We start from the raw sequence: 144,179 nt of genomic DNA, 5'->3' as shown, positions 1-144,179 counted from the left end.
GGTGGAGTGTTGGCGGAGTGGTTGGCGCATTGTTCTAGAAACCTGACAAGGTGAGATCACTTCCAGGCCACGGGCGAACGTGAAGAGCGCTATCTAACCCGGTTATTGGGCCCCCATGGTAAGGCCTTCATACAGCAGTGGATTGACAAAAGGCTGTATATTATTCTTATTATAATCTAAAAATTTCGGAGGAATTTTAGAGGAGGCTCAAAAACAAACTAGAAGTGTCCTCAAGTGTGGAGAAATGCTATGAAGTGACATGCAAGTGTAATAAATGGAAGACGTCTTTCTCTGCAAAGTCCTTTGCATTCATTTAATGAAAAAAAGTTCAAGGTTAGGTCAATGGAAATGTTGTCTATTTTAGCAGTATTTGTTTATGAACCAAGACAAAACAGCTAGCGTTGGTGCTGGCCATCAAAAAGATAAATGTCAGCAAATATCTGATTCATATAAAGTCCTTTTGTGCAGTGTATAGTGACCAGGCTAAACCCATAAACTAGCTTGACATGCAAATCTGCTATATATCTCTTGGGCGGCTGACCGGATTTTGAACTCAAAATCTTGGCAGTGAAGACAAAACCCTGGCCCTGGCATTATCACCATCCTCTGCATTCTGCATTTGGATGTTTGGACAATTCCCTTTTTAAAGGGTGTTTTGTGCGTGGGAGGAAACCAGACAACACAGAGAAACTCAACAAATGCAAGTGGATAATGCTGAAAGGTCTGAATAGATGGGCTCATAAGCCCAATTTCTGTGCCAGCATTACCTGTCCACATCACAGCCCAACTGTGAAAGGTTTGTTATCCACAAGCCTTTCCTTCCAAAACAGTGGATTACAGACATAATCTCGTGAGGATTTGGGAATCCAACGTATTTGGGAGTCCCACAATTTTTGTGATCCGCCAACCCCTTTCCTGCGAGCACTGGATCACCACAGGTTGTGCGCATTCACACCTGCCAACCAGGTAAACACCGCGTTTCCGTATCGCAACGGGCGTTGCGTTCCTCTGCCGGTGATCGCCAGTATCGCCAACCGGTGGCAAGTGGTGCGGCAGCGGCATCGCAGACGCTTCCGCTGGGCACTGATTTATGCAGCCGGATACCTCCACGCAGAGCACTGGGGAGAGCGGCGATTGTGGTGGTGGTGGTGGTGGTGGAGGGGGCGAGGGGCACTCACCGGGTGAGCATGGCAGACGCGCGCCACGTCCTCGCACGACGCGCCGTACTCCATCGCCAGCGCCGCCTCGTTGATCATCTCGCCGGCACCCTGCACGCACGCACAATGGCAGGAATCAGGTACTAAACGATGTATGTATGTTGAACTTCACGTCTGTTGCTACCTACGTGCAGTGCTATGTTCAACTGTGCTTCTAAATTCCATTGCCGCTTCGGTGACTCGTTTTATGCTTGTACGAGGTGCGATATAAAGTTTAAAATGGTGACGATGCTGATGATCCTGATCCATTACGTACCCGTTCAAAATAAAATTAGAAAATATCTATGTGGTTGTCATTTGCAAAAAAAGTTGTTTTAAGTAGATTTATTTGTACTCTACAAAACACAACCCTTAGAGGTAATCAGTCAGAGCAGCCAGAACATTTATTTTAAATTCAAAGCCAAATGTGTGAAGTTGCAGTTGCTCTTGACCTGCTGTTAAAAATGTCAACCTTGAATGTGTTTTTATTACTTGAATGTTATTCAACAGATTTGTGAAAACATTTTTTTTTCCTGATGACAACCGCTTGTGTTGCGATCGAAACGTCGTGGTTTCTGTTTTTATTTATATATTTTTTTATTACTGAAAGAACCAGAATAAGTCTACATTATAGACTGCCAGTACACTCACCGAGGTTAAGAACCAGGCTAGAGTCTACATTATAGACTGGCAGTACACTCGCTTCGAATAAGAACCAGGCTACAGTCTACATTAGTGGTTTTTTATTCACTTTATTATTTTTCTTCTATCTACGTGACTTTACCAAAAGAGTCAACAATTACAACATAGAAAAGCACGAAGGGTCTCGAGCAGTTAAATTTTGCATTAAATTAACACTGTTCATATATTTCGATTTAAAGCTTTCGTGACTGCAGGGATTCATATTCTTGATTCTTTCGGTAAAGTCACGTATTATTTTATTATTTCCCTTCTATGTGACTTTAACGAAAGAACCAAGAATATAATGTTCATATGCTTAAAAAATATCCCCCATGACCAACACAGTATGGGAAGGCCTTCATCCAGCAGTGGATTGAATGTTCAAAGCGATTAAAACGAATGATGCACAGACCCATACAAATTGGACTCTAAGAATCACAGAATTAGCCCTCTCCACTTAACAGGGCAGTACGGGGCTATTGTCTTCCACACAAACTCTACAGAAACATTTGTTTTGACTCAAAAGGGTTTTGTTTCAAGATGCACACAATGTTAAGTCTAGACCAAAGCACGGGAGTGGTGGCGCATGCCTTTAATCCACGCTGTGATTGACTGCGAGTGACTGTGTGTGTGACTGCACGGGTGACAGTGTGGGTGACGGTGACAGTGACAGATTGTGAGTTGACAGCGCGGACGGCCGAGTGACAGCGAGCGATCGTGTGGGTGACCGTGCGAGTGACTGGGCGGGTTATTTGTGCCAGTGGAGGTACTAGAACGACTTGTGTGGGTCACTGCACGGGTGACTGCATGCGGTCTGAGTGACTAAGCGAGTGACTGTGTGGTGCCTACAGATCCCAGGATGTGCGCTCCCAGCATGCGGTCCGTCTCCTTGTGTGCCAGGATCTTGACCAGGCCGTCCGTGTCGGCGTTGGTCTTGGCTCGGCTGTTTGCGGCGAAAGGGAATTTGCCGATCTTGTACGGCACTCCCTGCCCACGGACAGACAGGTAGAAACACACAGGAGCAATGACATCGGACGTTGAACACATACCCATCGTGCATACTATGCCAAACGGGTGACAAACCTTGACCTGCAAGTCCAACTCACTCAGCCCATTGTACAGGAGATTTTTTTTAAAATCAAAATTGTAGACCCGCACACACTGCTCAACTTGCATGGCAATCGACGTCCAGGTAGTATGAACATTAAAGAGTGTTGGTCTTTGTGAATACAGTTGCAAAGTGGATATACACTTTGCCGTAACATACAAACTCAATTTAATTTAAAGTCTACGTGTATAACCTCAAAAACCATGTCGGTAAAGACGTGCAAGTGTGTTTGTCACTTTGTGGTGCCCGTGGCTGTTGTTTCACAAAAGGTTCACAGCAGAGGATGGTGGGCGAGTTAGTTCAAGGCAGCCTGAATGAGAATAGGGACAGTCTGTGCAGGAAGAGATGTATTATTCTTCTTCTTTCATCGAAGCAGAGCAACAACTACAGTTTCACATTGAGGTGGTCAAGCCAGGCAACCGTACATCATACAGCTCCAGAATGTCTTCAAAAAAAGCACGACCACAGAACGTTTGTACAGAATGCGACCGTTCAAGGATGCTACCACTGACCGATGAAAATAATGTTTTTACGCTGACAACATATGCAATGAATTGTGTACCAAAAAATAAGTTGCGATTTATAAAAAGAAACGTCATGCAAATAATAAGCTGTTACATTTATGCCAGTGGAGCGAACAAAACTGTACGGACAAAACATAACAAATCGTGAGAATTCAGCATTGGGGTTGGGAGGGGAGGTCAATTGTTACATAACTATAGCATAAACACAGTTATCCTTCACAAAGGAATGATAACGCTTTAGAGAGAGAAGACTGCAACACATTTTACAAATTTACGGAATTAGCTTGTGCCAACACGGTCCCATAACGATGCTACGGAGAGAGCATGCAGATAGCAGCGGAACAGAACAAAACTATTTTTTTTTTACTTTACCACGTAAGGCCCACTGAGCTATATAGCTCTTGTCAAAAGCGACCTGGTCACAAGTGATAGCTCGACGAAATGTACAGCAACCACACTCGAAACGCGTGATGTTGATTCACAATGTGGGGGGAGCAACCGGAGGACCCGGAGAAAAATCCACGCAACTATGGGGGGGGGGAGAGAGAGAGAGAACATGCAAACTCCAAATATACACCAGGCGTCAGGGTCAGGATCAAGCCCACGACCTCCATGTATACCGGGCAAGGTAGTTAACATCTCCCAGCCACCGCTCCCTACCTCCTCCTTGAGCTGCTCCTCATTCTTGCCGATCCACGCCACCTCGGGGTGTGTGTAGATGACGGAGGGCACGCAGTTGTAGTCGATGTGCACCGCGCCACCAGCCATGCCCTCCACGCAGATGATGCCCTCGTCCTCCGCCTTGTGCGCCAACATTGGCCCGGCCACCGCGTCGCCGATCGCGTAGATGCTGCGGTAGCGAGTCCACAAAAAGGACACGAGGTTTGTAAAATTAGTCGGCTCTCAGTTAATCCGGGGCTATAGTATGTATGTTGAACTTCTTTCCCAATGTACATCGCCAGCCATGCTAATCCGAAGGGGGTGGGCACGGATGAAAAAACGAAATCGTGCAAAATGCAAAACAAATGTACATTAGGCTATAAAACGTATCTAACGTTTCTGCGATGTGCTTATCGAGTTGCACCACGTTTTGTGTGAACAACACGTGGCAACACACAAGACGCGAGGGGGGAGCTTCAGTTTCATCAGGGCCAAAAACTTCGGACATCGTGCCAAACAACGCTCAGCGCAACCCGAAAACACACAGCGGACAACTATACGGCACAAACGCAATACCACTTGGGTCGTATTTATTGTTCACCAATGCCAAATGGGGTGAAGATGTACAATGTCTCTTATCTGATTTTAAGTAATCGGTTTACTAGCTGACATGTTTGTGGTCACGTGGGCATCGAGGAGCAGACAAGATTCAAACCGACGTGCATGTTAAGATGTTTAATTTTTTATTATCCATAATGGTTCATCTTTGTCATTTTTATTGACCCCTGTGCCTTCTGGCCCATTGGGGAATGACCGTTTCCCTCGCCCGTAACGCCTCGCGGTGCTTTTTCCACTTCTCACCGCCCACCGCTGCGTCCTTCGACTGAGACGGTTAATCTGCAACGTGGAACATCCGCCCACGCATAGCCGAGGTTTAACCGTACTTGGTGTTGAAGAAAAATGACAAAGAGAGAGAGAGAGAAGGATGGCGGCTGCTCACTTGGGGATGCTCGTCTGGAAGCGGTTGTTGATGGGCACACGGCCTCGGTTGTCCAGAGCGATGCCAAGCTCCTCGAGGCCCAGGCCAGCCGTGAACGGCCGGCGCCCAACGCACACCAGCAGGACGTCACACGTCAGCGTGTCGGCCGCACCGCCCTTCGCCGGCTCTGTCCTGCGTGCCACCACGAGACGGTGGCGGTGAGGGAGAGGAAGAGGTACGTACGTACGTTCGACTTCTTTCACACTGTGCGTAGACAACCGCGCAAAATGGGGTGTGCGCGGGAAGGACAACAAACTAAAACACAAAAAGCAGACGCAGGTCATGTGCAGCTGACGCAAGCACCTGAGCACACAATGAAGCATTCCTGATTTTAAGAAAAAAACAGTCTTCATAGGGGATGCCCCGAAGAAAAGAATGCCGTAGTTGAACAGTAATATTTTCAATTACATTTTAAAGTGGGTGGAGCAGTGGCAGCAGTGGTTCGTGTACTACAGTATGATGGGAACAGAATTTGATTCTCGACCACGGCTAATATCAGTGGTGAGTGATGTCTGAACCAGTCCTGGACCACCTTTAACCAAGCCACTCTAACGAGTGTGGTGATGTATGGCCAAACAAAACCCCCATGAGCAATACAGCATGGGAGGGCCTTCATCTAGCAGTGTATTTACAAAGGGCTGTACACATTACTATGGTTTATTTTTACATGTGCCTCGACTATTGCCTCAGTAATTCCTTCGAGCATCATCTGTCTCTTTGGTTGCCATCCAATTTAATGGGAGCAACAGGTGACTTGGGTCGCAATGTCCACAAACAAAATGTGCAAGTTAAAGATAACAGCTGGTGTCAAAATCCAAGGGAAGTGTAATCATGCAAGACAAGGACGTGTAGAGACATTTTCTCAATCTACTGCTGGATAGAAGACCACCCCGTGCCAACTCAGTCACGTCGGTTGTTTTTACCATACTTCACCATGCCGGTCAATGTGGGTTCATGAAGGGGGAAGACCGGTTCAGACATCACGCGCTCGTTTCCGGCACGACCGCTCCCCAAATGCAGAAGCACGCGCGGCCCTGCGCTGGAGGGACTCACTGAACGTCGATCTTGCCGTCAGCGCGCCGTGACGCCGCCATCACCTTGGTCGACAGCTTGAACTTCATGCCCTGCTTCTGCAGGATGCGCTGGAAGTTCTTGGAGATCTCCATGTCAATGCCGGCGCCACCCACATGACCCAAGAACTCCACGGCTGTCACCTCCGCGCCCAGGCGCTGCCACACTGAACCCTGAATAAGGAAAGTGAGAAAATCACCAGTGGACGGTGTTCTTAAAATATGGGTTTTTCCTATATATATATTTTTTCTTATTTACAAAAAATCCTTTCAGATTTCCCAGAGCGGTACAAGTTCTTCATTAGATAATAACCCATGGAATGGGATATCAAATAACCACTTCTGAAATACCTTAAAGACTTGTATCCATACACCCCAGAAAATGGACAGTCAAATTCTTATTTTTATCAACTCTGTAGAGAATGGGCTAAGACTGTCAACTCGCTACACTCGGGAGTCCAGTTTACTCCCAGGTGGCTGAAACCCAAATATGAACCCAGCATTCTGGCCTCCCCAGTTCAGTGTCCTGACTACTGAGTCACCCGCACCTCCGATTAGCACGGTTGGATAGGTACAGTGCGAAAGATGTTCAACGTACATACAAACACCCGGTCACCTCCGAAAAAAACCCATCATGTTATCTCAAACGTGTCATCGAACAAAAAAAGCACAACATCAAATTTTGAGGCGCTTTCTTGTGGTGACAATCCATGCAGCGCAAGTGCCTTTAAAGAAAAATCAGCGTCCGTGCCAGAAGTGAGGTAGCGCGTGGTGAAAGAGCGGCGGTGAAGGAAGAGAGAGAAGAGAAGACTAAATTACCAGTTCCACGCCGATGACGCCAGCTCCGATCACCACCAACTTCTCCGGTACCTGCTTGAGCGAGAGGGCGCCCGTGGACGACACCACCGTCTCCTCGTCGACCTGGGAGGAACACAGCTCAGCGACTCAGAGGATCTCGCGCGCATCGCACCAACCCAGCACACGCAATGTCTCTTTCACTTTACACCAGCGTTAGTGTTGAGGCGGTGGCTAATGGAAGTAAAATCCAGTGCTTTGGAGGCAAGGGTTGGTGGATCACACAGGTTGCGAATCTCCAAAAACACCCACTCAACTGCCAAGTGGCTAGGTTGAAAACTCGTTTCTTTACAACTGCTTTTTGTGTTTGGTTTGTTGTCCTTCCCCGACACCTCCGATTCACACTTCTGGGGTACGTACGATGGGAAATAAGTTCAACATAATACAGTAATTGATGCTTGAATCTGTATACACAGAGCTCCTGAAAAACAATGTTTAGACTGATTGAGGCTTTCTAGGGTAAAGGGCATCACCGTAACCACAGCAAACTGCCATTCAAACACTGATTCTCAGCAGTGTTTTGGTGCCAGAGTCCTGATCCAAAACACTGCTTTCAATTGAAATTGTTTGACTGTGTGTATGCATGTGAATGGAAGTGTGCATGCATGTGTGTGTGTGTTTAACAGCAGAGGTCTCACTCCGAATCAGTCGAGCGGCAATATCTTTTCATCGGTTGCGTAACGCTGTGTGGAAGCTACCTGATCTGTCGCCCCGCACTAAGCTTCAGGTCTTCTCGGCCACGGTCATTCCCTCCCTTCTCTACGCTTGCGAAACGTGGACCCCCCTAATGGAGCATCTTCGCCAGTTACAAACATTTAGGCTGGCCTGCCTACGAACCATCCTGGGTTTAACCAGGCTGGATTGTGTGACGAGCTCACAAATCCTTGAAAGATCTGGGCAAGGTCCCATCGGTGAGCTCCTCCGGCAGGCAAGGCTGCGTTGGCTGGGTCATGTAGCCCGCATGCCCAGCCACCGCATGCCGAAACAGCTTTTGTTCGGCCAGATCGAGGGGGCTAAATGGGCGTGGCACGGGCTAGAGAAGAGATGGAGTGATGTGGTACGGGAGGACGTGGAGCTGAGTGGACTTGCCAATGACTGGTACCAGCGGTGTCAAGATCGGCCTCTGTGGAGGAGGCTCGTGAAGGATGCTACTGGGCAGTGGGAGGCAGTCGCCCTCCAACAACAACGGAGGGCGGAGGAGTGACGCTCACAACAACGAGCGGAGCGCCGGGTGGCGAAAGCACAGCAGGTTGGCACAGTAGGGGGCACAGGCGGTGCATCAGCCAGTCACCTCAGTCATCTTAGTCAGTCAACCCGTGGCACTTGGGTCTGCCCCGTGACCTCCTGCCAGCGGGCGTTCGACACTTCACGTGGCCTCAAGGTGCACATGGCCTGGTACAAGCGTCGTGGTGACGTCACCGCCACTTAGTGGCGAATGGCGGTTGTTGTTTTCAACTCCGCCAAAGAATAGTCTGGAAGAAGTGGCTATACAATTCCTCCAGTGACCAATGGTACAAACAGTGTACAATTGAGTGACGTCACAGCACAACGAAAATAAATAAAGCGTTTGGAATTGACACGGCAAACGAGGGCAGAGTGGACTGGAGTGAACGGACGTGGTGTGGCGAGTGTAAACGCTACTCATGGCTCCTGCCTTCGGTGGCTATTGCTCCTTTGCTTTTTAAATCAAACTCAAGACACCAACTGGTTTACGAACAGAAACAAGCGCTGACTGGTACACGTACAAATCGTATTTGTCAGCCACAGCTGGATCATTTCCCACGTCATGTATGCCACGGGGGTTATTTGACCATACTTCAGCGCATTGGTAAAGTCCAGGTTATTGGAAGCTAAGCAAGCCTAAGTCTGGAGAGCGCTTGTATGGGCGATCACCAAGCACAAACGGGTTGTCACAGGCATTGTGGGCTGCTTGGCGGGCAGCAGAGGGCAAAATACACAATTGTACTGTAGTCCTCGATGCTCCCCGCCTTCACCAAACCATGAGGAGCACGTACCTCGATGCCTTGGAAGGGCGTGACCTCGGAGCCCGTGGCGATGAGGATGTTCTTGGTGTTGATGACCTGCTGGCTGCCGTCAGCGCAAGCGGCCGTCACCTGGTTCTTCCCCGTTATCATGCCGTGCCCTTTAACGTGCGTCACCTTTGCGTCCCCGTAGGGAGAGAGAGATGGGGGTGAACCGCAGTGCGCGGTAGAGGGTCAGCAACAGGCAGCCACATGCTCATAGTGAGCCACTTGGGACACACATGGTCTTTCAAGAGAGGCAGATAGGCATGTAAAGATGGATAAATTCATCCGTTACATTTTTTTTTTTCAGCCAATGTTACACGCATCGAGTTAGGTGCAAGAGTCAATTTGCGAAAATGTGTCCAAATTATGCGCAGAGGTTACCGTTTGGCTAACTGGACAAATTAAACGGACAATATACCAGATTAAAATGTTTGCATTTGGTAAACATACTTTGGGAGAAATGTAATTATTATTTCGCGACATTTTTATGTTTAGCCATATTGAACAGTCACCATCTCCCTAATAAAGGACATTGCAGCAACTTCTCGAAAAAAAACGACTGACATTTTGAGTTCGGCTGAACTATGCAACATCTGCCAATAATTAGATTTCAGTCGCCATAGTGCAATATCTGCTACAGAGACAAGACAAATGAGCCGACCACTGAATCAAGATCATGAATGACGGCAATTCATCGAATCGTACAGGAAAGGTGAATCATGTTCTGCCTACGAAAGTTGTAGTGCACAATAGCAAGCACACCTCGATTAAACGCTTTGAATCTCAAACTTGTGATTCTTATATTACGTGGAGCAAGCGGGCAGAATCTGCATGAGCCATTTTGGCTGCTACTTTTTTTTTCGTCCACCAATTTTACAGATCATTGATGTTGACCCCTTTATAGCTATTGCCTCATACTGATTTAGTGTCCATACAATTTCATTCCATCACAGGGACATTCGGTACAGCTCAGGATTCAGGGCCAACTGTAACCACGATGCAATGACATAGATTTGCAAGAAATTCGATGGGCTTACAACCATAAAAATGACAAGGGCTGCTCACATGCCACGTGTCATCAGGGGATGGAGGCTGCATTCTAACCATGGCGTAAACCTTAGTCCACAGACATGCGCTGACTACTGAGCTACCACTAGTCGTTAAGATACAGAAACCATTAATAAAAATGTACGGTCAAAATCAGTGCCATTAACAGGCACACACATTAATTACCAACAATTACTTAAGATGAAACGCGACAACTCTTTCTGGCTGGACGGTCAAAGAAAGTGTGGTGGCATCCTCATATTTACCAGAATCAATATTCCATGCTCCATAATACACTTGCTGTCTGTACAAGATACCTTGGAAGCCCTCTTCCTAAAAGTCAACATTCCCAGTGACAAATCACTCGTGCTTATGTGCTGTTACGATCCTCCAAAGTGATGGATACAACTGCATTAGCTTTCGTCCTTACCCATATATCACGAGTTCAACTTTAATGTCCAATTTTGAGGGACTGTGTAATGTCTTGGTGTGGTCTGAGACAGTTTTTTTTGTTGTTTGGCTGCCTTGCCCAAGTTGATAATTGGTGTACTTAAGCAATATAGAACTACTTTATCTATTTTACGTATGTATTCGAGTGATTTGCTTACCTTTTCTACACTTTGCACTCCTCTATCGTTTATGGTATTTTTTGTATTATTGTAACACTCTGACCCGCCCCTACGGGACGTCTGTGAAAAAGAGCTTCATAGCTCATCGGATTTCTCCAGGATAAATAAAGATTGTGACTCTGCTTCAGAGGGCAAGAATGATAATGATTCACTATTTGTGCCGGTTGCACCGTGTTGATGCACCACATTGCCATTCGGAAACTTGTGCTGCACTGTTGCTGCTGGCTTTGCTTTGTTCACGTTTTGTGAAGTAACCAGGCTTATAATGTGTAACCGGGTCCCCATCGAAAATGTGCATTCATTGCACAAAGTGTTTTACCTGTGCACAAATAAACCAAACTGACATGGCCATTGCAGTTGAGAGAATTTCACACGTTAATTTAAAACGTGCTTTATCAGGTTTTCTCCTTCATGTGGCGCGCCTTGTCAAACATTACCAAGTACTCGGTTTTGACAAATGGAAGTTGATCAACTTATGTAACAGCATTATATAAAATTTGGATTTATGTCAGTCTTAGCAGCTCCCACAGCAATTACTATCACTTTTTTTTTCTCTGGAGACCACAAGGCTGCTCCACCCTCCACCAGCACCGAACCTTGTGAGAAAAAATGTTTGGGATTCAGTGTATATAAATTTATTTATTTTAAACGTTAAAAAAAATTATGTCTAAGTAATTATAGTTATATGCTTCTACTTTGCAAAAATTTCATGAATATGAACTGGTTCCCACCTAGCTTAAGGCAATTATAATTATTATTAGCCATTCGCTTCGATACGGAAAATATATTTTGAACCTGGTGGCAAGCTGATCTTCATATTCTTGGTTCTTTCGGTAAAGTCACGTAGAAGGGAAACAATAAAATACCGAAAGAACCAAGAATATGAATCCCTGCAGTCACGAAAGCTTTAAATCAAAATTGAAGCTGATCTTCAGTTTAAAGTGTTAAGCAATGCCAATGAGGACAGACTTATTTGGCCTATAGCAGAGGACTCTATCTCAGGATTTCCATAAACGATTCTCGCCTCCAACTACAGCAATTGGCCAGCCATAAAGACCTTGTTTTGCTTGAAGAGGTGGGCGATGCCTCCTGTGAGAGCTTTGACTGCACCGCTCTTCTGTTCCATCATCTTCTCCAGGTTCAGCTTCAGTCCCTGAACTGCAGACACAAATCAGTGACGCTCACCGCCAACGCCCCAAGGAAGAGTGTATCTTTACACACACAACGCATTTCAAACAATTACCTGTGCGTTTACAATACAATGAAGAGACACGTTGACATCTGGCGAGCAAAAGACGGAAATTCAACTAACAGTAAGTGCAGGTAAAGGTGTGTTGTACGAATGGCAGTTGTTGTTTTATTCTTGGTGAGACTCACTTTCAATGCCTCTGCTGGCAAAGTCCTTGCCATGAGCCAAGTGGTAGAAATACGAGTTATTCAGCAGTGCCTGGAATTACACAAATAGAGTAAAACCTTTGGAATGAACACATAGCTTTTTTGTCAAATAGATTTTAGCTTTGTTACATTTAATGTATTAAGATATTCTGATCTAATCCAAATGACTTGATGTAACCCAGGTTGGGCCTTACAAAAGAGGTAATGTAATGTACATCTGAACATACCTAGATTTAATCTGCTGGTTATATAACGGATACTATTATATGGACCTGCTGCATAACCAATCATATGCTAATACAGCATTAGTTCCTCTCTGACCAACAATGCACAACAATGAATAGATGTCCCGATTGTGCATTACTGAATACAGCTAAATATCAATAATCATGGACAAAGTATACTCAAGTTATCAATATTTTAAGCTAAATTGTCCTTTGAGTTGGAATTAATGAGCTCGTACGAACAAGATGGCAGAGACAGAACAAATTAGACATTAGGAACAAGATCATCAGAGTTGGTGAGATAGAGACGTAACATCAGACAGTACACACAAGCTACAGAGTACAGATGATACGGAACAAACCAAACAGTACACATGAGACAAAGGAAAAACAAGACAATGGTACAAATGAAACAGCCCAAATGAGATATGATATTAGACAGAGACTACATATAAGATTGACAGTACAGAATAAACCAACAAGACGGTACAACAAGACACAATATTCTTGAATTAAACCGTGGAATTTTAGCGACTTGGTTGCAGTGAATTTTCACATGCCAAGTGTCCAGTGTGAGCACTGTGTAGCAACGCCCTCTAGAGGACACACACCTCGCTTACAAGGACCACCAATTTGCACATCCCTGCAAAGCACACAAACAAAACACGACCACCTTCTAAATCAGCGCCACTCACTCCAGTCCTCATGAGCCACACTGGGAGAGCTTCATGTGATTACCAGCCGTCCGGGTGCTGCATGCACTGTGCTGTGGCTTAATTTGCATATGAACATCAAAGATTTTGTAATCACGAAAAGGCGGATTGTAGGTGATGGGGGGGGGGGTCAGTGAATTAATAAAAACGCAAAATGTTTCAAACCTTGGAAGGTATGCATCCCACATTGAGGCAGGTTCCACCCAACGTTTCATTCTTTTCAACGCAGATGACCTGGAAACGCCACACACACACACAGACACGTGAGTACTCGCACAATGCAAACTATTTTCATCTTGACAATGCCAGGCAACAAAAAAATTGAATGTATTTCTCATCGTTGGAAATTTTAGTACATTCAACATGACATTGAACACGTTTATATGACACGATGATTGATGTGTGTTAATGGCATAATATAAACGTTACTGAATTACATGATGACAAAGTTAACACTTAAAGGGATAAAACAAATCGTATCAACTTTACCAACATCAAATTTTATCACTACCTTGAAGCCAAGCTGTGCAGCCTTGATAGCAGCCACATACCCTCCAGGCCCAGATCCAATGACAGTCACATCTGCATCCACTGAACATAAAGTACGAGTGTTTAAAGTTGATGTTGCATTTGCAATGTTCCTGTAATATGCCACTGCAAAAAATAATAATGCTGACAAAAATCCTGAAAGGACCCAAGAGGTCGTATCACACCAGTCAGCCCTGAGCTCCGGCTCCCCAATCCAATCACAAATCAAATAGAGGATGGCCTTCCCCGTCTTCCGCATCCTCCACGGACACGCCCCTTGCTGCTACCTCTCTCCCCCCTTTCATCTCACTCTGTTAACCTTCGAGTGCCCACTGCTCCAAGGCCGACTGTCAAACACCCAGTCGGCGTCCGCTCACTGTCAGGTCGTGCCTTCTCCATTGCTGGCCCTGTTGTCTGGAAATCCCTTCCTCTGGCTGTCTGCATGTCTGAACTTCATCCCCCTGGCCAAGTCCAGGTGGCTTAAGACATTTTATCTCTCTGCCCACGACTGACCATTTCCATGTATCCAAAACGCTTAATACAGGTCTATTACCTCTACACTATCATACCTCTCAACTCCCCCTTTTCATCTCTCCTGTTCTCCATGATGCTGCACTGCCCTCTGCTGCTCACCACAAGGCCTCTAGGTTAATTTTGAGGACATGCAAGTGACACCGGGTTACATGGCAAATGCATGTACTGACAGATAACTTTTAATCTTTCCCTGTCTGAAAAATACTTTTTTTTTCCGCACGAGTATTAGCAAATATCCACATATAATGGAAATGTGCGTTCACAAGAACCAGTTGCTTCAACCCGTTACCGCATGTACCTATAGTTTACTTAAAGTGACATTCTATGCAACAGGTTCTGATAACAGCACTGTAATTTACCTTGAGCTCTAAATCCAAGTAAATTTTAAGTATGCTTATTCAGCGATACACTGTAAACACATATATAATTATTTATGAAGCATCACATAAAGGTTTTAAAACAGCAAGGCAGCCTGCACTATGCATGCACAATGGAATGCATTCCAACCAAAACTGGTTCCAGGAGGGCTTCATATTTAAGTTAAAACTGGTTTGAAGTGCTAACCTGCAAAACGGGTTTAGTTGACAGCACAGTCAGCTACAGTATATTTGTATAACATGCAGCTTTTGTGTAGATATATCTGCATGATCAGAAAACTAATGCTTAACGTTCCATTTGAATGCTTTTGAAATAAAACATTTAGGAAACGAGTTTCAAAGTACGAATTGCCCTATGACTTAACGATTTGACTTGTTGACCTGAGTGCAGCTTAACAGCTCGACCAATTTCAATAGCCCAATTTGGTATGCAGCCTCATTTCAAAATCACAACTAAAAAAGCGTGAGCCATTGGGGAGGAGTGTGTGCAACAGCAGAGGGAGCTATTGAATGTTAACGGGCTTCCCAATATATTGCATACATTGGTGAGCGGTGCGGGTCAAGTGACTTTATAACTGGTGAGTAATAGCAGGTGAATGTCTAGCGAGGGTTAGGTGTGATGTGTCACGTGATCACATGTATCATGTGTGATGTGTCATGTGATCACATGTATCATGTGTGATGTGTCATGTGACCACATGTATCATGTGTGATGTGTCATGTCACTCCATCCACAGGACGGGCTAGCCTCTAGTATGACAATATACATAGGTAAAAAACAAGCTTTTTAATGCATGCACTGCACTCAAAAGTAGAACATTTATTCTTGCTTGTTTATTACCGAATAGTTGTTGTGTACTTGTTGTGTGTACGTGTGTGCACTACTAGTGCGCACACTAGTCGTGAGTGCACTAGTTGTGAGCGCACTAGTTGTGGGCACTAGTTGTGTATTTGTTGCTCTCGCGCTAAGGATGAAGAGGACAGCACAGCGGCCGCTCCGGCACCATGACGAGCGGCGATAGAAGCGCGCCTCTCATTGGTCATAGGCTAGCCAGCAACAGCCGCTGTGATTGGAACAGACGGTTTGCCGCCGTAGGTGGGCGAGACATTTCGCGATTTCAAAAAGAGGGGGGTGGAATGTACGATTATTAATTAGCAACATTTAAAAACACGATTATTAATTAGTATAATTTAGTTAAAAACACGAATAGGACTAAGATGGGCGCGACCCTGACCGTTTCAAAAAAAAAATATTGAATTGTCACACGGGGCTAGTCTGTGTTGAAACTTTCAGCTAGTTAGCCTTCGTAGATCCGAAGATATTAAGCGTCAAAGATTCCAAAGAATATAAACAGACAACACGGCAAGTTCAATGAAAGTGTGTAAAAAAAGTGTGTAATAATAAGCACTTACATGGAGCTTTATCCGAGTAGGTCCGTAGCACAACGGCATTAACTGCATGAGCATTGCCGGGTACCCTAAACAGATGGCTACCCTGTAAAACACACGAACAATAATAATAATACTATTTGGATCATACACATAGCATCCCATACAGAATAAAGCGTCTGAATAAAAAGGAAATTTATTGAACATTTTGTTGGCATTGTCTGTTGATGTATTTAAGTTTAACACGTAGGCTCTCGCAACCAATATCATCCATAATGCAGGGTTTTTTAAATTAGATTGTGTAAATTAAAATGTGTCGTTAAACCCGCCACCACCCCACACAGACAATTAGTAAGGTTTGTCACGGAAACAGAACATGCCAATTCGTTACTAGTACAGCACACCGGTGTTTTGTAGAGCAAATCCACAACATTTACAATCTGAGTATGACGTTTCGCCAGTAATTACAACTAGCATCAAAGGCGTCATAATTACAACTAGCATAATCTATTCAAGTGTTAAATACACACTGCAATGTGTTCGCAGTTAAATGCACACAAATCTACAGCGTCCGCATGCGTTTCATTCTGTATGTCATTAATGACGTTTACAGAATGCAAACGGTGTCATGGTATTCTAATCAACCACAAGGTCCAACGGGCTGGTGAAGTGGCTGAACAGGCAGTCTGCAAGCTACACGTTTGAGTGTTAACAAAGACAGAAAGCGAGCTACATTAAGTCAACTGGCTGGTCGCTTGTGGTGGGGGTAGAGAGTGAATATAAAAATTATAAGAGCCTCTCACAAATAGCGTGCAAGAGTAGAGATTCAATGCATTTGAGACTTTCACAACACATCACCATTCTCGAAGCACGTGTCCACTTTTTTTTCATGTAAACGTTATCAAGGAGACTCACTGAGCCTCAAGACAGATTTCAACAGAGAACCCCTGCTTAAAATGCGTTGCAAATTCCTGTTTTGTATTGTACACTATTTAGTTTATTCGTGCTTATTTTTGTTCCCCGCATTGCATGTATCTGTGGTGCGTAGAGACACATTTTATTTCTGTTTGACACTATTCAAAGTGTAGTCCAGGTAATGCGCGTAATCTACTGGTCACGGCGCTCAACTCAAAATTTAAAGGCTGTGAACTTGATTCACTTTGACCCATCATCCGTCCGGGGTCGATAACGTGAGTACCACTTTTCCGACTCTTCCCAAAGAACAGTCTTGCCACCCAACATTGCAATGTGCAATTTACACCGCTGCCTCAAGGCTGTAAAACGACTTTAGCGCCGCCTCACGGTCGTTGCAGCTCAAAACAACGTGCGACTTTGAAGCTATTATAATTTAGCCAGGGAGGGGTGACGGCGGACGCCTGCAATGCAGCACTTTGGAGGCAAAGGTGGATGATGTATCAGAAATGGATCGGAGAATTTTGCAAAACTCCCAAAACCACTAGACTACGAGGTGGCCTGATGGCAATACTGTATAGCAAGTGAGCTGGGGAACAACTCCTGATCCACCACTGGTGAACGATCAGAGAGACCCAACAACTCGCTTGACTCAAAAACACACACGTCTAACCCAAAGCTCTCGAGCATTAACATGGACAGAGCTAAATGGAAGGCCACAATCGTCGGCGTCTTTGAGAAAGGGCGTGGTACATCGCACATTGGAATCTAAGGATGAAATTCGCCTTAGAAATATTAATGAATATTCGAGATGCGCACAACCTAATGACCAAGATCGTGTCCGACCTTGTCAGTGCTTGGTATTTGGATGGGCAGGGACTGCCCGGGGCTGCGCGGTGGACAGATTACATCACTGGATTCGGGAATCTGTTCTGAGCTCAAACGCAATCCCAGCCTGTGTAGGGGGGTTTTATTTCGATTCTCCAATTTCCTTCCGCACGATGCCGAACACTCATCAAATGTAAATGACCAAGCACATTAACGTAGCAGGGACCCTCCTGCAAAATATATTTTGCACTCGATGGCGCTTTACATGGTAAATAAAGTGCTATTCTAAGTGAATTGACAAATGCCAACAGTCCCATTAGTGACACACTGGTGGACACACCACATTAACATCAACATAATTATCCATACAGGTTTTTTTGGGTTAGATCACGTAAAAATATAAATGTTTCGCTAAACCCGCCACCACCCGACACAGCCAATTAGTAAGGTTTGTCACGTAAACAGAACATGCCAATTCGTTACGAATACAGCACACAGGCGTGCTGGAGAGCCAAGCCACAACATTTACAATCCGAGTATGACGTTTCGCCAGTAATCAAAACTGGCTTCATCAGGCTCTCTCGTCACTGGTCACCAACTGGGCGATGGCATTTACCAACTCTCGTCACTGGTCATCAACTTAGCGATGGCACTTACCAACTCTCATCACTGGTCATCAACTGGGCGATGGCATTCATCAACTCTCATCACTGGTCATCAACTTAGCGATGCATTCACCAACTCTCGTCACTGGTCAACTTAGCGATGGCATTTACCAACTCTCATCACTGGTCATCAACTTAGCGATGGCATTAACCAACTCTCATCACTGGTCAACTTAGCGATGGCATTTACCAACTCTCATCACTGGTCAACTTAGCGATGCATTCACCAACTCTCATCACTGGTCAACTTAGCGATGCATTAACCAATCTCATCACTGGTCATCTTAGCGATGCATTCACCAACTCTCATCACTGGTCATCAACTTAGCGATGCATTAACCAACTCTCATCACTGGTCAACTTAGCGATGCATTCACCAACTCTCGTCACTGGTCATCAACTTAGCGATGGTATTCACCAACTCTCGTCACTGGTCAACTTAGCGATGACATTTACCAACTCTCATCACTGGTCATCAACTGGGCGATGACATTTACCAACTCTCATCACTGGTCATCAACTGGGCGATGACATTTACCAACTCTCATCACTGGTCATCAACGTAGCGATGGCATTCACCAACTCTCATCACTGGTCAACTTAGCGATGCATTCACCAACTCTCATCACTGGTCAACTTAGCGATGCATTCACCAACTCTCATCACTGGTCAACTTAGCGATGGCATTCACCAACTCTCATCACTGGTCAACTTAGCGATGCATTCACCAACTCTCATCACTGGTCAACGTAGCGATGGCATTCACCAACTCTCGTCATTGGTCATCAATGGCGCCCTACAGAGCCAAAGGAGGCCTCGCCTAGGCGCTCTAGGGCACAGCCTTGAGCGGCTTCAGGCGGCGGTCGCTCAGGCACACGGGGCCCGGGGTAGTGCAGGGCCCGAGCGGGTGGCGAGGTATCGCAGCTCCCACCCCCCCACACCCTCCAACACTCACGCGTGACACGCACCTGTGCGAGGCGAGGGGCGAGCTGGCGACACAAACCCTGCATGATGTCCGACCTTCCCGCTCGCTCAACCCCGGCGTGACCCAGGAAGTAGAAACCCTAGGCAGTTCCGGGGGTCACGCTGCACGACACGGGGGTGTGGTTGTGGTGGCTCTTCCGGTATCGGTGGGTCTTCTACCGGTATGACGTGAACACGCGGTAGACGTCTTCTGGAAGGAGGGGTATGACGTGAACACGCGGTAGACGTCTTCTGGAAGGAGTGGTATGACGTGAACACGCGGTAGACGTCTTCTGGAAGGAATGGTATGACGTGAACACGCGGTAGACGTCTTCTGGAAGGAGGGGTATGACGTGAACACGCGGTAGACGTCTTCTGGAAGGAGGTGTATGACGTGAACACACGGTAGACGTCTTCTGGAAGGAGGGGTATGACGTCAACACGCGGTAGACGTCTTTTGGAAGTAGGGGTATGACGTCAACATGCGGGTAGACGTCTTCTGGAAGGAGAGGTATGACGTGAACACAAGGTAGACGTCTTCTGGAAGGAGGGGTATGACGTGAACACGCGGTAGACGTCTTCTGGAAGGAGAGGTATGACGTGAACACGCGGTAGACGTCTTCTGGAAGGAGTGGTATGACGTGAACACGTGGTAGACGTCTTCTGGAAGGAGTGGTATGACGTAAACACGCAGTAGACGTCTTCTGGAAGGAGTGGAATAACGTAAACACGTGGTAGACGTCTTCTGGAAGGAGTGGTATGACGTTAACACCTGATGACGACCGTTTGTGTTATGGTCGGAACGTCGTGAGAATTTTTATTGTTTTATATATTTTATTATTTTACTGTTTCCCTTCAACGTGACTTTACCGAAAGAGCTAAGAATATGAATTACTGCAGTCACGAAAGCTTCAAATCAAAATTTAAATCAATTTGAGAGGGGGGGGGGGTGTTCAGTATTGGGGAGATAAGATGGGCGAGACGGCTTCTGGAAGATTTCTCTTTGGTTAAATTTCGTTTTAAAGCTTTCGTGACTGCAGGGATTCATATTCTTGCTTCTTTCGGTAAAGTCACCACGTAATAAAATGAAGAAAAAATGCAATTCTCACGACGTTTCGATTGCAAAACATAAAGCAATCATCATCAGGTGTGAAAACTGCAATCGAAACGTCGTGAGAATTTTATTGTTTTATTTTTAGTATCGTATTATTTCCCTTCTACGTGACTTTACCGAAAGAACCAAACGGTCATTCCTGCAGTCACGAAAGCTCCAAATCAAAGTTTCTGGAAGATTGTCGTCTGCAAGATTTGTACCAGTAGCGGCGGGTCAGAACGTTACAACAATACAACAACAACAACAACAAAAACCACAACCACGATCGGAGTGCAAAGTATGGGGACAAGTTAAAATAAATTACTCAAAAACTATTATTTATTCCATTGGGGTGTTATTGTGTAGTCATTGGGTGACCGGGCTGAGACCATCAACTCACTACACTATAAACCAGGGGGTGGGCACATTTTTTGACTCGCGGGCCACAATGGGTTTCTAAAATTTGACAAGAGGAGCCGGTGCCAGGAACAGATGGATGGAGTGTTTGTGTCAACTAATATAAATGACGTGTTAAAAATCATTACATGAAAGGATTTGGCCTTTAACAGGTAGCAAAGCATTTATTTGCAAGGCAATTTAATAAATTGCACGAACATGAACAATACAAGAACATGTCGTAACGTGACTGATCAAACATCATGAAAACATCTGAGGCCTGCGCCCAAACCATTGACCTCACTTGAACTTCTTTATGATCTACATTAACAGGTTGGAGCGGCCACGCAGGCTGTGTGTCGGAGATTTGTCTCCAACCTCGCTGCAGCAACACATCATCACTGTCGGTTTCAGTGGGAACAGTGTTGTTGGTCTCCCATTGTTGCCAGTGCATCCGAGTCTGGAGTTATTTTGGTTGTGGCAATTCTCAGGATAGATCCGAGGTGCTGATCCGTTAACTTTGATCTGTGACGGGCTTTGTTGGCGTTCATGACGTTGAATGTCTGCTCACACACATAAGTCGAGCCAAACAAAGTCAGCATCTTCTGTGCAGTCCTCCGGAGGTTTGGAAACGTGGCTCTGTTAAGTGAAGCATAAAAGACATTCAGTTTAACGGAGTTGAACTTCTCCTTTAGGACGGAGTCCAGACTGAAGATCTATCAGTTCCAACTGCAGCTCCTGTGGTGCTGTTTCAGAGTCTTGTGACAGGGGACAGGACACCAGCTGAAGTGACTGTTCAATGTTTTCGAAATCAGAGAACCTACGGCAGAATTCTCCGTGCAGGTCCTCAAGTGATTTGCTTTATTATTTTTTTTGCGTTTCGCGGTGCCTCTTGCTGCATGGCAAGTGTGGGGGAAATGAGCGAAAGGTTTGTTCGCAATTTGTCTGGTGAACAAAGTGAGCTTGGATTTGAAGGCTTTCACATGTTTGTACATGTCGTGAACAAACTGATCTTTCCCCTGCAGTTTCACATTCAGCTCTTTCATGTGTGAAAATATGTCCACAGAAAAACACAAAGTTACTAAGCCAGTTCTTGTCGCTTAGCTCAAGGAATTCGTCAGATTTCCCCATCAACTCCAAAAATGCGATGATGTCCTCCTTCAGCTCCCAAACTCGTTGTAACACTTTCCCCAAACTTAACCAGCAGACACGAGAGTGGTACAGCAAGTCCTGATGATCCGCATCAGTTTCCTCCAGGAACGTAATAAACTGACGGTGATGAAGTCCCCTTGCTCGTATAAAGTTAACAAGTTTTACGGCTGGATTCACGACATGATTAAGCTGCAATACAGACTTACACAGGGATTCCTGATGGATGATGCAGTGAAGGAAAATAAGATCCTGGTCAGGGTTTTCCTCTTTCACTTTATTCTGGATTCTTTTCAGCAGCCCAACATTTTTTCCAGTTAAATTTGGCGATCCATCCGTTCGTTTTGACATTGACAAGTTTACTCCAAGGTAGCTTCATTCTTTCGATGACAGCAGACACCTGGTTATACAAGCCCTCTCCCCGCGTTGTTCCTTTCAGGGACTCCATGGTCAAAAACTCCTCTGTTATCGCAAAACTGTCGTCAATGCCTCGGATAGATATGAGGCGCTGAGCAGTGTCTTTTACGCCCGTACTTTCATCCAGTGCTAGTGAATGTAACTCAAAGGAATCAGACTTTTTGTTTAATTGGCTGGCTATATTTTCATCAATCAGTTCCACACGGCGAGTCACAGTCCTGCGTGATAAACTGACTTTTTCAAATTTGCTTTTGATCTCCGGACACAGGATGTCTGCTGTCTGTACCATGCATTATTTTACAAACTCGCCTTCGGAGAAAGGCTTGCTCGCCTTTGCTATTTCGAATGCCACCAAAAAACTTGCCTTGGTAGTTGACTCTTGAATCGCAGTTTGTCGGTGAAAAAAATGTTGCTGAGTCTGTAAATTAGCCGCCAACCTCTGAGCCGTAGCCGTCTGTTCTTGCGTTGACTGCTTGCTAGCGTAGTTAGCATGCTTCGTAGCAAAGTGACGGCTGATGTTGTACTCCTTGAAAACTGCAACAGTTTCTCGGCATATCAGGCATACAGTCTTCGATTGGACTTCAGTGAAAAAGTATTTTGTCCACTCCGTGTTAAACACTCGGCACTCATTGTCCACTTTTCGTTTCCTTGATCCGCTCATTTTACAGAAGGGCTCACAGGGCAAAGCGAAAACGTGAAGGGAGCGCCGTATCTAACTCAGCAATGTAAACAAACCCTGAAAATGGTGCTGACGGCCCACAATGCATTGGGAGATCATGTGCCCTTTCGAGCCCTATACACCACACTCCCGGTCAAAGTGCGCCATCTAATGGGGAAATGGGGGCATTACAGGATAAAGGTAAAATTTAATTTAATAATAATATTTGGACAAGTTTGGCGGACCGGATTAAAAAGCCCAACGGGCCGTATACGGTCCGGGGGGGCGTACTTTGCCCATGTCTGCTATAAACAATTCAAACTTAATTATAAACTACTTTTTTATCTTACCAGTTCAGGCCCACTGAGCTATAAGCTAATTTTTTAGAAGCTATCCTGGCCATAAATAATCTCAGTAGATGCCTTCTGGAAGTTGCGCAGGTTCAGTAGCTCACCCATCTTCCAGAGGACAGCTACCGAAATCAGCTACTCAACCCGCACCCTTCCAGGTTCAGTAGATGACATCGGTAGATGTCTTCAGGAAGATGAGTGTGCGTTCAGCATTAGACTCCGGTAGACATTGCGTCAATCAAAATCTTTATTTCGACTGCAAGAGGAATCCGATGAGCTGTGAAGCTCTTTACTCACATGTCCAGTATGAGCGGGTGAGCAAGTCACAACAAAAAACAATAGAGTACAAAAAAAAACGATAGTGCTGACATCCATAAAATCTCTTGCACGACAAATCTATTTCACCCGAACACGCGTGCACAAATGCATACACAAAAAAAAATTATAATAGGAGTCATTATTTCGCTTGTTTAAGCTGGCAAGGCTCACCAAGTCTCACAGCTCTTTTTCACGACGGTCCCTGTCACATTTTGTCAGTAGGGGGCGATGATTGCTATATACGGTACACAGTACGTACTGGTAACCAATGGAGTCATTTGCAGGTTGAAATGTTTTTCTTTTTGGCAAATTTGGGCCATGACACCAGCAGACGGCGCGTATATTTATGATTGATATACCCGCAGTATTAATTATGGCGGCCGTTGGATTTGAGCCGTGTGCCTCTGCAATGGTTGGTAATGTCATAAGCCATGGGCTATCCACTGCTGATTGAAGATCTAACCACAACATCACCATCGTTCACGGCCAAGTGATGCCACTATCCCTCTCACTGCTGATTGAAGATCTTCTCACACTATCACAATCCCTCACGGCCAAGTGATGCCACTATCCCTCTCACTGCTGATTAAAGATCTTCTCACACTATCACAATCCCTCACAGCCCTGTGATCCCAATATCGCTCTCACTGCTGCACGTGAGCTCATCTCATCTCCACGGTGGTCATCCTCTCAAGCAACATTATCTCGTTCTGATGTACCGACAAATACAAGTTTCAATGAAAAATTTAAATATTACTGAGGGAGTAAGAGATTGCGCTGATTGAAGCCAGCGAACTGAGTTGGTTTCTTGGCTGAAGTTCACATCAGTGGCAAATGATATCTGAACCGATGCTTAGCACCGACCTTCCTCAACCTGCAATGGGCAGAATAGTGAAGTATTGTCAAACAACCCCCATGATTGGCAGTGTGGGAAAGCCTTTATCAGGAGTAAATTCACAGATCTATTTTTAATTACGTAAAGACATAATTTTACGCGTAAAAATAAGTTGGTAACAGAAGGGGGTTAAACCTCTGCTGAGATGTACCATATACAGTTTTATGAATTGGAAAAAAATGTAATGACTTCATATCAAACGAACACTATAGCCACGAGAACGCACAAAAAGCAAATGTATTCACTGACACTGAATAGAATTAATAACCTTCATATAAATTTTGATTTAAAGCTTTCGTGACTGCAGGGATTCATATTCTTGGTTATTTCGGTATAGTCACGTAGAAGGGAAACAATAAAATAATAAAAATAAAAAACAATAAAATTCTCATGACGTTTTGACTGCAACACAAGCAATCATCATCAGGTGTGAAAACCACAGCAAGAAAATTTGAAAAAGTGGCGTTTTTTTAACGTTAGCAACACGGATAGCGATTTGGCAGTTATTCAGATGGAAGAATCCATCTATGTTCGGAAAAGAGGAGGGGGGAGACGAAAATAATGGATGCGGTCTGAAAGCCACCGTAAGCGTGAACAATCAATTAAGACCCGAAATGGTTTATCAAATCCTTCCAATGATTGCTAAGCCAGAATCCATCTTCTCGGTTGAAATTGTCTCTGTGTTTGTATATGTAGATAGCCTCATGAACGAATCTCTCATGGTAGCCAGATGGCTTGTCTTGGAGAAGTCAATGTCATGTGAGCCTACTGAATTATAACAGTGATCTGCCACGGCCGAGGTGTTGGTCCTACCGTGTTTTAGGCCTGCTTTGTGTTCACGAATGCGGTCCGAGACATGTCGTTTGGTTTCTCCAATGTAACTACTACCACAGAGGCCAATTTAGTTATGCATGGCAGTCTTCCACCCAAGCACGATCCAGGCACTAACCTGCTTGGCATTCAAGATCTAACGAGATTACGGGCATCCTAGGCGATTTGGTCATAGACTTTAATAAGATCTATCACCATTATCATCAGCAGCCATGGTTAGTCCACTGCTGAATGAATGCATCCCCAAGCCAGCACCACCTCTCATTATCCTGTTATATAATCATCCACAAAGCAACTGCGCACGAAATGGTTTCATCACTCCATCCCCTCGGTAAATATCCTCTCAGAGGGTTTCCATCCTTTGCATCAGATTTATAGGATATACATTTCTTTGGAATTTAACATCACTAAGTTTGTTTGAGAATCTGTTTGAAGGACCCACACTCCGAAGCACCCATTTATCCTTCATATATATGAACAAAAACACGCAGGTTTATTTTCTGAAATAGACAAAAATATTAAAGAAACATAGCAAATTGCAGAGGCTGATAAAGAGGAAATGATGTGTGGTTTAATTTCCCAAAATTATATATTCCGTCCATGGAAACTGCAAAACAGTGGGGCATAATGGAAATATCATAAAATAAAAGAGATTTGGAAGCCCTCATGTCAGAGCCAATCCACTGTATTGCTGATCAACATTGCACAGCTGTATTATAAATATCACGATATAACCTGATTTATGGCCAATATCAAAAACACAATAAACGTATGCAGTTTGGTGCAATTGACAAACATTTAGTTTTCTCTCGTTTTTTTCATTAACTTAAATTTTGAAAATGTTCCACCTCATCCCAAATATTATCCTGATTGTGCTATCAGCATCATAGCATGAGAACAGTCCACAGAAGCAGATATCACAGACCTTCCTCTGGGGTCCCTACAAGTGACCTCTGACCTACACAGTATTGGGCAGCACTTTCTCACCCACCCAAGACAGTCAAACCTATATCTTAATTATCTTAGGATTGTGCCAAATTAGGTGTCAAACCAAATAGAATGTGACGTCCGTTTTTGTGTGCAGTCATTTGTGCCCAGGCTGAGATCATCAACACACTACAATATGCAACCAGGTTTAATCGCCTGGTATACAGGAGGTCGTGGGTTCGATCACGACTCTGACGCCTGTATTTTTGAAGTTTGTATATTCTCCCTGTGGTTGCGTGGATTTTTCTCCGGGTCCCCCGGTTTTTCCCTCCACATTTTTGGGATACGCGTTTAAGATCATTTGGCTGCTTGACGTCCACATGATAAGCAACTTCACTGAGCTATCATTTGTGGCCGTCTTGCTTTTGAAAAAGAGCTATATAGCTCAGTGGGCCTTTGTTGGTAAAATAAAAAATAATTTAGTTTAGTTTAATCACAGGTGGCAGCCTATGTTTGAACCCAGGATCTCTGCAGTGCCAGCTCAGCGTGCTGAGCTCCGAGCAGCTAAGCCATCTGAAGTTATCAATATTTTCCATTCGGGAGAAGCATAAAAACAAACATTTTATACGTCAAAAAAAGATTAGTAAAATATTTGGAATATGTTTAAATCCCATAGTTAGTAAAAAAAAAATAGCATATAGTCCTTTTGGATCCTTGTTGGTCATGAGGTTGTGTGACCGTAGTTGACATACTGGTCAGTGTGGGTTAGCAAAGTGGTGGCCACGATCGGTGCGAATATCATTCGCCACTGATGTAAGCCGTGGTGGGGAAACATACACGGGTAGGATAACCACTGCACAACCATTTATGTAATTAACTAATAATGTATATATATTCAAAATATATAATATAATCCAGAACATAAAGTCATAATTTTACTTAATAATAAAGTTTTTTTTGGGTTACATCGCGTAAGTATAAATGTGTCGTTAATTAGTAAGGTCTGTCACCAACCAGTAAGGTCTGTCACGTAAACAAAACGTGCCAATTAGTTGCCAGTTAAGCCCATCGGTTTGTTGGAAAGCAAATCCACAACATTTACAATTTGAGTACGGTGAAGTTTCGCTGGTAATTACATCCAGCATCATCGGGCGATTTTGCCAGAATTGTGAAGACATCTACCTCCTGGTCGCGAAAGCCTGTATATGACAAACTTTTTATTTAACTACTTTCTGTAACATATATTACATAATATATAATAGGGGCGGACTGATGCATCGATTTAATCGATTAATATAGTTATTCTGCCATGGTAAATACATTAAATTACACTGGTAAGAATGCATTTCTAAAAATGTAATATGCATGTGTAGTGACACAGCGCCGACTGCTGGCCAGCAGCGGCAACTGCGGTGGACAGCGCACACGCAGTCGAGCGTACACACGGCGTGTGTGTGCCGGCAGGGCGGAGGAACTGGGACAAAGGTCACGGAAGAGCTCATTGGGAAGCCCCTGGAACCCGCTAGTGCAGCGGTCCCCAACCTTTTTGGCACCAGGGACCGGTTTCGTGGAAGACAATTTTTTCACGGACCGGGTGGGGTGGGGGGGGTGTTCATCATTGGGTTTTTCCCCCTTTTCAAAGAAGCTCTCCAGCGACGTTTATGTTTTACTAATTTTGGCTACTAGGGCTTACCAACACCACGTGACTGAGACAAGTGCGCAGTGCGGGAAAGAGGCGCGGACGGAAGTGGTAAATAATAAAACAATGGGGGCGGGCCACGCGCGGACTCACCGCTCTCACCTCCTGCGGCCCGGTTGGGGACCCCTGCGCTGGTGGATTCGAGAAGGGAGGCGTGGCCAGGGTGGATCCAGGCCGCGCCGAGATCAACCTAAAAAGTGTTAGGAAGGTGCCACCTGTAACTACCTCGTCTCCGACTTGTGCTACACTACACATGTAAAAGGTTCACGTGACCTATGCAGCCACTGGGCATGTGACCATTCATTCCTTTATGGCATAGTAAAGAATATAGACGCTTAAATCAAATAGCGACAATTTATTTACTTGCCGTTGGGAGGGATTTGTTAAATCCCAGAAATATACGACACATATATAATGAACACTGATTGCAATGCAGGTGAGTTTGCATGTTTATATCACCAGTGCTTTGTTTTCAAGACACGGCAACGTACGTTGTTCTATCCTTACGCTCAGCATACAGTAGGTGAACAATGACAGCGAAAGCAACTATAAATAGGCCATATCGTAATCATCATCAATCAGCGCGTTTCACCTTGACACCCCATCCACACAGCGCCCCACAAACTCCCCGAGCTCGCTCTTGAAGAACTGGAAAATGCAGTTCATGCGTGCGCGCTCCGCGATTATTGCGGAGCGGTGCCAAACGTAACGGCGCTGCATGCATGCGCCTCTGTGATCCTGCTAACCCGACAGACACCACCAGCGGAAGCGGCATCGGGCCCTGGCCTGGGTTACGTCCCAAGGTCAAGTCAGCCTAAATATGAGCACCTGGGCCTGCCGTGATAATTGACATAGATAGTGCGGTAAAAATGAGCTGTTCTCGCCTCCTGATCACCCTCCCATGTGTTATGCTGGCCTTAACCGGTGCTCGCTAACAATATTTGTCTTATCTACCATTGGTCTATACACCATAGATGACTAACCATGGCTGGGTTTTTAAAAAATGTATTACTACTTTATATATGCCTATTAATGTCACGTGACTCCTCTTTGTATTATAAAGATTAATTGGCCAGAAGTGAAACGGCTTCTGCCACTGTGCGCGGACAGAGGTCACGTTAACGAGTAACATTTGCCACCCGGCGTCTTGGACGCGAAGACAAAGTGCCCTGGAAAGGGCATCAATGAATTATGGAGGTTTGCTGGTCGCTGCAACCGATGGGAGTGACATCACACATTCGGTGCCGGAAACAGAATTTGCTATTTTTAAATCACGGTTGCTGAATAAAGGCCACACATTCCCCTCCCCCAATAAAATCGCACGCCAAGTGGCCAGCAAAACGAAGAAGCACTGTTTAATGTGTAATAGCTACGAGTTAACACAATCATTGATGTACCTAAATTGTCTCACCTGGTTATTAAAATAAATAACTGTGTCTACCTAAAAAGCAAGAACACCACCGACCCACTTACATACTCACCCACTTACGTATTTACGTGCCTATCTACCATCTCATGCACCCACCTATTTACTCACCTACCCAATTACCCACCTACCTACTTACCCACCCATGCATCGGCCCTCCTACCTCTTTATACACCCACCCAAATACATACCCACCGACCAACCTACCCACCGACCAACCTACCCACCGACCAACCTACCCACCACCGACCTATCCACATTCCCATCCAGTCACTCACCCACCCACCCAACCACCCAGGGTTGTTGTTCCTGCGTTAGGTGGTGCAAGGTGGGTTACTACTCTCAGCATCGTGAGAGGTGGCAGCGGCTTGGGGAGGCTTCCATCTTCATTGCAAGGCCACTGGCGGCCTCTGGTGGCCTTTAGTGCGGCCCCCGACAATCCACAACATGTGAAAACAACCCGGACCTCCTATTAGCACGGTTGACTACGTACGGTGAGAAAGAAGTTCAAAATACATACACATCCCTTGCCGTCACACTGATGTCTTATCGGCGAAAGTGGCCCCCCTCTGAAAATTAGTGAAGAACACAGCTCTAGACCATCCAGCGGAGGACGGTGACATACGTACCTGGGAAAAAAATAAGGATGCGAATCTCCGTCAACATCCGCTGCAACCACCTCCTCTCTCCCTGGCTTCTGATCGCTCACGCATTCCCATGGGAGGTCACTCCCTGGGCTGTGTTCTTCCCCAAATTGAAGAGGCCTTTCTGAGCCACTCGCTTATAATCAGCCCGCGGAGAGAGAGAGAGAATATTCTAATGCCTATGCCAATTAACGCCCTCTCTCCCGCCAAGCTTGTTATCACCCTTTACTCATTATTTGCCCAGTGGGTTTTAGATACACCCTGCAAACTCTTGTAAAATAAATTAAGATATATTCGCAGTACGTGTGTCAGGTTTTTTTTTCTCCCCCAACATGGTCATTTAATAAATAAATGCAAAACCATCTCCATTCATTAAGGTTTTTTTGGTGTCGTTAATCCACCACCGCCCGACACAGCGTCGGGTGGTGGCGGGTTCACGACACATTTACACGAACGGGATCTAATCCTAAATATATATTTTTCATGAATCAGAATGTTCGCGAAAGCCTACATCTCCATGAGCCCAAGCACTGTGCCATGTCAGAATCGGAAAGCGATGCATTTCATTACGCTTTATTATACATTTTTTAAATTATATATTTGCAAAGCCTTAAGCGATGAATGCGCAGCAGTGGCTGCGCTGGTCAGCGCTCACCAAGCAACTCGGCAAAATCGAGTTTGATTCCGGGCCGCGGCTCAAACCAGTGGCGATTGATGCTTCATCCGAGAAAGTCCAGACCCCCACCCACACCTCTCCGCCCCCTCTACTCCATCCCCGCAATCTCCAACCCACACTGACCAATGTCCGACACCATTGGGGTTTTAAGGAGGCCTTCAACCAGCTGTACAGGATGGTCCAAGTGTCTCGTGACCCCCCCCCCCCCAATTAAATCACCCTTAACATATCTATTTCATTTGCGTATTCATTTCTATTTTAAATAAATCTTACTTGAACAAAAATATTAAGTCTTAAAGGATGAAATAGGTGGGGGGGTGTCTGAAGACATCCGGACCACACTGTAGATTGCCAAAAGGGATGTAACCTGTTCGATATTATACCTAAGTGCGGGTATACTAATTGAAGTGTATGTATCGCTCTGCACGGCCCCGTGTTAAAATTGACACGACATTTACAACAAAGGGGGCTTCCTCTGAAGAGGTGTATAACCCATCATGCCACCGCACAGATCATCATCCTTGTTAACCCGCGCAAGGCCGGCTACACGTGGCGGACGCTGCAATTGCAAATATGTACACGGCAGCGCGCGCACGTGCTTTATAGAGGCACGCCACAATGAGCGGTCTCGTGTTCATTAAAGGAAACATGTGAGAGCTTCAGGAAATTGCACATCAAGAGGGCATGATCAGAGGTGGAGGAAGCCCCCTTTCATTTGATGCCGATGATGAGCTCCTCTGCTTGTTTGTTAGTGGGGAGGTAATTTATAGCGGGAAGCGTTATACGCGGCATTGCACACCGTACGTGGGGCTGAAATTGTTTGTGGTTGGGTGGATGCGTGAGTGGGTGGGTTTCTAAGTAGGTCAGGTGACTGGTTTGGTGGGTATGTGGGTATATATGCCAGTCATTTCAGTCAGTCAAACCATGACACCTGGGTCTGTCCCATGACCTCCTGCAAGAGGGCGTTCGACACGTCACGTGGCGGGCGTTCGACACTTCAAAGTGCACGTAGCCTGGCACAGACGCCGTGGTGACGTCACCGTCACTTAGTGGCGAATGGCGGTTGTTGTTGCAAATGCGTGTGGTTTGCAATTTTTTTGTCGCATGACAGTCAAACCTACATTATAATTATCAGGGCTAGAGTTTCGCCAAATTAAATGCAGAACCAACTTTAACGTGGTGTTTTTTTTGGTGACTAGGCTGAGACCATCGAACAAACTCCACTTGAGTACGCGCTTTAATAAGAGGCCGCTGGGTGGATTCCAGCGCATAGCTCAGCAGTTTGTTCTGACCTCTGAGCCACGCGACCGTTATATTAAACACAAAGCATGGATGTTGAACTTTAACACGTAGGCTTTCGCGGCCAATATCATCAATAATACAGGTTTTCGGGGTTAGATCGCGTAAATATATAGATGTGTCGTTAAACCCGCCCAATCTGGCTGTCCGAATGATGATGTTCGTTGTAATTTATGGCGAAACGTCGGACTCGGATTGTAAATCTGGTGGATTTACCCTCCAACACAGCAGTGTGCTGTGTTAGTAACGAAATAGCATGTTCTGTTTACGTAACATACCTTTCTAATTGGCTGTGTCGGGTGGTGGCAGGTTTAACGACGCATTTGTATTTACGCAATATAACCTCCAAAAAAAAATCTGTATTATGTATGTTGAACTTCTTTCGCACCGTACGTAGCCAACCGTGCTAATCGGGGGTGCGGGGGAAGGACAGCGAACAATTAGCCAAGTGCCCTCCGATCAAAACCAAGCAAGAATCACTGACATAATATTTACATACAGATGTATCAGTTACATTATTTATTTTTCTTGTGTATCAGGTGCTCCAACTGTGTAAGAGCCACGTGTAAAAGCAAGCGCTAAATAAATGATCACTCACCATAATCACTCACCACTAAACGAGAGAAAATTATACAATCACCACACGTGGAAAACCACCGGCTGACCTATGCATTTCATTGTAAAATAAATATGTGAGAACGCTTTGAGATATTATATACAGAATATGCTTCGCAAGAGCAAGTGTAACTACTATCAGAACAGGAAAATACGACAACAGTAGAGAGCACCATGTAGAACCGTTTGAGTTCAACTTACCCATGAATGGTATAGTGCATGATGGCCGTTTGGCCACGTGTACTCTTTATTTTGACGGTGCCCTGGAACCAGACGACCACGTGCAGTTCTTCAGGAACTGATCATGGATGTGTTGCATATTGCACAAAAGCTGAGTGCTTTTTCACCTTTTTGCGTGCTCTTTGAAAGTCCTTAAAGACGGAGAAAATATCCCTTTACAGCTACTTACACTGGTGTCACAGCTGATTTCGCCGTGATAGTGTTAAGCGTTTCACAGATGCACAACTTACGTAATTCGGTACGCATTATTAATGGGACAAACAAAAAATATACCACGTTGAAGGTTTAAGATCGTGTAAGGTCAATTTTGTTTTTAATTTGCATAAGAAAGAGACAATCTGGAAATAGATTCGTGTCGGTCCCAGAAGTGGTGCAGCTGGCACCTGCGGAAAAAAAAAACAGGGCGACGTCACAAATGGCACCATCTGCTTATGGGCTGAATGAATAATGATGGATGTGGGACTGGGAATACGATAATGCATTGATGATGACCTTCGAATGGAACCAATAACCCACTGAGGCTCACATCTAAGGACCCAATTAATCTGCAGACTTTGTAAAGCGTGTAACGCCATCGCAATGGGTTTCTGCTGATGACGACGAGGCATGCAATTGATTGACCCCCCCCACCACACACACAGCAATTCGATTAATTTCCACGATTCTGCAACGTGATTTGATTCTATAATCTGTATTTTTTGTCTCGCTTTTACCACGTCGTTTGCAACGGGGTTTTTTCCTATTTGCCTCGTTCTTACGTACGTATGTTCAAATTATATCGCACCATACGTAGCCAATAGTGCTAATCAGAGGTGCGGGATATTACAATTCTGTTGACCCCACAAACCTTTTGCATTCATCGTAAATGGAGGGTTGTGGCGGCAGCATGTTGAATAGGGCGGTCCAGACCATTCTTTCCCTAGCGACAGACTCCAGCACAAGATTAATATACACTATACACTACTATTACACTACACTATACACTACACGACTACACTATACACTACTACACTATACACTACTACACTATACACTACTGCACTACACTACACTATACACTACTACACTATATACTACACTATACACTACTACACTATACACTACTACACTATATACTACTATACACTACTACACTATACACTACTACACTATACACTACTACACTATACACTACACTACTACACTATATACTACACTATACACTACACTACTACACCACACACTACTATACTGTACACTACTACACTATACACTACTACACTACACTGTACACTACTACACTACATACCCAACTACACTATACACTACTACACTATACACTGCTACACTATACACAACTACACTGTACACTACTACACTACTATACCCAATTACACTATACACTATACACTGCTACACTATACACAACTACACTGTACACTACTATACCCAACTACACTATACACTACTACACTATACACTACTATACACTACACACTACTACACTGTACACTACTACACTATACACTACTATACACTACTACACTATACACTACACTACTACACTATATACTACACTATACACTACACTACTACACTACTATACACTACTACACTATACACTACTACACTATACACTACTATACACTACACTATTACACTATACACTACTATTACACTACACTATACATTACACTACTACACTATACACTACTACACTATACACTACACTACTACACTATACACTACTACACTATACACTACTACACTATACACTAAACTACTACACTATATACTACTACACTACTATACACTACACTATACACTACACTACTACACTACTTTACACTACTACACTATACACTACTACACTATACACTACTACACTATACACAACTACACCACACTGTACACTACTACACAACTTTACCAAACTACACTATACACTACTATACACTACACTATACACTACACTATACACTACTACACTATACACTACTACACTATACACTGCTACACTATACACAACTACACTACACTGTACACTACTACACTACTATACCCAACTACACTATACACTACTACACTGTACACTACTACACTATACACTACTACACTACACTGTACACTACTAAACTACTATACCCAACTACACTACACATTACTACACTATACACTGCTACACTATACACAACTACACTGTACACTACTACACTACTATACCCAACTACACTATACACTACTACACTATACACTACTATACACTACACACTACTACACTGTACACTACTACACTATACACTACTATACACTACTACACTATACACTACACTACTACACTATATACTACACTATACACCACACTACTACACTACTATACACTACTACACTATACACTACTACACTATACACTACTATACACTACACTATTACACTATACACTACTATTACACTACACTATACATTATACTATTACACTATACACTACTACACTATACACTACACTATACACTACTACACTATACACTACTACACTATACACTAAACTACTACACTATATACTACTACACTACTATACACTACACTATACACTACACTACTATACACTACTACACTATACACTACTACACTATACACTACTACACTATACACTGCTACACTATACACAACTACACTACACTGTACACTACTACACAACTTTACCCAACTACACTATACACTACTACACTACTATACACTACACTATACACAACTACACTGTACACTACTACACTACTATACCCAACTACACTATACACTACTACACTATACACTACTATACACTACACACTACTACACTGTACACTACTACACTATACACTACTATACACTACTACACTATACACTACACTACTACACTATATACTACACTATACACCACACTACTACACTACTATACACTACTACACTATACACTACTACACTATACACTACTATACACTACACTATTACACTATACACTACTATTACACTACACTATACATTACACTATTACACTATACACTACTACACTATACACTACACTACTACACTATACACTACTACACTATACACTACTACACTATACACTAAACTACTACACTATATACTACTACACTACTATACACTACACTACTACACTACTATACACTACTACACTATACACTACTACACTATACACTGCTACACTATACACAACTACACTACACTGTACACTACTACACAACTTTACCCAACTACACTATACACTACTACACTACTATACACTACACTATACACTACTACACTATACACTACTACACTATACACTGCTACACTATACACAACTACACTACACTGTACACTACTACACTACTATACCCAACTACACTATACACTACTATACACTACACTATACACTACACGACTTTACACAGACTCTATCTCTTCCTGGGGGATTCCCAGGCGTTCCCAGGCCCGCGTGTCCTGGGCCGGCCCCGGGGTCACTCCCCAGCGGGACGTGCCCGTTCCAGTTCCAGGGGGAGTCTCCCGAGGTGGTGCGGGGAGGCATCCCTTATCAGATGCTCGAATCACCTCCCACTGGCTTCTCTCGATCGGGAGGAGCAGCGGTTCGACTCTGAGGCTCCTCACCCGAGCTCCGTGCATTGAATCTATTAATTGACGCATCGACACATGTCCAGTGATTGATAACTGATCACCACAAACCTAAACCGCATCCGCACAAACCATGGCACAACGCAGATACTTGATGATGATGCTGCACAAATGGAAAATTAATAAATCCTCCGGCTGTGTGCGACTGTGGCCATTCAGAACAAGACTCTCTGTGAAACGATGAACGACTCAACGCACGATTCAGTAATATGAAGGAGATGGTGGCACGTCGATACACTCTGCTACTCACCGATGCAATTATCTGGCCCAAACACGTCAATGTAAAATAATAGTTGTTGCTCTTCGGACTCATTACACACAAACGATAAACTAAACGATGCACTATTTAGTATTTTACCAGGTAAGGCCCACTGAGTTATGTAGATCTTTTTCAGAAGCGACCTGGCCACAAATGATAGCTCACAGTAGTGGCTTATCGTGTGGACATTTACAGCATCCAAAATACGCTAAAAGCGCTTTTCTAAATGTGGAGGGGGGGAAAAAAACGAAGGATCCGGAGAAAAATCAACGCAACCACGTGACGAACATACAAACTCCAAATATACAGCAGGCGTCAGGGTCGTGACCGAATCCGCGACCTCCTATTGTGAACAACATCTCGCCAACTCGCTGATCTTGTCAATAAGGATAAAGCAGCACTCGAAACTCCCGTCATCCTCGCAGCAGCGGCTTGTGGTTCACCATCGAACACAGACGGTGGTCACCGCATCACGCGCTTTCAAATGCGCTTCAGCGGCCGTCTGGAACGCTCTTCCTTCCGATATTAAAGAATCCACTGGTGTTGATTTGAAGCTTTCGTGACTGCAGGAATCCACACTCTTGCCTTAGCAGCAGATCATGCTTTCGCACCTGATGACAGACGCTTGTGTTGCCCTGGAAACGACGTGATTTATTTTATTTTATACCTACAGTGAGGGAAAAAAAATATTTGATTCCCTGCTGATTTTGTACGTTTGCCCACTGACAAAGAAATTATCAGTCTTTAATTTTAATGGTAGGTTTATTTGAACAGTGAGAGACAGAATAACAACAACAAAAATCCAGAAAAACGCATGTCAAAAATGTTATAAATTGATTTTCATTTTTATGAGGGAAATACGTATTTGACCCCCTCTCAATCAGAAAGATTTCTGGCTCCCAGGTGTCATTTATGCAGGTAACGAGCTGAGATTAGGAGCACACTCTTAAAGGGAGTGCTCCTAATCTCAGCTTGTTACCTGTATAAAAGACACCTGTCCACAAAAGCAATCAATCAGATTCCAAACTCTCCATCATGGCCAAGACCAAAGAGCTCTCCAAGGATGTCAGGGACAAGATTGTAGACCTACACAAGGCTGGAATGGGCTACAAGACCATTGCCAAGCAGCTTGGTGAGAAGGTAACAACAGTTGGTGCGATTATTCGCAAATGGAAGAAACACAAAAGAACTGTCAATCTCCCTCGGCCTGGGGCTCCATGCAAGATCTCACCTCGTGGAGTTGCAATGATCATGAGAACAGTGAGTAATCAGCCCAGAACTACACGGGATGATCTTGGCAATGATCTCCATGCAGCTGGGACCATAGTCACCAAGAAAACAATTGGAAACACACTACGCCGTGAAGGACTGAAATCCTGCAGCGCCCGCAAGGTCCCCCTGCTCAAGAAAGCACATATACATGCCCGTCTGAAGTTTGCCAATGAACATCTGAATGATTCAGAGGACAACTGGGTGACAGTGATGTGGTCAGATGAGACCAAAATGGAGCTCTTTGGCATCAACTCAACTCGCCGTGTTTGGAGGAAGAGGAATGCTGCCTATGACCCCAGGAACACCATCCCCACCGTCACACATGCAGGTGGAAACATTATGCTTTGGGGGTGTTTTTCTGCTAAGGGGACAGAACAACTTCACCGCATCAAAGGGACGATGGACGGGGCCATGAACCGTCAAATCTTGGGTGAGAACCTCCTTCCCTCAGCCACGGCATTGAAAATGGGTCGTGGATGGGTATTCCAGCATGACAATGACCCAAAACACACGGCCAAGGCAACAAAGGAGTGGCTCAAGAAGAAGCACATTAAGGTCCTGGAGTGGCCTAGCCAGTCTCCAGACCTTAATCCCATAGAAAATCTGTGGAGGGAGCTGAAGGTTCGAGTTGCCAAACGTCAGCCTCCAAACTTTAATGACTTGGAGAAGATCTGCAAAGAGGAGTGGGACAAAATCCCTCCTGAGATGTGTGCAAACCTGGTGGCCAACTACAAGTAACGTCTGACCTCTGTGATTGCCAACAAGGATTTTGTCACCAAGTACTAAGTCATGTTTTGCAGAGGGGTCAAATACTTATTTCTCTAATTAAAATGCAAATCAATTTATAACATTTTTGAAATGCGTTTTCTGGATTTTGTTGTTGTTATTCTGTCTCTCACTGTTCAAATAAACCTACCATTAAAATTATAGACTGATCATTTCTTTGTCAGTGGGCAAACGTACAAAATCAGCAGGGGATCAAATACTTTTTTCCCTCACTGTCCGTGACTTTACCGAACGAACCAAAGAGTATGGAATCCACTGGTACTATACACTTTAAAATAATCTGCATTGATAAACGATATTCTTCAGAGCTGCTTGCGGTGCTTCGTTTTTTGTCCTTCCCCCCCCACACCTCCGATTATCACGTTTGGCTACGTATGGTGCGAAATAAGTTCAACACACATGCATGCATGCGTACAACCACTTCAGTGTGAAGTAATAGTTGTTGCACGACATATACATCAGCAACATGAAGAAGACCAATAACCAATCCCGGTAACACGGTGGAGCGGTGGGGGAAGAGGCAACATTGTATACAGAAGACCCAGGTGCGCAGTTACATAACTGCAGAACGTGTCCCTGTGCACGCATTCGTCTCCAAAGCAGTGGATTTCAAATCAGGGGATCTAATAAATGTGTAAGAAATCACAACTCTTTATTTAAGGCCCACGACTGGGTGTCTTTTTTTTCCGACGATGCTGGCTGTGACCATCAGCAAAAACGCCCGCAAACCCAGTTGCCGAAATGTTGTGACGAAGTTGGCTCTCGCCACGTTTGTTCATCACGTGGCAACTTCACTCTTCGGCCGTGTAGGGTGGGGGAGAGAATTCCACGACGCAGAGATTTCGCTCACGCGATCTGAGCCCCCCCAAATGTGTTTTTTTTACTATTACTAGAAACCGTATTAACACCGTCTCAGATCAACAACAACAACAACAAAAAAGCGGAGAAATGCGCGCCCTGCCAGGATTTTGCGCGGTGCCCCTTTCCGTGTTGACAGGGCCGATGAAGAACACAACAAATGCTTGGGGACGTCGCCACGGGCGGCCAATTAAACGGCTGCCCAAACTCAATGCAACATTTTTTTAAGTAAAAGTGTTATTCTTCCTCTTAATATTATTATTATTATTTACTCGCCACAGCCACTCCGCTTGCCATGCGGGGGCCACTGGAGATGCAGCTGCTCCCCACAGAACGGGCTAATTGACGAGGCGCCTCTGCGCTCGCAGAATCTCATCCTGGGAGTGACCAACAGGAAGATTGCTGTCTCTTTGTCGTGGAAGGGACCGACGCTATTCGTAGAAGCCTCGCGAGCGAGCGAGCTCTCTCTCTGAATATTATTTCCATTACATCAAACGCTGTCGACCATCCTAATCACGTGGTCTGGATATCTCTGAGCGCATGGGAGACGAGGTGGCAGGGGGCGAGAGAGAAATGGATTTCGCTGTTGTTGTTTTTCTCAGTGACGCTATGACGACTCTAATAAGAGTTGTCATACGAGTCGTTCCCATGCTAAGGATGTCCAGAGGTACCGTGCCCCCCCCCCCCCACACACACACCCTAATAAGAGATAAGGCGTTAAAAAAGAGAACGCCTTGGGAATGTAATGGTATAGTGCGGACGCCCACTGTAATGTTTCAAGCCGGTAGCTACTGCAATCAGTCTAATTAAATAGCCAGAAAGGTCGGTGATCCTGGAGAATGAAAGAAAAGAGATGTCTTCTTCTTCTAGAAAATTCTAAAAAGCATTGATTAGCGTTATGCACAGCAGCGTCAAAAATATGCCGGTCTCAACTGATCAATGGGGGGTTGTGCGAGGTGGTGGTGGTGGGTGGGTGGAGGGAGACTTCAAACGCAACTCGCATTGTGAAAATAAATGACGTAGGCGTTTTATTTATAAGCTCCGTGTATGTATATTCCCGAACGGATGTGTGCGTTTACGCACTTTGCATCATCTGCATAACAGATGTCGGATGGCAATGATTTGCCTCCCATGGGTAAATGTGTTTTCAGCCTGGCGCGCGCATTTTAAAATCCCAGTGAAGTGGGTTGATGTATGACGTACCCAACTACATACGCGTACACACGTTTACGTCACAGCTGCCAAGGGACTATACAATCACGCAAATGACGCAGTTAATGTTAAATAACAAATTATGGGGGTTTTCTCTCTCTCTCTCTGTCGTGTCAAAATTTCAATTGATCAACTGGCCGCCTTAAGGGAACATCTTATTTTTAAAGTGCTGTGATTTTTGTGTTTGTTTTACAATGTCCAAGGTCACTCGTGCACTCAGGCCTCGCTGGCATAAAGCAGACCGAAGGTGTTAATGAGGCTCTCATCTATTTTGCTTTAATCAGCAGAAGGGTTGATCATCAGCCATGATCAATCCACTGCTTTCATACCGCACATTTCAACATACGCCGCTGTGTTAGACTAACATACACTGGTTAAATACTTCAAGCGTATTGGTTTGGTGCGTTTCACGGTTAAGCTTAGTTTCTCAAATGCACCCCGACTCGCTCTCGTCCATCTCTCGGATTAATTCCATCATGACAGTTACCTTATTATTTTCCCGTTGAGAAAGACTTAAATCACGTGCACAACGAGTTTGCGAAGCGATGAGAGATCTCTGTGGGAGGGTCACAACTGGGAAACACATCTGAACGTGTGTACCCAGAGCAATTATTCAAGGTAGATCGGGATAAACAAAAGCGTTTTTAGACCTTGCCCCCCTCGCTTTACGTCGTAGATGCGTTCTAAACAAACAAAAATACACACAAAGCAAAACAGCACGAGGAGACAGCTGCCTGCCGTGTAGCAAATACAATGCACACACAGTACACACATACAGTGCACACACAAGGTTGACCCACGTCCGATCGCATGGCCGCATATGAGTGAATTCAAACCGCACATGGCGAATTTTGGGTCGAGACATAGGTTAGCCTGCCACATTTACGCGAAAACGCACACATAAAGCCCGCATAGAGCGAGGGAAACTTGTATCGACGACCTTGACGTACTACCGTAACGCTTAGTGACAGCCGAAAATGGTCAGTGTGAAGCAGACTTTTGGCCGGTACTAAATCTACAGATGGTCAGTAATCAAATAAGAATGGTCACTCCAGCAGCGCCGCATTTGTCAATAACGCTGCTTCTCTGTATCCTGTAACCCACTGGTCCCAACGCCCTCAAAGCAATAACAAGGTTATTAAGGCCACAGCACAGATATATGTATTGCCAGAAGGGGTAACGCCTATTCCCATTTCCCCCCCTCGTAATTAATATGAAGGCAAAAAAAGCCCCGTAGATAATTATAATCCAGAGAGATACAGTGCACCGCATGTCGACTCCTCTAATCGACATGCGGTGTTAGAAAGCTACTTGTTGCTGTAACGTTGCAACAATAACGTTGTCTATTTCTTTTTTATTCTGCACGGTATCCATGCCGTGACTCCCCTGCCCTCCCTCCCCCCCCTTACAAGGCTGTTGTGGTGCCCCCCTATAGGGGGACGCCCCCCCACACGATTTGACCACCGCCGCTGTAACACGACGCCTTACACTTGCACGAGTAGACGAGTCCCGTATGGTGGGCAGTGTTTAAATGTCGTTATTCGAAAGATCTCGGGACTATCGTTGTTTTTTTTTTAAAGAGCGTAATGCTGCTGCTAACTGCCACGCGACGTTTTCTGTGCTGTTCATTGTCGAGTTGCGTGACAAGACAAAGACAACAGCAGGTTGGGGACAAGTGCTGTGAGCGAGTAGCAACATACAAAGGCCGGCACGACACACGAGGGTGGCCAGCACCACGCCTGGCCGCCTTTGTCTCCCTCGTGGCGATGTTTTTACACACCGCACCAGGTTACTCAATTGAGGCCGAGTCGACCCTAGGGGAGGCCCTGGACCGATGCAGAGTTGTGTGAGCTGCCCGAACGATGTCCACTCCCCTGGCTGTATGCATCTGTTCTTGTTCACCACTGCCGACTGCAATGAGTGTAGTGAGTGACAACCCGTGCGCTGGATGAGGTGCGCTCCGGAATGGCATAGACGCCTCGATAGATCACGACCACGACGATGATGATGATGAGAAGACCATCCGCTCTGTTCGCTGCCCCGTATGGCGAGGATTTACGTTGTTAACACACGGCGCACGTGCGCTTCGTGTAGTCCACAGGAAACTGGTCCCATCAGCAGTCGATCATTATAGACGATCGTGACCGATGTCAAGTCCGATGATGTCACGAATGAAGAGTCTGGACACGATGCGTGTTGCACCAACGCTCGAGGTAAGTCTCAGGAGGTCTGCGCAAGTACATACCGAGTGTACGCGCGCGCGTGTGTGTGTGTGGCAGTCGTTGTGACTTAAACATGGATAATACCATTTGGGGCAGCCTGTGCATTCGTATATGCATCGGTACACTCCCGCAACACACACACACAAATATAGCAACAAAGATCCCTTCCGTGGGGAGACGATAGATGCTCGCTATCTAACAGCACTTGTACGCGAAGATCAATCGTGTAAGAAGATCCCTTTAACAGACTGTTGTGGAAAGTGCTGTTAGCGAGCACCTTATAAAGGATGGCACGGCGCGCAGATAGCGTAGCGTGGCCAGCAGAAAGCCCGGCCGCTATAGATGAAGTTTAAACACCGCACCAAATACTCCAGATAAGAGGCTTAACCCGGCCTAATCGAGGTGCCAGGAGCAGTTCACATAATCCCCGGCTTAATTTCTGCCGGAGCTGTCCTGGGAAAATATTTCCCCGGAGCGTACGTGGGGGCATTGGAGATTGAGAGGGTAGTGGGAGGTGTTGAACCCAGAGAGTACAGGGCGCTTCAAAAAAATGTTAACACTTCATTTTGCAATTTGCAACAATAACCACGAGAAATGTGCCTTCAGGCTCTGGGGACCACCTGGAGAAGATTCCAGCCATGTGTTGGCAACGATGGCGAACAAGTGGGAGACTCTTTGACTTTTTGAAGCTATTAATGTACATTTGTTATCATGTTACAGTGCATATTATCCGTTCTTTTTCCATGAAAAAAAGCGATGGTCCCATAATAAGTGCTAACACTTTTGTTTGAATTGCGCCCCTGTATCACACGTTGGAACCGTGAGCGGGAATCGAACTCGGGTGGCCAGCGGCCTTAGTCAAGCGCCGCGGTGCGCTCCACCGCTTACGAGGCCATCGCGACCACGGCACGCGCACGCACATGGGGCCCACAACAAGACGCGGCTCTGAGCGAGGCATTTGATGAATTCGCGTGAACTGCTCTTGGCGCAGCGATCAAAGTTCGCGCGCGCGCATCTGATGATGCCTTTCAACTTCAAATGCGCGCAGTTGCAGTCGCTTTAAAGTCGCCCCGCGCGTCAGATTCTGGCGCAGGACGAACCCGCCCCTCCGTCACGATGGTGGTGGTGGTAGACGCAGGAGGATGAGGAGGCGGAAGGGAGGGAGGTGATGATGACGATAGTGAAGTCACGGATTGATGATCACGATTTCAGTGGGGTCACGACTACTGATGTTGAACAAAACCGTCCCGCCGTGATGATGATAATCACGATTCAACCTGGTACCTCTGATGTTGATTTGACTGGTGCTCCTGATGATTATGATTATTAGCATTCCTATTTCACTGGCGATACTGTATTGATGATGATGATGACGATTTAACTCGTACCTCTGATGTTCATCACGTTGACTCGGCTGGTGCGACTGAAGATTATTATTGCATTGGTCATATTGATATTGATGACGATTCTACGGGTGCTGCTGCTGTTGATTATTGAACTCGTGTTACTACCCCTGCTGCTACTGATAATATCATCATCATTGCTCAGCTAAGCTTTGACGGAGCTTTGTTGTTACAAGAACGACGGACGAGATACAAAAAAGTATTGAACGGTCATTTGGACCAGCTCGAGTTTCAAGTTTATCACCTCGAATAGACGTTTGCTGCTTTTTGTGTTTGCCCTCACCCCGCAGCTCCGATTAGCACGGTTGGCTACGTACGGGGCGAAAGAAGTGTAACATTCATACTTTCTTTTAAGCGTCCAAAGTTCATCCATTTGAGACAAAAATCGCGCATTCCTATCGGATAGCAGAAGGGGAATGCAAAGAGAACTACAGTCAGATGAGTGTCAAGCAAAATGTCATATTTTGGATTGTGTTCTCTCGTCATGTTTGTATCCATATCGTCTATACTGTATCGATGTGGACATTGCATTTGGGCTGTGATCATCACGTCCTCTGAGTATCTCAAATACCTCCTCTACCTCCTTTGCTATGGCGCTCTAACGTGTACTGCATGGGATACGCAGTATAAATAATCGATTAATCAGAATCAGGATATTTATTTAATCCGACGGGCTATAAAGCTCTTTTTCCACATACGTCCGCTGGAGAATGGCCGCAGTCAATATACACAAGAGAGCACAGATACACTATCAGAGTCTTTATTTCCTTGTAGAAATCCGACGAGCTACGAAGCTCCTTTTTTCACAGACGTCCAGCAGCGCGCACACATCGTGTGGAGAACGGGAAATCGTGCACACCGATTTCCCTGATGTTGCTTTACTGACTGTCTGGGTAGCGAGTTCGCAGAGCGGCTACTGCATCGGCAGTGATGCACAAGGACAAATGCCAAACAAACAAAAACCACCGTGGCCTTAAAAAGAAAAATAAATGTAATAGGCGACGTTCCGGGCAGTGGCCGTTCTTCCATAGAACATAGATAGGCCTGTGTATGTGTTGTGAAGACGGGCGGGCCATCACCCAACAACATTGCCTGTTGAATAGTGCACCGAATAAGGCTGATGGTTTCTTCAGGAACTGCTAATGGTTTTGTCGTTGTTGTTGTTGCATCAGGCACAAAGGCGGAGTGGTTTTATCACGTTCTTTTGCGTGTTCTCTGAAAACTATTAAGGCCACCACGATGACACATAGCGTGTCGTGAGAATTACACCCGTGCACGCATACAGACCACCAAGCCCCTCAGTTAATTGAATCAATGAACTTATTTTAGAACAGGGTTAAAGCCCCCATTGAGACATTAATTTTCTTTCCACTGAGACCTTGGCACATTTTCAAGCGACATATTCACGAAACATAAAAAAAATCTATTTCTTACGAACAAATACTCACTTGAAACATTTAATGCGGTGTTTTTTGACACGGGGCTGGCTGTAAATGATTACTGATGGACCATTTTTTGGTCGTTTGTTATACATGCAGTTTTCACGTCGAGATTTGTGTGGATTTAATCTGTCGTTTCGAGAACGCAAAGCGCTGCACAGTCGGTGGGTGCATGGGTTGGTGAAGGTGGGGAGCCATGGTCGTGGAAGCACAGAAAGTACAGTACAACACAACAGATTCCGCTGCACTGCCCACCATGTAACTCCGCGGCCTACAGGAACTTGTATGAAAAACAAGAATAGGTTTTACCCTTTCTGGCAATACAACAGGAGGTGTTAAGGTGTTCAAACACCAAATAGAAACCTTTTGCAAGGAATGATGTTCGCATAAACGACACGCACTACTTGTGACAATGCGAACAAACATGGCACTGTCAATATCATGCATTCTCTGGTCTGACACTGGTGAGACCAGGCCATAAGGAAGGCTGTGTCTGGTGTAGGGCAATGAGTTTCAAAGACAATGACCATGTATGATCGGAGCATGTTTGTTTGTTTGCATGTTCACCACAAGTACGTGTGGTTAATGCAGACTTCATTCCTTGCAACACATTCCTGCGAAGGGAGCTGGTAGGAACGTTGGGTTGCTCGGTCAATGGCCAGGGCCAACGGCGGCACCACGTGGTGTATTCCGCAAATATGCCCGACTGTGAGGGCGGGCACAAGCCAGCGTGAGTAGGTTAAACGTTGAGTTTTATAAGGGCACCACGGGGTGACCAGCACCTCCCCACCCAGCCCCACCCCTCCCACCCCCCACCCAGCCCCTCCCCACCCTCCCCACCCAGCCCCTCCCTCCCCACCCAGCTCCCCACCCTCCCCTCTCCACTCAACCCCACCCCTCCCATTTTTGGATGCACGACGGACGGACGAACACAATAATCCCCTGTGGGCTGATGTAACCAGAGGTTCCTACCAGTAAAAGGCATCCATATGGTGTTTGAACATCTTAACACCTGTTGTATTACTTTTTGGTTCTTTCGGTAAAGTCACGTAGGTATAAAATAAAATAAATCACGACGTTTCGGGTGCAACACAAGCGTCCATCATCAGGTGGGAAAGCACGGTTTGCTGCTGAGGCAGACTGTTTTAAAAGGTTGTATTGCCAGAAAGGGTAAAATCCATTCAAATTTTTAATACTTTAACACTGGCAAAAAGGGTCCCGTGATATAGCAACTTGATATGCACGGTCACTCATCCGAGCACTGTCCAGGCTGCAAACCTGCTTAGCTTCCGAAATCTGACGAGATCGACCGCATTCCCAGGCGATTCGGTCAAACCAAGAATTCGCGTCGTTATTTAGACGTCGTCTTTCAATGAAATTATTTTTCACGTATAATTCTTCGTTGCAGGTATACGAAGAGATGGTCATGATCGTAGAGCGACTACAGTAAATTCTAATTATGTTCTTAGAAGGGTTATACATCTGAAATTTAGCACAAGTATACATGCGGTAGTGAAATCAACGCTGTTAGCTAAAACATCCCAAATATTCGGACATGATGCCAACAAAAACTGGGACGAGGATCCGAGGTTCAGTGGTTTCAGTCACAGGGCAGGCTCAGCACAGATGTCTATATCGCTCAAAGTCTCACGCTATAAGCACTTACAAACGTGCGCATCGTCAGCTGAAGCAAGTCATTCGACTCTTGTGGAGTGAGACACACGCACACGCAGTGAGACTTAAGGATATGTAGGTAAAGACAACAAAAAAACACTCGCCCAGACGCGGATACAGACCAGACGCTCGGAGCAAGTGATGTTAGCAAGCTTCTATTAAGACCGGCACGGTGAACAAACAAATAGTCACGTGCTGCCAGATCCCTCCCGTCCGCCTTTGTCTCCTCCAGTGCTGATGGTCGAGACGCAGCGCACCATGTACTCTCGTTCAAGGCTGAGTCAACCTAGGTGAAGCGCAGGAGAGGATTAATAAAAAAAAGCTAACTTGGTAATTGTATGTGCGTATGCTCAACTTATTTTGCACCGTACGCGTTCATCGAAGGTGTGGGGCGGAGGACAACGACTGCCCATCGTCGTGTGGCCAGAGAATCGAACCCAGGGCGGCCTGGATAGGGACGCGTAAGTACAGCGAGAAAGAGAGAGACACATATTCATCATCACCATCACCACCACCACCACACAGAGAGACGAATGGAACCCCTGCGAGAAATGCCATCGCTCTTCTGTCTGTGCTGCAATCAGGTCAGCAATGGGGAGATTCTCTGCAAAAAAATAGCCCTGGCACACGTCACGACAGGGTGGGGGGTGGTGGTGGTGGGAGGGTGGTGGGGTGGTGGTGGTGGGAGGTGGTGGTGGGGGGAGGTGGTGGTAGTGGGAGGGTGGTGGGGTGGTGGTGGTGGGAGGTGGTGGTGGGGGGAGGGTACTTGGGAAAGGGAAGGGGCAACGGAGAGAGGGGGGGGGGATGCAGCGAGGAGGAGGGAGATGCAGCCAGCGAGTGGCCAGGAGTGAAGGAGGAGGCTTTTGGAGAGGCAAGCTGCGCCCAGCTCCGTGGATCAAATAGACAACAATAGTCGGCGCACAGCCGTCTGTACAGCCAGCAGCAGCAGCGTTAGGCTCAGAGCCAGTTAACAATAGCGACCAACACTCTGCACGTGGCTATTACACTCACAGTCTGATCTATAATATAAATAGCGCGCAGCCACAAAACACCCGATATTCGGGGATAGAGCTTGCCCCGTGCCATCACAGGAGCTGGCAAATGCACCCAGCACATCGTTCGCTACCAATGCCCCTCACCAAACACATTTCTATACCAACGCTACGTGGACATAGCAATCAGCACCCCGTATTCACACACAAAAAGACACGTAGCTACAATAACCCTACACCCAGCACATATTTACCAACATTTAGCACACATCTATCAACACTCAGTAAGCAACACATAGCTATTGCAAATACCCTACAGATAGCTACCCACACCCTTCATTCGACACATATTTGGTAGAGTTAGTATTCAACATCCAAAACATAGCCACCAATACTTTACACCTAGCGCACAGCTGCCAAAACCGGCAGCTAGCTCGCTAGCTACCAAACAATCCGCTTGCGGCACGTAGATTATAGTAACAACAACGGCAACGACATCACTCAGTAACCAACATTCAACACATGGCCCCAACCGGCTGCGGGATTCAGCCTGCGGAGTAAGAAGCTCCTCGAAGTGAAGAGATTCCGGAGGCGTGGGAGTGAGCGCAAGGAGAACGCCGCGCAAAAATCTTCTCGCCAAGGTGAGCGGCGGTAATGCGACGGAGCCTTGCACGGTACTCGGATGAGCGAACCCACGGGGCCATAGCAGGACGCTACATGTCGTGCGCGTGGGGCAACGTAGATAGACGGCACCACAGCAAAATCAATTGTTGTGCTGCACTTCTATGCTCCCGAGGCTACGCTGCCCGTCGCCGCTAAGAAGGGTGGGGAAGAATGGGTCAAGTAACTCCCCCCCCACCCCCCACGATTCACACGCGCATGGGGAGGGCCGCTTGCACAACGAGCTCATCTCATCGTTCCATCTGCGTGTGGTGTCGTGGGGATTTTCCGCGACTTTGACTGCCACTCTGCCATTAGTCTCGACCACCCAGCCATCATCCCTTCTCGTAACCCCTCCCCTCCCACCCCTCCAAGCTCACGGTCAACAAAGTGAAGTCTGGCTTCACTATATAAGAGAGATTGGTGCCACAATGTTGTTGAGAATATTGGCACTTGTAACTAAGCAATATAAATACATTAATTATTCTGTTATTTCATTTAGAACTAGGTGGCAGCCAAACGAGACCTAATTCTCTTGAGCAACTCACGGTTGGCTGCGTAAATGAACTTAAAAGGGGATTTATCCGACGCTGATTCTGCCGTAGACAAAGGTAACATTGACCGCCACGTGCAGCGGTTAACGCAATGGGCGTAAACCCGTCCACTTAAGTTCGATTCCCGGGCCACGGCTAACAATTCAATCAGTGGGAGAGTAATACCAGATTCCAGATTCCACAATCACCCGCCAAATCCCCATCACCAGCCCACATCCCGCCAGTGGCTGTGAAAAAAAGATCCCTGGTGACCGTCACGGCGTCCAGAGGCCTTCATCAAGCAGTAGGTGCTATGGCAGGGCCGTGTGTTATGCTGAATTACATTTTGTGAGTTATTGGAAACCTCGTCTTCATGTTCAGCACTCGAAATCTGGAGTGGCAGTCGAAGGATGGAACACGGCCGAGAAGACGTCCGCCGCTGGGGAGATGGAGCGATTCGAGCAGCTCGCGCATTGAATTGTTACATCGAAGGGTCGTGAGATATGGCGACGGATTGGGGAGGTACTCATCCAGCAGTAAATAGATCGCGACCGACGATGATGATGATCGTTTATAGGGGTTTACGTCCTGTGCACCCGCACACAGACACCCTGGCAGAGAATTGGTATCTGAACATGGCCTGGACTTTTCCTCGGTCGATTCAGCCTCAAACGAGTACTTGATGATCAGATCCAAGTAGCATTACTAATCCACCAGGCACGGACTCTGTGGTGTAAAACATCAAGGGTTTATTTTTCTCACTTGATACTTTCCAGAAAGCTACTAGGCTGCTTTGGCGTAAGAATTTATCAGCGTAAGGCACTACTACAATCACCACTAGGGTACGAGATACGCTTATCCATAAGAATCCTATATTTAGGTACCCTATATTATTATTGTGCCATACATCCCTATAACAATATGATACCGCATATTCTCGAGGACCAAAATAATTCCCGGAACACCGTTACAGGCCGTGCTGGCTGAAATCAGGCGCTGAAAACAGCGACATTAACACACGTGGGGAAGTGACAATTGAAAGGCACTGTGCTTTGGGGACTTGGTAAACAGGGATTAGAATTACCCAAGCAGGATCTTGTCTGTAGTAAGCATTGCTCTGTTCGGCTCTGCTGAAGATCATGACTGATGATCGTAATTATGATGACGATGTATGTATGTTGAACTTCTTTCGCACCGTACGTAGCCAATCGTGCTAATGGGATACATTTAATAACAACAAAACTATTAAACTATTTTTTTATTTGAGCAGGTAAGGCCCACCGAGCTATATGGCTCTTTTTCAGAAGCGACCTGGTCAAAAACGATAGCTCAACGAAGTGGCTTATCACGTGGACATTTATAGCAGCCAAATACTCTCAACGTATGTTTCTAAATGGTGGTGGGGGGGGGGGTGGTGAAACCCGGAGGACTCGGAGAAAAATGCACGCAACCCTGGGGAGAACACGCAAACTCCAAATTTACAGCAGGCGTCAGGATCTGGATCGAACCCACGACCTCCTGTATACTAGACAGACGAGGTAGTTAACATCTCCCCACCCAGAGAACGTGCACCTGCCCCGCCTAGGCATTACGCCTATCATGAGCCAAGAATGCCTGTTTGTGTGTAACGCGCGTGACGTCACTCCACATGCCGCGCCCTCCACGTCATTAATATTCATGAGCGGGTGGATTTTTACACTGACGCAGAAGAAGGTCGAGCGGAAATACTTTTTTTCGCAAATTCGCTTTAAGTTTGACATTTCTTTATTGAAAGTGAATCTAATAAATAATTCTACGCAGCAACAAAGTGGATTTGGTGTGTTTATTTATTTCTTCAGCACTTGAGACAAAAAGGTAAGTCTAATTCATGTTTCCACATGATGGTAAAATAGACATTTATCAGTGATTTCCCAGATATTTTGATTTAAAGCTTTCATGACTGCAGGGATTCGCATTCTTGGTTCTTTCGGTAAAGTCACGTAGAAGTGAAACAATATTGTTTTATATTTTTGTTATTTTATTGTTTCCCTTCTACGTGACTTCACCGAAAGAACCAATAATATGATTCCCACATATTGTATCGAATTCCAATCTATTTCAACCCTAGCGACCGAAAGCAGAAAAAATAAAGTATCAGAGCAGTGAATTTGAACAAATTGAAGGTCAGTTATATAGTGCTACAGTGACATGAAGTGAAGTGTTTTATGACATAGGTTTGTGCAAGAATCACTGCCATTAATACAGCGCTAGAGTGAACTGCAGTGAAGTGTTTGACGACTTACTTTTCGTGCAAGATTCACCGCCATCAAATTGACACAAGCTACAATTTGACTCTGCTCAATTTTTTTTCTCTCCTAAATATTACAGCTTCCGTCCCAGGGGCAGGCAAAGCAAGCCGGTGTTTGTAAAATAAATGTGGCACTTTTTAAATAATTCAACAAGATCTGATTACCTTTCCCCCCCCCCGCCTCGTTTCGGCTCTCAGCGAGAGGCCTCGTGCCTCACCGAAGGCCCCCTCGGCGAGGAGGCCCCGGTCACGGGGATCAATGTCAGAAAGCTGACATCAATGTCAGAAAGCTGACATCAATGTCAGAAAGCTGACATTGATGCGACGCTGCAGCGATCACGCCTGGGGATTTGCCCGGTGCATTCACAGGGCAAATCACCATGATGATGGTGATGATGATTATGATGAGCCCAGCGTCACTGCTGGTGCTGATGATGGTGAACCAATTAATGCTGCTGCTGAGGATGATGATATTGGTGATTCTACTGCAATTCGGTTGGGATTATTATGATTGTTCTACTGCTTGCCGCTATGGTTATTGATTAATAACGATGACATCGTTGATTATGCTGCTGATGCTGCTATTGTTGTTCCTGCTGATGGTGACGTCTTTAATGGTACTCGCTGATGCTGATGGTCTCATTAATGCTGATGATGGTGATTCTACTCTGACTGCAGATGTTTCGAGACGATACTGATGAACTCAATTCTACTGATGTTTCCCTCCCCCCTATTAACTGCTCACAATAATAATTAGCTATTTATCCAGCGTCAGTCACAAATAAAAGTCTGGAGGCTACTTTTCACCAGGCCGCTGCATTGGGATGTTTAACAGAGGTCAAATATTTTGCACGTTTCTTGCGACGGGAGGAAAACTGGTGGACCCAGAGCAAACCCATGCAGGACATAGGTGGTGGGGGGGGGAGAGCAACGCGTACAAACTCCACACAGATAGGCATGAGAATCTTAGCCACTGTGTTAACCACTGTGTTAACCACCACTGTGTTAACTACCACTGTGTTAACCACCACCGTGTTAACCACCACTGTGTTAACCACCGCTGTGAAGTCACACGTGTTAACCACTGTGTTAACCACCACTGTGTTAACCACCACTGTGTTAACCACCACTGTGTTAACCACTGCTGTGAAGTCACACGTGTTAACCACCACTGTGTTAACCACCACTGTGTTAACCACTGTTAACCACCGCTGTGAAGTCACACGTGTTAACCACTGTGTTAACCACCACTGTGTTAACCACCACTGTGTTAACCACTACTGTGTTAACCACTACTGTGTTAACCACTGCTGTGTTAACCGCTGTGTTAACCACCAATGTGTTAACCACTGTGTTAACCGCCACCGTGTTAACCGCCACTGTGTTAGCCACTACTGTGTTAGCCACTGTGTTAACCACTGTGTTAACCACCACTGTGTTAACTACCACTGTGTTAACCACTGTGTTAACCACTACTGTGTTAACCACTACTGTGTTAACCACCAATGTGTTAACCACCAATGTGTTAACCACTGTGTTAACCGCCACTGTGTTAACCGCCACTGTGTTAGCCACTACTGTGTTAGCCACTGTGTTAACCACTGTGTTAACCACCACTGTGCTAACTACCACTGTGTTAACCACCACTGTGTTAACCACCATTGTGTTAACCACTATGTTAACCACTACTGTGTTAACCACGACTGTGTTAACCACCACTGTATTAACCACCACTGTGTTAACCACCACTGTGTTAACCACTGTGTTAACCACCACTGTGTTAACCACTGTGTTAACAACCACTGTGTTAACCACGACTGTGTTAACCACCACTGTGTTAACCACCACTGTGTTAACCACCACTGTGTTAACCACTACTGTGTTAACCACCACTGTGTTAACCACTACTGTGTGTAACCACTACTGTGTTAACCACCACTGTGTTAACCACTGTGTTAACCACCACTGTCTTAACCACTGCTGTGTTAACCACTGTGTTAACCACTGTGTTAACCACCACTGTGCTAACCACCGCTGCGAAGTCACACGTGTTAATCACCACTGTGTTAACCACCACTGTGTTAACTACCACTGTGTTAACCACCACTGTGTTAACCACCACTGTGTTAACCACTGCTGTGGAGTCTGCCGCTAAGACGTGCGCGTCATTGTTGTTGTTGTTGTTTGTGTTCCCAGGTTAATTCTCGCAGTCAACCTCACCGGCCGCCAAAAACCCACCACCCATCGCACATCGCTCAGCCTTGTTGTCAACATCAACATCAGCATCGACAACAGCGGTAGCAATAGTAACAGCAGCAGCAGCAATTGCGATCAAATTAAAGCAACATTATCTGCAGCAATAGCGGCAGCAGGAGCATCGGTTGCTACAACAACAACAGCAGGGGCATCGGTTGCTACAACAACAACAACAGCAGGGGCATCGGTTGCTACAACAACAACAGCAGGGGCATCGGTTGCTACAACAACAACAACAGCAGGGGCATCGGTTGCTACAACAACAACAGCAGCAGGGGCATCGGTTGCTGCAGCAGCAGCAAACAGAAAATCAACGCCATTAACAGCTGATGCTACAGCAACAACAGCAGCAACAGGAGCAACAGCAGAAAAATCTGCAGCAGTGAAAACAACATCAGCAACAACAATTCACAACAACAGAAGCAGTAGCATCAGCAACAGCAGTGGTAGCAACAGCAGCAGCAGTAGTTGCAACAACAGCAGTATAATTAGCAGCAGTAGCAACAACAGTAGCATTAGCAGCAGTAGCAACAACAGCAGTAGCATTAGTAGCAGTAGCAACAACAGCAGTAGCATTAGCAGCAGTAGCAACAACAACAGTAGCATTAGCAGCAGTAGCAACAACAACAGTAGCATTAGCAGCAGTAGCAACAACAACAACAGTAGCATTAGCAGCAGTAGCAACAACAACAGTAGCATTAGCAGCAGTAGCAACAACAGCAGTAGCATTAGCAGCAGTAGCAACAACAGCAGTAGCATTAGCAGCAGTAGCAACAGCAGCAGTAGCATTAGCAGCAGTAGCAACAGCAGCAGTAGCATTAGCAGCAGTAGCAACAGCAGCAGTAGCATTAGCAGCAGTAGCAACAGCAGCAGTAGCATTAGCAGCAGTAGCAACAGCAGCATTAGCAGCAGTAGAAACAGCAGCAGTAGCATTATCAGCAGTAGCAACATCAGCAGTAGCATTAGCAGCAGTAGCAACAGCAGCAGTAGCATTAGCAGCAGTAGCAACAGCAGCAGTAGCAGCAGTAGCAACAACAGCAGTAGCATTAGCAGCGGTAGCAATAACAGCAGTAGCAACAGCAGCAGTAGCATTAGCAGCAGTAGCAACAACAGCAGTAGCATTAGTAGTAGTAGCAACAGCAGCAGTAGAAACTGCAGCAGGAGCATTGCTGTTGGCAAATAACGACTGTATGAGCACATGGATGAGTGGGGAGGAGGAGGAGGTGGTCACAGTGAGGCTATGGAAGTGAGACCCATATGAATAGCAAGGTGTATAACGTTAATTCTCATGCCCTTTATTTACGCAGGAAAGCCTCGCCGAATCTCAAGGTTCATTTTCAGGAGGGTCCCCCATTCAGTCACATTAAACGAGTGTTTCAGAATCAGAATATTTATTTGTACTGCCGGAGGAATCCGATGAGCTACAAAGCTCCTTTTCACAGACGTCCGGTAGTTTGGCACGCTGGAGGAAATAAGCGAAAACCCACGACGCACACAAGGCGGGGTAGACACTACGGCGTCGCACAGATTGATTCAGGTATCCATTGCTGCACCGCCATTTCCTGGCCACCTCGTGGGCTTAGCCTGAACCGGATCGTATTCCCAAGCACGTGGCCTGCCATCAAAGCACCAACCAAGGCTCAATCCCACTTAGTTTGGGAGACCCCGTCTAGAATCCAGGACGTTTGAGAACCGGGCGCGCGACTTCATTCTGTGTTTGTTGTGTCATTCTCCACCACCACCAAAGCGATGAGAAATCTCAGCGGCTCCACCACCACCGCCTCCTCGTCAACCACAACGCTGACATCCAGCGAAGACCAAGGCCACCCGCGGGCCTTCAGGGCGACCGTGGCCGGCGTCTTGCTGCTCGAGATCGCCCTGGGCCTCGGCAGCAACCTGACGGTGCTGGCCTTTTACGCGCAGCGCCGCTCGCACCTCGTTAACTCTGTGAGCATCTTCGTGACAGTCAACCTGCACGTGATCGACGCTCTGCTGTGCGCCGTGTGCGCGCCTCTCAGCGTCGCCTCCTTGCTCTGGGAGGTGGACAGGGATGATTGCGGCGGAGATGGCGATGGCTGGGGGTGGACAATCGACGGAGAGCCGCCGCGGTCCAGCGCGGTCGCCAGAGGATCCCAGCTGGCAGTGGCCCACGAGGCGTGCGTGGCCTTCGCGGGCGTGTCCACGGCGGCCAACATGCTGGCCATCAGCCTGGACCGCTACGACATCGCGGTGAGGCCCGCCAAGCGCTTCATGACGCGGGCGCGCTCTGCGGGCGCCCTCGCCATCGTGTGGCTCCTCTCCGCGGTCGCGTTCCTCACCCCGTTTCTCGAGTCGAACTTATCCCCGGCAGCCGACTTCGCCGCGGGCGGCCACGTCGCGTCCGCCTCGAACGCGACGACTTCCAACCGACAGCAGCAGCAGTCCCACCACGACCGCAATGAGCGGGAACAACAGCTTCATCAGCGGCAAGAGGATCAGAACGCCCCCCTACATCATCAGCAACATCAGCATCAGTTGCCGATGATGATGGCGGGTTGCCACTGGCTGCGCTACCACCTCGCCCTGCAGATCCCCATCTGCGGAGGCACCGCGGTGGCGATGCTTGTCTTCTACTCGAGACTCGTGCGCGCGCTGCGCATCAGGGTGGTGCCGAGCCGAATGGCGCGGCCAGATTCGCGAGGGCGCAACAGCAGCGGCAACAACAACAACAACCACCACCACCGCCGCCGCTGCCACCACCACCACCGTCGCAGCCGCCACAACAGCATTGGGATAAGCGGCTTGGCGCTCGCACGCAACGGAACTCCCAGAGGCGCCAACGTCGCCACCAATGAGCACCCACCGTCGCGCGTTGCGTGTGCCGCGCGGCGCGAAGGAGCCCGCGGTGGCAGCGGCGGCGGCGGTGCTGGTGGAGGAGGAGCGGGAGGCGTCGGCGCCTCCGTGTCCGTCATCCTCACCCTCCACCGCGCCATCAAGCGCTACCGCCAGCGGCGCAAAAACCAGCGGCGCCTCTTCCGGATGTCCCTCGTCATCGTCTCCACGTTCGCGCTCTGCTGGCTGCCCCTGACGCTGCTCAACGCCGCGGCGCTCTGGATGGGGCCCGACCCGCGGGGGGGGTCGTCGCGCGTCGCCCTCGCCCGGCCCAGGGCCGCGTGCCTCGCGGCCGCCTACGCGGGCCCCGTGCTGCACCCGCTGCTCTACGCCTTCTCCAGGCAGAAAGTTCGCCGGGCGCTGGCGGCCCGAGGGGTCGGGGTCGGCCTCGTGGTCGGTCTGGGGCTCGGGGCGGTGAGGCGGCGCGTCGAGGCGTTGCGCGCCGAGGACGCGTCCGTCGGGCGCCCGCTGGTCGAGACTCAACTCGTGGTGGCCCCGCAACCGAGGGCCCAACTCCAACCCGGTCTCTCGGCCGACCCCTAGCTCGGAGGGCTCGGGGGGTTGGTTGGGGGGCCTCACGGCAACCGGAATCGCTCACGGGGTTCACGCAGCATGGCGAGGCTATCGCACCTGCTCCTCAGAGGTGTTTATTATCTACAAAACCGTGATAATGTAGGTTTTCTTTTTTTGGTCCACGTAACTCCTCCTCCCTCGACTGCTGCACCGGTGTCAATGACCGAGAGAGAGTTGTCATTTTGCAAGTGTGCTGCGATTCTACGAGATGTCCCGGGAGAAATGGGACCCTTTGTCGTGGCAATTCGACCCGTCGGTCCTGGTGCTAGTTTAATCCGCTCTAACATTCACAATAGCACAGCAGGCAACGTGAGCCCCCGTTTCAAAAGGAATCCAAATGGATAGGGAGTTGATGTTGGGCAGGATGTGGTGGTGGTGGTGGTGATGGGGGGGCAAGGGGCAGCTCCGTGGAGGAGGAGAATTAGTGGAGGAGAGTTAGAGACGATCACGTTTCTCACGTCGAGTACGAATTGTTGATATTTACCCACGAAATGTGTTTTTACCTATGGCAACTGTTATCGTTGTTGATTACAAATAAAGGGAAGCAACGAAAAGAAACGGCGGTAAATTCTATATTTTGGTTTGTTTGAAACACTCGGTTTTGGCAACAACAACTACCCCCAACGAATGCATTGCAGTAATACGTCTGCGCGTCGGGGTTGGTTTCCTCTTAGTTTTAATGTCCAGGAGTTTTTTCCTGGGATTGTTATGAAGCGCTGTGGGGCCCTTGTGTGAATGGCGCTGTATAAAATACAAACTGAGTTCCACTTACTGAGTACCTCCCTCAACCTGAACGTCCTTCCCACTCGTCATTACATAAACCAGTGGCGTCACTATCGAGTCGGACAAGGCTCTCCCCCCCATACATTTCACTCGTTGTACCCGGGAGGGCCCATGCCCACCACGCTACGCCACGCCACTGGTTGTCATTCACAATTTTATTTTAGCCAACAAAAAATAATTTTCTTGGGATGGCCCAGTGGCACGCGAAAATCAGGAGGATACGTCTCGTTAAACGAGGTCACCGCACCGACCTAAAAAAAAAAGTTGAGCTTAATTTAGAGTCGTTACCAACCTAAAGTTTCGTATCTTGGTAAAATTAAAATCGTTTTTTTTGGGAGTGGTCAGCGTCCACAGGACTAATAATTCTTAACGTCGGGGCCCACGGCGTGGATAGTGATTTATCTTTTGATATAGGACCCCTCCTTTCCACCGAGGTGTCTGAGAGTGCTTAACATCACTTCTAATCTCAAGCAGTTGAAAGGAAAACCTACGGTGACGTCTGTCCCTCTGGGCAACAGGTGACTCAACACGTGACCTGCAAACGGGCATTAGTCTGCCAGACGGGGCGGATGACTGCTGTGTGTAATAGTAATTAGGACGCAGTAAGAGCTGATGGTTTATAATCCAATACAATAACAAAATTTAAATTGGCAATCGATGTTTCGCCCCTCGAAAACAAAATCCTTAAAATAAAAAAGGGAATCGGGGAAACTGCAATCGTCCAAAAATCTGTTAATTGGGGCGCATCGCTTCTTGAAGGCGCTAATTTGTCGTTGAGAGTGGGATAATTGGCTCGTGGTGAGACTCAAAGACCTTCTAGTCCGAGCATTTCCCGTCTTACTTCTCTGCCAATTGGTACCGCGTGCGACGAAGCTCGGAGGACAATCTGCGACGGAGCTCACGGGACAATGTTGTACTGTACTCCTGTGGCGGTGAGAAAGCGTGGAATTAAATAAGGCCCTCCCCCTCCGGGTTTTTTTTATTTTCTCCGCGCAACGCGTGGGCTGTCTACCGCTGCTTAAGCGCCACACGCGCAGTGGACAGACACGCCGCTGACTTGCCACGATGGCCGGCTGTAGTAGTTCGTCGTGCACGGTAGGAAACCTGGGGGTTGGTGGATCACGCACCGTGATATTACTCCCACCGCCGAACGGCCATGCCACTCTGTGGACGCGTCTCCTCCTCCCCCCCACCCCCCACCGTCTTGATACGCCAACTTCCTGCGGCAAATCGCGCTCACTTCGGTTAGCGGCCGACGTTCGAAGTGAGAACCGCGACCCACCCCCCCCATCAAAGGAATGGCACCACCCCTTTAATTGGGCTTAAGCCACACGATTACTTGGCATCCGATGGTTCGACTTCGCCAGAAATGTCACCGTTGCATCTGCGACCGGTGGCCTCCTGGCGATCGTAGAGCTCAGTGCGAGAGGGGAGACGCCTGTCACTCACTTTGCGGACGCGTTGCCCACTGTCTCGATGCGCCAACTCCAGCAGCACACAGAGCACTTCGGTCAACGTTCTAAGTGAGAACCGCGACCCCCTCCCCCACCACCTCAAAGGAATGGCGTCGCCTTCATGGTCACCACCGCCCCCCCCCCACCCCGACGTGATCCGTGGAACAAACAAATCACTCGAAACGCCGGTGTACGGCAGCCATGGGCAGCAGTTGATGCGAGCGAATGCTGTCCCAAGAGGTGACTCGTTTGGGGCCGCGGTCCTTCGCTAGCATGCGTGATGAATGAATGAATGGGGCAAAGTAAGTTGCCGTTCGATAAGCGCTCTCCAGTATCACGTGGGGAACTCGGACACAACAACACCACATCTCTAACTTAACACTTTTTTTTGTCGAATGGACTAATTTTTTTTATTGTGATGACCTTCTTTTTGATGTTTGTGCTTTTTTTAGTTTTGGTACCATTTCTTAATGTGCTTATTCATTTAATTTTGCTTGGCAGTACGGGATTCCATTTGCTTGGCAAGTGGCCTCATGGAGAAACCGACTCAATGTGAAAAAAAGGAATGCGGGAATTTCCACCGCTGGCTTACGATCGCCAGTCGAACTGAGCACTTGCGCATTGGTTAGTTGAGCCTGTGGGTAGTGGCTTTAATTGGGGCCAAAGTTCTTTCTTGTTTTCCACGTGGAGGGAAAATGGGAATTCAATGCTTGATGCATAAAACACACAATGCAGCACATATCCAATTAACTACATCACCTGCGGGTGCTGCGAGAGAATGAGAAATGAATTAATGAATAGATAATCGCACGTGAAATGCCCTCCCTCCCCATCCGAATTGAAGTCAGAGGCTGCCATCGTCACACGCCGACCCGACCAATGCACGCACACTCACCAAGCATGCGCGTCGCTCGTAAATGTTTGCATTTTAAATACAACGTTGAGGCTGTGCCAGAGAGAAGTCATTCATTCGACGAGGGATTCATTTATTTGACATTAATTTTGTACGTCTATCGGCTGTCAGCAGTGCTTATTTAGCAGAATTGGTTGTTCCATCATCGCCGCTTTATTCCCCGTAATTTACGAGCGATGTTTGCGCACGGGAATATACGGGCACACCGGGGCGGTGTTGAGATGAAAATTAAAACGAGCAAAATAAAAAGCCGCTCGGGCTTAATGGATCTGCAACGACGGAGCTCAAAGAGCGAGCGAGATGCTTTTGTCGCGTGCCGGAGGGAAAACGACCCCGCGATGGGCAATGAGGACAGATGTCCCGGCCAGAGTGGCCATCACCTGACCCGCTGGGACACCAAAGACAAAGATCCTCCCGTATATAGCCTGAGCACGCTGTTGGGGGCAAGCGAGGGGGTGAGTGGCCAGCGCCACGCCATGGCCGCCTTCGTCTCCCTGAAGTGGCGATGTTTACTACACCACCGCAGCACCAGGTACTCATTTGAGGCCGAGTCGACCTAGGGGAGGCCCAGAAACCGGTTCAGATAATCGTCACAAGTATTGGCCGCGAGCGGAGAATCGCATCCCGGGTCACCGGGTCACCGAGTTCGTAGCGCAGCGCGGTAACCGCAACGCCAACAACAACAACAACCGCCATTCGCCACTAAGTGGCAGTGACGTCGCCAGTGCCAGGCTAGGTGCACGTTGAGGCCACGTGAAGTGTCGAACGCCCGCCGGCAGGAGGTCATGGGGCAGACCCAGCAGGTGCCACGGGTCGACCGACTGAGATGAGTGGCCGATGCATCACCGGTGCCCCCCTACTGTGCCAACCGCACCGCCAACACACACGCACACACGGACGCACACGCGGACACACACGCACACACGCACTCCCAGTTCACCGGAGATCCTCATCGGCCATGAACAAATCCATCTGCGGGATGAAAGCTGTCGCCAAACATCCGCCTCGTCCCCACCTCTCAGGGCTCCGCGGATGCAGAAATCCACCGACCGCCTCCGTTTCATCGCTAACATCTCCACAGCCGGGCACGTTCCCATCCTTTGGCTGCCAACTCCGTCGTTAATCTCGGCCACCCGTCAATCATTCCTTCCAGCGACGTGTAAGGCTCCAGAACAAAGACCCCCCCCCCCACGTTGTATATGCCGGGTATGAAAATTTGATGAAAATAATGAAGATTCAATGAAATTTGGAAATAGGCATAATTATCCGAAATAATGCTAATTGATGTAATTATGCGCATAAATTATGCTAATTCGAGAGATATTCATATTTATTTATGCAAATGTATGCGATTATGCCAATGTACGCAGTTATGAAAATTAGGCTCAACCTCATTGTCGAGGGTAGTATTTTAAATCGGGATCGTACAATTAATTGTATGAAGTTATGCAGGTGTCCTGTAAGTATGCTAGATTAAGCTCGGCTTCAAAATCTAGGTTTGTATTATCAATCGGTATGATGCAATTATTCTCGCTTTAACATTTACTGATTATGTATTAGTGTGTTTATGTCAGGTCTCCAAATTCAAATCTCACCGCAGGATACAGTTCTTATAATTAAGATTATTATGCATGAACTTAGGAAGGCACCACTCAGACACTTCTGGGTTAAGCAATTTTAATTTCTAAACAAAAACATAAGACTCTAATATGCAAACTCTTATGCTTGGAATCGTCAACACAGTACTCCTGGAGATGTTCTCCTCATCCATCCATACATTTAACCCTCAATGATCACGTTGTTAAACTGGGTAACCGAATAGTTGATTCATTCCTTAGAGTAACGCGAGCATATACGGTGATAGGAAAAAGTCCTTAAAAATTCATGCAACGATATTCATACGAAGGGCAATAAAGAAACTTGACCTGAAGTCAAAGGTACACGGCAATGAATTCATTGGGAAGATTATGTAATTGCAAAATGTCTTGGAACGATGTTGTGCGACAGTGTGCCTGCTTCAGCAAATGCTTATCAATTGGCTGAGGCTTCAATTAATTCGCGGGCAAGTTTCTGTGATCAAAAGAACGATTTCAACACAATATTCTCCCTGTGAGTGTGTAGATTCGTAACGTAGGTTTCTAAACGTTGAGTTTCATGAATGAATTCATTGGTAATAATTGTGCAATTAAAAAGAAATAAAAAATAACGACTAAAATACTTCTAAATGACTGTATCCACGTAACTCAATGGACCGCAATGTTCTTCGTTATCAGCTAGTAGTTGACGCACTTATCGTGAGTCTTCTTGTACGTGTTAATGTGTGAGTGTTGTTGATCTTCTTGCGTGAAGCAAACGGTGAGGTTGGGCATCCCTTGTATCAAAAATGTGTTTGTCCCCTGCGGAGCGGTGAGGGTGTGAGGGTGGGCGTGTCTTACAACGGTGGGCGTGTCTTACAACGGTGGGCGTGTCTTACAACGGTGGGCGTGTCTTACAACGGTGGGCGTGTCTTGCAACGGCCTCGTTGCTTTTTCTTGCTCGGGGAGTCGGCTTAAGCTGCCCGTCCGCTGGCAGATTCAGGCTCCTTCCACTGCTGGAGGAGCTGCGTTGCACGCGCTCACTCCTGCCCCGTGCTCTTTGTCGATGCCCGATTGCGCGTGCAGTTCGTTCGCTGGCGGCAGACACTTTCTTGACTGCCAGAATTCACATTCCTTGGTTCTCTTGGTGAAGTTACATCGATAGAAATATACAATAAGAAACAATATGTGAGTTGAATAAGGGTGAAATAAAATAAGTAATAATAAAGCCACTAATATAGACTGCAGTCTATCATGTCGACTTATTCTTATAGCCAAGCTTTAACTTTTTCTGTACAAAAAAAAAATCAGTTATAATGTCCGTTTGCCCTGTGCTCTATGACCGTGCCTGTGATTCTGGATATTTGTTTGTGAACTGTCAAAAAATGTCAAGCAGGTCATGGTATGTGGTCCTTTGGCAATCCGGAGATTCTGCAGATCGTCGTCGTTAACCTACCTTTGCCCCCGGAGTTTATCATTTAATGGCCTTTTACGACCTCCAGCTGCTTGGTGCTTGTGGGAGGTAGCGGGTTTGAGGGTGTTTATTTATTTATTCATCGATTACTTTTTTTAATGGCAGAATTATTTTTAATATTATTTTTTTGGAAAAAGGCACTATAGATACACAACACCCCCTGTGCTGTTAGCGAGTAGCAGTTATGAAGGCCCACACGGCACACTCGGGGGTGGGTGGCACGCTGGTGGTGCTGGCCGTGAGCGGGAATCGAATCCTTGTCGCCAGGTTCGTAGCGCAACGGTCTAACCGCTACACCACCGCTCCCCACAGAACAAAGATCCCCCGTGTAGCCTTAACAGACTGTTGGGGCAAGCGCTGTTAGCGAGCACCTATGAAGGCCGGAACGGTACACGAGGGGGTGGGTGGCCAGCACCACGCCCGACCGCCTTTGTCTCCCCAGTGACGATGCTTACACACCGCACGAGGTACTCATTTGAGGCTGAGTCGACCAAGGGGAGGCCCAAGACCGGTTCAGATAATCGTCACCGGTGTTGGCCGTGAGCGAGAATCGAACCCCGGGTCACCGGGTTTGTACCGCAGCGTAGCGCTAACCACTACACCACCGCTCCCCACAGAACACCCACAGAACACCCACACACCCACACCCCCACACACCCACACCCCCACACCCCCACACACCCACACCCCCACACATCCACACCCCCAAACACCCACACACCCACACACACCCCCACACACCCCCACACCCAGACCATCCTTGCGCACGTGATGTTCCGTGTCAAGGGATTTCCAGGTGAAATATCTTATTGAAGGTAAAATTGTGCATTTCCTTAACTGGTCGATACGGTATCTCTAATTTGTGTTTGTTTCCTGACCCGTGCGTTGCTATCTTTATGACTCGGGCATAATTCCAAAGTCTGAATCGTTCCAACAATGCTCCATTGCACCGGTTTCACACGTTTCCTTTTTCTCCGTTCCTACATTTGTGTTTGTTGCAGCGGCAATGTTGATAATTCACGTCACAGTCGGCGACATGCATTGAAGAAAAAAAATACACTCAACGAAACTGCCGCTAATAAGTCAATTATTTATCAATAAATTAAGAATAAACTATTGGCAATAGTTAGATATTAATATTTATTACGAGTAAATATGTTTTACATTTATGTTCGTTATTGTTAGCTTTGTGCTGTGATAATTGATAGAGGTGTATATGTTTAGGTAAGGGGCTGTCCATAAATGACGTCACGCAACTATGGGGGGGGGGGGGGTTAGACATTTGTGACGATGTGTGACGAAGGGGGGGGGGGGGTTTGAGAAATGTGACGTCACATCAAAATGCGCAACTTTAAATAAATATAGACAACACGTTCTACTTAATTAAATAGACTTTTTAATACATGTTTTCTCCTACAACGTCAGAGTTCAGCGCCGCATTAAATACACACTACAGTGAAAATAGTTTAAAGCGATTTGAGGCATGTTTTATTTTGGGGGGGCGAGCTTTGTGACGTCATATTTGAGGGGGGGTCTGACTTTTTGTGACGTCGTGTGACGAAGGGGGGGGGGGGTCAAAATCCTCCAAAATCGCGTGACGTCATGTACGGCCCCTAAGGAGTCGAGTTGGACTGACATCCCTAATAATGATTAATTCAATGGGAAAAACCATTCCCATTCACGAAATTTCGTTTGACGCGCATTTACAGAAGAGCGCATCCCTTTCGTAACTCGAGGGGCATCTGTGCGTGGTACGGTGTGTAAACATCGTCACGAGGGAGACAAAGGCGGCCAGGTGTAGCCCTGGTCCCCTCGTGTAACGTGCCGACCTCTATAGGCGCTCGCGAACAGAACTTGCCCCCGAAAGTCTGTTCAACGCAACATTGAGGTGTCTTTGTGCACAGTAAAATCACCGAAATCTCTCACTTAAAGGGAGAAAAATTGGTACACGTGGAAAGGTTTATGACAGTGAATGGCTCCGCGTGGAGTGGCATTTGCGAAATCCGAGCACAATCATATTGCAGCACACGGAACAGCACGAACCTTTAGCTTGGACAAAGCACAGCCAGCTAGCTAGCTGTACCACGCTAATGAGACGTAAGAAGGACGGACCAATTCACATCCTGACAAAATCGCTGAAACATATATATTGTGATTTCTCAATTGTGATGGAGACATGGAGGGAGGGGGGGATGGCAGTAAAAAATGAACAAACCAGATTGCATCTTGACTTAAAGCTTTCGTGACTGTAGATATCTACTTGACTTTACCGAAAGACCCAAAGAATATGAAAACCAGATTGCAGTATAAAGTTGGTGGTTTTGTCTTCTAATCCGGTAGATGTGTGTGCGCGCGTGCGATTAGATTTGTGTAACCATTTTGACACCTTCTGGAGTGTCTCCATAATCCAGTGAATGCTGCAATAAAAAAACATGCCACAAGACTGTTAACGAGGCCTGCGTGTCCAACAGGCAAGTGAGGAGTCCCGAGCCGCCACGGGCAATGGATGCCTTGTCACTATTCAAGAGTTGCAATTAGATGGAATGAATATATATCTTTTTAAAATTCTCGTTTGTGTTATTTTTGTCTAATTCCCCATCATTTGGCCAAAATTTACAAATTGCCTAAATATACATATGTATATATAAAAAAATTGCCGTATATGATTTTAACGTAGCCGGGACGAATTGTAAATAACCAACTCTCGCGCGGGCACGATGCGACGCGGGCATCGTGCGAGCACGAACCAATCCCATCGGATGGATTGTCACCCGGCCGGTGTGGTGCACATTCCTGTTTCGGAGTTGGAGCCCACGATAAAAACACAAAAACGACCCTGTTTGTGCCACAGTGCAAGGCGATACATTCGTAGAAAGCATTCGGCGCGTGTGTTAACATCGACGTCTGTATAGCGGTTTGCTGTCGCTAGAAGTAGATTTGTTTGTGTTAACCCACCTATCATTATTCTCGGGTTAATATTTTAGTCGCAACTTCTATTTCAAGGCGTGTCATTAATAGCAAGCTTACAGCGGAACATACAATCGTTTTAAGACACCGCGGGGGTTTAATTTTTTTACCCAAGAAGTATAAAAACCCGAACTCGAGGTGTGCCAACCCTGCCCACTCACGACAGTCAGCGACTTGCAAATGAAAAAAAACCTAAGACCTAAAATAAAATAATGATGCCTCCGAAAAGCGAAAATGAAAAACCGCAGTTATTAATCTGTACAGCCCCTGGGACGCGACGAGCTCTGGGGTCAAACGCGAATGCTTTTAAATGAGCTCTGAGAAAGAAATAAAAAAACCCGGGTTTCATTATTAATCAGAGGCAGCTCACCCTCAACTCCCAGCCACCTTTGTTCCTTCAAGCCACCCCGAACGGGGTGGGGAGCGGGGTGGTGGGGGGGTGCCATCCCTCGTCCGCTTAATTACTCGTCTCTCCGGTGTCCGAGATGTCTCGAACACGAAGGAGCCTCTTCGACGCGCGCGAGACACCGTTTCAGTTGCCGTTGCTCTAGCGAGGCACTGCCGTTGCGGGCGCCGCGCTGCTTTGTGGCGTCCCTGTCGTTCGACCGCAGCCGTTGTTATTCGGGATGCGAAGACAAAAAGGTAATTTAACAACAGCAGCAGCAGCAGAAAGGAATACGCGGCGGCGTTAACGGCGTGGACATATCCAGCGTGCCCTTTAGCGCCGCACACGTAAAGGCACGTCACCCAGGGTACAAGCACCTGTTTACCACACACACACACACGTATAATAATATACCTCTAACCGAATGAACAAACGTCGACGACAGTGTGATTGATATGACACGTACGCGGTATTATTTCACAATAATAAAGGCCGTGCACTTTTTATTCGAAAGACAAACCAATTTCCCTCTCGAGTCTCGCGTGCCCGCTCTACACACTCGGCACCCTGGCACGTAACATCGATGACGATCATTCAACGGGTACCCACTCGCTTTGGCGTTACTCGGCAAGTCTGCCGAGGATAAGTGCCCCGGTAGAGGTCCACGTGTGCACTGGAGACTTCATTTCCCACTCGATATCTTGTGGCACCCTGCTCGGCTGGCTTGGAGTCGAGATTATCAGCATAAGGCACTACCACTAGAGTACACAATTGGCCTATTCGTAATAATTATACGTATTTTTGTGTTTAGTTTGCTGTTCTTCCCCCGCACCGCAGATTAGCATGGTCGGTAACACACAGTGTGAAAGAAGTTCGACATACATACATCGTACCCTATATTGCTATGAACAGGTTTATAAAAGTTAGATTCTGTGTACTCGACATTACCGACAGTGCAGATTTCGTAAAACCAGTTAACAAGAGTAATGCGGAATGGACGTGGCGTGCCACACGAATTCCCGTAACCAAGATCTCCGTTGCGTACGAGGCTCGGAGGCTGAGGTGTACTACGTCGCCTCTGATTTCCCTCGTGTATCGAGAGCTCTCCAAAATCCAAACACAGGTGGGAAATGCTACAACAACGAAAACAAAAACTGACCAAACATAACCAACAAGACACAAGCGAAAGAGTCCTGAGACTCACTGGAAATTTACCTGGACAAAAATTATAATCACTCTAAAACGAGAATTGGCGTACGGGTATTATACGATGATTATGACGACTGGCTGGAAGGGGGCAGAGATCAAAGGTCAATATGTCAGGACAGAGAATCTCCGAGGTGGCTTCACCTTGCCACTGCTCCCATCCCTTTGCCGGGCCCAGCAACGATTGCTCAGTTGTAACCTGGCACTGATACTATTCAATCAGCTAAAACACCTTGTGAGAATAAATATCTAATATCTATGTTTTCCTAGAGACTATATATATAAAAACTTAATATATTTAAAGTTTGTCTACGATCAAAGGAACCCGGAATGCCTCCGATATCACGAGCTATCGGAAGCGCAACTGGTTTTGAGCCTGGACAAGTGCTTGGATTGACGATCGCCTTGCACAACACGTGTTATGGGCTGATCCAAGGCTGCATTTCTTTACAACTGTTTTTTGTAGTTAGTTCGTTCTCCTTTCCCCCACCCCTCCCGATTAGCAGGGTGGGCTACGTGCGGTGCGAAAGCAGTTCAACACACGTACGTGCGTTGTGGGCAGCAGAGGGCAGTGCGGGGAAATTGTTGTACAGCACTTTCTACCACTTCCTACAACCCACTGGATGACGTAGTTTATGTAGAGTTTTCTCCGGGTTTGCTCGGAGAATAGAACAGGGGTGCCACGTGACTCGTATCCAACCACAGCCATTGCGAGATTTGTGGAGAAACATTTTCCACATCCACAATAGAGGTTTTTTTTTGGGTTAAATATAAATGTGTCGTTAAACCCGCCACCACCCGACGCAGCCAATTGGTAAGGTTTGTCACGTAAAAAACGACATCACATCGATCAATCTATCTGGGAACGAATCAGGAAGTTGTCTCCACAAACCTGGCTGTCGCCTGATAATGCTCGTTGTAATTACTGGCGAAACGTCGTACTCAAATTGTAAATTTTGTGGATTTACACTCCAACACACCGGTGTGCTGTACTAGTAACGAATTGGCCACGTTCTGTTTACGTGACAAACCTTACTAGTTGGCTGTGTTCGGGTGGTGGCGGGTTGAACGACACGTTTATATTTTTACGTGATCTAACCCAAAAAAGACCCTGTATCATGGATAATATCGGTCGTGAAAACCTCTTCGGATTTTCCACATCGGCGGTAAAACTCGAGTGACCATGCTGACCAGCAGTCACGTCGAGAATTAAACCCTTGGCATGTGACCAATCGGCACCTCAGAGTCATTGGGAGAGGAACGCTCGAGGCGGCCGCTGTCCTGGACAGACCCAGCCGCCACGGTGGCTAAGAGATGTTAACTACCTCGCCGGGTATACAGGAAGTCATGGATTTTGATCACTACCCCGACACCTGCTGATATTTGGAATGTGCGTGTTCTCCCCATGGTCGCGCGAGTTTTCTCCGGGTCCCCACCACATTCAGAATCAACAGCACGCGTCTGGAGCATGTTGGCTGCGCTAGGTTTCCACGTGACGGTAAACCACTACGTTGAGCTATCACAAGCGATGGCCAGGTGTCTTCTGAAAAATAACTAAATAGCTCGGCGGGCGCCTTCCTCAACACGTTGTCAAATTTTTAAAAAAAATCATTGATAGTGTTTTTTTAAAAATGGTTTAATCGCTGCCCACCGCGCACCGCTCGTTGATCCCCGGGGCGGGGCGCCACTAGGTGGTCTTGCGGCTCGCCAAGAGGTGCATCCACCAGTTCACCTGCACGGTCCAGCCCTTGTCGATGCAGTGCTCGATCTCGCTGCGGATGTGCGCCTCGGCGTCGGCCTCGGTCGCCCTAACCACGAGAGCCTCGCGCATGTGCTCGATGTCGCGCGGGGTCACCTCGGGCATCCCCGTCGTCGCCATCATGTTGAAGAGCGTGATGAGCAGGTTCTTGTGGCGACGCAGGGCCAGGTACGCGCGGCAGCACGTGTCCTGTTTGGGGCGGTGTGGGGGGGCGCGGCGGTTGGGGGGGGGGGGGGCGGGCGTCAGAGGTTTAGAGGCAAAAGATCAATCCGTTGCTTCTGTCTCCGTGTCAGTTCCGGCGACTGTTTATGCGGTTGCCTTATGGCGTAAAATCATCGTCGTCATCATTATAATCATCGTCATTGGGCACTTGGTCAATCGAGTGCTGGATGAAGATGCCCCAAACGATTTAACCGCTCCATCCTCTTCTGTTGACAAACTCAAGCTCTTATTCGACGTCCGCATATTTACCCAATGGTGCCACCAGCAGTTGCCAAACGATAAATCCGACGCTGACAGTGCCGACAGTGGTAATTCGCTTTTAAAGAGAACACGCTTGAATCCGGGGCGTCTCAGAGAGCGCATTTACACGCGATAAGCGACGTGGAATCGCACAGCTCATCGCAAAACTATTAAAGGGCAACCCCCAGCAGCAGCTGTCCCTGTGTGGCACAAGGTGACCCAGCGCCTGGCCTGCAATCGGTCACGAGTCTGCCAATAGGGCGGGGGGGGGGGGGGGGTGATGATTGCCGCTGTGCGTAAACTCATTTCGAATTTGGACAGATTTCGACCGTGACGCCTGCACGCAATGGCCCAGCCCGTTCCCAAATGAAGTCGGAGGGCATCTTTGACGTCCACTGTGAAGCACTCGGCGCGTACTGAACGTTAACCGTTCTCGCACAGCACAGTAATAACCAGGGCGGGCCTGCGGGTTTTCTAACCGGTCGCAAGCGACAGTATGTACGTATGTTGAACTTCTTTCGCACCGTACGTAGCCAACCGTGCTAATCGGAGTTGCCGGGGAAGGACAACAAACTAAACACAAAGAGCAGTTCTAGAGGAACGAGTTGCCAATCTTGATGATTTAAAAGTGCATAGCTCCCAGTGGCTTCCTACTATAGGGAAAGGAAGAGCGTTCCAGACGGCCATAGAACCAACGATTACGCCGATTAGGTGCGCTAAGGTCCGACGCGGCTAACTGTGCACAATTTCCCCCAATGAAAAAACAAAAAGGAGCGCATCTGAAAGCACCGCACGATGCGGGTGACCGCCTTTGTTCAACGATCAGCCAGAAGCCGCTGCCGCGAGGTCGGCGGTGCCGCCGCCCCCACGCGTCGCGGGTAGCAGCAGCCGCTCACCACGAAGCGCTGGAAGTAGAGGTTTTTGTTTTTGTGTGCGCCCAGGATGCACAGGAAGTCGGGCGTCAGCACGAAGGGCACACGCTCGCGACTGACGCCCCAGAACTTCTTGATGTTGCCCAGGATGTGGCCAAAGTCGATGTGGAAGAGGTTTCCTGCGCGGGGACCCGGCACAGACACACGCGGTGTGTGATTACCCTCCCCCCTGCTCTCTCCTCCACGATCAGTGGCTGAGCGTGGTTACAGCACGAGCCCAGGTGCAGTAGAATGAAGTGGGGTTCCCCCATGTGCCCAATGTCCATCCCCAAATCTTTGTAGCCCGGTGCCTGGGGCCTGTTGCACAAACGGAACCCATAGACTCAAATCGAGACCCATAGATACATAGAGAGACCCACAGATTTTCATGGAGACCCATATACACACACAGATCCATAGACTCGTATAGAAACCCACATACTCACACAGATATATAGGACTCACAGAGACCCACAGACTCACACAGATCCATAGAATCATAGAGGCCCATATACTCACACAGATCCATAGACTCTTAGGAGACCCACACACTTACATAGAGACCCGGTGGCATGGCGTGCTTGGCATGACCACTGGTGCAGGGAACGCCTCCTCCTCCCCCCCACCTCTTCTAATTTCGCCTCCCATTATCGTGACCTGGTGCCTGGGGGCCCTATCAGCCCATGGGCCTTGGTGCACTTGCACCGCCTGCGCAGGGCCAGCCAGAGCCGGCCGAACGATCGTTGCGATTGCTCACACAGCGCCACGGCGGTCGGTGAAGGCTCCTGCCACTGCTCCGCCCTCCAAAACATTTCGCCGACTCAAGTACAAAGATCGATCCTTACGCTCGTGATACCGACAGCCGACAGAGGCGAACCCCATCGCTATAGCTGATCGATCGATGTCATGAATTGCGTAGTTTACTTACATTGGGTAATTTTTTTTTTACTCAATTATAAAAAAATACGTTTTCTCAGCTGGAATTTTGTCGTGACTGGGCTAAGACCACGTGTCAGAGGATGGCCCTGGAAGATCACGTCGTAGAGTACTTATATCCCTTCAGTTGGCATTTCTTATCCACGCGATGAGCCTAACTTTTATATGCCCTACAAATAGTGTTCTTCGAAAGTACATTTTATAGTCCCCAGAGCTGGAGTATGCTGAATTAAGCAAAAAACAGATTGTATGGGTTTTTTGTTTGCACAGTTATCACTGATCGCGCAGAGACCATCAACTCACTACACTTACACAACCGGTTTAACCATGGGGTGGCTGATCGAAGCCAGGATTCGAGCGGTGTCAGCCTCGGCAACTTCCGAGTTTGGCCATTGCCAACCTCACCGCCACTGCCCAAGCGGGCATCCCTCACCGTTCTTGGTGATCATGATGTTTTCGTTGTGCCGGTCCCCGATGCCCAGCACGTACGTGGCCATGCAGTAACCCGCGCACGAGTGCATGAACTTCTCCACCGCCTGCAGGTTCTGCTCTCGCGACAAAACAACGCGCGACACGTCTCAGGGCCAGATGATTCTATTCCCGAGTGCGCTGTTGGCGTCGCATCGCTGACACCCGCGTGTGCCTCCGTGCTTCGCCCAGTGTCTGCTCCCCATCAGCCCCCTCCCCCCACCACACGACACCGTGACCCCGCACCTGTCCTGCGAGCGGCATCTGCTCGTCGAGCCACGTCTTGAGGTACCCTTCGTTCCGTGGGATGCCGCCTTTCTCCACCTGGATGCTCGCGACGGTGTGAGCGTTGGGCACCACCTCGATGACACCTGTGGGAGGCACCACCACGCCCATCCGCGGGTGCCGCGTGAGGGTTGCCTTGTGGGTAACGGGCGGACGGCGCGGGGCGTCATTTGTCGGCTCGGCTTATTCCGCTGTACCTAGGAGTCGAGGCGCCTCCCGGAAGCGGGACAGCGCGTGCAGAATTCATCATCGATCATTATCACAGTCATCAGCCATGATCAATCCACTGCCTGGTTGAAGGCCTCCCCAATCCATCACCATCCCTCGTGGCCCCTATGACATAACAATCCACCAAGCACCTCAACATGAGCTGAGCTCAGAGCTTCATTTCCTCGGTCGGCGGACTTCTTCTCAGGCGCGTCCCTTCCGGTGCCTGCCGCTCTTTCCCCGGAGGCTCCTAGATTGGGAAGTTAAACCGATTCCTGACCGAGAAAGCGGAACGCCTGCAAGAACCGTGAAAAGTGCCACACTGACAGATCCAAGGATCCACTGCTGCACTCCCATCTCCTAAGCACCCCGCGGCCAAAGCCCAGGCGGCCTTCCATCCAAGTAATTAATTAATTCATCACGCATGTCAGGGAAGGACCGTCGCGCCAAACGTGGGACCTCTTGGAACAGCGTTCGCATAAACTGCTCTTGGCTGCCATACACCGGCGTCTCGAGTGATTTGTTTGAACCACGGTTCACTGGGGGGGGGGGGGGGGGAGGGGGGGTGACCAGGAAGACGTCGCCATTCCTCCGAGGGTTGGGGTTCTTCGAACGTCGACCGCCAATTGAAGGGCACTATATGTGCTGCTAGAGTTTGCGCATCGAGACGGGGCGACGTGTCCACAAAGTGCCACCACAGCCGTCTTCCCCCTCGAACTGAGCCTTACAGTCGTCTGGAGACCTGTCGCAGATGCAACGGTGACATTTCTGATGACGTCGAACCATTAGATGCCAAGTAATCATCCGAGCTAAACCCCAATTAAATTGGAACGTCTAATGAAGATCGAGTGCATTGTGGGTGATTTGTTGATTGATAAATCTGGGCCATATGGCTGCGGGGCACCAATAGGAATCATATGGTCACACCTGTGTTGTAGCCCGTGGCGATGCAGCCGTAAGGAAGGAGGCAGAGGTCCAGGCCCTCGCTGTCCCAAATGGAGTCCATGATGTTTAAGGTCTGTGCACACACACATAACATCAGCAATATCATCATCAGCAACATCGTCATCAATAGCATCAGCAACATCACCATCATCATCATCCACATCATCATCAACAGCATCAGCAACATCACCAACATCATCAAGAGCATCAGCAACATCACCATCATCACTAACATCATCAACAGCATCAGAAACATCATCACCAACATTATCATCAACAGCATCAACAACATCATCATCAGCAACATCGTCATCAATAGCATCAGCAACATCACCATCATCACCAACATCATCAACAGCATCAGCAACATCACCACCATCATCATCATCATCACCAACATGACCAGCATCAGCAACATCATCATCAGCAACATCGTCAGCAACAGCATCAGCAACATCACCATCACCACCACCAACATCATCAACATCATCATTACCATCAACATCATCAAAAGGTTTGAGTTGCGTGACGCGTGCGGAGGGACAGGCGTCGGCTCCCACCTGCAGGATGAGCATGTCCTGGCGCAGGTCGTCGCCGTTCTTGAAGATCAACTTCACGTTCGAATCGTCCAGCGACGTGGAATCCGCCCGGTGAAATTCCAGCCACAGCGGCTTCTTCTTGCTCGCCAGAACTTTACACTTTTCTATCTGAAAGGCCCAGACGGCGCAACGTCACGCAGAGCGTGCCATGCACGCGCTTCACGAAAATACAAAGATCCCCCGTATAAAATAATAAAATAAAAATAAGACGATCAAATTCTCACGACGTTTCGGCCACAACACAAGCGACAGCACTGTCGTCCCGACAGTTCTGTTCTTTCACCTGAAGAAGGCCGCTTGTGTTGTGGCCGAAACGTCGTGAGAATTTTATTGTCTTATTTTTATTTGATTATTTTATTCTCATTCTACGTGACTTTACCGAAAGAACCAAAGAAGATGATTCCCTGCAGTCACGAAAGCTTTAAATCGAAATCCCCCGTATAGTTGTGGCAAGCGTCAATGAAGGCCGGCGCGGCACACGAAGGGGTGGGTGGCCAGCACCACGCCCGACCGCCTTTGTCTCCCCAGTGGCGATGTTTACACACCGCACCAGGTACTCGTTTGGGGCCGAGCTTGCAGCAAGCAGTGCACCACGTTGTCTCAGAGAATGGTTTTGGGAAGATGATGTCACGGCACTACTGGATGCTAATCAAACTGAATATAAATGTTTTACTCTATTTTTGAATCACACAGCAGGAGGTCGAAGGGTTCGATCCCGGTGAAAATCGAAATATGTGACGTGATGGTTTATTTCGGCGGAGTAACGCGGTGGCATCTGCCTCTCCCCCCCTCCCCGTGCCACCCACTCAACCGCCTCCGAAGTGTGAATCTATTGTCCGTTGGTGGCGCGGCGTGGCGGAGTGGAGCGGGCGAGGCACGTACTACGATGGTGCCGGCGCGCACGCACGGGTCGTACGGCAGCTGGAAGACGCCGGGGATCACGACCCGTTCCAGATTGTCCTGGAGCTCGGAGGCCGCTACGGAGAGTCGACGGGAAGAGACGGCGGTTGGGGGGGATTGGTGGGGGTGGGAGAGCGACACGCGTAAACACGCACAGGCGTGCACAAGCAGACGTTCGCGCGCGCGCAGAATCCGAATCTTGATTCATTAGCGCGGTTGGCTACGTACGGTGGGAAAGAAGTTCAACATAAATGCATTTAGCCTGGAGGAATCCGATGAGCTACGACTCTTTTTTTTCCACAGATGTTCAGTTTGGAGCAAGTTGCGTGCCCGTGTACTTGCGTACAAGTACACGGGCATGCACGTGTTCGAACACGAATAGACGCGCAAAGCGCAAAGCGCACGTGCACGACGCATTCTCGAGCACAAATAATCGCACACACGCATGCACATGCATGGGCTAGACCCTTGTAGAATGTACAAAGACAAAGGTCCCCCCGTACAGTCGTTAACAGGCTGTTGGCTCATCGTAAGCGAGTAGCAGCACCTATGAAGGCCGGCACAGCACACGAGGTGGGTGGGTGGCCATCATTCCAGGTACCCATTTGAGGCTGAGCTGACCTGGGTGGTGTTGGCTGTGAGTGGGAATCAATCTCGGGTCTCCGCCAGGTTCGTAGCGCAGCGCAGTGCGGCGCTAACTTCCGCACCACCGCTCTCCTAACCCGGCGACCCAAGTTACAATTTCCGCTCAGGGCCAACAGTATACACGAACGCACGCATACAGAAGTGCGTACACACGCACATGTGTAAGCGCACGTGTGTACGTACAAAGGCACTAAACTGAACCTTTTATTTTACCAGTTAAGGCCAATTGAGCCATGCAGCTTATTTTGCAGAAGCGAACTGGATATCACAAATGATAGCTCATCAAAGACGCTTTTGTGGAAATTGATCGCAGCCAAAAACCCTAAACACGTTTATCCTAAATCTGGAGGAAAAAACCGGAGGAACTGGCGAAAAATTCAAGCAACCACGAGAAGAACACGTAAACTCCAAATATACAGGGGTCAGGGTCGAGATCGAACCCACGACCTCCTGTAGACCGGGTGAGACAGTTAATATCTCACCACCGTGGCACCCCACACACACGCACAAATGTGCAAGTGCACGCGCGTACGTAACACACATAGACACAAAGATAGACACAAAGATTCCCCCATATAGCCTTAACAGACTGTAGGGGCAAGTGCTGTTAGCGAGCAGCACCTATGAAGGCCGAAACGGTACACGAGGGGGGTGGGTGGCCAGCACCACGCCCGACCGCCTTTGTCTCCCCAGTGGCGATGTTTTTACACACCGCACCAGGTACTCATTTGAGGCTGAGTCGACCTAGGGGAGGAGGCCCAGTACCGGTTCATATAATAGTCCCCGGGTGTTTGCCGTGAGCGGGAATCGCAGCGTAGCGCTGACCGCTACGCCACCGCTCCACACACACACACACACAGGGGGGTGGGCAGGGCGCTATCGGCGCACCGTTAGGCGGAACGTTGTACAAGTTGCCGAGCAGCAGCTGCATCTTGTCGCCGACGATGCGGAGGCTGTCGATGAGCTTCACCTGCTGCACGAAGTTGTGCAGCGTGGCGCGCCCGCAGCCCCGCAGGTATGCCTCGAGCAGCACGGCGAAGCGCGTTCGCGACTGGGCGCACACGGCGATCTCGCTGCGCAGGAACCAGAAGAAGAAGTGGCCCAGGCGTTTGCTCTAGCGGCGGACGAGAGGGGTAGACAGGGGGTGACAATGAGAACTTCTTTTGCGCCGTACCTAGCCAACCGGGGTAATCGGAGGTGGTGCGTGTTCAGCGGACACGGAGTTGCGTCTAAGGAGGGAGGGGTGGTGGTAAAAAAATGTTTTCCGACATTATCTGCGGGTTGGCGCGGGTTATAAAATTGGAAAACATAAAAAAATCAACGTGCGGACAACATGACTTTGTGTAGTCCTTGCCGATTTAGATCGTTGCGTTTTGAGACACTGCTCACGTTTGCGAGCGTCGCCCCTCCGACCCTGTAGTTGCTGATTGACCGACTGCCTCTGATTGCCCAGCGGCATCCTTCACAAGCCTCCTCCGATTTTGACAATGCCGATTTCAGTCTTCGACAAGTCCACTCAGCTCCAAATCCTCCCATACCACATTAACTCCATATATTCACTAGCTCGTGCTGCGCCAGTTTAGCCGAAATAAAAGCTGCTTGGGCGTTGTGGTGCCTGGGCACGGGGTCTTCAAATGACCTAGCCAATGTAAGCCTCGCCTGCCGGAGGAGCTCGCTGGTGGGAACTGTGTCTGCCAGACCTTTCTGCAAGGATCTACAAATTAAAAAAAGCTGCCGTTCGCCACCGAGTGGCGGTGATGTCAGGCTAGGTCAGGGGTGGGCAAATTTTTTGACTCGCGGGCCACAATGGGTTCTAAAATTTGACAGAGGGGCCGTGCCAGGAACAGATGGATGGAGTGTTTGTGTGAACTAATATAAGTGACATGTAAAAATCATTACATGAAAGGATTTGGCCTTTAACAGGTAGCAAAGCATTTATTTGCAAGGCAATTTAACAAATTGCACGAACATGAACAATACAAAAACATGTCATAACTCCCGGTCAAAGTGCGCCATCTAATGGGGAAATGGGGGCATTACAGGAGAAAGGTAAAATTTAATTTAATAATAATATTTGGACAAGTTCGGCGGGCCGGATTAAAAAGCCCAACGGGCCGTATACGGCCTGGGGGCCCTACTTTGCCCATGTCTGGGCTAGGTGCACGATGAGGCCATGTGAAGTGTCTAAGGCTCGCTGAACAGGAGGTCATGGGGCAGACCCAGGTCCCCGCACACACACAAAGATCCCCCGTATAGCCTGAACACACTGTCGGGGCAAGTGCTGTTAACGAGCAGCACCTATGAAGGCTGGCACAGCACACAAGGAGGGAGGTGGCCAGCACCACGCCCGGCCGCCTTTGTCCCCCCAGTGACGATCTTTACACACCGCATCAGGAAATCATTTGAGGCTGAATCGACCTAGGGGAGGCCCGGGACCGGTTCAGATAACCTTCACCGGCGTTGGCCGTGAGTGGCAATTGAACTCGGGTGGCCGGGTTCGTAGCACGGTGCGATAACCGCTGGACTACCGCTCCCGAAGCACGCACACACAGTCACACACACTCACAAACACACACTGTCATGCAAAAAGGCGTGCCGTGCCGCACCTACCCTCAGCGCCCTCTGTATGAGGAAGCGGGCAAGTGGGCTGTCGTGGTACGGCTCAAACTTGAGTGCCTGGGGACAAAGAAGCAAGCGGCATAGGCGTGTAAGGGAGCGCACGCCACAAAAGTAACGACCCAGCAGCAGTGACGCCCACCAAAAGACACTGCGTGATAAACAGCTTCACAGCCCGTCGGATTTCTTCAGGGTAAATGAAGATGCTGATTGTCGCTTTCTCCGTGGAAGACGACGTCGCGTGGAACTACTGTTGAGGTCCACAATTCGATCGGTCTCTCGGCCCGCACCTACTAGCTCCTAACTGAGCATTCACAGTGAATGCATCCTCATCGTGGTTGAGCGATATTCCTTAAGGACCCTGTCTGTACCGCAAACTCCACAAGAGAATCGATGTTGTTGGCTTTGTTGTTGTTGCTGCTGTGATCGTGCGGTGACACCACCGAGATCCCTTGAGCGACCGGCTAAACGGTATCATCTGCATAATTAATAAAAATTTACTTAAACAACAACTTAAATGTGTGCAGTGGTACACAGGAGGTACCGAGCAAAGGGAATGAGAGATATTCAGGGATTCTAAAATCACGGTTGAAAAGGAAAGGTTTCAGGAGAGACTTTAAAGCAGAGACACAGAGGGGGACCAGGCATAATTAGCTGGGCAGGGAGTCCCATTGCTATGACATGGCGAGTGAAGTGAAAATCAAAATTAAATATCGTGGGTTTTTTTAATTTGACCAGTTTTTTGGTGACCTGCGACCATCAATTAATTGCACCCTGGTCATACGCAGCTGAAATCTTACGAATACAGTCTGGGATGATAATACATAAAAATGCTGCCATATCTAAATTTCGTTCTGCACTTGATATGGCCTACCTCCATCTGCTGAGAATGAAAATATATTGGTTTGCCTACCATGCGATGAACATGACTCTCGTATGCAGAGTGAGTGGGAAGTTGCTGCCGCTCTACTTTTTAGGATCAAAGGTCACTGGAACGGCCGTCAGAGATAGCTCTGTGGTGTCCGCTTCTTATGAAGGGAAAAACACAAACTTATTAGTAACAGTGCAGTCATTGGTGACTCGTCCGAGACCACCAACTCGCTACGCCCGAGAAACACCCGGTTTGAACCGTGGGTGGCTGCTGTATTTCAAACGAGTGCCTCAGTGCTGGTGGATAAAGTGACCTGGCACTTTGTCTACGTCACTGCCGAGCGTCCACTCGAGAGAGCTCTTGAGAACCTCTCCTGAGGGTTTAGTTTTTTCTCTCTCTCAACTCGTCCACGCTGGGCAGACGTCTTGGAAGATACCCACACCGCACAGAATCTGCCGATCGAGTGACTAACTGCAGTGTAAACTGCTGGGCGGGATTTCATCAACTTGTCCCGTCGTCTCAAATCCAGCGGTGGAAAGATGTTAACTCCCTCACATGGTGTGCAGGAGGGTTCATGGGTTCGATTCCAACTCTGACGCCTGAATATGTAGAGTTTGCATGTTCTGCTGGGTGGAGAAGTAGCTGTGAGTTTATTCTCCCCATGGTGGTGTGGCTTTTTCTCTGGGTCGTCCGCTTTTACCCTCCACATTTATAAACGTGCGTTTAAGGGGAATTTGGCTGCTATAAATGTCCACGTGATAAGCCAATTTCGTTGGCCAGGTCGCTTCTGAAAAAGAGCTATAGAGCTCAGTGGGCCTCACCTGGTCAAACAAAAATAAGTGAATAGTTTCGATTCAAACTGTGCCAGGCAAGTCCAGTGTGCTAACCCTTACACCCCTTAAAATTTAAATGGCCAACATTCCAATCCACGCCCTCCCTCTCACCTGCACGAGCTGCAGCAGGAAGAGCAGGATCTCGTCGTTGCCGGAGGCGGCGAGCCGTTCGACCGCCATGCGGCGCACGAACCCGTCCACAAAGTTGCCGTCGAGCAGCTCCATGGCGATGCTCAGGTCGAAGTCCGTCATGCTCCAGTGCTGCAGGAAGCCGTGCGTCTCCCGCACGCACTCCAGGCTGCCCCAGTCGACGGCGCGGAGCAGCCGGGGCAGCGACTGCGCCGTGCGGGACAGCGAGTCCCGCATCTGCCACAGCAGCGCCAGCTCCGGCGCCTCCACGGGGCTCAGCGGGTCGACGTTCACCAGGTGCTTGAGGAACTCGTCCTGGACGCTGCCCTCCGCAAAGAACCGCTTGGCCCTCTCGGGCATGTGGAAGACGCCGGCCTGGGAGCGCGGCAGCGCCACGGGGCAGTCGTACGTGTCGAGGAGGACGCTCACGACGGCCGCGCGCTCCTGCTCGGGATTGGCGCCCGACGGCAGGGCGCTGGGGTCGGGCGCCCTCTGCCCCTGCTGGAGGGGCCACATGTACAGCACGAACTCGCCCTGGCGAAGCAGTGAGCGGTGGTCGATCAGCGTCATGTTCACGTAGTGGAGCAGACGGGCCTCCAAGCTGCGGCTGCCCGAAGGCAGTAGGCCCGACCTGAGGTTGGCAGAAAATTGCATCTCGTCAGTTTTTTTTTTGTGGTCGCTTGTTTCTTTGAGCCGGCGGACGGAAATCGTCAAGTGGTGACTTTTGAATACGGCTCACCAACGGCGATCACAGCATGACTGACTGAATGCTGAATGCAAACGCAGATTTTGACAACAGTGCACTGAGGAACAGCAAACATGGTTACTGGCTCTATATACGTGCGTATTCATGTAGAGCTGCTTTCGCACCGTACGTAGCCAACCATGCTAATATGTGCAGGATATAAGAAGATTTACCGAGTTAACTGGTTGGCTGACCTGATAATACTGTGAGGCGGGGGGGGGGGGGGATGCACACCCTCACACCGACATTTGACAGCTAAGAGCGGACTACACGTTGGGCTGCTCTAGTTGCCGGGAGATCTCAACGGAACGGGCGAAACAAATGCCGCAGACAGAGGCGGCACACCAAAACTCCGCGGCCTGCCTGCCGTCGACGAGACCGGTCCGACGCGACGAAGAGAAGGGCACACTCATCCCTGCCCACCTGCGGACGCTGTAGAGCGACAGGTTGAGGCACGCCCCCAGCGGCAGGTCCTTCATGCGGATGCCGAACTCGAGCCAGTCGCCCCAGACGATCTCCTCCTGCAGGGGCCGCTTGGACGTCATCACGGACGCCAGCCGCACCTTGCCGTGGTAGACGCCGGCCTGCACGTACACCTCGGCGTCCCCCCCCCCGCCGCCGCCGCCGCCCCCCTGCGGGCACGGAGCGACGCCCGGCGGGAACTCGATGCCCCGCACGTTTACCCGGAGGAATCGGTTGCAGTCCCAGAGCGAGAGCGTGCACAGCTGCCCCGCGTCGCTCCTCCACAGGCTCAGCTCCTCCGTGGTGCCCGTCGCCCCATCGCAGTTGTCCAGCAGCGGCCAGTCGTCCTCCGTCTCCTCGGCCGCCACGTCCTGCAGCTGCGCCACCGCCAGGTGGATCTTCTCGTTCTTCTTGACGCAGCGGCGGACCCAGACGAAGTCGACGATGGGGTACGGGCCCTGGATGTACTCGTCGCGGCCGCACACCTTGAACACGAAGCACTCGGCGTGCTCGGGCTCGCTGTGCCGCAGCAGCTCGTTGTGGCCATAGACGCCGCTGAAGAACCCCAGGGCGATCTCGCGGGGCGAGTCCTTGGGCGACACTTGGATGCTCTGCTGGCGGGAGGCCAAGTGCAGCGTGATGTCGAGGAGGCCGCCGTTCTTGGCGATGCGCTCCTCCAGGTAGGCGGCCGGCGGCTGCGAGGCGACCCACGGCTCGAGCGCGTACGCGAAGGGGTCGCGCCGCTCCAGCTCAGCGGCGCGCACCGCCGCCAGCTTCCGGCGCGTGAACTCGAGCTCGTCGTCGCCGGCGAGGCACAGCGCCTCCACCTTGGCGCCGATCAGGTAGTCCAGCTCCTCCTGGAACCTCTGGCCGCGCGGCGTGGGCTTGGGCCGCTCGCGGACGAGGATCCGGCCGGGCGAGAAGCCGCGCGTGCCCCAGCGGCGCACGCAATCGAGCGTCTGGAAGATCTGCTGCCGGTCGTAGATCTCGTACGTGCGCCCCTCCGCCTCGTAGTACAGGGCGTACGAGTCCGGCGGGGCGGTGATGATCACGTAGCACTCGCTGTCCATGGTGCACGTCATGACGTCGGACCAGAACGAGTTCCAGACCTGGTCGACGCTCAGCGTGCCCTGCACATCCCTGGTGATGCTCTGCTGCCCGCTCACCTTGAAAGGCAGCACGAACTCCACTGTGATTGTCTGTACGGTGGAGAAACGATCGTCGAATCTGTCGTTCATCTTGCCGGAGTCCAAGCGGTGACGAGACGATGGCTTCGTGGCAACAACTGCAAGCACACTACGTACAAAATAGCGATGTTCTGTTTAACGCGGCCAAGTAGCGCCCTTCGTGAGCCTCCTCCAGCGAGGCCAATCTTGATAACACTGGTACCAGTCATCAGCAAGTCCACCCATCGTCAGCTATTGCTATTGCATCATATCAGTCTATCTCTTCTCTAGCCCAACTATGTGAACTAAACAGAAGAAGCTTGAAGCATGCGGTGCCCGAGTACGCAGGCTACGTGACCCAGCCAATGCGACCCCACCTGCCAGAGGAGCTTAGGGACTATTCTCAATTATTTGCAGGACTCTGAGATCCTCACACGATGCAGGCTGGTTAAAGCCAGAATGCACCGTAGGCAGTTCATCTTGAGTTTTTCAAGTCAGCGATGTCGGTGTTTCTATAAATGGGTTTACATTTCTGAAGCACAGAGAACGAAGGGCATAAGTGTGGTCTAAGAAACCTGGGGCTACACGTGGAGCGATAGACCAGGCAGCTTCCACAAAGTGCTACGTGTAAAAATAAGCCAATGCTCAAATAATCACAAGCGAACAGAGAGCTGTGTTGTTGAGTTGCGACTGTGAATGTGGTGATGGAGTCGAGTGTGCGGATTGCCCCTGGGAGGGTGTTCCAGAGGTGTGGTGCTGTAAAAGAGAAAGATCTGTCCAAACCCCCATTGGTTGTGTGTTTGGTTTTGGGTGGTTGGGGGAGGAGTGCTTGCGTTGAGCAGCAGAAGTGATCTGTCGTTTTGCTTCACGTGTATGAGGTTTCTGATGTAAGGTTGTGTATTGCTTTCAATGTTAATAATATTATTTCGAAGTGTATTCTTATAGCGTGGGTAGCCAGTGTAAGTACATTTTTTTTAGGGTTTGTGTAATGTGGAATTATTTATGGAGATTCAAAGTGAGTATCGGGGCATTGATTGTGAATGAGACCTCGCTTGTCAAACCTGACCTGGCCAGCACAGATACACGGAAACACACACACAACATGGACGCAAACATGTACAGAATGTACCCCAAGGGAGTAAGAAAAGACACTGCAATGCGAGATGCTCAGTTGTAGTGAAATCTCTACGGGAAAGTGCGGACTGGGCTCACACGACGCATCCAGGGATGGCTTTTGTTTTTGTCAGAAAAATGTTGCGCGCGGAATGTTTACATTCAAAGCCCGGGATCTCAGGGTCTGAACATTAACCCTGAGTGTTTTATGAAATAAAGTCGGGTCCTGCATCTTCCGAAACACTGATTCACGAATGTAAAGTGTCTGCCTCGCATGCAAAATAAAGCTTCACCGGCAAAACAATACACCCGTAACGCTTTGGTTCTTTCAAGAGGCTATTTATACGGCCTCTTGTTACAAGCAGCCCCTTTTGCCCACTTCAACAATTGTTTATAGCTGTGGTTGTCCCACCTCATGACGGGCACTTGTGTTGCGCCCGAAACGTCGTGATTTTATTTATTTTATTTTATACCTACGTGACTTTATCGAAATAACCAAAGAGTATGTGGATCCCTGCAGTCACGAAAAATTCAAATCTAGATTAAAACTTCGAATCTAGATTGAATACACCCGTATTCAAAGACTTAAACGAGATAATAAGCCACGCGTTGCATGCGACATTGTGTGCCTCTAACTACTCACAATGAGTTGTTCCATTAACGAGATATCCCGCAAAGATAATTGGGATGACTTATAACGAGCACAACATGATATTTCAAAGCCTCCACAAGTCTCCCACCAATGTCAATATACATAGAGTATTAAATATTTTAACACTCTCCTGTGCAAGATGAGAAGCCACAACATCCACTAAGCTGTTGAGAAGTGGTAAATATGTGTCTTTAAATTGACCACCCCTGTATATTTTTTATAGCCAAAGTATTCCCCGGATGCTTCGGATTATACGACTACTCCGGAAAGTAAAACGCACCTACATAAACGTGTACCCGGTGTCAACAAAGTTTTACATGCAGCGCGATTATTCGGCTTCCAACATTACCTGGCGGTCCAGGGCCCATCTTGGGCCAAATCGCCACCCCAAGTTCGGCGATCAGCACCGTGCGCGTGCCAAAAAAGAAAAGTAGCTATCCTTGATTTCAGTGTCAAAAAATATTACATGCGGTACATTATACACTACATAAATACAACCTTGAACAACGAGTCTACTGCACGTTGATACATTTTATTATTATTAATAACTACAGTAATAACGCGATGCGATCTGGCTCAAGGTGGGTGCTATTCACCTGGTCTAAAGGCTGCATCAGTCAGGCGATCGTCATACGCATGGTTGTTGAAACAAGAGCGTAGTCTGTACGACGTAAGAGTCTCCGAAACTGGAGTGGTAAATACGATACAGTAAACACAGCAACTGCAACAAAAATAAAACAAGAATACGTTTCATCTTCTTTGGTTCTTTCGGTAAAGTCACGTAGAATGAGAATAAAATAATAAATTGATAAAATAAAATAACACAATAATATTCTCACGACGTTTCGGCCACAACACAAGCGGCCTTCATCAGGTGAAGGGACGAGACTGTCCTACCAGACAGTCTGTCCTACCAGACAGTCTCGCCCCTTCACCTGATGAAGGCCGCTTGTGTTGTGGCCGAAACGTCGTGAGAATATTATTGTGTTATTTTATTTTATCAATTTATTATTTTATTCTCATTCTACGTGACTTTACCAAAAGAACCAAAGAAGATGAATCATTGCAGTCACGAAAGCTTTAAATCGAGAAGAATACGTTTTTACCCTTTCTGGCAACAAAACAGTTCAGATATTCCAATACCAAATAGAAACCTTTTTTTGCAAGGAATCATGTTCGCATTAACCACACACAGTCCTTGTGGTGAAAGTTTGCTCTGATAATATATGCATTGTCTTTGAAACTGATTGGCCTCGTCTCGCCAGTGTCAAACCAAAGAACAACGCCAAAAGGCGAACACTCAACAAAGGGGCCGTCCGTAAATGACGTCACGCACCTAGGGGGGGGGGGGTCAGACATTTGTGACGATGTGTGACGATGGGGGGGGGGGGGGTTTGAGAAATGTGACGTCACATCAAAATGCGCAACTTTTAATAAATATAGACAACACGTTCTACTTAATGAAATAGACTTTTTAATACATGTTTACTCCTACAACATCAGAGTGCAGCGGCACATTAAATACGCACTACAATGACAATAGTTTAAAGCGATTTGAAGCATGTTGTATTTTGGGAGGGGGTTGGGGGCAGAGCTTTGTGACGTCATATTTGAGAGGGGGGGGGGGTCTGACTTTTTGTGACGCCGTGAAAATCGCGTGACTGGACGGCCCCTTAAACAACCCACAAAAATCACACACACACATAGCCATGAGAATCATTACATTACCTGTTGTTTGTTTATAAAGGAACGACGTGTTCAGCCTTGTAGAGTGACGGTCAGCGCAAAGCAGATTACTTGCTCCTGGCTGCTGCAACTTGACAGTGGTGAAAAACACAAAAAACTTACGAAACAAGTTGTCAAATAACACTGCGGCCTTTTAGAATATGTGCCACGTTTCGTGCAATTACCCCTTTTCACAGCACAGAGACAGTCCATTACACCGTATGCCCTTTTTTTAAGGCCACGGTGTGAATGACAAACGTGTGGGAGTTAAGCGAGTAAGCAATCGGCGACGTTTCGGGCGATGACGCTTGCTCACGGCACTGTGAAGAAGGGCCATTGCCCAAAACGTCGTCTTGTCCTTTTTAAATTTTCTTCCCCTGCTGTTACACGAGGAATGTGTTGGGAGTGGTTATTTTTTTGTCTCCAGTGTGAACCAGGAAATTAACGTGAAAGGCTGTAGTCAGGTGTAAGTTACGGACCCACGGTCTCACTGGCGGAGCCAGTGGGGGGGTAGGGTGGCACGTCCCACCCCCCCCAATGATCCGATCGAAATTAGCGATTTAGATCGGATCATTAGTAAGAAATCGGCATTTTGCGACCCCCACTGCCACTGTGTACCATATTATTATGTGGCAGGGACTGTATGAGATGAGAGGACAATAGTCTAAGTCAATAATTGGCAATAAGTAAGCGCTAAGCAGTAAAAAGTGACTCAGAATTGTGCGCAGTTGCGTAGAGAGCACACGACTTTCCTGAAGGCATCGACACCTTCAGCGAGAGCGATGCCGATCACACAACGCGGTTCGCAATTCGACACTCGCCATCGCCGCACGCGCGTCGAACAAAAAGCAAGGGACAAGTCCTTTACTTACTAACAACTCCTTACTTACTAACAACTCCTTACTTACTCACAACTCCTTACTTACTAACAAGTCCTTACTTACTCACAACCCCCCCCGCCCCGCCCCGCCCCGCCCCCGATCTCCCTGAAAATCTTCTCGCAACATCAATATCGGAAGACAAGGGGAGCCAACCCTCGAGCCAATGTCAATGTCCCACGCGCACTTCCACAACGACCGCGCATCGGAAGAGTCGTCGTACCTTGCGGGTGGTGATGCCCAGCGAGAGACGAACACGTGGGTGGCGGTGGAGGGGGTTTGGGTTGGTGGTGGTGGGGGGTGGGAAGTGACCCCCGGTCGATGCCCAGAGGATCCGTGTTCGACTCTCACGTTCCCGTGGCGCGTCGAGAGTTGTTGCGGGAAGTTTGCAGAGTTACGAACTTTCCGCCAAGCCCACTTCATTTGAATGGGAAGCGACTTCCTTGTACGTGGGGGGGGGGGGGCAAATACAAAGATCGCCCGTGTAGCCTTAGCTGACTGTCGGCACAAGCGCTGTTTGCGAAGGCCGGTACGGGCACACTCAGGGGATGGGGTGGCGGCTGGCGGCACCACCACCAACAACCACGCCCGGCCGCCTTTGTCTCTCCAGTGGCGATATTTACGCATCGCACCAGGTGCTCGTTTGAGGCTGAGTCGACTTAGGCGACGCCCGGAACCGGTTTGGAGATAGTCGTCACCGGTGTTGGTGGCTGTGAGCGTGCGAGGGGTCGGGTGTGGGGATCGAACTCGGGTCGCCGGGTTCGTAGCGCAGCGAGCGCTGACCGCGTTCGCAGTGGGGGAGGTGGTGGTGGGTGGGGGGGTGGCGTCACGCCTCCGTCTCACGGCCGTTCAAGGTTTCAAGCAAGGGCAGTTCTTTTGTTTCGCTTGTAAAGTGCTTGTGCCAGCTCGTTTGTATCGCCTGCCTCGTTCGGGGTTGTTTGTCGCGGGTGCTTATCCGTGGAGCGTCGCGCCTCGCCTGCGTGCTCGGCCTGATTTTGCTTCGTCTGCATCGCAGCTGTCAATTTATTGTGGACTCAGCCCGTGTTCTTGGACAGGGGAAATTGAGTTTTACGGATTCACACGGCGTACAGCCGATTTTGGACGATTTTTGACCCCCCCCCCCTCCTCAAATATGACGTCACAAAGCTCTGCCCCCCCCCCACCCCCAAAACCATATTTCCATTTTTAAAATAAAGCATGCTTCAAATCACTTTAAACTATTGTCATTGTAGTTGCGTGTTTAATGTGTCGCTGCACTCTGACGTTGGAGGAGAAAGCATTTATTTAAAATAGTCTATTTAATTAAGTAGAACGCGTTGTCTACATTAATATAAAGTTGCGCATTTTGATGTGACGTCACATTTTTCAACCCCCCCCCCCCCCAGGTGCGTGACGTCATATATGTACGGCCCCTTGTCCGTCTCGTTTTGTACTCCAGCATCTCCTTACCTTCCGTGAGCTTAAACGAACATTAGCCAACAAAGCCCGCAGACAAATGCACGAACCTCGCAAAGGTTAAACACGTAGGATGCTTTCGCAAGCAATGTGATCCACACGTTTTTTTGTTTTTGGGTTAGATCGCGTAGAGATAAATGTGTCGTGAAACCCGCCACCACCCGACACAGCCAATTAGTAACAAAAACACGACAATTAGTTACTCGCTCAGCACACCCTAGTGTGTTGGAGAGTAAACGCACGACAACGTTTACAATTAGAGCAGTCTTTATTGAGCGAAAGCAAAGGTCCATAAGCCGAGCGGTTGCTTCCGATCCTGCTGTGTCGAGGGTTGGGAGGCCCCTGCACTGAGTTTGTGTATTGGGCAGACTTCGAGGGATGTGGTTTTGCGTGGGTTTGCTCCAAGGCCGTAGCCATGGAGTCAACATTGAGGGGGACCAAATCTTCCAGGGGGTCTGGGGTCCCCCCCCCCCGTAAAAAATCTAAATTTGAAAACTAATTTCCTGCCATTTCCTGCCTAAAATATAAAAAAATGCACTAACACATGGGATGTACTTTTTATTGATTGTTTTACCATCATGTCTAAGAGTGGATTGTATTTGTTACATTGCTCTTTTATCTTTTCTTGTTTCATTGTATGTAATGGCAGAGAATAAGGATTCATAAAGTACAACCATAACCACAATCATATAAACAGAAATCTATGCATTGTTATATGAAGACAAGTCCAGATATTGTGGCCAAGGTTTAACAAATTGTTATTTTTATATACATAGCATAGCAATTTTTATTTTTAAAGCAATATATTGGGAGGGGGGGGACATTTTGAGCATATTTGATTATTGGGGGGGATATGTCCCCCCCCCCAATATAAATAATTACGGCCTTGGTTTGCTCCAGCCCAGAGGCACATGGCAGGGCTTGCTCTTCTGCCTCCATCGGTGGAGGTTGGCGAGGCAGTCCTGAACCCTGTTGAGGGGGGCCCCACTCCTTGCTGGAGAGGTTGAGAGCGGGGGGGGGGGGGCTGCTGTGTGGGAGTAGTCCTGAGGTACCCCGTAATCAATCGATCCTCACATCGGAATACAATCATCAATTTCAATCGATGGGTCTGTACGTGATGACGTGGTGCCCAACCAGCTGACAGTTGGGAAATTCCCTGCGGGGCCACCAGTTGGTACCTCTGCGAGTGTTAATAATAGCTCCGAAGCACGGGAGCATGGAAATACCGGACAGCATGCGCAATGGATTGTGCATAAACAAACACGCAGCGAGGTTGATGGTGGTGATGGGTATCTGTGAAAAAAAATCTGTATAGCGCATCGGATTCCTCCAGTATACATCCATACCCCGATTGTGATTCTGAAGCGCGTTGAATAGCAGGTATGGACTCAAACCCATCCGCTCTTCCTTAAGTCCCTCCTCAAGCTACCAAACGATTTTGCCAGCCATGTTCAATCCACTGCTACTTGACTCTCGCAAACCCAGGCATAAATAAAGCACGATTTAGAAAGTGCGGTGATTAAAAAAAAACGCTACACGAAAATTTATTTTGCAGAAAGTGCCTCGAAGAAATTGGACCTAGCCTGACCCCAATCTATATATAGCACTTGCACATCTTGATTAGAAGCTTTCGTGAATGCAGGATTTCATACTCCGAGGTTCTTTCGGTAAAGTCACGTAGATAGGAAAATAAATAATATAGATCACGACGTTTCGATCGCAACAACAAGCGATCGTCCTTAGGTGAATGAGAGAAACATGCCTCTGTGACGAGGCATTATATAGAGGGGGAGGGGATAAATTCAAAGAGGGGTTGAGTGAGAGAGAGAAATGTGACAAGGAAGCTGAGATATCAAACTTAACAAAATGTTGAAATGTAATGCAACTCAGAGAGTCGGCGAACACAAGTTAACACTTCACCTGGTTGATGATCTATGGATCTTCTTTTCACAGATGTCCAGTATGGGCGGGTCAGCAAGTTACATACAATAATTAATCTCATCACGAAGGGGATAAAGGGAGGGCTATTGTAGTATTCGAAGTGGTTTTACTGCCCAAGTTTCTTGCGGTTGTGCCATAGAGCTAGCGCTCCTGCCTTTTCGCGAATACTATACTAAATTCGGTTCAGGAACTAAGAGCAAAAGGTCGAAAAACGGCGAACACGTGGCACTATCTAAAAAAGGACATCGGAAAGCTGTAAAGCCATAGGGTGCCCTCGTGTTGTTAGTGCATGCCATGTCACACCAAGTGCTGGGAGCTTATTTTCAGAACTTATATTCGGTTCAGGAACTGGGAAGCTTCAATTCCTGACGAAGCTCCCTTGCACGTGGAGGGATAATCTGAACGCGCATCGGAGAGCTATCAGTTTCATGAGGTCACTCTGGATCCAATGTCAGAGACCAGACGAGTTCATATTTTCGTATTCCCGACAGGTGACATACAGGGTCTGTGTTGCAGCCACGGTCTCACCCTAGCAACGCAAACTCATCAATCACAATTGTTAGAGTAATTTGTAAACGATGGATATCAACAAAACAATCACAAGCTCAAATATTGTGATGTCACTTAACAGCAAACATTCTTTTATCGTCGATTATATTGTATCGATTATCCTAAATTATTTTGTATCCATAAGGTTGTACGTAGAAACTTATTTCAGACTTTTTAATCCTTGTATTTTTTTTAAAAAGCAGTTGCCAAGCACAGGCCAAAATATGTAATAAAGCCCCAATAGCACACAACACTGTTACAGTTGCAATACACAAGACTGAACGTTTCTGGAATTCAGCAAGCTTATGAAAAGTTTGGGAAATACGCTATCAGAGGGGAATTCCAAGGTCGATCGATGCGAAGGAAGAAGCAGTAGGCTGTGGTGGGACACTGTGGTTCAGAAGACACGGTCAGCCTGGGAGACAGAGTCCTCAACATGGGTGGAAGAATCTTATGTCTCTCCGCGATGCGTTTACGGTTCGTACTGCGTGTTGTTGTAAATATTCGGTTCCTGAAGAGGCTGAGAATGTGAAGAGAAACGTCGGACATCACACCAAACAACACGTGGTACAACTCAAAAAACATACAGGAGCGCTGTGAACATCTACGTGGTAGCGTTTGCAATACTTGTATTGACTGCTGTGAATGTATGTTGATCTTATTTCGCACCGTACGTGGCCAACCGTGCTCAACGTAAGTGGCAATTTTTGTTTTAAACATAGCAATGCAAACCTAGAAATGGCATAGACAGTAATGCAATCTGTACAAGATGTTTAATCAATAAAAATCGACCATGGACCCAGACACTTTTAGTATTTATTTTACTTTATTTCAAAGTCATATATGTCATTACAGTATCAATGGATCTTATAGAATGTGCATGTTTTTTTGCTTTTTCCAAAAAAAGACAAACCTAGCACATTCAAGAGAAAATTATGAAAAGACACCAATAATCCTGATTATCACTTTTTGTATAAGTAATCAGAGAAAAAAAGAAAAGAATCTATGCAATAAAAATCTGGACACTTGCTAACTATTTACAGACCGCGAGCCGAGGATGTTACTTTTATTTATGGGGCGATGCAATCACACGAACCCCCACCTTAGCGGATGAATTGGACTTCACTGTTCTTGTAATTAAACGCCAGCCCGACACCGGATTTCTAAGAGCTTAAGATTATAAGGAATGATAGTTTTACAATAAAGAACACGCTATACTCTTCCCAACACTTAAAATTTTAAGATCTTCTCGGGCCAACATGCGTGGCACTCGGAATTGCAGCTTTCTACGAAACAGCAGGCTCTCATTTACACCGTTTAAAAAATATATATGACACGATGCATTACCTGCCCTCGTCACGAATCGCATTCATACCCCTATGCAATAATGGAACACTACAAAAAAAACAGCGTATGAGCATCGACAGTGAAGTCACACTCAGGAAGCGTTTAAATTTGGACCGTTCCATGCTGTGTGGGGGGTGCAGAGATTTATCTCCTCTTAGATGAACCTGTGTACGAGAGGACTCAACGGCTTTTGAGATTCTGACTGGGTTGCGGAAATTTGAAGCCAATTGGACAATGCTGTTAAAGCGATGGCTCAATTTTTGCTCGGCACTCACTTGCTAAAGCTCTCCGTGGTTTGGTGACAATCACTGGGCACAATACACAGGGCTTGATTATAGAACGTGTGTATTTTTTATGCTGACAAGTTGCCCTTGACAACGGAGTCAGGCCATCGAGCAGCGAGGTACTTTTCCCATCAATTCAATGAACGGTTGTGTTCACGCTATGCAACAAACAGTACTCTTTTCATGTTGACTTTATTTTTTTTTTAAGTGTGAAATATTTAAGGCAATAATCCAGTTTGTGGAAATAGAAGAACGACAACAGTGGATGTGGTAAACAATCCGGCGTATGTGGGGAAACGAGTTTACCGTGACCCCAGCAAACCTCATGCAGCAATGACGTATGACGTTCATGACAACTGCAAGGATAAAGCTTGACCAAAAGCAAGAACTAAAATGAAAATAGGCTGTTGCTGGGAACAGTCACAAAACCCTTCAAGTGATACACATCATCCCTTATTAAAAGCCAACGGCCTCAACAGTTTAGACTAAATACGAATGCCAGGCCGCGCTAGCTTACCTTACGAATCAGATATGGGGACTGCATGGGTCTGTCTGAACATCAACATCTTGTGAAACGGACTCCATCAATACCACGCTACACCGTAGCCCACGCCTAGTTTCCACAGTAGCTCACGACAGCAAAACTTCTGCTCCACACAAGCTGTCAGCGTTCTTAAGAGTGGATGAAAGGAGATTGGGGTACAGATCGCTGACACAGGTATTTAATTTCTCTTTTATAAACAATTTCAGGTAAGTAATGTACATGATGACACGATGTGGCATTGCTTTGGAAGTATGGGCTAAAACAATTTGGAGGCTTCAACAGAACGTTCCTCTGAACAAATTGCGAACACTACCTACGGTCTCACGGCTTGAATCTTGTTGGTGTTCTTCGTCTGATGATGTGATAGGCTGGGAGCTGGGGGAGAGGAGTGTGGTTGCAGATGGGTGGGGGGGGGGGGCTAGGCAGGTTTAAATGATCCCCCCTAACCCACGGATGAGATGATGACGTCGCTGACCACCGCATCCTGGCTGCGCACGGTCACCTGCATGGTAACGCCGTCCGCCAAGGCCAGCCGAGCTCGCACCAGCACGTCGTGTCCGCCGCGGTACACACCTGCGGTATCAAGACGACAAAACAACCCCCCCCCCCTCAATTCCTATTTTAACGTTCATTAACTACAGGGTATAACTGACCAGAATGTCTATGTACAGCAATGCAGTGGGGGTGGAATGAGGAATATTCAAGGTATAAGTATAAAAATCAAACCAATTATCCATACGAAAGCTACCAATGTCCTGGATTGGCTGAAACAGTCACAGCGTTTCACCAGGTGTCCTGAAGCATTTTAGTAAATTAGGATGTTTGCAACCAGTTTAAAATGTTCTGCCCTCAAGCTCGACTCAAAAAGGCAGGGTTACCTTGGCTGTGCGTGTGGAGTATTCGGGGCGGGGGGAGGCCTTCGAGCAGCAAACGGTGAGAAAAAGCTAGGCCCCTCACTGTGTGAGTGGAGCGAGCGGTTGAAGGGGGCATGGCTACTTAAAAGTGGGTGGAGCCGACACTGGGAGAACCCGACTCCTCAGCAGGCCTCCTCATTAGGCCTCCCAGAAATGTGGTAGCTTTACCGTCTGGGGCGAGCGTTGACAGTCTCTTATGAGGGGCAGCACAGCACATAAAATGAGGGCGCGTTTAGTGCGGCCAATGCTAATCAAAACTGGCGGCCTGTCTCTCCCATGCTGTAAATGTTTACCGTGACATAACGCCGATAGCAAATGTACTTCGGGAGGGGGGGGGTGGGGAAAAAAAAACTCCAACACAAATCCTAGGAACAGTCCAGAACGCACCTGCCAAGTAGAGCGTGTGTGAGCTTTTGTTCTCAGGCACCTTCTCGGAGCGCTCACAAGGCTGCATGCCCAGGAAGTTCACAATGTTCTTCACGGTCTCTGTAAACGACACGCGGCCAGTATAAGGGATCGAGCTACCGACACGACTGCCCACTCCCGCTAGCCCGGCCGTGCCACTCACTGCCAAAGCGCTGCAGTGATGTCATATCACGTGTACATTATCATCGCCGTCATCATCACCATCAGCGGTTGTCACGGGCAATGTTTGCATGCATTCCCCCACCTCTTTGTTTGATTGGCGCCCAGGCCCCGGTGCAGTCGCTCCGTCAGCACAATAAATAGCTACGCCACTGATCACCATAACCCTCATTACCATCGTGCACGAACCAAGTCATGTCTTGTGAATGTTTGGCCCACAGGGACCCACTGCAGCTCAGCATTGGAGTATCCTGTCAAGCCCTGGCCCAAGCATTCCATTTGGGATACACTGCCTCGGGACAATACATGTAGTATAGATAGTAATGAAACAATAAAGACCTATGTTCTATCTACCAGTTGCCAATAATGTTTTGTTTTAAAAAAAGATTAAAACTCAACGGAAAACATTAAACAATTGGTTATGTTATGTAAAATGATAAATCCAGACATTTATATGCCTCTTATTGAGGTCATGTAAACGGCCAATTTAAATGAAAATAATAATGAAATAAGTTTTTGATGTTTGGAGTGGTTGTCAAATGCCAGAATGCCTCTGTAAGTGAATATACAGTGAACAAACTGTGGGAGCAGAGGTAGCATTTCACCGTGTGACCCAGCACAGCGCTTGCACCTTTAAAGCTTTGCTAAACATATACACACAGTACAACACCCACATGTAAAGCTACTGTCAAAAATATAAAAATGAAGTGTCAGCCTCTCAGCTACAGAGAAGAGCTATCATGTGAATAATGGCAAGGCCTCAAACTTGTGTTGTGTGCCCATCACAACTGCTTTTTGTGTTCAGTTTGTCCTTCCCCGCAAAATCCGATTAGCACGGTCGACCACGTACAGCGCAAAAGAAGTTCAATATACATACACCATGTTTACCCTATCAATGACTGATAACATTTGGATGGCGATATATTGCTGTGGTAAAGGTTTATATTTTATTTTAATAAACCTATGCACTTTATCAATAAAAAGACATTTTATGTTCATGATTGAGTGTGGGTTGTGGGCAGAGTAAGGACCAGAATAGTGGCAAAGAAGGTTGTGATCAGAAGATAAAATCAACGCAGAAGATAACAGCACGTAATCCGACCACAAATATATTTCTACGTCGACCACAATGATTGGTAAACCTTTACCAAACGACACCACTTTAAGGTATTCGCACCATTTTGAGTTGTCATGCTGTAAGGGAAAAACAGGTTGAATAAACGGCTCACACGTTCAATTGTTTGATTTGCACATGCGCGTCCGCTTGGCAGGCCCTTCAAAGCCATCTCCAAAAATACTCAGCGATTCAATAGACTCAGCGATTCAATAGATGTATGAACGATATATTGGCGTTACTGCCTTTCATCTTACGGAGCTTAAATTATTCAAGGGAGAACGTGCAATCATGCCTGGCGATTTGTGGTGCTCTTGTCATGTGCTATGACATGGATCAGAAACAAGCACAGTGATGAGGAAAATAGAAATAAATGCGGAGAGGTGGTTGCTTGGAAATAAATTGCGAGGCAGAAAAGGGGAGCACATGGATGAGAGAACAATTGCAATTTACAGACATCATATTGACAGTTTGGCAAAAGTATGTGGACTTGGGCAGAAAACGTTTCTGGAAGGCATGATGGCTTGTTGTCGAGTCAAAAGACATAGCGGCAGCCAAAGGATAGAACAAACCCAATGAGATGTCCAAAGAGGAAAGGGAGCGCTAAGATGAGCTCATGTTCAGGTGCTAGACGGACTGTTAGATCGTAGGAATGTGACAAGATGGTGACAGCTTCGGGAGGCCTTTACTAAGAGTGGATATATCATATTCTTTCAGTGCAGCGTGGCCGTGCGTGCCAGAACATCTATAAGGACGTTAAAGATCTAAGAGGCTACACTGGACAGCAGCACCCATATCAATCAGGAACTCGGATACAAAGAAAAAATGTGTTCCCTTCACCAACCCACACCAAGCAACAGTGATATATAGTAAAACAATCTCAAAGAAGGGATAAATGGATGATGCTGACGACAAGCACATACCTTCGATGGTCTTGGTGGCGGCGAGCGCAAAGGTGTCCTCCTTCTCGAACTCTTCGCCCACCTCGTCCCATGCCGCTGAGAAGTTGGGCTTGAGCACCTTCTGGATGTGGTCACCCAACACCACCTCCACGTCCTCCAGCTGTGTCACGACCGGCGACGCAAGTTAACAAAACCTGCGCTGCGACCGGCACGGCTGCACCAACAGTTTGTGGTACTTTTTTTTCTCAATGGCGCAAATTGCATTCAATTGCGAAATGCTGGCAAAAGGGGGGCGGTGGACCCACTTACCACATACTCGTCATCGTAACCATCGTCTTCAGCCACACCAGTGTTGGGGTCGCAGTCTTTCACCATGAACTTCATGGTGCAGCTGAACGTGCACGCAACTGGTGGGCAGAGGAGGGAGGACAAAGCATGGTCAGACTGCAGCACCAAACTAAAGTACCAAACGAAACAATTTTTGTTTTTTTATTTTTACCAGGTAAGGCCCACTGAGCAATATAAAAAAAGATTTTCAGAAGCGACCTGGCCCCAAATGATAGCCCAACGAAGTGGCTCATCATGTGAAAATTTATAGCAAATAATCTAAAAGCACGTTTCTAAATGTGGAGGGAAAACCAGAGGATCCGGTAAAAAAGATCCGCGCAACCACTGGAAGAACATGCAAACTCCAAATATACAGGCGTTAGGGTCAAGATCGAATCCACGACATTCTGTATACCAGGCGAGGTAGTTAACATCTCGCCACCGTGGCACCCCAAGCACAAGGTGTGCGCGTGTGCCCTCTGGCCAGCATTCCTAGTTAAGGTAAAAGACCACAGTGAGAGGCCTCACCGGCGGCGGGGTCGTCTTGCGGCAGGCCGACGAGTGTGTATGTGGTGCCGGGCTGGTTGTAGGGCAGGCTGGTGGCTGGGATGCACGTCAGGACTTCGTAACCCTCCGAGGGCTCCATCTGCACGGTCACCTTTTCCAGAACTTGGTCGTTGAGCGTGTTCGTGCAGTCGAACTGCAGCGTTGCGGAGGGGATAATAAATAATATTTGTATTTGCATTCTTATCAGACCCAGAAATCAGAATATTTATTTATATTGAAGGAATCCGATGAGCTATAAAGCTCTATTGGACAGATGTCTAGTAGGGGCGGGTCAGAACGTTACAACAAACAATACAAAAACATGCGAGTAGTGCATGTTAGTTCAATCAAGTAATTTAGAGGGAGCAAGAATGTATCTTAAGGATACAATGTCACTATAAGTAAATTGTTCTATTTGCTAGTTTATCACTCACAACAGTGTTATTGGTTGTCTTGAAAATGTTTGCGATTCTAAATTCAAGTGCGCTATGTGAAGTTATCTGTTCAATTGCGTTCTATTTCTGTTGCCACTTTGGGACTTGGTTTATACTTGTAAGATGCACGTTCACAAGTAATATATGAAGGTGGCACAGCCTGCGTACGCGAATTACATGGTTATTCAGACACGTGCTAAGACGAGAAATGATTTGGTTATAAGTTTGGTTCACTTCCCAACTCTGTCAATTCGATGATGGATGAAGGCCTCCTGGCGTCATGTTGGTCATGGAGGTTCTTTGGCGATACTTCACGCAGGTCAGTCCGAGTTGGTGAAGGGAGACGGCTGGGCGGACGGGGGACGTCAACCCAAGACTCAACGCTGATATTAAGCCGTGACCAAGAATGGAATCCTTGGCGCCGGGTTCATAGTGCAATGCGCTAAGCACAGAGTCATTGCTCCAAAGTTGGTTATAAGGGAGATATCCCGATATGAAGCCCTAGGTAAATGTCTATGTGAAGTCCATTGTGTGTCTGTGGATACAATGGCAAGTGTGTGACGTTAAATCCATGAAAGGTTTTACACCTTGGCTTCCATTCCCTGGCCGTGAACAGCATTGGCAGTCGGTATCTAAAGCTGGTCTTCACCTCTCCCCGGTGGACTCAGCATACAATTACCGGTGCAGTCATGTGGATATAAGGAATGAGTAGACAAAGCTTCACTCCCCCGTGTGCCATGCTGGCTTTGATAGGTGCTTGCTAACACAACACTTACCCCACCAGCTTAAACAGATAAAGGATATTTGTTCTCAAGAAAATTAACAATTCTCCCACTTCTCCATAATTCCACCCACATCCAAATTATCACCAACTTCCCTATTCCCCTAGATGTGGCTTCTATTAATAAATATGGCAGTAACATTGCACACTGGCATGTGGGTTGTGGTGATTGAAACAGTTTGTTCGTGGTATGTAACACCACTGATATTAGCTTGATTATTGTTTAATATGTAATTTTATTCATTTTTGCTTATGACCAAATCACCCAGAAAAGCACCCAATGTCATCATACCTGAGAAGCTAAGTAGATGTGAGCTTGAACAGTGCACTTGGATCGGTGACAATGCCAAAAGACATTGTGGCAAAATACCATTGTTGTCCTGTACTCTCTCCACCTTCACCAGCTGGAATAATCAGCATGGTGAGGTATGGGTCAAATATCCCCTAATGGGCCACAAGGTATGGGGAGGCCCTCAATCAGCAGGGTATTCACAAAACAGGTTGCATATGCACTGAACATCCATGGGCTCACTATAACTCAGCACAGATGCATATCCTCTCAAGCCTGAAAAATAGTTGTTGTACACATTTTTTTATCTTTGTCGTGTGACTCACCTGAAAGACAATGTGCTTGCGGAAAGTGTGCTTGATGCAGCGCACCACGTATTCCGTCTCCGACTCTGTGAGCTGCGTCGGTGGCGACGACTTGAACAATGGGCCCAGGTTCTTGAACTCAGGGATGGCGGAAAGTTGCTCTGTTACATCGCAAACACACGCGTCGCAAACAACTCAAATCTTTGCTGCCGCAGCTGCTCTCCGATGTAATTTCAGGTTTGTACCACGTGTTGTTCGACTTGATGTCCAACACTTCCGATCCACATGCTGAGATGTTCCTGAAGAAGCTCCCAGCAAGTGAAGTTGAAATATTATACATCATGCAGAACAACATGCCGTATGACAAGAAAACACGTTAGAAAGGTATACAGCACAACAGTGAAAACATATGCAGTAGTACCAACACAATAATTGCATTTTATAAAGTACAACGAAAACGATGCATATTTACCTCGGACAAGGCTACGAGATGATTTCCCTATCAAGTGGGCATGCGCAGGACACATCACTGCAAGGGATGATGGCCAGTGGCTGAGACTAACGATGGAGTCAAAGATGAGAATGTGTCTGAGAGTACATTCACAAAGGAGATGGTGCTAAAGTGTTACGTCGCAGGACTGTTAGAGATGGTGACAGCAGTGAATTGCTTATTGCTGATGATGAATGCTATGATACATATTAATTATGCATCCAAAAGTTGCGGTACATGACTGCGTAGGCACACCTTGAAATATTTCTTGGCGAGAGGCCACCACCTTATCAGGCTGCTTGTGTGTGATGATCGGACCTGTTTCTGTGTAAAGAATGATAAAAAAAAAATAGACAGACAGACACCCACTGCAGCATAAGTCTTTCCTCAGCTCGTAGTATGGTGCCATTACCACAATGGCATTGTACCTGTCGAACAAAGTCAAATGAATATAATATTGAAAAAATATTTCACGGAAGAAAACTAATTTCATACCTTGACAGGTCCACCCATGTTAAGGACCCCTTCAATCGAATTGTATCTACTCATCAATGTAGTAAGCAATATTTATCTTTCTATTCACGTATTGCGCAGTTATTTGAACTCCCTAGGATTCCTTTCAATTCAAGAAACACATTTATTATTATCTGCTGTACTTCATAAATGCTGTCTGTCCCTCACAATGAAACTCCCTCCCATTATCTCTTCTCTCAGGTTACTAGGGCCTTGCTCAATTCCCAAAAAATCGTACCTGTCATATTTTGGGCTATGTGTTGTAAGGCCATAGGGCCTGTATTCAATAACTGCGATTCATAGAATGTGCACACCAGCGCATAGATATGTTTTCGAGTGGTACCGCATGTTGCTTGAAGGTATGCCAAAACACACGTGGTATCTCCTATATAGAGCACAACCATGAAAACCTACACAGCCCTAATGTGCCCGCTCCTCCCGTTACAAGCACTCACCGGTTGTTCTCTGTTCGGCCAGTGGGGCAGTCGCCAAAGGCACCGACTTCATGTCGAAAGGCTTTTCCGACGGCTCCAGCGTGTACTGGTGCAGAGCCTTCTCCAGACCGGGCACCGACACGGCAAGACCTAAACGATACACGGGCAGGTCTCAAAATCCCAGCACCGCACCCGTACGCCATTGGCGCAGCCAAGGCCATTTTCGCCACCATCATCAGTCTGTCGTGCGAGGTGGGGCCCCCACCATTGAGGATGTAGACAGCATTGAGGGCCTTTTGTTTCTGCTGGAGGATGTTGAGGTAGAAGGTGGAGCGATCTCGGACCTCATCATCACCGTCCATCATGCACCTGCCACGCAAAAGCAAAAATGCAACTCTCTGACAAACATAACGAAACCCTAACGCTTTAATTGCCTGTGCCTGTCAACCAGGGGACATGCTGTCAGAAACAGAGTGCAGTACATAAAATGTTTTACTATTTCGAATGTACTATGCTCACACACTATGCTCCCTATACTTGGGTCTTTCAGTAAAGTCACGTAGATAGGTTCAAAGAAAATAACAAAAAAAATCACAAACAAACGACAACGTTTCGATCGCAACGCAAGCGGTTGTCTTTTTTTTCTGAAGACGACCGCTCGCGTTGCCATCGAAACGTCGCAGTTTTTTGTTATTTTCTTTGAACCTCTTCTTTGGTTCTTTCGGTAAAGTCACGTAGAATGAGAATAAAATAATAAATTGATAAAATAAAATAACACAATAATATTCTCACGACGTTTCGGCCACAACACAAGTGGCCGAAACGTTGTGAGAATATTATTGTGTTATTTTATTTTATCAATTTATTATTTTATTCTCATTCTACGTGACTTTACCGAAAGTACCAAAGAAGATGAATCCTTGCAGTCACGAAAGCTTTAAATCGAAATTCTTTGAACCGAGCTACGTGACTTTACCTAAAGACCCAAGAATATGAATTCCTGCAGTCACAAAAGCTTTAAGTCACTATGCTCCCTGCTTTAATCAGCGTGTCCAAGTATGGTAAAATATCTCCCATGACCCACATGGTGCAGGGGAGACTCATCCAGAAGTAGATTGACAAAAAGCGTCGTACATCCAAAACAACCGGAACGTGAATGCTTAAACAAACGGGGCCGTGACGAGCGTTGCTTACTAGCTGTCCCAAAAGTTAGGGGGCGTTTGCGAGTGGCATGGTTGCGGTGAAATAACGGGAGGCCGTGGCAAACATGCCGTGGGTAAATAACATTGCATACTGTGACAGTGGTGTAAATGGGGTTAAACAAAGGAGTTTGTTACCTCTGCAGAAGAACGAGAATGCTGGGCAGAAGGTCATCATTCTGAGCACCAAACTTTGCAAGGGCGCTGACGGCAGCTGCACAAGTAGGACAACATTTTAATTATTTCCAGCAAAGGTTGAACTCGCGCATACAGGAGCTGTCCATCCATGTATCGGTCCGTAATGGGGGGGGGAGGGGGCGCTACTATAACTCTCGTCAAGGTGATCAAATAAGAAGCAACCTCTAGTATAAAGCCCATTATATGCGTATCTTTGTATGGTAGTGCTATTGACGGATGTGTTGAGTTTTTTTTTGTTATTTTTGCTTGTGCACCATTGCCATTGCAGTATGACCAAATCATTTGCAGTATTACGTGTTTTTCGATTGAAAACTGGAAAAATTTATCAACGGGTTTGCCAAAAACTTGGGAGACACAAACCAGAGTATAAACGACTATTTACAAACATGTAACCACATTTTACTTCGACAGTTACCCATCCGTCGGCGTCCATAATGAGAATTAAATAACTCAACACTTCAAAGCATTGCACAATTCCATACGTATATGTTTGTTTTCTTAATAGGGGCTTTTTTTGAACACCGCCAGCCCTCCTCCCACTTTTCTGGTAACAAACTTTCCGCAACGGGCTCAGGGAAGAGACAAAGCGATGGATGTACGGACCGGCGCGGACAGCCTCGTTCTCCAGGATGACGCGGTTGTAGATGAAGCGGATGTACTTGGAGGGCGTGGCGGTGCGCGGGCCCTCGCGGCCCAGCAGGTGCAGGATGCGCGTGGCCAGAACCGTGTGCTCGCAATCCTCGATGAACTCGCAGAGGTGTGACAGGCCGGTCTCCTTGCTCTCCACGCCCTCCTCGATGATGCTGATGATGCAGTCCACAATTGCCCGCTTGTACTCAAACCCGCCCTAAGGTCGGAAAGCACATCGACTTTATTATTTCAACAAATACGTATGCATACAGAAGCCCAATTTTTATTTGTTAATACCCAATGAACTGACTATATACAACGTAACTGTGAGCTTTTATCACGTGTGTATTGTTTTGCTTTCATGGCCCAAATCTCCCTGGAAACGCAGGCAGTTTTTTTCACAACTGGCTCTCACGTGGTTTTAAACATAGGATATTGAGTGAATAAAAAAGGCCAGATTTACATCGACCGAAACATCACCTTCAAGATTTTCCCTATTGTTGGTGATGGAAACTGCAAAACATGTTTGGCAATAATAGCACAAAGGTAAAAAAGCATCAATAATTGAACCCAACCCAGTGCGCGGAACACAGCGGTAAATTGTGCTCACCTCATCCCGCAGCATGGAGGAGAGGAAGTTCATCATGACAGAGTGTTTGCGTGGGTATTTCTGGCAGAGGGCGCTGATAGCCTGAACCACCACTACCTAGAAAGAGACACAAACGAGTATCAGCAGCCAACCGTTTACCACAAACAGTTCTAGGGATCACTGATGTTGAAAAATTTGGTTCTGAAATGAGAAATTATTTCGACAACAATGCATACAGTATCACAAGCATCTGTAAAGATCAACTGTATGCCCACAACAGGAATAAGAACATGGAATTGTAAACATTCTATATGTCAGCTTGCTTGATTGTGTAAGATCTGTATATTAACATCTACTGATAAATCATAAAAAACGTTAAGGATATGCAAGACAGTGCAATGAGCTAATCTATCACCTGACCACAAAGTGGAACCAATGATATCTCCATAATGATTGTAAGAGCCATAAGACAGAAAGTGAGTGTATTATTTCTGTATATACAGAAATACATACATTTGTTGACGGACTGGTTATATTTGATTTGGAATATTCCAACTGTGTGAAACCCCCCTGTGGTTAGACGCTCCGTTGGTTGAACCCATGACGTCAATTCCGGTTTTTACAGTATAAACGGGGGGCTATGAGAAGAGCCGGGTGGGGAGAGAGTGGATACAGTCTTTTGACCGTGCGACAGGGTGATACAGTACGTGCGACGAAGTGATACAGTACGTGAACAGGCGAAGATATAACTTTAGAAAACGCTCGTTTTTGTGCAAGAAATGAAGAAACAGTTTCATTTAAAACACCTCAAACACGCGTCAGACTTATTGCTCCCACAAGTTAAGGCGTAGCTTATTTTCCGGTACAAGAAAGCTGCGCCTACAATGATTACAGACTCAGTCCGTTCATTTGCTTGGACAACTAGGGTCTGCTGCATTTATTCGGATGACCTCTGTGCATGCTCTCATTCCAAGCCTCAATGACAGCAACAGACAAAGAGACATGGCACATGTTTATGGATCCAGGATAGGGTAGAGTGCCAATGAGGCCTCCGCCAGATTGGTGATCTGACATCAGTGCCAGGCTTTGGTGCTTCAAAAGGAGGGGTGGTTTGATCTAAGCATGCAGCAGGTCCAAAGACTGAGTCATCAATATCTGACAAACACTTAAATGTCCTCAAGCTTTTGGACATGACTGCAAACCGATAGTTGAATTTTCCCAACTGCATTTCATCGGTAAAGGATGGACTGAAAAGAGCTTACACTTTGCAGTAATGCTCTTACGCAGGGGAAACATGCCAAGTGAAAAAGACATAAAAGGAAGAGCGGCACGGTGGCTAAGGTATGCAAAGTGTTACAAAACAGAGTTGGCACTGCTGTCACCCTGAGTTCCAATCAGTTTAATCACGAGCAGTAAAGTAACTGATTACTTAATGGGTCGGTTATGACTTCTAGGTATGAATGTGTGTGACAGGCGGTGTGGGAGCCCTTCCGGCGTGGGCGCGCGCACGCACGCACCTTGAATTCATCGGAGATCTCGGACATGAAAGAAGAGATCTGCTTCATTAGGCGATCAATGCTGCTCTCGCTGCCGGTCTTCAGCAGCGTGGTGATGGCCAGCGTGGCGATGCTGCGGTTCGAGTCCGTGATCAGGTTCTCCAGGTCAAGGTTACACGCGGTCACTGCCGACGGGTGCTTCATGGCGACCTGTATGGTTCCGCGTGCACAAAGGTTCACCGTATAAGCCGTGCAAGACTACGCAGCCCATGACTTCATTTCACAAGAGTGACCTGCGATAAATGTTCATTCAACACTGAATTTTAGCCGTACTAATTGAGTACTAGAGACAGGTTATTTAGGCCTGGCACAATTTTCTTCTGCTACGATTTACTGAATTGTCACGGCTCAAGGTTATTATTCAAGAATCAACTACTTCTGTCCTTTGCATTGCTTGTGGAATCAGTTTTGCCCGCAGAGTTTCCGAGACAATTCTGGCTATCCATGAAATAATCACATATTGTACATATGAATGAAAAGAAATCCAATTCTTACATGCACAATGTATCACAAGAATATTGATTTTATTCAACTAAGCATTACATTTGTAATTGCTTAATGTCTAAATGAATACCTTGTACATTCAACTTTTAATTATATCAACTCCATGCTGTTTCTAATTGAAATAGCATGGATGTTGTAGATTAACAGGGGCCTTCATTACGAGCGTTCCTGCCGGATCTTGAACATTTATTTTCAAAGGCGGTGAGCGAAGCGTGATACCTTATTGAGCGTGCGCACAGCTGCGTAGCGCAGGGCCGGCTTCGGGGAGCTGCAGAACAGCTGCAGCACTGAAGACGGAAACACAAGTCAACGCACAGTGCAGGAAAAACATAAAGACTTTAACCTTTTGTCAACACTAAATTGTATCTTTCAAACACATTGCTGACTTTACATATACACACCCAAATATCGACCCCTTACCAAGCTGGAGAGAAGGCCTGTGATGATTGAACATCACCCCTGACCCAGATTGATGATGGATTTTCACAACTCTGGGTCATAACATCTAAAAATCAATTCTTTTTTTCTCTTGTTTGTATTGTCCATCTCTTTCATTTCATTAGACAAAACAATGACACCAATTTGTAAAGTGAATCTATTCATGAAATTTGATGCTTGCACTGTGAAATAATACATTTTAATGATTAAATTGATGCCTAAAGGTTGTCATGAATGTCATCACATGTCAGAGCTCATTTAAATATGAATCCACAATGCTTCCACTACGTCTTTTAATTGGACAAGTTGTAGTGTAATTAAACAATAATAGCTCATGCTTCAAAAAACACATTACATGTTTTATTTTGAGCAAAATCCTACTGCAAATACCACATAAGATGTTAAGGTACCTTGTCCAAGCAAAACTTTAAAAAGAGTACTGTGCATGGCAGCAATTATTACACAGTGCAATAATATAATCAAGAGGTGTCGCTGACCATCACAGGCACAGCTTGTGACTGATACAGCACCAGCTCATATCTCACCTCTGCCAGTACACATCACCGGATGGCATGTGAAAGTTTGTATTTCTTTCACCATCAATTCGCAGCCCTTATATTCCTCAGTCGTGCAGAACATCAAGTACATTGCGTTGACACGCACTCAATTTATGCATTGCTGTAAATAAGACAGCCGATGACAAAATCAACCAAAATGCCCCCGGGCCTCATGCGATCTCTGAAGTTAAGCAGTGGTAGGGGCCCTGAATAGGGCCTGGATGGTTGACCACCCTGCACAACCAAGTTGTAATAGGGTTACAGGGCTACACGTTGAGCAGAAAAGGGCAGCATATCCATAATAAATCTGTTTTGGGTTAGATCACGTAAATATAAATGTGTCGTTAAACCCGCTATCAGCCAACATGGCCAACGAGTAAAATTTGTTAGTTACTACTTCAGCACACCAAAACTCGCACTGACCAGCGTGCTTGAAGCATTATCAAATAACCCCTTCGATCCACACAGGATGGGTAAAAGCCCTCATCCAAATGGGCTGTACATTTAGACACACGTGCACACACATGTACATCTACAGTAGAGGTGCACCAAGTCCGCACCAGAGACAGCTGGAGCCAGCTCCTTGGCTGTGCACTTGGGCAGATGCACAATGGCCGAAGCTGCTTCATACACGACCATCTCATGCTTGTTCCGCAGGCAGCCTTCGATGAAGTCGAAGAGAGGGCTGTCATGCCTGTCGCCAGAAGACACAAGCGTACAGTACGTGAACTTCGGTTACCAAAAAAGCCGGGTGGCAACATTACGGTGACATTCTCACTGTAGTAACCCAGCAAACTGAAAGAAAGAAAACCCTCACGGTTTTCTGGTAAATTGCCCAATCATGCCGGATGTAATTACCAGCGAAACTTCGTACTCAGAACTTGTAAATGTTGTGGATTCACTCTTCAACACACCGATGGGCTAAAGTACAGAACTATTTGTCTTTAGTCAACGTGACAAATTTTTTACTGATTGGCCGTGTCGGGTGGTGGAGGGTTGCGACACATTTATAAAGAACGCGATCTAACCCAAAAACCTTTATATTATGAATATTCGTCGCCAAAGCCTACGTGTTAAGCTCACAGTTTATTTGCCCAATATAAGCTCTGTGAATGTTTAAATTCATGTTAATTGCTGGATTAATTGAGTGAGCAGTGTTAGGTTGTGGTGGGCAGAGATCCCAGAGCTTTGAACCAATCACAAGGTAAGATGCTTCACTCACTGTACCCAATATAAAAATGTTGTCATAATTTCACATCAACTGGGCAAGTGTATTGAAAAAACATCAGCTTGTTCAGACTACAGACGAACATTTTTTACTGAAGTGTCGCTATAACATGTTTCGAGCTGGGTGGCTTTGATATCTGCTGTTGGAAAATGATTGGCGATTCCATGTTTTTTATCGAGACAAGCAAGACGGTTCGTCAACGCACCAATGAGCCATTAATCTCATCAGTCATGAGAGAACGCCGCCTGACCTGGCTGGGCGACGTATACCACACGACGTCAGAGAAGGGTGCAGCAGGCCTTCATGCGAGTCCCATAAAATGGTGAACAAAGACAAGGACTACGACCGATGAACTGGAACTAAACATTGAAGGATTTAACAGCCATAGGAGTGACAAAAGAAAAACTCTTGACTGATGGTACATGATTGTGACAAGTCGACGCATTGGGTAGCTCTGTGTCTGAGACACCGGGTGGATAAGTACCAAGTATGTACAGCAGGGACCGGTCTATCCTTATAACACGACAGATTTCCTGAAAAGTAGCACTCAGCAGGCAATACTTAATTTCATAAATCCAGAGAGCGTGCTTGCTTGCTTGCGACAGTTATAAAACACTGATGTTACGATATGTTCACAACTCCTCTTGCTCCAGGCCACAGCCGAAAGCCTCCTCACCCGCCATCCTCCTCCTCCAGCAGCTTGCTGGCGATGCGGATGAGCAGGCAGTAGGCGAAGGGGGACTTCATGCCCTGCTTGGTGAACTTGGCGACCATCTTGGAAACGGCGTTGGGGTCATTGCGGCGGATGTGGTAGAGGAGACCGAGCGCGTGATACTGCACCATGACGTTGTCGCTCGATGCCGCCTCCTGCGCTTCATTCACCCAGCGCTTCACCACGTCGAAGCTGCCCTTCATCAGGTGCTGTGCGGACAGAGTGCGCGCGGGCATACAATGGAAGTGTGACCTGAGAGAACCTTGAAAACCCACAAAATGTCATTGTCGATAAACTAAATACAAGAGTTAATCAGGGTATTTGGGAACGTATCTGCCTTTACACCAACACTAGTCACAGACTAGAGTGCAATAGTTTCTAACAATAATGACTGAAACATGACTGAGAGAACATCCACCACAATTATGTAGCGATAAAATGCTATCATGTAAAGGTGAAAAGATCAAATATTTACATCACAATTGGCGAAAACTTGGGGAGCGCTTAATCCTACAGTGGGTGGATACATCAATGCCGATAATAATGACTAAAACAAGTCTCTCTGTTGGGGATTCCCAATTATTATCTGAGAGTTTCTGCTTCAGTCAACTGGAGTGCCTTGGAAAACTCGCACGTATGCGGGAAGAACATGATAAACTCCATTATCGATAGCCTGTCGGCACCCTATTTGCAGTCCTGTCTCCTGAAGGCACCCGATTGACCCTAGTAGTGGGTGATTTTCCAAGTCCACCTCTGTCGAGCCATCACTGCACATCTAAGTGGAACGTTTTATTGCTTATTTTAATGCTGGAATACATATGCCGCACTTGAGATTAATAACTACGTTTTATGTGTCTGAATGCAGCAAACGCATCTTAAGACATTGCACAGAAAGAGTAGGCATGTTTATTTTATAGAGAACGTCAGTCAATTAAACAGAAGCACAGAGTCAACAGCACAGATGTCTGGGAAAGACCTTTCCATACTGAGGGCAGCATAAGAGAAAGAGTAACCTCCCACAGAGTGCAGGGTGAATGAGGGAAGCCTTGGTTGCTGGAGCGGAGAGTGCGTGTATGTGAGCAAACTGAGATGAGAGGTGAGAAGAGTGAACCCATGGAGAATCTTGAGAATGTGAAGTACAATCTTGAAATTGATCCAGAATTGGAATGGGAGCTAGTAGAGGAATTCGAGTATAGGTGGTTTGTAGCTCCGTTTGTGTGTGCAAGTAGTTTGCATTGACATTTTGATCTGGAGTAAAAAACAAAAAATAGATGCTCCGATTTAGATAAATTAGAACAAGCATTTATGTGCACTAACGTACCAGCGATGACACCAGCGCAGAGCTGGATACACTTGGAACCTTGTCCACAATGGCCTGTTTCATGTACCGTTCAATCCCTTGCAGCATGGTTGTCTGTTTTAGAACACAATTACAATTTGTCGTCATCAAACAGCAAGGAAGCATAGATACATCCCTATGTACACAAATGAAACTACAAGTTTACAAATTGAAAAGGAACTAGGATAGCCATTAAAATAGAATTCACAGCAGACAAAAACTGAGCTTTTTCAATGCAAACTGCTCATGAAATAGTTAAGCTCTTACTACGGCTATTAAAATACAATTTAAAACTTTTAAAATAAACATCTAGATCCACGAACCTTTAGGACCGATGGTTTCCAGCAGCATATGTACAAGTTTACATTTTCTAAATCACATTGGCAGTTGCCTGACGTTATAGGCAAGAGGGCTCAATGAACAGCGCAGGGATCACATTTTTATTGTGATAACAGTGTACTCACGTCAGTTATCTTGCAAAGCGCGCGGATGGCTGGCCCTCTGTAGAGGTCTTCTTTACCAGTCATATCTTTAGTCAAACTACAAAATAAGAGAACGCATATGTTTCTCAAGAAAATCAAGAACCATTTGTAAAAAAAAAAAAGACTTTAAATGATGGTCAGTTACCACATTGGTGCTTCAGTGAACTGACGCATAAAATTGACATCTTTCATAAAATAACAGGTTTTTTTTTCAACTGCCACTAAGAGAAAAGTTAAATATCCATTTCAGCTGACTGGCCTTATTTAGAAAAATAATGATTACAGATAGCGTATATAAACTAAACAATTAATATTTTACCAGGTAAGGCCCACTGAGCTATACAGCTCTTTTTCACAGGTGATCTGGCAACAAATGATAGCTCAACGAATTGCCTTATCATGTAGAAACGTATAGCGGCCAAATACTCTAAACACATGTTTCTAAATGTGGAGGGAAAATGTGGAGGGAAAAACTGGAAGACCCGGAGAAAAAATCCCCACGGGGAGAACATGCAATACAGGGTGCTTCAAAAATTTGTAAAACTTATATTGGACTATCATTTAAAATGGAAAAAAACGGACAATGCATTGCAACATGATAACAAATGTATGTTAATAGCTTCAAAGAGTCTCCACTTATTCTTAGCTCTTTCGGTAAAGTCACGTTGAAGGGAAACAATAAAATGATAAACTATGTATAAAACAATACAAATTCTCACGTTTCGACCGTAAGAGCTAAGAATATGAATTACTGCAGTCACGAAAGCTTAAAATCAAGAGTCTCCACTTGTTCGCCATCATTGTCAACACGTGGTCTGGAATCTTCTCCAGGTGGTCTCCAGAGCCCGGAGGCACATTTCTCGTGGTATTGTTGAAAATTCCCCGAAGTGTTAACATTTTTTTGAAGCACCCTGCATAGCCTCGGTATGCTAAGTTGTTATTGAGTTGTAATTGTGACACTTAGTTTCAAACATTGTTTTCATTAACTGCAACAAACATATATTAATCAAATAACATAATTTATTTTATTTCTATTGTGTTAGCTGAACATTACCTGCTGGTGACGATTATGACATCCTCCGAAATGTTGGCCATCTCTTTAATAGTGAGGTAGCACATCCTTCTTAGCGTTGGCTAGTGAACACAAAAAGAAAATAACTTTCATGCAAATATCAAAAAACAAAACCAGTAAATATTACGTAGGACATTCACACTGCTAATCTGTATGGCAAGGCCCATACAATACTACATAATTGACAACCGTGTTTCATAGTCAACCCTATAAGGTAAAAGGCCTTCTAGATGTGCTTTACAGTAGCATTTTAAGTATGTAAATCGAATCAGTTAAAATGTTGGCAGGATGAGGCCTGTTAGTTTTATGAAACACTTGGCTCTATTTATTTATATGTATATTAGCCAATCAGGCAAGACAGTGCATAATGACTTAATAAAATATATTTGCCAGAAATTACACAAGGGGTTTATAATAATAGCGCAAGCACTCCTTCGTTCACTCACGTCGTTGGACTGGAAGAGCTTGGTCATGGCGAAGAACGCCTCTGTCGCTTCAGTGGTTCCCAGGTGCTCTCCCTGGTCAAAACAACGCCGCCATCACATTGGAGCATCCGTCAAAGACACAGCAAGAGCAATGTCACCCGAAGGGACCGGCTGATGAATGTCGCTTTCCCAATTCAAGTTTTAATTTTTCACTGCCTACTTTCACAGCTGAACTACTTATCAATGCCCATGTCATGGTTCTTCCAAGACATTATAAACTCAGGTCAACTTATTGACACAATGGACTGAACGTCATATTTGGTTGCAGTGTCAACACATACATGTATGAGATGTTGGTTTGAATAGCATATGAATGAACTCACCCGGTTGATGAGGTAAACCACCTTGGTGAGAATGTGAAGACATTTCCGTGGGTTGATTGGAGTTTCATTGAAAAGCCGAGTCTGCAAAAAGGTACAAAGGAACATTTTCCCAATCTTAAATCACTGCCTCCATATCACTTTTTTTCTTGCACCACATCATTTATTTCATTTTCTATGCGATTTTTTTTCTTGTTAAGTGTATTTTTTCCCGTTATTAACGTCCTTTTTTTTATTTGCGAAGTAGTGAAGTTTGTTTTTGTATTATCTGTTTGGAACTGGATAATTGATGTGCAGCGATGTGAGATGCAACTGCATGTATGATGCTATATACAATAAAAGTATTATCATCCATACAACAAACATTGAACACATATCATTAATAACACATCTCAAGGTATAAACACAATATACCCTTAAAATAAAGCAGACACCTCAAATAATATATAGATTGGATAATGACCAGTATATGCACAATGGTCTGTTTGGTTCAAAATACACGCAGCTGGTTTGTATATGAACTACACTGACCTCTTGAAGGACAGCACTTTTTTCCAGATTTTGAAACGGGTTGGAGCCACCACCTGAAAACCAAAACGCAGACGTTAAAAAGTTGATATAAGAATCTGAAAACTAAAATGCATGACATTATAAAGAAGTTGGTATGAGAATCTGAAAACCAAAACGCAGACGTTAAAAAGCTGTTTGTATGAGAATCTACATATATTCACGTATTCCATCCACTGGCTTTCCATTGAACAAAGTAATACGACTTTCTGAGGTTAAATGAATGGGCGACTGCTGAGGATGAACAAACAAGATCGTCAGCTGACCCATCTGTCAGAGCCTCCTGGCTTCGCACTCACTCACCTCGGCGGCAGTGGCCGACGACCATAAACCGCATCAGAACACCACATGGACACTTGTGGGTTGGCGTATTCTCATATGGAGGACTCAAGTGTGGAAGGTGGTGAACTTCAAACAATAGAACACCGAGTGAATAGGCGTCCACTGTAGGCTACTCATTCAGAAGAAGCATATTTTAAAATCACTCTGCCTCTCTAAAAGCTCGTTTGACTGGATATGAAAACGTAGCATACGTTGCTTATTCCTTCCCCCACACCTCCAATTAGCACGCCTGGCTACGTACGGTGCGAAGGAAGTTCAACATACATACATGATCACCACTTCTGAGGTCATTTAAATTGCCTCTAATATACATATACTTTACATTACTCTATATAAAAAAAATCACACGTAAACAAATCCGTCATATTATAACAGAGGTTATTCATGCTAAACGCCACCAATTGATGTTTGATTTTCGCACAGTTAGAAATAGCAACGTATTCTTCAGATATAATATGCCAAATTAATAAAACAATTATTAATATGGTCGTGCAGTCATTGGTAACCAGGCTGAGACTATCCACTCGCATCATCCGAGTACATAGTTTAATAATAATCACTGGTGATGAGCACGGTTGGCGAAGTACGGTGCGAAAGAAGCTCAGCGTACATACACGTAACATTCTCAGCTGGTGTCTCAAGACACGGTGCTAACCACTTAGACCCAGCGGGGCCCACATCCTTTCGACTGACGTCTTGTCTCCCACCATCAAGGCACAGAAGACACATTCTCTCCGTGTCCCCCCGGTCCCTAACCTCCACCATGGACTTTTAAACCGAATTGAATGTCTGCCCCCCCCCCCTTCGCACTGCCCTGAGGTCGATCCACACTGCTCCACGTAGGCCTACTTAGTCCGTGCAAGTCAGGGCGGGCCATTGACAAGTTCACCACGCTGGTCAGCGGGGGTTGGGGTTAGTGCGCGTAGAATATATAGACTTTGTAGCATAGGATGGCACGAGTGATTGTGCACGGCATTTGACCCCCTTCCGAAACGTAGAAATTTAATTATCCGACATCGCAGGTCCACTGCTGGATAAGGCCACCACCCAAGCCGCCGCCGCCGCTACCACCACCACTCGCACGATTCCCGCAAGGTAACAATCCACCAAGACGCACACGACCCGCGTTCATCGCTCCGTCTCCTCGACGTCGAGTCCTCTCAAACAACGACAACGACCAATATAACAACAATTACTATCGAGTTAACATTGTGGTCAATGAGGGCCTACAGCGACACCGGGCTGAAGGCGGCCCTCGACTAGGCTCGGTGGTGGGTGGGTGGGCACGAACTCCCACGCATCGCGAACCCAACTCGTACCGGACTCCTCGTCCTTCTTGTCGAATTTCTTCATCATGGCTACGTCCGGAGCAAGCGATCAATAACAATAACTGTGAGCGACTGTGCAGCGAGAGTTGACCGTCTGTGGTGACGCGCCCAGGCTACCGCACGCCACCCGCCACCCGTCTGCGTGGCTCCGTCTCCTCCACGGGACGTGTCACTTCTACCCGGCGTGCCCCGCGGGGTGACGTGGACAACGGGACGTCACGGCTGTATCGTGATATTACGGCCGCGATATATCGCGATATTACGGCCGCGATGTATCGCGATATTACGGCCGCGATGTATCGCGATATTACGGCCACGATGTATCGCGATATTACGGCCACGATGTATCGCGATATTACGGCCACGATGTATCGCGATATTACAGCCGCAAGAGATATCGCGATATTACGGCCGCGATGTATCGCGATATTACGGCCGCGATATATCGCGATATACGGCCGCGATGTATCGCGATACACGACGATATAGGTACCGCTGTATCGCGATATAGATATGGTGGAATATCGCGGTATATCGCGACACATAGCGCTAGATATCGCGATGTGTCGCGATGTCTATATGGCTCGGCTTGTTGCGATATAGATATAAGAACCAGCATATTTATTTGTACTGGAGGAATCCAATGAGCTGTAAAGCTCTTTGTTTCCCACAGATATCCAGTAGGGGCACGGGGCCAGAACGTTACAACAAATACCAAAAAAACACGATAGGAGTTTAAAGTATCGGGGAAGCTAAACAAATCACCGTACAAATGTAGAAATAAAACTAAACTATGTTTTTTTAACATACCACGTAAAACCCACCGAGATATTAATTTATTTTTCAGAAGAAGCGACCTGGCCACGAAGTTACGAACGTAAGATATATATCGTGATATAATAATACTTTTGTTATGCTATAGCGTCATTCACGCCAATGGCATCCCACAACACTGTACATTCATTATATGTATAAAGTAAGGACCAAATCTCCATATACACCTACTGCCAAGAAAATTAAAACCATTACTCAGTTTAACACGTAGGCTTTCGCGACCAATATCATCAGTAATACAGGTTTTTTTTGGGGGGGGGGGGGGGTTGAATCACGTGAACCCCCCCCCCCCCAAAAAAAACCATTATAACCAAGCAAAATAAAAAAATATATGGAAAGTGCACCTAGTATGGCACAAGCGACGTAGTTGCGACTTTGGGCTGTGTGTGTCGCCAGCTGAAGCAGAGATTGCGGTGTGCGTGCAAGTGTCAGCTTGAGCTTGATGGGGGATGTTAGAGTTTGACAGGTTGGTATAGCTCAGTGGGCTTTATCTAGTTAAAAAAAATTGTTTTAACCTTTTAAAGTGATGTGCTTACTTTTCCTATAGTTTGCACTCCTGTTGTGTTTTTGTATTGTTTACTGTTGCGACGTTCTGGCCTCGTGCCCCTTCCTCCTGGATATCTGCGAGAGAAAAGAGCTTCACAGCTCATCGGATTCCTCCTGGGGTCTAAATAAAGATTTTGAAGGCGGGTGTGTGACAACGCGAACACGCGAACGGCGGCATTGCTGGAAATCATATTGACTAATAGAGGGGGCTGATTCAAATATGTTGTTCTTTTTAAAAAAATATTCTTAATCAATATGTGCAGGCAGACCGGAGTTGTGTTTGTACACGCGTTTAGCAATCGGGCCGTCCATAAATGACGTCACGCGATTTTGGAAGATTTTTGACCCCCCCTCCTTCGTCACACGGCGTCACAAAAAGTCAGACCCCCCCCCCTCAAATATGACGTCACAAAGCTCTGCCCCCCCCCAAATAAAACATGTTTTAAATCGCTTTAGACTATAGTATTGTATTTGTAGTGCGTAGTTAATGTGACGCTGCATGCTGATGTAGGAGAAAACATTTATTAAAAAAGTATATTTAATTAAGTAGAACGTGTAATCTATATTTATTTAAAGTTGCGCATTTTGATGTGACGTCACATTTCTCAAACACCTCCCCCCCCCCATTGTCACAAATGTCTGACCCCCCCCCCCAGGTTTGTGACGTCATTTATGGACGGCCCCAATAAAGCTGCAATGGAGTGTTCTTTACTAATTTTCAGAGTTGGGGGGTGGGGGGGTTGGGGAGGAGGGACCAATTTATCCGATGAGACAATCATTTGTGTTTGACAGCACGATGGTGATGATGGGGTGTTTTCACTTTTGTGTATTGTTGGGGGAGGGGGGGGGCACTTCAGGGGCCTCGCTAAAGGCCACGAGGGGCCACTAGGGACCGACCATCGGCCAGTGGCCCGCGGGCCTTGCAATGAAGAAACATGATCCACGGCAAGGGATGAGCGTGAATGCGATGATTCTATGACTCTGTATCTCTACCTGCGCCGAACTTTATTCTGGTAACTCTTGCTCTCACATTGCTTCCACCCTTTGAACTTTTTTTTGTGGTCAGAATTATTTGCATTCTCACAAGCACTGTGGTTAATGCAGACGTGATTCCTCGTAAAAGGTTTCAGTTTGGTGTTGTAACATATTAACACCTTGTTTTGGTGCCAGAAAAAAAAGGGGAAAATCCTGTTATCATATTTTGATACTGGCAAAGGAGATCCCATGATGATTTAGTGATGTCTTCTTGGTTCTTTCGGTAAAGTCACGTAGAATGGAAATACAATAATAAAAATAAAACATAATAATAAAGTCACGTAGAATGGAAGTAAAATAATAAAACATAATAAAATGATTATTTTATTTTAATTAATTTCCATTCTACGTGACTTTACCGAAAGAACAATGATGAATCCCTGCAGTCACGAAAGCTTTAAATCGATGTAGTTAAGATTCTGATAAACTCAACCCCTACTCGAGATGGCGGCTCGAGGCCTCGACCCTGTCGACATCCCCTATAAGATCCTATAGATCCTATTGCTTTGTTTACCTACCTAAGATGACGGCTCGTACCACCACCAAGACAAAGATTCCCTGGGTAGCCTTAACAGACTCTTGGGGATTCCTATTCTTGGTTCTCTCGGTAAAGTCACGTAGAAGGGAAATTAAAAAAAATTCTCACGACGTTTCGATTGCAACACAAGCAATCATCATCAGGTGTTGGGGTTTAGTGCTGTTAGCGAGCAGCACCTGTGAAGGTCCCGGAACGGCATTCGAGGGGGGTGGGTGGCCAGCACCACGCACGCCCGGCCGCCTTTGTCTCCCCAGTGGCGATGTTTTATTACACACCGCACCAGGTACTCGTTTGAGGCTGAGTCGACCTAGGGGAGGCCCAGAATCGGTTTTGATCATCGTCACCGGTGTTGGCCGCGAGCGGGAATCGAACTCGGGTCGCCGGGGTCGTAGCGCGGCGCAGCGCGCTAACCGCTGCACCACCGCTCCCCACCACCACACCAACACTCGCCATTCGCCACTAGCCTGTGCCAGGCTAGGTGCACTTTGAGGCCACGTGAAGCGTCGAATAGCTCGCCGACAGGAGGTCTCGGGGACAGACCCAGCAGATGCCATTGGACGGGCCGACTGGGATGACCGGGCCGACTGAGATGACCGGCAGATGCACCACCAGCTGTAACACCCCCACCCCCTACTGTGCCAACTCGCTGCGTTTTATCCGCCCGGCGCTCCGCACGTTGTTGTGAGCGTCGCTCCGTTGTCGCTGGAGGGCGACTGCCTCCGATCACCCAGCCAGCAGCCAGCAGCAGCGGCGGCGTCCTTCACGAACACTCCACCACCAACACCACCACCGCCCCATCGAACATCAACGTCCCTGACACTCGACCCCTACGTAACATGGCGGCACTGATCTCCAGAAACGCGTTTTTTTATTTACGATTTTTAATCCCCCCCCACGCCGCCCGCCGTGAGAGCGCGCGGGCCACCGTAACCACGGTCACGGCTTCAAGAGGTGGTGGGTGGAGAGGAAGTTCCTCGCCTCCCGGAGCGCGGGGATGTGAACGTGAGTCCCTCAGGGGGGAGGAGGGGGAGGGGTTCTTAATGTCATTTTCATTAAGATTAAAAACAAATCGAGTTTGTAACGAGGCCCCCTGGGTTCTCCTGGCCACCACTACCGCCGCCGCTCTATAACATCTTCGGCGCGTCTCCGTCCCGTTCGCTTTGTCGCGGCGTTCAAATGGGGCCGGCAGAATTGGCGACCCTTCGCGCGCGTGGTGTGTGTTGGCGTTGTGTGTGTGTGTTGTTGTGTTGGTGTTCGTTTTGCCTCGTGGGGGGGCGAGGTGGTGGTGGTGGTGGTCCTAGGTTTGTATTATTTGGCTTCAGTCGGCAGGCGAGTATCGATTTCCTATATTCGTCCTGGCGCAAGGCGGTTGTTGACCATTGATGAACGTAGCGCGCCGTGTCGGAGCGCTTCGCATACCGAGGAGATTGAGAGATTTAATCGGCTTGCGTGCAGTGCGCTGGGCGCGGAAATTGTGTTTTTGCTTTCCAGGGTCACGGCGGATCGAGGTGGCCTTCCCAGCAACGAGTGGATTTACCGTGCTTAATGATGATGATGATGAGAAACAACCCTTTGTTAATCCACTGCTAGATGAAGCCCCCCCCCCCACACACACACATATACACACACATCCCGTTGTCAGTCGTGACGGTTGTTTCGCCATACTTCACCACGCTGGTCAGTGCGGGTTGGTGAATTGGGGTGTCCAGAACCACCATTAATCACGCGCCAATCAATAAAGAATGTTCATGTTTTCGTTCGGCTAATTAAACGAACGAGATAAAAAAAAACAAATGAGACCACGCAACTAAGAATATTCTGCAATCGAGTGACACTAAGAATCGATTCGCCGAGTTTCAATGATTGATCTCTGCTGGTTAGGCCGCCCTATCTGCTACGCTATAGGTGACGCGATTGTTTTGGGTGGTTAGCTGTTCGCTGTGAGCCCACAGACTGTCACCTGAAATTACGAATTGACGAACAGGAGCGTGAAATTATTGCCTCGTTTGTCACAGGTCCAAATTCACAAGCCTTGTCTGCACCTTCCACTGGAGATGTGATGGGTTGGTTAATGCGTTGGGACGAGAGGTCATTGTGAACATGAATGTGGCATTTTTTGCGGGGTTCATGTAGCGGGGAGCGGACTCCTTGAAACGCAACGTTTATTTTGCAAAGGCCGACACGGGTAAACTCTTTTTTTTACTCTCATTGGTAATCAAAACGCACGGGCTTTTGAGTCACTAAATCGCTATGTTCCCCTGCACGTGTCATGCATTTGAAATGTGTCAAGGCGCATTACTGTGGTATTCGTGTCCACGTTAGAGGCAGTGGTAAACCATGCAGCGCAGCAGCTGATTCATAAATTGTTCTGTTTGGGTCGGATTGCCTAAATCAAATGTGTGGCATACTCGCCTCCAGCCAGCAGACAGCCAATTAATTAAGTTGTGACGTAAACAAATGTGGAATTTTATCACTGCTTCAGTGGTTCGAGCTTTGCTTAGGTAAAGCACATGCGGTTATATTAAACATAAATACTAGACTGTACTATTAATTTCTATGACCAAATCACGCTTAATGCGCCCGATCTAGTGAGATATCAAAAGCTAAGGTGAATTTAGCCTGAAATTAGTTGTGTGGGTGATTTCAATGCATAACCTGTGATATAGGCTGTGTGGTTATGCGGTGGGCAGCAGAGGGTAGTGTAGCAAAACACATTATTTTACTTTACTGTGATTCCATCATCTGTGCTCTTCACCTCACCCGTGGTAAAGTGCTTTATGGTAAGGTAACCACCACCATCCCGCACGGCATGGGGGTAAGGCCCTCATCCTGGAGTGGATTGACAAAAAGGCTGAAGATTGTGAATCTGATAAACATGCCTTTGTTTTTGTGCCACGTAAAATAGGCTTCATGACCACAAAACATGTCTGGCTTGTACCTTAGATTAAGGCCAGTAGTAGGTTGTATAACTGTCAAGCGGACATTTCACTTCATTTACACAGATTCATAATAGGAAGAGTTTTCAGTTTAACACGTATGCTTTCGTGACCAACATTATCCATGAGAGGTTTTTGGGTTTGCTCGCGTAAGTGTGAATGCGTCGTTAAAACCCGACACATTTGCGGGTTTAACGACATTTATATTTAAGCGATCTAACCCAAAAACCTCTTTGAGGAAGAATTATCTCAATGATTTTACCCAATAAAGCCTCGCTCAGTCTTGAAACATTTAGGACGATTCTGCACTTGCATGTTTGCCCAATCCCACTTAAGAGAGGGGCTTCATCATTCGAGATGAAACCGGAGGATCCGGAGGATACCCATCACACATGAGGAGGTTACACTTATCACTGCCATCTCATGGCCACACCTCAGAGCCCCATGCCTATAACAGCTTGCAAGCCCTTGTGGTCACCCATCTAAGTAATAATCGGACTAAATCCTACTTTGCTTTTGTTATTTGGTCTCATTCAGAGTTATTTGGTCATATCATAATAAATGGAAGAACATATGTTTTTTGGCCAGTGGCCACTGCGCTTGTGCATGTGTGCGTTTATTTTAGATTTTACGGACAAAGCTTTTGTCGGACTGATTCAACATATTTATTTAGGCTTTGTTGATAAAATGTGAAACGCTTTTATTCTACATACAGTGTGCAAATAAAAGTTGCTGGACAAATGCCACGTTTAGGTACGCGAGCAAGTGTCACCCATTCGGCAAATTTGCGAGCATAGAAAAATACTCATCACATGCTGTAGTAACACAACGCTGGTAACGTTTGCCTTTTTTTAAAATTCCTTCCTATTAAGTTCTAAGTCTTGTATTTTGTCGACATGGAAATTTCTACAGAGCATTGTGACATAGCCAAAATCTGCCACTTGTAAATGGCTCTCAGTCGGTGTAATTGAAGATTAACTTGTATTGGTATGAACCTCATGGTTACACCAGCCCACGGGATTATTGTGTCCATCCGTCGTGCATCCAAAAATGGGAGGGGTGGGGCTGGGTGGGGAGGGTGGGGCTGGATGGGGAGGGGAGGGGCTGGGTGGGGGGTGGGGCTGGGTGGGGAGGGGCTGGTCACCCCGTGGTGCCCTTATAAAACTCAACGTTTAACCTTCTCACGCCGGCTTGTGCCCACCCTCACAGTCGGGCATATTGTGCGGAATACACCACGCCGCCGTTGACCCTGGCCATTGACTGAGCAACCCAACGTTCCTACTACCAGCTCCCTCCGCAGGAATGTATTTTAAATTGCTTAAGCTATACACAGGGGCGCTCTCCAGTGGTTACAGTTTTATCGCAGCCCAAGACGAAGTCTTTTTTTTCTCTGTACGAGACGGTCACTGCCTAGACAGCTAACATCAACATCCATCCACCTTCTGATGCCAACCCAGCAGATCCCTCTTGGCAATCACCCCTTGCGAGCTCTCTTCCCCATTCATGGCTGTTGATAGTAACTGTAAATTTACTGCAAAATGGAGGCCAGGAGCCTTCTCTGCCATTAGAAATTATGTTAACTGCGTTTGTTACAACGATAACTCTACAGTTAAACATTCTTTCTTGCCCATTAACATTTCACTGTTGGGCAAAGGTCCCCCTCGATGTCTCTGCATCATCTCTTGCCGCCTTCATCCAGTGCACTCTTCCAAATCTACTAATCTCATCCTGTCATCCCGTCTGTCCATCTCTTTTTCTCTTTCCCTCCATCCGACTCTATTGTTTTGATAATCTTGGCCATCTTCTGATGTCTGAGCTAGATGGCCTACTCAACTCCGTTTAAGAATTTTTGTTTATTGTATATGACATCTATTTATCCTAATTTTAATTATGTAATCTTCATTTCAAATTATTTTCCTTTCCTTTTACAAAAAAAATCCTCCTTTTCATTGCTCTTTTGCATGCTTGTAATATTTTTGTTCGTTGGCCACCAGGACCCGGTTTGTACCCTGTTTTCAGATTATAGTTAACTCTATATTATCTCTTGCCATTTTATCTAAGTTGCAGATTAACCGTGCTTGTAAAATATATATGAAATATCGTACACAATCATGAACTGGTTTAATTATTAGCTGCTCCTCACTTGTTGTGGGTCAGAGGATTAGTGGCCATCGGAAAGAAAACCTTTGTTTTTGTTTCATCCCGGCTACTCCTTCCCCTTATTACCTTGGATAATTGAGTTTTGACTGCACTTTTGTACCACCACCCTTTGACAGTTAAGCAACAGACATAGCCAACAGCTCCACTGCTGACGAAAATCATTCCTTGTTTTTGCTCCCGGCCACCCCTCACCACAGCTGTACGTGTTAGCACCGGGGGAGCACGTCGCAAGCGGGCGGCGCTTGCATGCGTGCGCGATGTCCACCGGGGAGATGGAGGAGCCGGCGGACGAGCAGATCAGCCTGTCGACGGGGAAGCAGCTGTCGGACCTGCTGCGCGAGCTGAGTGCCTTGTGGCTGCGCGGTTCCTTCTGCGACGCCGTCGTGGAGGTGCAGAGCCGGCGCTACCTCGCGCACAAGGCCGTGCTGAGCAGCACCTGCACCTACTTCCGCGGCATCTTCCTTGACACGCCCTGCAGCAACATGGGGCCCTTCGTGGTGGACTTCCTCACGGAGAAGACCTTCGACCAGGTCCTGGACTTCGTCTACAAGGGCAATGTGAGTGTCGGACGGGAGGACCTCCGCGAGCTGCTCAAAGCTGCCCAGAGCTTGGGCATCGAGTGCCTGGAGGAGGTGTGCCGAGTGTTCGTCACGGACGACGTGGAAGACTGCTTTCCGGACAAGGACACTGATGCAACGTACATCTCGGAGAGTGGGCAGTACGACTGCGTCGAGGAAGGCGAAGACACCCCGGGGTGCAGCTACAACTCCTTCGGGCAGTGCAACGGGGAGGACAGCAAGAGCCCCCCGCCTGCCAAGCAGGCCACGCAGTCCTCGAGCGAGGAGGACCTGCCCCAGTTTGTGGCGCTCGACAAGGAGATCACGAGCAATACAGAACCATTCCCGGACCTCTGCCTGGTGAAGACGGAGATGCCGGACGGCGGCCAGCAGTGCTCGTTCGCGCTGTCCGACGAGAACACTCCGCAGTCCGAGTTGCAGCTCGATGACCAGAGCCTGGAGATCCTGCAGAGCGGACAGAGCTCCAACAACTTCCTGCGCGCCATGGAAAAGACTCTGAACATGATCCCGCTGGCCGGCAGTACGCAGCAGCAGCAGCAGCAGTGCGACCTCCTCAACGGTAACGCAGCACCAACCACCACCGCGCTGGTCTCAAACGGGCAGCTGCGGTGCCAGGCGTGCGGCGAGCACGTCGAGGAGAGCGTGTCGTGCCTGCGCGAGCACTCATGCGGGCACCTCGACATGGAGACGCTGGCGTGCCGCGTGTGCGGCGCCATGTTCAGCCACATCAGCGTGGCGGTGGAGCACACGCTGGCACACACAGGCGTGGCGCTGTCCGCCTGCAAGCACTGCGGCAAAAAGTTCCTGTCGGAGAAGAGCCTCGCGCTGCACTACAAAAGTCACTGCCGCCGCCGCAGGCCGCAAATCAAAGGCGGGCGACTGTCGTGGCATCCAGACCCCGATGCGCAGGAGTCTACGGAGAGCGCGCCATGCCAGGTAAGTGTTTCGCGATAAGGCTTACAAGCGTCATGGTTTGGCTGGATTTTTTTTTATCCTTCACAAACATTTTTTAAAATGTATTTATAAAGTTATCTCGGTCCGATAATTTTTTTTTTCCTCCCGTTACTTCACGAAGTTATCACTCAAACGACAAATGTAACCCCGTTCCGGCGCCACTTCTTCCCCCCCCACCCGCACCGTACATGTGGCAGGTGTGCGGCGTGGCCGTGCAGAAGAAGATGGCTGCGTTGTGGAACCACGCGCGATTGCACGTGGATTCGGAGCTCCTGTCGTGTCGCGTGTGCGGCCTGCAATCGACGCGGCGCAACCTCGTCAAGCACGGCCTCATCCACCTGGGCGTTTTCCTCTTCACGTGCGACGCCTGCCGCAAGCGCTTTCTCTTCCGCAACCAGCTGCTTCGCCACCAGAAGGAGCGCTGTCGTGGACAGGGAGAACCGCCCCTGCCCGGCATGCTCTCACCCTCCGCGCAATTGCCGCTCGACGCCGCCTGCGTTTAACGGCGCGCGATGCACGAGGTCGCCTTTACGGACAGTCGTTGCCGGCAACCCCATCACCGGCAATCGCGGTAAACCGTGAGCGCCCGTGGCACCTCGGTCGGAAATGACAATAATCTGCCCACTCGGCCATCGCTTCGTGGAGTCCACTGTTACAATCGCCCAGTGCAAAACGGGACAACGTAAGCTTTGCGTAGCGGAAAATCTGTCGCAAGGCCATCTCATTCATTCTCATTGCACTGATGTACTGACATGAAGCCGCCAGCTCTCAAATTGGTAGGGCTTGCGGCCAGGCAGCCTCTTGATTTATGCAACCCGATTGGAAGTTGCTGTCCCAGTTGCTCACTCGCAGCAGCTGTGGTCAGACTTGTCCAGATCGTGGGCAACGACATTTTTACAATATGAAATGCCGCGAAAACTAACACCGGTGACAATTGCCAACGATGATTGGCATAAAATTGCCCAAGTGGATGATAGCATTGAGTGGACAACATGAACTGGAGCATGATTTAGGCTCAACCGTTGCTGGCATTGCATTTATCACAAGCAACAACGAGACGCTTGTTGGAACAGTGCTTGGTCTACAAAGCACACAATTTTTGGTGGTCACGTTACCTCTGTGATCTGATTTGAAGTCATTCTCCTAGTTTCCCACTAGGGGGAACAGTGTTTTTTTTTATAATTGGGCAACTAATCTTTTTTTTCCCCAACATAAAATGGTGCAGAAACTATTACCAGCGAGGGTTGCCAGCAACGATTGCCCTAAAATTGCCGCAGTATACAATGACCATTCGGGATCCGACCCTAATCGACCCTGCGCGTTGCTCCTCTGACGGCTCACCAACCATAATCTACAGACCCTGAACCCACCCGTTTGACACTTCGACCGTGGCGGCTGTCGGATGGCGATTTGCAATAAACGACAGCAGCACTGCTTCTCCCCGTGTGGCTCTTCAATCGTAGAAGTAGATTTTTCCAAGACAGCCTTTGGAGTGACTGGAATTTCACAAAAAATGTATTATATTTGGCTTGTTAATTTTTCTCTGATTGGCAATAGCTGGTTGGTGCGATCATTGCACAGTAGCACTGTTGTGTTAGATGCTTGGAAATATGGGTGGTTTTGATTTTTAATACACATTGTATTTATACGGGATATTACGCAAGGTTGCGCAATGTTTATTTAATGCGTTGGTTACAACTTTCTCTTGTTTTTCGCTATCGTCTGATTTTTGAGCACGAAAAGTGATTGTAGTGTGACGGACGATCATCCACGGCAGAAACAGGGTATCACCACCGCTTTTCAGGCAATGGTTCACCCTGCAGCTCATTGTTTTATATTAACCATGGAGTACCAACTCTTTGTAGGGGCAAGACATGTTTATAATGAGAAATTACCCCTCCCAAGCCCATAAAATTAACTCTCATTGGTTTGTCTCATTGGTTTGTTATGAGTAAGAATATAATATGAAGCCAAATGTTCACAACCATTGTGTTAAGCTTCAGAGAATCTAAGAGTTGATGCAACACCCAATGTTGTTAGCCACTGGGTGCTTCCAGGGTATAAATGTTTAGCGTGCGTCTCTTAACAGTTACGTGTTAACTTGTTTAATTTATATGTGCATATATTGTGTGTGGATGAATGCAGAACATGTACAAGAATGTAAGAGTGGCTGACGTGAAATGTTGGGCTTCTATGGTTCCGCGCGTAAGTGAGATGTGCATTTCTATACGAGACGGTCACTGTGGTTTCAATATGAATCGGAACAGGTATGAAGGACACTGCATTATTGCAATTTTCCTGTTCTTGGCTAGAGTCCAACGTGTGGCAAAAATCGACGCGAAGGGATCATTGCTGTCGCTACGCCCATGCTTAATGGACTTGAACAATACATAGGTGCTAGAGCATAGGATATATAAACACAAGACAAACCTCAGTCGATCAGTTGCCAAATGAACTGGACCGCTATGATCGCACAGAATGTCATAACACAACGTTCATTTGCAGGGGCTAAAGACTAGATTTAGGCAGCTTGTGACCACTCAAATTAAAATGGCACCTACATTCTGTGGAGCAGTTTGTCGATGACCAATCAATTTACATGAAAATTCAGCAACTCGCGCATAGCATGTACCGTATTGTGGTGGGGGGCTCCCGAAGTTAGAATTGATAAATACTGCTCGGCGGCCTGAGTCCCGGCGACAGCAAACATCGGTGGCGAGTGATATCTGAACTGGTCCTGGGCTCCCACACCTCATCCCCTTCTCCATCCAGCACAAACACACCACTGTGGCGAAGTTTGGTCAAACAACCTCCACGATTGACATGGGGTGGTAAGACCCTCATCCATCTGCAGATTGACAAAGGGCTGTTGTTAAAGTAATTAATGTAGATTTATTGTAGACACGCACTGCTTTATTTTGGCTTCTGTACCAGAAGCTCGCTCAGTTTTATCAGTTAAGTGAATTGCGAGCTCCTCATTTCAGCAGTTTTCAGTGATAACGTTCGCTAATGTTGTGACGTGGAGTATATTTCTTTGTGCATGCATGTATTTGTTTCCCCCGTGGGACACGAGTTACAACGTCAGGAGCAGCATTGCATGTGTCGCCCAGCACTAAGCATTGGAACTTTGGTCCATTCTCATTCCATCAACCTGGTTTTGTAGTTGAACTCCACCTGATTGTGTGCCAGGCTAAGACAGGTGTATCGATGATGAATTGCTAAACCGAACACTTAATGCGTGTTCAAGGGAAATGTGGATTCGATCGATTTGAATAATATTTTTCCACAATAGAATGACTGTCAGCGTACATTTTAACGTGTTTTGACTTTCAAAGCGGAGCATTGTATTCCGGTCGCTGTGCAAATTGTGATTATGTAACAAATATTTCAAATTGTTTTAATTTAATGGATTTCACAAAGCTTTGTCCATTGCGTTGTATTCGAACTTGTTATAGTGTTATTTTTCATCTTCTGAAGCACTGGTGGATGCATTCACTGTTTATACCATTGTTTTAAACATGTATTTTGTCTTTTGAAAACTGTTATGGGTACACTTATTGAAATAATATATATGTGTGTTTGTATGTATGTAACAAAAATATATTTTTGACAATGCGTGACATACGTTTTAAATTATAATATTGAAGTGAAAGAAACTTACACAAGCAACGTTTTATGTCAACTAGAACTGGACGATTCTCATAATTCCTATCCTGGAATCGGGTTTTTTTAATCTAAAGAACCTCAGATCAGATTCCTACGGAATTGTGGGACCAATGGAATTGTTGAGTCGTGTTGTGCAGAGCCTTGGCTTGGCTGGCCTCATGGCTCACCATTGAAACTTACGGCTGATACCTTGTAATATGTTTCAATGGTGATACCAGCCTTGGCTAAGCTAAGCATAGCCAAATCTTAGCCTAGCTAGATTTGCAGTAGGATCCCTTTCAATTTGAACGATTCTTCCATTGCAGAATCAATCCCTGTTCGAATCCCATTCAACATTTTACGGAGATTTTGTTTTTTCATGGGAAGCTCGCATTACACAATCACTTCCTGTCAGAATCGTCCATGGGTGAAATCATAGGAATAGTTTATGATTGCTCCAGAACCGCTCAGTTCGAATGTTGACGTAAATGTAAATGAAGTTAAGTACATGCGTAGCATACGTTTATGGAATACTGTATTGTATTTAAAACGGAGTGTTGTTTCTGACCAAACGAGTTTTTTTTAAGTCTATAGGCATAGCTGTGGGATACTTGCATAAATCAGCGACATTTGACAAAAAAAACCAGTATTCAGTACTTGATGTATAAAGTTGAGTTGCAGAGCAACTGAGAAGCGTTAAGTTAATTTACGAGTTCATTCGTATTTACTTGCAGTGTTGTGGTCGAGCGGTCTCCATTATCGCTATTTATAAATTTACCCAAAGCACACACGTTGATGCCTATAAACAGCGAACACGAGAACGCTTGACACGAGAGAAATTGTTGCACTGCAAAATGTACAAAATGCCCTTGTGTTAAAATTGTTATTGATGCACAAGCGCATTGGTCTGTGGTGTTTTTTTATATATAACGCATACAATTTGGTTGTTGTGGTTTTGTCTGTACCGTCGAATATAACGAATAATGGTGGCATTTATTGTAAATCCTCCATTTATGGGAACACAAGAGGGCGTTTGGCATTGACATCTCGTCCACACACTGCGGCTGTTGTATATAACCAATGTCCACAAATACAACCATTCTCAAACCTGTGAAAACCATAGCAAGAAAATTTGTAAAAAGTGGTTTTTTTTTACGTTAGCACCACGGAAAGCGATTTGGCAGTTATTCAGATGGACGAGTCCATCTATGTTTGGAAAAAAGGAGGGGGGGGGAGACGAAAATAATGGATGTGGTCTGAAAGCCACCATAAGCGTGACTTTACCGAAATAACCAAGAATATACATTCTCAAACCATGCACAATGACATCTGTGTTAACGTTTTCCAGAAAAGAAATGTTTGTTGTGATTAAGAAACTGTGGTATTCATAATAAAACTGGATTTTTTTGGACTCTACTTGTGTGGTTGAATGGATTTCTGAGTTTCACCTGGCTAACAAAACGGCATCGTTGTTTTTGTGTTTCGTCTCTATCCTCAATTGCATATCCCGATTGTGCTATCAGTGACACGTCAAGAGATGACGAATCTCATTGGGATCTTTCGAAAGCGACCTCCCTTCATGTTAGAGAACAGCCCATGGACGTGGATACCACAAAGCTACCTCTGGGATCCCTTCAAGCGACATGTGGTCCCTACACCAGTGGGAAGTACGTTCCCAATTGTTAATGTATCTCTGCGCGTACCCTGATCAACTTGTTTCTGTTCTTTCTCTCTGGGACTGATTCCATCCGGCCACAAGTTCACGCTTCGTGCAACTTTTCGCGTTCAATTTCCTTTTGGCGAGATTTTAATGTTTCGAATGCGTGTCATGGCAGGGTTATATACACTGATAATAATTAGAAAATACTTACATCTTTAGGCACGTTGGTACGGTTGCACTTTTAGTATGTTCTACAGAAAGTGATAGAAAAACGTAATAAGGAAAACTGGAAAGTTGGACTTGAGGTAAATTTGATTAAGGTAAAAGTCACATACAGAACACTGTATTAAACAATTGAAGATATCCGTTTTACACGTTGGCTTTCGCGACCAATATCGATCGTTTTTTTGGGTGAGATCGCGTAAATATAAATGTGTCGTTAAACCCGCCATAGCCAGATAGTAAGGTTTGTCACGTAAACCAGGACATGCCAATTCGTTACTAATACAGCACACCGGTGTGTTGGAGAGCAAATCTACAACATTTACAATTTAAATATTCTTTGGTTCTTTCAGTAAAATCACGTAGGTAGAAAAATAATAAAAACAAAAACCACTAATGTAGACTGTAGCAATGGTTATTAAGCTGGGTGAGTGTACTGGCAGTCTATAATGTAGACTAGCCTTTAAGCTAATGAGCGTATTGGCAGTTTATGATGTAGACTGTAGCAATGGTTATTAAACTGAGTGAGCGTACTGGCAGTCTATAATGTAGACTGTAGCCTGGTTCTAACCTGAATAAAATAAAAACAAAAACCACGTTTCGATCGCAACACAAGTGGTCGTCATCAGGAAAAATGGGGGTTAGCCTCTAAAGGCAAACTGCTTATAAAGGTTTAGAGATGGGCGTAGCCCAAGTGCGTCAGCAGCATGGGCGGGGCAGCTAATGTTAATGTAGGAAACAACTAAGCAGTTAGTGGGTCTCCACCAAAAGGACCTCCAGGCAATCATTGCACCTTGCTCCACACACCCACACCGCAGATGGTGGAGGCTGACAAAAAAACACAAATCAAGTAATGACTGAAAATGGTTGATGACATCTTTCCAATGATTGCTGAGTTTATAACCATCCTCTCGGTTGAAATTGTGTCTGTAGAAATGGATGGCTTCATTTTTATTCACTTTATTTTTATTTATTTTTACTATTATTTTTCTATCTACGTGGCTTTACCGAAAGACCCAAAGAATGTTTGTAAACCTGTTGGATCAACGTTGTACCTCCACATCTGGGGAGGGGGGGGACTTTCTATAACTTTTTGATTGATGCCTTCCGAAAGGCTCTCATCGTTTTAGTTGACGGACAAACGGAACGCCGGGCTTTTATAATAATAGATTCTCACATCGATTCAATGCGTGTGTAGTGTTGTAAAGACGAGTAGACTTCTTAGGAGGCACACTCTGTTTATTGTACTATTTCCTTATACAATCCTTAACACACACAGAGGGATATACAGTCCCCTCACCTGATACCCTAGGGAGGTACAGCCTCCTAGCTTGGCGGGACTTGCACGTCTACCGCTAACCTCCTTGATACCTAAGGAGGTACAGCCTCCGGACTTGGCGGGACTTAAACGTCTACTGCTATCCTAGCCTAGAGTCCTCCGGCTAGGACCTAGGGGAGGCTATCTGACCCACCGCTGGCCCGGTGGGTCCTGACCACTGGACGTGCCGAGCCTTAGCCCTCAAAAGGGCTGGAAGGCTAGTCCAGGGTCCTAGCTAGTCTTCAGCCTGGGCTTCCGTCTTCGTGTAAAGAGAGACCTCCTCTCGCTCTGTTGGGTCACCCTTCTTATACTCGTTCGTGGCCAGGTAGAACCAATCCCACATTCCCACGTGGAACAGTCTGATTGGTTCTTACCAAACCGTGGCTACGATCCACTTCACTTCGTCTGACCCCAACCGTTGTACCCAGAGGTAACGCTGCACTGCCCTGGTGGCAATGCAGGTTACCCAACAGTGCGTAGTTAACGCCTCTACACGTGTATCGTGAGCTTGATAAATACATTGAAATTTAATCGATTAATCTTTTAACCGCTACTGTGTAGTAGTTGCTTAAAGAGTAGTCTTAATGGCCTTTAGCTCCGTTTCTCTAGAAATAAATTATATATACGAGTGCATTAGTTACGAGTGCTTTTTATTGTTGTTATTTGTGCCCTATGCACCACTGTGCAAACACAGCAGCATCACCAGACAATTAGTTTTAAAGGTAATCACCGTACATTGTGGTTCTAGATGTCTTGTGACCCCCCCCCTCTCCCCCATTTAATTCCTTAAAACGTAAAATACAGGTCGCTTCAAAAAAATGTTAACACTGCCGAGATGCAACAACACCACGTGACATGTGCTGCTGCCTCCAGGCTCTGCAGACCACCTGGAGAAGATTCCAGGCATTGTGTTGACAACGATGGCGAACAAGTGGCGACTCTTCGACTTTTTCAAGCTGTTAACGTACATATGTTATCATCTTGCAGTGTATCATCCATTCTTTTTCCATTAAAAACGATAGTCACATGTGAGTGTTGATGTATTTTTTTTAAAAACACCCGTGAATATATTTTGTGTGTACCAATGGACGTGAAAGCAGAAACGAATAAGCAAATGTGAGGATTTCCCTCTTTCCTATTGAAGACCATCGCTTGTGTTGTGATCTAAACGTCGTGGTTTTTGTTTTTTTATTTAGATTTGTCTCTTTTTTATTACTGAAATAAATTGGTAATGATGTTTATTTTATTACTTATAATCAATTTATTTTATTTTCTTCGTGACTTTACCGAAGGAGGGGGGGTATTTAAAAAACGCGGTTCCTCTTTGTTGTCATTAAAAGGCGCGCGACTTGCCGTAGGTGGCCTGTGACGTCACCAGCCAAGAGGCAGGAAGATTGCGGGCAGAGGCACCACCACCACCACACGCGTGTCGGTGGGTGAAGTCTTCGTCGTCGTCGTTGTTTGTTGTTGTTGCCGTACCTAAGCCGCCTAGAATTGTTTCTGTTTAACGGTTCGGCTTTCATCGAATCCGCGCGCTCGTTTTACCCTCCCTCGTAGAGACGTCACCCCGCAGCACAAGCCGGGGCTCGGGGCCGTCTTTGTTAAAGTGGGGACCAATTTCGTCTCTGCTGCTGCTACTGCTGCTGCTACTTTTGTGGTGGTGGGAGTTGCCTCGCGTGCCGCCTGGGTTCCGTTAGGCCAGGAAACCTCCACTGTTGCAGTGTCAACGTCTCACGCTCTCGTGCATTGTATATATGTGTGTGTGGCTCACGCATTGTGTACGAAATCTGACGCATTCTGTGAGGCTCGCATGTTGTGCGTCTCACGCATTCCGACTCAAATTGTGTGTGTGTGAGTCTCACGCATTGTGCGAGTCTCACGCATTGTGCGAGTCTCACGCACTGTGACTCACATTGTGTGCGAGTCGAGCATTCTATGAGTCTCACATTGTGTACGAATCTGACGCATTGTGTGCGAGTCTCACGTATCATGTGCTTGCGTGCACGCGTCTCGTCACGCATTCTGTGTGCGCCTTTCACGCCAATTGCATTTCGGGGTAAGTTTGGTTTGTGTGAGGGTGGTGGGGGGGGGATTTGGGTGCCAAGAGCAAACCCACGACGTGTACCAAGGGATGGCACTCCAAGGTTGACAAGAGTGTGTCACTGGTCAGGGCCCACCTACTCTACTGTCATCACCTGACCACCACAACTCACATCTGTGTGAGCCACCACGTCTGGGCATGACGGACACACTACCACCGTTCAGAAGTGGACTTCAAACTGCACGTGGACGCATAACATGGCACCCCACCTTGGTCTCACGCCACCACTAACCACGCTCACAAACTTGCGCAATGTCCATTTGCAAAATCTTGAGGGAGCAGTGGTAAGGTGTTGTTTTTAGTGCCCCGAGAACGATTGTTTAAGGGCGCTTTATACATTTAAATTGTTGTTTTTCATAAAGAATGTATTGTAATTTGTCCGATTATTATGTTTATCTTTTGCAGGCTGAGCACTTGTTTGGCGGTAGAGTGGAGACTGACAATTCCATTAAATAATACCAGTTAGTGATGCAGTACTGTATTTGGTAACAAAGTATAATCGGGTATTATGCTATGAAAACATTACATTACCCACTAGTAATAGCACCTCATTGTACTGTTAATCCTGTGTTACGTTATTAAATGGCATGTAAAACTTGTTGCGGCTACAAATATATTAATGCTCGTTCCTAATTTAGAAGACTGAATCGTGAAGTGGTGACGAGTAAAATTACTAAAACTATATATGTAAATACCAACTAAAAATTACAGCCGATATCAATAACGGCAATCGGTACAAATCGGGAGTAGACTGCAGCAATGGCCGGTGACAGAAGCGGCGAGGCGTTTTACTTGCGCAGCGCCAGTGCGCTGCCCAGCGTGACCCACCGGCTGAGCGCCATGCGGCACACCGGCTCCTTCTGCGACGCCGTTGTGGAGGTGCAGAGCCGCCGCTACCTGGCGCACAAGGCCGTGCTGAGCAGCAACAGCCCTTACTTTGCCAGCCTCTTCTGCCGAGCCCCTTGCAGCAACCTGGGCCCCTTCGCCCTCGACTTCCTGAGCGTTGCAACGTTCGAGCTGGTGCTGGACTTCGTGTACAAGGGGGCGGCGCGGGCGCGGGCGCACGAGCTGCGGCCTCTGCACGACGCTGCCAGGACGCTGGGCATCGCGCCGCTGGAGGAGCTGTGTCGGCCGCTGCTTACGGATGAGAGGACGACCCCGATTGGCAACGCGTCGTCGTCTGCCGCCTTCGACTACGACGGGAGGCCTTGCGGCGGCGGCGGAGTCGAGGCCAACCTGCGATCCTCCCCCGAGCTGGTGTCCGAGGGGCTGGCTCCAGATTTATTTGGCCGCGGGTTCCTGGAGGATGGCACGGGGGCACTGTGGAGGAACCGCTTTGCCGAAATGGAAGGTGGCAGCGTGGCGGGCGTCCCCGGCGGCAGTCACAAGCCGGACGACGGGCTGGACGCAAGCAGCGTGGACGACGAGTCTGGGATTCACTCTGCCTCCAGGGGGATGGAGGACAAGCGCTGCTCTGAGAGCGATAGTGGCCGAGCAGAAAACACTGGCACGGAGCAACTGTTCCTTTGTCAGGTGAAGACTGAACCGAATGAGGAGCCGCCCTGCAAGGTGGCCAGGACCGAAAGCACCAGAGCCAATGCCAGTCAGGTTTCCGGCCTCGCTGTGGCTGATGGGCGGTCTCAGGAGACGGGAGGCTTCAGGGTGACGGACATTGCCGCGCTCGACGGTTGCTCTCGTGAAGACCTAGATGGGTGCGCGGAGCCCGGCGCGAGCGATTTGCTCGCGGGGCAGAGCGCGGCGGGAGCACCGCAGCACGAGATTGGTGTGGCGCAAATCGCAGCCGAACACGTGCAGTGCCAGGTGTGCGGCGACACCATGGATGAGAACATCTCATCGCTAAGGGAGCACGCGGCCATCCACGTGGACCGCGAGACGCTCAAGTGCCGCGTGTGCGGACGTGGCTTCACCACCTTCAACAACGCGGTGCAGCACGTGTACAAGCACTGCGGAGTCACCGTGCTCGCCTGCCACGACTGCGGCAAGACCTTCCTCTCGCTCACGCGCCTCACCCTACACTACCTCAACCATTGCCGCAAGAAGCGACCGCCTCCGCCGCTGCCCAGCGTGCCATTCGTGCGGCCCCTCGAGTACCGGCCGCCCGACGACTCCGGCGAACACCACGCGTCGAGCTACGCCCCGTGTCAGATCTGCGGGCTGCCCGTGCACCAGAAGATGGCGTACCTGCGCAGTCACGCTCGTTCTCACGTGGACCTGGAGCACCTCCTGTGCATGGTGTGCGGCCTGAAGCTCACCTGCTCGAGCAACCTCATCAAGCACGCGCTGCTGCACGTGGGCGTCTTCCTGTTCGCGTGCCCCATTTGCGAGAAGCGCTTCGCCATGCAGTGCCTGCTGCAGCAGCACCAGAAGAGGGGGACCTGCCTCCCAGCTCTGTGGAAATCGAGTGCCAGGGGGGACGGTCCCCACGGCATGGACGAGGCCAATAGAGTGGCTCGCTCCAGCTCCATGCCCCCTCTTGAGTAGACTTTTTTTTATTTAACCTCATACAGTATTACTGTGTGATATTTCGCAGTTGCACTGGCAGCTCTCCTGTGACAGTGGCTAACCAATTCTGGTGTCACAAATGTAGTTAAGTTTACCAGGAGGAAGTATGGTGTGTGGAGGGTGCTGATTGTTGGAAGGTGAGGGCACCAACCTAGGCTCTTAGATTTAGGGGTTTTAGCTCACCTTTAATTACTAGCCTTTTGCCTGTCCAAGGATGGGTGTATTGCCGTAAATCTGAAGCTTGCAAGCGAAAAGCAGACCACGACGTGATATTGCATTAATGCACGTGCAGTGACACAGACCTATTTCATTTTAAGGTTATAATCCCTTGTTGATCATGACGTCCTTTTTATGTTGATGTCTCAACAGCGTTACGGAGATCGCGTGATGACGTCAGGGTTCTGCCTTTGTAGTGAGGGTTGTAAGTTGACGCCGAGGAGGGGGGAGGAGGAGCCTCGGCCCGCCATGTGGAGTGATGTCAGCCGCTAGTTATTATGAATAGGGGGGGGGGGAGGTCCATTTGGAGGACGTCACCTTAATGATTATTATGTAACACGATTTTTGTTCCTGGGTAGTAAGTGTTAATTTCTAATTGTTTATGCCTCAAAAAAAGTATAGAAAATGGCTATTATTCCCCACAAACTTGGCTTTTGTGACCTGTCAACAATCTGCTGTTCTCTACACTCGGATGCTCGAACTCTCTGTAGAGAAGTCCATTGCGAATGATCATCGTAGATGTAATGTCCTTTCCAGATAAGCAGGTTTTAACCTGTCGTGCATGTTCCCACCAAAATGTTGGGCTGATGTCCAGTTTCTGAAGACCTCAGCCATCACTTCTGGACCCATGCCACGAGGCACCTTCAAAGGCTTTCTTGCTGCCCTTCTCCCCCCTAACTTGTGCACGTGTAATGGCGGCCTGCGTGATTTCTGTCTCTACCTTACCACCCTGAAGCCAGTGAGATGAATCTGGATCCTCGGGCTGTCGCACACCCTTCATATGGCCCACTACAACTTCAAATAGAGAGTGTTCCATGCAGATAACCCGTTCTCTACCACGTAGATATGGCGAGACGATTTCCACCTCTGCTATGGGACATCATCTTGCCGTTCCATCAAAAGACATGCTATGTCCCCCTGTAAAGTCATCTGTTAATAGGTGCCTGTCAATCACTACACCACTACACCCTGTCTCAACAGTCACGCTGTCATCCTCGCCCAATCTGAATATAACCTGGTTGTGTTGGATACCTTTTATCCTCCCACATCCCAAGGACTGGTAAGTCTGACCCATCCTCCAGTGTTGCATACTGGCCCTTTTCTGTCTAATAGCTGTCCCACCAATCCTGTGTGTAATCTGGATTTTTTTCCAGCAGGTCTGATCTTCCATTTCTGATCACACATGCAAGATGTCTCACTATGAATTGGCCAAAACTTTCACCCTTCTCTGGCCTAACTTTGCGGAAATTTAGTTCTGAAGTCGTCCTCAGTGAAAGCATACCTCTAACAAGGCTGCTTTAAAATGTTTGTAATCAGAGGCCTCTTCCCTACCGAGTTGGTGATACACCATGAGAGCTTTACCACTTAGCAAGGCACTCAAATTAATTGCCAAATCAGATACAGGCCAACCATAGCACTGCATACCTTTCAAATCTATTTTTTTTGTTAATCTGATCCTTTGTCTCATCGAACTTTGGGAGCTTTGGTACAGTGCTTTTCCCAGGAGCTGGTCCCATTGAAATGGTTGCACCCAGACTCAGTTTCTTGAGTTCTAACTCAATCTGTTCTATTTTCGCCTTCAACAGCTTCCCTCTTTAAGCAATCACCCCTTTCTAAGGCTTTAAATTCCCGTGCCATTTCCTCTCCCCCTTTTCCCTTTAGAGCTTTTCGAGCTCTATCATCTGCTTTGTTTATCCTTAACATTCTCCCTTTCTAAAGAAATCATCACGGCTTCCTTTTCCATCTCTCACCATCTTTTTGCAACTCTTTCATCCCAGAGAAACATCTCCAGGTCTTGCCCCCCTTGCAAACCTGCTGCCATTGCTGTCTCCACCACCTCTCTAGTATCCATTATGCAAGAGGTTTCTTGTGGTCTCACAGCCCAATACCAACAAATCACCAAACGCAATTCCACTGGTGGACTATGGACAGGCCGACACCTCGGCCGGATCAGAGTAGTCCAGCAATACCCTAATTGCTATGCTCGGAGATACACGAGGCCAAGGCAAGCTCAGTCCACATTGAACCCACAATTGTCCTGATCCCGAACGAGCCCCCATTAATGTGACGACGGGTAACCGATTCTGGCGTCACAAAATTTAATTAAGTCCACCAGGAGGAAGTATGGTGTGGGGAGGTTGGTGATTGTTGGGAGGCGAGGGCACAACCCAAGGCTGACTCAGATTGAAAGGTTTGAGCTCACCTTTAATTATGAGAGGTGTGGTTCTGGCGATTTAGCCACACCCCCAGCGATGACAAGCCCCGCCTTATTGCTACAATATCCGTGACCTTCAGCACCACTGTACTTAAAGTTCATTAATACGAGTGGTTGTCTTACACCATGCTTCTCGCAGCTATATTACATGCACCCAGCCCACACACATTCTGGAGCCACAGCAAAGTCTGCCACACAGCCTCAAGTCGACGCCGAGTTGAAGGAGGTTGAGAGCCAGGGTTTGTTATCTCCCCGCTTGCTGCTCCGGGTCCTCCCAACACCCCCTGCTTTGCCCGCTGTGCAGTCGCAGTGCTGCTACCTCTGCACCCTGTCCCACCGCGGGACCGCTGCAAACCACACGAAACAGGTGGAGGGGGAAAGCCGCATGTGAAGTCTCGGTGTGCAAGTTTGCACTACATGTTTTAGGCAAAGTGTGCCCCCAGTGAATGCGTACATTCCATACAGCTGGGAGTTAGACCTATCCCTGCTCACTTCCGTCTCGCTGGTACTGCTGCTGTGGTGCTGCTACTGTTCTTCTTCTTACAAAAAGACTGGAGGGCCGTAGAGTTGCTGCTTTCTGCCTCCTCGCCCGACTGAGCTGCCTTTTATAGGGAGTCCCCAACCCGCCCAGACTGGTTTTCCCTTTATAACTGGTCTCAGCTGGTAGGCTTGCCACACAAAACCCCTCACTCTCAACTCACAGTGATTCCTCTACACCACCTGTACTGCCAACTTATAAAACACATCCACGACGGCGTGGGACTTAGTAGTTGCGCAGCATATCTCTCCCAACGCATGTTTCAGCTTGGACGGTGTGTTGTCCATCGTGGTGTCGGACGTCACGCCGACCAACGTGGCGTACAACCCAAAAACACATATGCGATCTTGTACAGACGTGCCCGTTTTTTTACTCTGTAACGCGACTTCTTGGTGTTACCATTTTAGACTCGCCAATGGTAGATACCTCACTCTTTCCATTGTTAGGTCACAGCGATTTCGTCGGGACTTGATTGGGACATGATGCGACGTTTACAGTCTCGGCGTTTTACACAAACTTTGCGATTGCTAACAGCAGCGCTGGGCAATGTTTTTATTTTAGCTTGCCCGCTCAGGGGCAACGAATGGTGTGTGATGCAACGTTCGCCACCAAAACACTGCCTCAGCCATTACAGAGACCTCGGCGTGGTTCAAGTCAGGCGCTGGGCCAGGACCACAAGCAGTGCGGTTGTGTCGACGAGCAGTCTTGTCCCCTCCCACCAGGCAGATATCAGCTATACTCTTTGGTTCTTTGGGTGAAGTCACGTAGGTAGAAAAATAATAGATCACGACGTTTCAATCGCAACACAAGCAATCGTCATCAGGTGTCAAAACTGTAGTTGTCTCACCTGATGACGATTGCTTGTGTTGCGATCGAAACGTCGTGATATATTATTGTTCTACCTACGTGACTTTACCGAAAGAACCAAAGAGTATGGATTCCTGCAGTCACGAAAGCTTCAAATCAAGATATAAGCTAGTCACTTGATTTGTATTATCACGTCTAACATTACTTAAATGAACATGAACTCGATGAGTGTAAGATACATACATATAATGATTATCTTTTCAGGAGCTTAATTGATTTAAAAAAAATATATCTATACATCAGGCATTTGAGAATTTAGTTGTAGATATAATGGGAGTTCAAATGTCAGAAGTATTTTATTGTATTTAACGGCTCTACGAGTTCTCTGGCCTGTTTGAGTGTATTTCCATATACTTCTAAAATAACACTGAAAGTATTGTACAGAATAATTGAAATACGATATCTACATAAATGGTAGCAACGGCAGAAGAGTACGTACGGCAAGCTACATAATCTGCGAAGTCCCTGTGACTCGCGGATTACCTCTTGCTCGCAACTCTCTCCGGAGTCCGCGGAGTATCGAATCTCTTCCGCGAGCAGATCATTACCCTCCCGTAATAGAGGCACAACACGTTGCAGGCATCCTCGGAATAATTGTAATGTATTATCTCATTATTCTATTGTAATTTTAATATTTTAAAAAAAACTCTATTTTTTTACTGCATAATACGCTCTTGAGTTATTCTCAAGGTGCGCTCTGAAGTGCAGAGAGAAGCGCATCTGCAGATAAGCAAAGGCGGCAGCAGCGCTCTACGTGGTCAAAAGGTTCCCGCAGAGAGGGGGGAAAGTGAAGCTACACGGTGAAGGCGGCGGTGCTGCAGGCAGGGAAGGTCGGTGATGGGGAATGTTTATTTTGCTAATTTTGACAAATGGTCATGCACCGGCACAGGCTAGCTGCGCTGACGTGATCTGTGCAGTAGTCATGGGTTTTATGGCCTTTTAATACTTGATGTACAAAAATAATGGACAAAAAAATCCTTTAACATAGACCCGTGTCGTACATTTGCTCCATTTGAATATGGAAAAAAATCATAAAGTCTGCACCTCCGATAAGCACGGCTGGCTAACGTACATTGCGAAAGAAGTTTACTATACGTACACACATACGTAACATCCGCTAAATTATTGTGGTTTAATGGAGCGGCGAGTGATGTGTGTGCCACGCTTTCCCTGTAATCTGCGGTACACCGTGGCGGCGCAAATCGTTGTTATCCTTCACCAGCGCCTCCTGCAGAGCCCCCCTGCAGCAACCTGGGCCCATTGGGAGCTCAGCGGAATAAAAATGGGTCAATGTGTATCCAGGAAAGTGCGTGGAATTTGGGAAGCGATTGAAGTTAATAATTTTGGAATTGAGCCTAGGAAACGTTAAAGAAGCGCTTATGCGTGTCACATTTCAATAAAAAAAAAACTTTTCTTAGATAGCTAAAGCTCATGTAAGTGCTGAACAGGATTGGAGTAGACTTGACAGACGGTTGACATCATATATGCGACAGACAGCTGTGATCGGAGAAGCTAATTATTGGAAGAGGAGTCGGACAAGGCTTGCTTATCCTCGCCTCTTCAATTCAACGAATACTCGGAAGCGATGGTGCAAGAAGCATGGGGTTTAAGCTGTCAAGATTTGGTGGGGGGGGGGGGGGGGGGGACTAAAGGGATCTTTGTATTTGATAAATCTGTGATGGAATTACTGGATAAATTATACGAACGGTAACCCTTCAGATTGAAATAGCAATATAATTTGACATACGGATCAATATGGGGAAAGCCAGCAATGAGCGTGTAAAGGCATGGGAGGATGTAGGATGGACGTCTGGGTTAATGGTATGCGACTAGAACAGGTTATTAAATTATGTTACCTTGACAGTCTTGATTTGAAGCTTTCGTGACTGCAGGAATCCATACTCTTTGGTTCTTTCGGTAAAGTCACGTAGGTAGAAAATAAAAATAAAAAAATCACGACGTTTCGATCGCAACACAAGCACCTGATGAGGATTGCAGCTGAACAGAAAGACACGAAATGGAATAATACAAGAGAACATATCTCGGCTTCAGACAATCGGGAAAACAACAGGGTTAAGAATGTTAACGCAAGGTGACATTTTGAGAAGAGAAGCGTTGGAGGGATTAATAGAAGGTGAGATAACAAGAGGCAGGAGGAGGAAGAAGATTTAGTTGTACGAATCCAAGGAAGATATTGACCTGAAGAGAAGGGAAAAGGCTGCGAATGTCGGAGAAAATAGTGCAGACTGACTTATTCCTGACATTTGTCAATAGGCAGAGTACAATATGGATGGGGTGATTTTCAAACGGGTGTTTGTCGTAATGGTCCTGCTCAATGGCGGAGCCAGTATTTTAGGTAGGGGGGGGGGGCAACCCCTCCAGCAATGAAAAATCATATGGTTGTTAGTAAGTAAGGAGTTGTCCCTTGTTTTTATTCGACGCGTGTGCGGCGATGGCGCAGCCATCGATCGAGGGTCGAATTCGAACCGTGTGTGATTGGCATCGCGCTCGCTGAAGGTGTTGATGCCTTCAGGGAAGTCGTGTGCTGTTGTAGACGCAACTGCGCACAATTCTGAGTCACTTATAACTGCTTTGCCGTTACTTATTGCCAATTATGGACTCAGACTATTGTCCTATCATCTCATAGAGTCCCTAGCACATAATAATATGCTACACAGTGGCAGTGGGGGTCGCAAAATGCTGATTTATTACTAATAAACCCCAATGAACCGATCGAAATGAGAGATTTCGATCGGATCATTGGGGGGGCACGTGCCACCCCACCCTCACTGGCTCCGCCATGGCTCAAGCAGCTGTCCATCCCATCGAATCTCATGCACCACCCTCCACCTCGCAACATCGCACTATTCCCAACTTAGGGCTCGTGCAACAGAACTCGTGAAACAGAACTCAAGACGACTTTTTTCCCCCCCCGGTGGTTCCTTGCCTTCGTCACAACAGTGTTTGTGTGTGTGCGTGTGACGCCAACACCGGGATGTGGTGTAGCGTCACACCCGGTGCGTTAAGCTGTCAGAACCATCTCATATTTGTGTTGTGTACACAAGAGCGTGGCGGGTAAAACATATTGTGTGTGCATGTTAGATTGTGTAGTAAGCGTTTAATAATGTTAATAAATGTGTTTTTTTTACTAAACAAGCTTTGTGTTCATATTCTTAGTTTTTTCGGTGAAGTCACGTTGAAGGGAAACAACAAAATAATAAAATATATATAAAACAAAAAAATTCTCACGACGTTTCGACCATAACTCAAACGGTCGTCTTCAGGTGTCTTGATTTGCATAAATGTATTTTTAAACGGCGCATTTATTTATTTATAAAAAACCGTTAGCGCCACGCACAACGATTTGGCAGTTTATTTAGGACTAGTCCATCTATATTCTGAAAAGAGGAGGGGGGAGACGAATTTTTTTTATAATGTATGCTGTCTGAAAGCCACTGTAAGCGTGAACAATCAATTAAGACCTGAAATGGTTTATCAAATCTTTCCAATGATTGCTAAGATAGAATCCATCTTCTCGGTTGAAATTGTCTCTGTGCTTGTATATGTGGATAGCCTCATGAACGAATCTCTCATGGTAGCCAGATGGCTTACAAAGAACCTCTGTCTTGGAAAAGTCAATGTCATGTGAGCCTACTGAATTATAACAATGATCTGCCACGGCCAAGGTGTTGGTCCTACCGTGTTTAAGGTCTGCTTTGTGTTCACGAATGCGGTCCGAGACATGGCGTTTGGTTTCTCCAATGTAACTACTACCAGAGAGGCAACTTAGTTTGTAGACACCAGGGTATTGTATGTCCGGAATCACATCTTTTACAGACGGAACCAGATCACGGATTTTATGTAATGTGTTGAAACGGACCTGGATCTTGTGTTTATTCAAGATTTTGGAGATCTTTTTTGTGATCCCCGCAATGTAGGGTAAAGTGATGGTTTTGAAAGGCTCCTCAAGAGGGTTCTTCATGGT

General features: G+C 47.1%; 6 protein-coding genes across 7 annotated transcripts in view; 3 read left to right on the top strand and 3 right to left on the bottom strand.

Annotated features, from left to right (window-relative positions):
- Positions 1-19,497, bottom strand: part of DLD (dihydrolipoamide dehydrogenase) — a 21,219-nt gene extending 1,722 nt beyond the window's left edge. Inside the window, exons 1-13 of the mRNA XM_032963289.2 lie at positions 19,370-19,497; positions 16,021-16,102; positions 13,680-13,759; positions 13,334-13,402; positions 12,214-12,283; positions 11,894-11,994; positions 9,149-9,292; positions 7,098-7,199; positions 6,262-6,452; positions 5,170-5,340; positions 4,170-4,359; positions 2,727-2,864; positions 1,179-1,268 (exon numbers count right to left, since the gene is read on the bottom strand). Coding sequence (XP_032819180.1) covers positions 1,179-1,268; positions 2,727-2,864; positions 4,170-4,359; positions 5,170-5,340; positions 6,262-6,452; positions 7,098-7,199; positions 9,149-9,292; positions 11,894-11,994; positions 12,214-12,283; positions 13,334-13,402; positions 13,680-13,759; positions 16,021-16,102; positions 19,370-19,411 — 1,470 coding nt within the window. The 5' untranslated portion in view covers positions 19,412-19,497. The remainder of the gene's footprint in view (positions 1-1,178; positions 1,269-2,726; positions 2,865-4,169; positions 4,360-5,169; positions 5,341-6,261; positions 6,453-7,097; positions 7,200-9,148; positions 9,293-11,893; positions 11,995-12,213; positions 12,284-13,333; positions 13,403-13,679; positions 13,760-16,020; positions 16,103-19,369) is intronic.
- Positions 19,498-56,250: 36,753 nt separating this feature from the next.
- LOC116947484 (G-protein coupled receptor 22-like) lies at positions 56,251-58,503 on the top strand. The gene has a single exon (XM_032963287.2). It carries the CDS (start codon positions 56,251-56,253, stop codon positions 57,913-57,915), a length of 1,665 nt encoding a protein of 554 aa, XP_032819178.2. The 3' UTR covers positions 57,916-58,503.
- A 9,437-nt stretch (positions 58,504-67,940) lies between these two features.
- Positions 67,941-88,937, bottom strand: LOC116947483 (phosphatidylinositol 4,5-bisphosphate 3-kinase catalytic subunit gamma isoform-like). Of its 2 annotated transcripts, XM_032963285.2 has the most exons (13): positions 88,232-88,937; positions 87,134-87,221; positions 82,436-83,770; positions 81,250-81,898; positions 79,429-79,494; positions 77,707-77,932; positions 76,156-76,250; positions 75,235-75,381; positions 74,657-74,747; positions 73,484-73,608; positions 73,203-73,314; positions 71,819-71,973; positions 67,941-70,649 (listed from the first exon to the last, which is right to left on the bottom strand). In XM_032963285.2, the coding sequence occupies exons 3-13, from the start codon at positions 83,710-83,712 to the stop codon at positions 70,389-70,391; spliced, it is 3,204 nt and encodes a 1,067-aa protein (XP_032819176.2). In that variant the 5' UTR covers positions 83,713-83,770; positions 87,134-87,221; positions 88,232-88,937; the 3' UTR covers positions 67,941-70,388. The 2 variants fall into 2 exon arrangements, with proteins under 2 accessions (XP_032819176.2, XP_032819175.2); XM_032963284.2 differs by lacking the exon at positions 88,232-88,937 and having other exon boundaries at positions 87,134-88,081.
- A 3,823-nt stretch (positions 88,938-92,760) lies between these two features.
- On the bottom strand, positions 92,761-115,506 carry LOC116947482 (coatomer subunit gamma-2). The gene is made up of 23 exons (XM_032963283.2): positions 115,300-115,506; positions 113,603-113,655; positions 113,075-113,155; positions 112,713-112,784; positions 112,249-112,328; positions 111,177-111,252; positions 110,695-110,787; positions 109,338-109,582; positions 107,994-108,127; positions 106,658-106,725; positions 105,896-106,084; positions 104,400-104,495; positions 103,763-104,006; positions 103,100-103,175; positions 102,028-102,131; positions 101,784-101,912; positions 101,071-101,139; positions 100,347-100,486; positions 98,499-98,670; positions 97,953-98,050; positions 97,665-97,803; positions 95,430-95,528; positions 92,761-94,701 (listed from the first exon to the last, which is right to left on the bottom strand). Exons 1-23 carry the CDS (start codon positions 115,334-115,336, stop codon positions 94,571-94,573), a joined length of 2,625 nt encoding a protein of 874 aa, XP_032819174.1. The 5' UTR covers positions 115,337-115,506; the 3' UTR covers positions 92,761-94,570.
- Positions 115,507-119,161: 3,655 nt separating this feature from the next.
- Positions 119,162-129,950, top strand: LOC116947481 (zinc finger and BTB domain-containing protein 39-like). Its single transcript, XM_032963282.2, has 3 exons — positions 119,162-119,263; positions 123,555-124,871; positions 125,087-129,950. The coding sequence occupies exons 2-3, from the start codon at positions 123,615-123,617 to the stop codon at positions 125,390-125,392; spliced, it is 1,563 nt and encodes a 520-aa protein (XP_032819173.1). The 5' UTR covers positions 119,162-119,263; positions 123,555-123,614; the 3' UTR covers positions 125,393-129,950.
- Positions 129,951-131,355: 1,405 nt separating this feature from the next.
- On the top strand, positions 131,356-143,889 carry LOC116947480 (zinc finger and BTB domain-containing protein 39-like). The gene is made up of 2 exons (XM_076070627.1): positions 131,356-133,166; positions 134,241-143,889. The coding sequence occupies exon 2, from the start codon at positions 134,595-134,597 to the stop codon at positions 136,335-136,337; it is 1,743 nt and encodes a 580-aa protein (XP_075926742.1). The 5' UTR covers positions 131,356-133,166; positions 134,241-134,594; the 3' UTR covers positions 136,338-143,889.
- Positions 143,890-144,179: the final 290 nt, after the last annotated feature.

The sequence above is a fragment of the Petromyzon marinus genome, chromosome 30, assembly GCF_048934315.1.
Source record: "Petromyzon marinus isolate PM22_M1 ecotype Great Lakes invasive population chromosome 30, UKy_Petmar_22M1.pri1.0, whole genome shotgun sequence".
Lineage (NCBI taxonomy): Eukaryota > Metazoa > Chordata > Hyperoartia > Petromyzontiformes > Petromyzontidae > Petromyzon > Petromyzon marinus.
The sequence above is the reverse complement of the archived record's forward strand: the minus strand, read 5'-3'. Positions and strand labels throughout refer to the sequence as shown.

Bases quoted from the DNA above. Each gene is read 5' to 3' on its own strand.
- LOC116947480 (XM_076070627.1), top strand. From the start codon at position 134,595: ATGGCCGGTGACAGAAGCGGCGAGGCGTTTTACTTGCGCAGCGCCAGT.
- LOC116947482 (XM_032963283.2), bottom strand. From the start codon at position 115,336: ATGATGAAGAAATTCGACAAGAAGGACGAGGAGTCCG. The intron at 113,656-115,299 runs GTACGAGTTGGG...TTTGGTTTTCAG, and splicing joins CAAGAAGGACGAGGAGTCCG to GTGGTGGCTCCAACCCGTTT. The intron at 97,804-97,952 runs GTAAGTGGGTCC...GTCGTGACACAG, and splicing joins GTTACGATGACGAGTATGTG to CTGGAGGACGTGGAGGTGGT.
- LOC116947484 (XM_032963287.2), top strand. From the start codon at position 56,251: ATGAGAAATCTCAGCGGCTCCACCACCACCGCCTCCTCGTCAACCACA.
- LOC116947483 (XM_032963285.2), bottom strand. From the start codon at position 83,712: ATGAACGACAGATTCGACGATCGTTTCTCCACCGTACAGACAATCACA. The intron at 81,899-82,435 runs GTGGGCAGGGAT...TGCCAACCTCAG, and splicing joins TCGCTCTACAGCGTCCGCAG to GTCGGGCCTACTGCCTTCGG. The intron at 73,315-73,483 runs GTGCGGGGTCAC...TCGCGAGAGCAG, and splicing joins AGATGCCGCTCGCAGGACAG to AACCTGCAGGCGGTGGAGAA.
- LOC116947481 (XM_032963282.2), top strand. From the start codon at position 123,615: ATGTCCACCGGGGAGATGGAGGAGCCGGCGGACGAGCAGATCAGCCTG. The intron at 124,872-125,086 runs GTAAGTGTTTCG...TACATGTGGCAG, and splicing joins CGGAGAGCGCGCCATGCCAG to GTGTGCGGCGTGGCCGTGCA.